This window comes from Leptosomus discolor, chromosome 5, assembly GCF_034619465.1.
Source record: "Leptosomus discolor isolate bLepDis1 chromosome 5, bLepDis1.hap2, whole genome shotgun sequence".
Lineage (NCBI taxonomy): Eukaryota > Metazoa > Chordata > Aves > Leptosomiformes > Leptosomidae > Leptosomus > Leptosomus discolor.
In genome coordinates this window covers 14,386,382-14,530,560 of record NC_141395.1, presented here as the reverse complement: position 1 = coordinate 14,530,560, position 144,179 = coordinate 14,386,382, and the positions used below count along the sequence as shown (strand labels likewise).

The following is a 144,179-nucleotide window of genomic DNA, read 5'->3' as shown; positions in this document are numbered from 1 at the left end:
TAATCTTCTGGAGATTGAGTGAGGGTGTTGCAGGCAAGGATGGATGAGTGGGATCACTGCGCTTGTTAAACTGTGCAGGAGGAAATGCAGGAATTGTGGGTCTGGAAGGTAAAGAGGCAAAAGGAGTATTCTGGTAGGCTAAACAGGAGAGAGCCTGGGCTGCTTGTATCATGCAATCCAAGGAGCATTTACATCATATACTCATTATAGCTAAAGTGGAAAGTGTTTAACTCCTTGGGAAGCAAGAGACTGAAACCAAGTAATCCCCCAAGGTGGATGACCTAACCACAAAGCACTAATCAGGCTCTCCTTGGACAGATTATTTTCAGCAGTGTGGAACAGTGTCCCCTCTGCCTACTTCTCAAGTCTTATTTTGCCTTTGTGGTGTTGGTTGTTTTTTTTTTTTTTTCATGTTGGCTGTTTAGAAAAGGTAAAAAAAAAAAAAAGGCAATTTTATTGCTAGTAAAATACATTAAGGAGAGCAAAAAGACTGCTAAATTTTTTCATTACAATCCAAAAAAATCTTTCCATAGATTGTGGCACAGTGGCCACATGTCTGTTACAATCTTCCATCTTTACAATGGTAATTGTTTGTACTTTGTAACTTCCTTTAAGTTAGTCTCTATCCAGGCTATCAAAGATATATATTTGCAATATAAATTTCCTATTGCACAAATAGGTTCCCTGAAAAGCAAATATGTAAAATACAGATAATGTTGTAGCTGTTTTATTTGCTGTCATTTAATGTGTGCATCCATCCTAGACTCATGAAGCATTTTGTAATTCAGCTATTAAAAGTTCTTCCACCCTGCAGTTGGTGGATGGTTTTGCAGGCTTAGCTATGAAACAGCGATTCCCTAGTTTAAAAATTACTCTGCTCTGTTCAATGTCCCCATAAATAATTTAAGGAAAATCACAAATTCAGAAGTTTTACCCTGTTCCCTTTCTGATTATAATCAATAATATTGTGGGCCAAAAAGCAGTGATCTGTCAGGCAGAGAACATCCTAGGTAAGCTTCTGTGTGTCAGATGTGAACTTTGTGTACCTCTTGGCAGGCAGTCACTCACACAAGCACTGGCAGCAGGTCAGTGAACATATGTGCTTGAGTAACTCCTGCCCAGTGGGAATAACGCTTGACATTGTCTCTGAAAGAGAACTTTTTTTTTTTAGGAATTCAGCAAAGCACATAGACTTTGAGGACATGACTGCTTTTCTTGGAATTAACAGGCTGAGTTGAGTTACAGGCTAAGATTCTTTGGTTCAGCTAATGTTACAGCCACTGTTCATAATACTTACCTGGATTTTAGGTGCCAAGGCCATGCTGGTAGGAAAACTAGCAACTAGCCGGAGGGCTTGATTAATGGGAGTCTAACCAAGGGCACGGGAGACTGGCCCAAGATTGCTGTCACCTATTAATAAAACCAGGATGAAGTCTTCACACTCTGGCGACTATGAATTATGTGGTTACCACAGATGGACCACATGCCATTTGAGTCAACGGGATTAGGCCAGAACCTTCCATCAGAGATCTGGCTTTCCTTAAAGCCTGGTATAAGCCATTCATAGCAGGTGTCTCACCAACTGAGACATTTTCTTTTGGCCAGTGAGCTTTGGCCCTTTAGCAGCATGCTGGTTCCTCGGAAAGGTTGAACCACCAACGGCTAAGAAGTGCAATTTTTATTTGTGCTAAGTTTGCCACTGAAGGAAATAGTGGCAAACAGACAGCTGACTGACTAAATCCAAGGCTTCTACCATCTTCCATCCCTAGTTGAGGGGAAAAGCGCCTGAAAGGTGCTCCTAACTTGTGCCAACTGGCATCCATTGCTAGAGAACCCTCTTTGAGCTAAGTATAGCTCCTTCTCAGCATCCCCTCCATCCTCCTACACAGCTCCAACCAGGAGCCAGCTATGACAGTTCTACACTATTGGGGCAATAGCACTGGGATCCTTCTGGTGTAGCAGGAGGGGTGTATAGTATAATGGGTAGGCTGAGATGTAAACTGTGGTTCAAACCAAGACTAAAATTTTTATTTGATCAATAATGGAAAAAACTGATCAGCCCAGCATTGCTGTTGCTCTGTGGTAGCTGCTGGCCAAGCAATGGTACTGTAGGCTTGAAGTGTAAGTATACACATCTGCAGGCATCTCTCAGTTTGTCCTTATTCTGTATCATTTTGCAAAACTATGGGTTTAACCACTTGCCATAGAAATGACCTATATAACACAGGAGATCTCAGTGGTTTATATTTTTGGTGAGAATGACATAAGGAAGAGGAGAGAATATTTGAGCAACCTGACATGTTGACCAATATGGTTGTTCTTAGGTTGATGCAATACCTTCCTCCAGACTGTGGGTGGATGCATCTGCAGCCTCTGGAGAGCAGAACCTGATGGCTTCCCTGGAGCAGGGCCTGGCTGAGCTCTGTGTAGGCTGGCAGAAAACTCCCATCCCTGCGCTGAGAAAGGGCAGAGGCAGAAGATGTGTGAAAGGTGGGATCAGAGGAGAATATGCAGCTGCAAGATGAGAGTTTGAAAATGAGATTGAAAGCCATATTTTTGGCTTTTTAGCCTCAGCTAAAATCACTAGATTTTGAACTTTGAATCCCCTACTGCTTTGGTTTGCAGTTTGTTTGGTCTGGGGTTTTGGTGGGGTTCAGAAGAATGTGCATTTGCAATGATCATCTACGACAGCCAGTTGAGCATTATTGGCATCAATATTATGGCAGTCCTGGACCAGTGAGATCCAACCCCTGACTCAAATAATTTTTACAATATAAAATTCAATCCCTCTGGCTAAAGAATCTCTTTCACCTCAAGTAGAAATTATTCCTCTTCTAACCTCTATCTATAGGGACAGAAGAAATGTCATGGTCATAACTTCCATGGATGCAGCCCAGGGGATCTGGTGGGCGCAGCATGCCTCAGAGTTTTCACTATTGCACAAGAGCTGCATGCTAGTTTTTTTCATTGCTGTTGAACGTGTGTAGAGGTGCCAGGAAGAGGCTTAAACCATTAGAGAAAACAAATAGGGCATAATCTGAGAAGTTTGAAAACCACCGTTGAAATGGATTTCTTATGTCATTGCTGAAGGTATTGTCTGCAGAAATCAAAGGTGTTTGTAGCTTCTCTGCCCTTTCAGCATCACTTTGGGTGGTTCTTATCTGGACGCTTCTATTTTTAATTTAAATAGACATGGTCTCTCCTGGTATTCTCAGCTGGAGGTGTTATTTTTTCTTTCTGGGTTCAAATGCCGTGGAGCGGCTATGAAGAATCACCTGGTGTTGCCATAGAGGTGTCTACGTTTTAATGAGAACAAAGTGATTTCTGTTCTTTATAGGGCATAGGCCTCTGTCATTGCCACTGATAGAATAATGGGAGGTTATCAAATGAAGGGGATCAGGCTGACTGGCTTTGTCAGGTGTAATTTGCACTGAATTTACACAAGAGATGCCCTACATTTTGCCAGAACTCCTTTTGAGCCACATCTTTAGTGGAGGTCTTTTTACCAGAGGATCCTTAGGAATATATTTAGAATGGAATTTGCTTCCACCTGCACTGTCCTTGTTGGATATTTTCTCCCTCAGTCCATCTTAAAGTTCAGAGGCTGAAGTTTTAATTCTGTTGGTATTTATTGACCTAAAGTTTTGTAACATTTCATTTTCTTTCTGCTTTTCGATGGAGGTGAGATGGAAAGGGAGACACACAGGTGGGGGTAGTTACATGACAGCTGCCCATGTATTTTAGGGGTCATCCATCAGGAGAGGTTGCCCATTGTGGGACCTCTCAGCCCAAAAAGAGTGATGAGAAACTGGAAGGGTCCAGCAGGAGCTACCAAGATTATCAGATATATAGAGCATAAGACCTATGATGAGAGGTAGAGGGAGCTGGGCTTATGTAGTCAGGAGAAGAAAAGGCTTAGGTGTAATGTGTGACTGGTGGCCAAATGAAAGCCGCAGGATCTAAGGTTGGATCCCACTTAGGACAGTTATATCAGGCTGAGACTAATTGCCACATAATATTGCTAATATGCTTGTAACAAAAATTGGATCACATATAAAAGCAATCCTGTAAGATTTTGTAAACCTATATTGTGAGTGAATAACTCCTTTCAGTTCTGCAGTGTATTTTCATATACTTCTTTATGGAGCTTTCCATCAGCGGGCCGACTCTAGTTTCATCAAATTCTATTGAGGTCTTTTTTCTGGTCCACTCACTTTTCCTGCCTACAAAATGTTGGCTTTCTCTACTCTCTTATTACTCATTCATTAATAAATTTAGCAAATCAGGTTAATTTTATTGTGGTACATAGGAGTATTTTGCAATCAACCTTATGTGATGTATAAAAATAACAAGATATTTCTATTCTTTGTTTTCTGTCTCTGAGCCAGCTTCTCACTGATCGGTATCCCTTGACCACTTACTCTTCAAAAGCAGCTTCATGCTAGGAGAATATCAATTTCCATTAAAATGATGATATTAATTTTCTGGTCACTGTTTTGTTTACTGACTCAAGGAATCACAGAAGAGTAGAAAAGCATCACTTTCTGTAGAAAAGCCTTGTTGTGTAACCCTAGCCATGTTTTTGAGATCTTTAGGTCATTAAAACTAGCATGACTGCACTATTTGTGGTGGAATAATGCTGACTTATGTCCAGTGAGAATCTCAGTTTTTGTTGGCAATGACCATCAATGGCCAGCAATTATCAAAGAGGTGCGGCAGGGGCGTCAGAAAGGACAAGTGGATCTGGCACATAGTAAGATAGGATGTATGCATTTTTTTCAGGTTTTCTTCTATGGAATCATAGAATCATTCAGGTTGGAGAAGACCTTTGAGATCATCGAGTCCAACCATCAACACTACTCTACCAAGTACACCCCTAAACCACATCTCCAAGCACCACATCTAAACAACCTTTAAACACGTTAAGGGATGGTGACTCAACCACCATGTCAATCTATGGACATAGATTTAACATGTTCTGTTTGTTATTAATGCTCTGAGAACAGCATCTTCACATTGGGAAGATAAAATTTTCTCCTCACAGCTTCCCACAACCAATTACTTATTCAGTATTTGAGAACTCCTGAGATTTCGTAAGCAAAAGAGGTAGGGTAGAAGTGAAGAGAAGTCACAACATGTAATGCCACAACTCATGTAAACTCAGGCATGAGAAGAATGATTTATTTGAAAAGAATGCAATATCCTTTATTTTATTTATGTTTTGCAAATTTATGGTGGGTCTGTAGGACATAAATCACCTGTAACATTTATTTTCCATTAAAATATAGAAATTACAAATTTCCCCTTGCAAGTGTGTATGTTAGAAGCAAGACATGAATTTTAATCATGGACTAGAAACTCAGTTGATATAAATTGCAACAGCTCCTCTGAAATCAGTGGAGTTATATGAATTTATCCCACCATAAGTTTTGGATCAGTATATTTTAAACAGTTCCCAAAGTGGTAGCCAGTTTGACTGTCCTGAAAGCTAAGCTAATCTAAGCAGAAAGGTCTACTAGCTGATGAGGAACAAATAATGAATATTTTATACATCTTTGTCTGTTTCTTGAATTTGGTCTAACTGTTATTACGGAAGGTGACTGGCAGGCTTAAATTTAGTACAGCAACCCTTCCAGTAGATGTCCTTTTTTCTTTTCAAAGGAGCAAGGCAGTGGCTGGCACACCAGCATAGCAGGGGAGCAGTTACCACATCCTGGCCTTGGCTGCCAGCTGGATTTTCAGAGTGCCGTAAGTGCCAGCCTGGCATGGGCTGGGGAGAGTGGCAATCACCAATATAATCCCCCTAACCTCAAAGCATAATGGTTTTCTGTTCACCGTCAGCCCAAAAGGTATCATATTTGGTCTGTTTTGTTTAGTGACTGGCATTAACAAAGATAAATTTTATAGGAGAAGTATTTTGGCCAGTTCAGTATTCATCACCAAGCTGGTTGTTGCCATGCGCATTACTTAATTCCTGTGTGAGGACAAGGATATCTTCTGTTTGGGGATTTTTCTCTGACGGCTGTGCAGCTTCTTTCATCTTTCTTGTATCACAGTGGACTATTAGCATGGTGTAGTTTTGTAGACAGACAGAATCCACTTTCTTTAGGTAAGTATGTTATTCTGAGTCACCTTAACAGGAAATAGAATGGTTGCACTGGAAAAGCGTTGTTAGCTTGAGAGCTTGGTGACAGAAGGTTTTTGCTGCAGAAGAGTGAGAGAGCTTGAGACTGTCTATAACTATAATCTTTTAACGTCCTAAATCAATGTTCCCTAAGCTCATAGTCTTTTTATATTATGGTAAGCTCGTCATAATTTGCAGATGCAGGCTGCGCTTAAAGTGCATCTTATATTTAGTAAATAGGAAAAAAAAAAAAACAACCATTAAACCTTCCCTGTAGAATTTTTTCACTACAGTACTTAAACTTACTGGAAAAATCCAAGATGGCATAAACTGTCAAGTGCCAAGACACAGCTAATACAGTACAGTTTTTTCCTGGTGATGAACACTCAAGGATAATCTAGCCTTTCTTCTTAATTTCTGAAAAAGATGCAGACAAGTAAATATTAGGTTTGTGCTCATTTCTTTTCTTTGCACACCAGGTATCAAGGCTCTTGCCAGTTTTTATTTTGGCAAGCCTAATTACCAGGTTTGCTTGCCAAGGCTGTAGAGAAACATCCTTTGTTGGCAAGATGGACTAGATGACCTAACACTCATAGTTGTTCCTTCCTACAGCTTCTTTACTTCTGCTAAACATTGCAGCACTGTAGTTTCGACTTACTGAAATCCTGTTGTTGCTATTACTTCTTGACTACTGAAGTTAAAGATACATGCCCATAACAAAATTGAGTATGTTGTATTTGAAAGATATGAGCATTTATCAAAGCTCTATCACAGGGTTTCAGTGTCTGTGGGCCACATATTCAAAGGTACCTAAACAACATAATAAACATCTAGTGAAATTTGTGAAGTGCCGGAGAAGGTAAGTGATAGTCTGCTCCTTAAACACAGTCTCTTGCTAATGAACCCTTCTCTATTGAGCAAAAGGACTTGGAGGGACAGATTTCCACCTATTTAACTAGGTGAGAAAAATCTATTAATCTCTCTCTTCCCTCTGCAGGAGTGCTATAAATGCACCAAACCGTGAAGCTAAGTGTTTTTTATACCTTGTAATGACAAATTGTCCATGTTACAGTCCTCTTAAAAGCAGGAACTATGTAAAGCACTTCTTCAGGAAATTGGCTTTCTCCTCATTAAGCTAATCTTTTGCCCCAGAACAGAGTATTCCACACATTCACAATTGCTGAAACATGCTTTCACTGTAAAGTCATTAACGAAGGCACCTAAGTAAGAGATACCATTAGAATCATTACCTAGTGACAAGATATAAAATTATTCTGACATCTCATCTCTTAGGCTGAATTCTGTTCTCATTTGGTGTTTCGTTATCAAGATACGAATACCAATAATAAAGCTAGGGTTTTGCAAATTTGTTTCTGATCTTGAAGCCATATGGTCCTACTGCATGATGGTAACTGCTGCAGCCTTCATGAGTAAGGCAATAGCAGAAGAGAGGCAGTAAATAAAAACGTGAAAAAATTCCTATGGTTATTATTCTAAAAGACATGAAGTGGGAGAATGCAAAATGGCCCAAACTAGACATGGATAACCACCATATACATTGGCTGTCACTGGGCCACCATATCATATCCTAATCCACTATCTCTGCAACAGCATCACCTGGGAATCGGATCAGGCCAGGACCCGTGCTGCTATTATCTTTTCCTCCTCAACATACCAAAATCTCCTTTTAAATGTAGTTAAAAATTAGATTTTCCTATGTACAAACCAAACAAAGTCATAAATATGTGACTTTGTATCTGATCAGAGACCAAGACAGAGAGACTTTTAGTAGCTGGCAGAGTAGACAGAGCCCCTGTTCTATAACTGTGCTTTCTGGGGGTTTTTATTCATTTTGAGGACATGGGTGACATATTTAACAAGTTATATTCTGCATTAGTTTTTAAGAAATATGTGCATGTGTTCAATGTGTTTATTTTCTTTTGGTTCAGCTTCAGTGATTAGCAAGCACTAGCACAAATTTGTGTAGAGGCAGGTATATCATAACGCTAGCCAAAGCCTCATTACTGCGAGGAAACAGTAATGCTACTTTTCAGTTCTTTCTTTTTTTTAAGTACCGTTTCATTCTAGCAGAAGGGAGCTTGATCTGCTGCAGGAGGGTAACATCTGTGCATAACGTTGTAGGCTGCGTCTGCACCAGCATTTTAGTTTGGCTCAGGAGCATGCTTTTGAAATGTCTCTCCCAACTCTGCTGCTGTCCCGTGCTTTGGGCTGTGTCGCAGAGAGGTCTCAACACACTCCAGCTCATTTCCTGAAGGATGTGCTCTGAGAGGCAGGTGTGGCTCCCATCACCTTAGCTGCTTGTCCACTGCCAGCCCCAGAGTCCCCCAGTGTCCTGCATACCACCAGGCCAACAGCATGACTGTCCTGTAAAAGCCTCACTCTGGAGGGCTGCAGCACAGCCATTGCATTATTTCACACAACTGAACTGAAAAAAAAGCCATCTCCTTCTTGTTGTCATCATCATAGTAATAATAATAATAATGATGATGATGATGTCTCACAACAAGAAGGGCCATTATGCAGTGTGGGCATGACCAGTGTAAGAGGAAGGGAGCCCTGATCACTATGGACACAAGCCCAGCTGTGCCTCCAGGAGCTGGGAATCGCTGTCTGGCCACATTTCATTTCTACTATTTTGGCCATTGGTGATAAATGTGAATTTTTTTCAGAATGACTGTGTGTTTATATTTGAAAATTACAGAAAAGATGACAAAAGCAGCATCTGCATGCCTTAGAGTTGGGTCTTGGAGAATATTTACATAGCTGGAGAATTATTTGTAGTGTTTGTGCATGTTACGGTTTGAGGCTGGGCCGGCCACTAACGAATGACAGACGCTCTCTACTAACCCCTCTCCCCTCCCAAAAGGGAAAAGGAGAGAGAACAAGAGAGAGAGACTTTACGGTTTGGAAAAGAAAACTAAAACAGCTTTAATGGAACAATAACAATAAAAGAAAAGATAAATAATAAGAATAAGGAAAAAAATGAAATATATACAATATGTACAAATATATACAAAACCAATACCGAACCCAGCTCCCCCCACCCTGATGACAATACGTCACCACCACACTGCAGGGCTGGCACTGGGGCAGTCCCAGGCTGGACTTGGCAGCAGACAGGGATGGGATACAGGAGCTGCACTCAGGCGCTGGATTCAGGGATGCACGGATCAGTCCTCCTCAGATGTCGGCCATCGAAGAAGAGAGGAAGAGACGAAGAAGGGGAAGAGAGCGAAGAGAGAGCAAGACCCTCGTGATCTCTCAGCTTTATACTGAATATGACGTCTATGGGATGGAACACTCTGTTGGTCAGGTTTGGGTCACCTGTCCAGTTCACTCCTCCCTGTAGGTGCGACTCTTTTCACTCCCGGCACCCCAACACGGAGTCCAAGATTTAGCAGTGACCTTGGTCGCCATAAGAACAAGTCTAAGCAAGGGCCTCTCTGCACACCATTCCTTGGTACGAACTATAAACACCAGGCCTTATCACTGCTAGGAGCAGTCACTGTCTGGAAAAACAGGCTACTGTTTCAGAAAGTGCCGTCAGTTAGAGGGGACTTAACTGAAAAGTTAAAGCACTAAAACAGAATTAGTTCTGATTTAGCCCAAACCAGGACAGTGCATTTACAGTCCTGCAAGCACAGCATTTGATCAAAGGCTGGCGTCTAATCGCAAGTAAAGAGAAATTAGTCAGTCTTAAACAGATAGACAAAAAAATAATGAGAGACTGAGTGTATTCAGGCATTAAAAGAAGAAAAGGGCAGAGAAGGATCAAAACCAGCAGAATGAATGACCGTCAATGCAATAAGGACATATAAAAAAAAAATATAACCAGTGATTTTGTATTTCTAACTTTTGACTCATTTTTCTTCCTCTGTTTCCTAAGTTTCTTTTATCTCCATTTTAATCCCAGAAATATTGTGGTAGCATAGAAATCCACTTATGTGCAAGAGCTTGCATATCTGAAGCTAAGATTACAAGTACTTTGGGGCTAACACTATGTCAGTTTATTAGCCTAGACAGAACCAAGCTCAATGAATAAATAGCAATAGTTTATCCTAAGGAAATTGATTTGGAAATAATTATTCAATGGACAAAAGCGCCAATATTTCAGTGCAACATTTGCATGAAATACTATTTGCAGAGTATTATTCAAACGTATATTGAGGTACTGAATAAGGAAAACATTTATTCATAATAAGCATTTGATAAAAATATTGCCCAGATTTGCAATGAATAATTCAGTCTGGATTAGTAACATGTGCGTGACTGTGCATGTTACTGCTATCTTTATAAATGCTGTGGTAAATTGCTACAGGTTAATAGGTACTTACATCCTTTTCTCTGTAGAATGCTATTAAGTCCAATTTTTCAGAGGAGCTGAGCCACCCAGAAGTTTAAATATGGTAATGAGTTGCAGCTACTAAGTGTGTGTGTAAATCAGGCCATGGCAACGTTAGTCACAGGGAGGCTGTTTGGAACTGGCACGGAAGGATAATGCAGCAGCCTGAACTAGGGGCATGTTCTGTAGGGCTCTGTGGAATTACCTGTGTATTTGTTTCACCCAAAATAGTCTTTTCTCCTGAATACAAAAGACATATTTAGACTGGATACAATTAAGTGTTTAAAAGCTGATTAGAAACCGAACAGATTACTGATAGAAATACCAAAACTGATTACTGGACACTGCAATGAAAGATGACAAAACCTTGTAAAAAACAAGACACAATAATCTAGACAGCTCAGTGCAAAAAGATCTCCCTACCATGTTTCTACTTCTGTTTCATTATAATTGACATTTAGGCGGGCAGTGGGAGTCAAGCAATGTAAATAGCTGTGAATCTGGCATCCTGTTGTTAAGCTCTGGACAGGCATTGAAAAAACACATGCTCCAAGCCACCGAGATGTATGTGAGGTATGTGTATGAGACGAGAGAAAAATAGAATATGAAATAATAATAACATTTTCTTTAGATTTAGCTTTTTGCACTGATCCAAAACGCTTGTCATTCTAAAGCAAAGTGGGGTTGTTTGATTCCATAAAACATGTGGTTTCTGAGAGGATTTAAAGTTAAGCTGGTTCAATTACTCACCCTTTGACTTAAAAGAGCTCTCTAGACTGTATCAACCCATATGTCTGGTTAAAAGTTTGCATATGTAGTAAAGCAGTTTTGATAACACAGCAGTAATATTGCCATAACCAACAAATGTTAATAACAGGTCATTAAGAAAGCATTGTATTTATTTATATCACCCTCGTAACGGACTATATTTCTGTACATCGAACTAGCCAGTGGCCCTAGCACAGGGGCCACATGTACGCATGACCAGATTGTGCTAATGAAACACTAGTTATTTCATCAGGAAGACACGCCTTGAAGTCTGCTGAAGAAAAGCAGGGGATTACAGCGCAGCCCACCAAGAGCACAAGAACAGGATGACAGCAGGGCCTTGGAGGTACAGGCACAGGGCATTACCAGAAGCCTTAAGCACAAATTGCAAGTAATAAATTGCTGATCTCAAGAGAAATGCACTCTTGAGAGCTGGACAGAACCAGTTTTAGGGCCTAACTGGGACATGAGTTGAGTTGTGTAACAGCCTGTTGCAGATGGCTGGCAGCACAGGTGGAGACATCCCTAGATGGTACACAAGATTGCAACAAAACCGACTAGTTGCACAGGAATCTTACTTCAGAATTGGGTATGCGAATTGATCACTCTGATATCCTGTATTGATATGTATGTAAAATTATTTCATCATTATATTTGCTCTAGTGTTGTATTGCTTGTGTTTGGTTTGAGGCTTTGGTTGTAATTTGGGTGCAACACACAGAAAGCTATACATTTTGGTTTTCTTGAGACAGAAAAATCAACACTAACTGCTGTGTTTTATATATTTATAATGCCTTTGTTTTATACAAAGCTTGCAGACCTTCATCGTCCCCGATGATGCCATTTCATATGTCCAATTCTAGAATAATCTGGCATTGTGTATCTCTGGAGAAGACTTCAAGAAGCAGATATGTTTAGACATAAAATATGGGCTTAGAGCCTATGCTGTCTTTACAGGAACAAGATTATGATCTTGTGACTGATCTTTAAGCTGAAGAAAACTGATGTGCCTTTCCTGCCTGCTTTTATTTTGTGCTGACATAGGCTGGTAGAGCAAATAAATAAATAATGTTTACACAAAGCTGTACTAGAATCATGTAGGTTTTATAACATGGTCACACCTGAACAGCTTGATGATGCCGAGTATGTAAATTAAAGATGTTCCTGGTACATAAAAAGAGGCTGCATGCTGTAAGTGACAAAGATGAAATACTGACTTACAAATTAGCCATGCCATCCAGTGAGCTTGTTAAACAACATCCCTCCAGAAAACAGTGGTAAATGTGAATGATCAGCCATGAAGCCACTTAGTGGATATCATGTAAGAATAGATTTTGAGCCCACATGTTTTATCTGCAGCCAGTTCTGAGAAACAGTATCTGTGAAGTGATCCCTTAGTGCAGACATTTGGTACATGGCTGGTGCTACAGCTCCAGGACCTCCTTTTTCTAAATGACCTGACTAAGAAATAGTGTGAGCAGGATTCTGATCCACCATACGCTGACAATGCACGTTAGCCGGGGGTCATGGGCAGCCAGCCTCCCTTGGGATTACACAGGACTCTGAAGGTTAAGGCAAATCTGCTTTCCTCCTCCTCTGGGACAGAAGTTTCAACCTGCAGAAACAGCATAACTTCATTCTTCAGCTCATATTCACACCTCATTGCTAGAGGCATTACTCTTTCGTTTTGAAACCTTATCGCTTCTCCAGACTTGACCTGCTTTTATTTTTCTTTGTTCTTTCTTTTTCAAGAGCTAGTGTTACAGTGCTGTTCTAAATTAGAGAGTTACCCTTAAATACTCTCTGAGAGATGCTTTCTCAGGTGGGTTTTTCCCTGTGTTATACCTGATGTTGTCTACACAAGCGCTCTGGGTTTTAGGAGTTGTTGATGTCCACTGTATCAAATCTTAGCATCTTCCTTAAGGACCAAGAGTTTCAAACAGGCAGAATCCTCTCCATTTTCCTGTTTTCCTGATATCCCTGGTATGTGGCCTGTGGCTGAGGTATTCTGGCTCCCCACGCTGCTTCCCTTCCCTCAGCACACTTCATTCTGGAAAGCTTTGCTTCTAAGTACCTGGCTTCCTCTGAGAAGCAGGAATGCTTTGCTTTTCCCTCCACTCTAGGAGAAAATGAGGTGCTATTGGCAACTCTCAGGAATAAATAGCTGCAGCCTCCACATTGAGACAGAAGGACAGAGCACCTTGAGACCAAGGTCTGGGGTAGCTCATGCTGTGGATCTCAGCAGGTCTAACCCTCCAACGTGGGGTTACGTAGGCCAAGTCACAGTTCTGCATGTGGTTTTACTATTAGTGCTTCAGTAAGTGATGGTTTAAGTTAGTCACTTCAGACACAACAGCTGCAGGTTGCATGATGTAAAAGCACAAATGGATCTATTTTGCTGAATGTCTGAGGGGTTGTATTTCAAATATATATTTTCCATTTAGATATATTCTCTTGAGAGGGTATTCACGCGAGAATTACCTGGATCGGTTTGTAATGAAAAGACCTAACTCAATGCCATTTTCGTCTTCAGAAAATATGTTTAATCTTTATTCTAGCAGGATCTAATTCTTTATTTCACTGAAGCAAATCCAAGTTGTTCAGGTTTTTAAAAACAAAATAAACAAACAAACAAAGAGCCTGGCAGTTTCAGCAAAAATTTAACAGCATTAAATGATGCATTAGACAAGACTTCATTACTTTTACCAGATATAGCATGCTGCATTATAAGGATTATCAAAACTGACCTTCAGTTGTCAAATTAAGTTAATATATCTGAGGCCCATTTGGCCAAACCTCTGCAGTTAGTTTGGCAGAGCAGACCCCTGGGCTTCTCCGAGGCGCGCGGCCCCTTGGCAGTACTGCCGCCATGTTGGAGCTGATAGCCCAGAGCTGGGCTGGTGCCTTCTGCTCCTGATGAGGGATGTGAAGATAGAAATCACAAGTGACGGGCTCTGGGCGTCTCTCTGCATGGAGCTTGTTCCAGGATTAGTAGATTTTGGGCCAGAGGAAGCCACAGGGACCAGTCAATGTGACCATCCGTCTAGAGAATTTCACCCACTGTAGCTGGTAAATTTGCCTTGTACAGCTCAGATTACTGCATATGTACTGCATTTCATTGAGCATGGTATCAAAAAAAAAAACAAACACCCTTCTCTTTTTATTTGAAGCTCAGCTTTTGCAAATCACTGATATACAATGACAAAAAGCTGCAAGAAAAACATCACGAGCCTTGGGTTAGAAGCCAAGAAGTGCAATTACTGAGAAGCGCAATTACTGATGTGTGCAACAAGCTATTGCATGTGTGGTGAAAGTGTGATCGTGGCATTGATTTTTCCATTACTGTATCAAACTTCACGTGTGAAGAAGCATTAACAGCACTTCAGCAGGTGTATATGAAAATCTGTCATTTGCTACAGCTGCCTCTGTGCCTGCCCTCTAACAGCCCCAAAACCTGCCCCGTGCCCCGGCTGAGTATTTCAGCGGTGTGAGAAATTACCACTCTTGACACCTGAGAACTAGATAGAGAGAGGGCAGACAGCAGCGCATCCTATCTGTAAGACTGCACCTGCCAAAGCGCCCTGAACGATGCAAGGGTGGGAGTTGGGCCTTTGCACAGTGAGCAGACATTAAAGGAGTAATCAGTCCTGAATCCCTACCACTGGCAGATCCCTTCTTTTCCAGGATCGTTATGAAGTAAACTCCATTTCATTTAGGTCATGACCTTTTGTTTGATTTTTCAGAGATTTATGACCTACTTTGTGGCGGGGCTTTGTGCTTGTTTTTAGCTCTTTGGAAGATAAAACTAGTAAGTAAGTTAAGTACCAGGGGACAAGCATTGATTTTTAATACTAGCTTCTTAGTGTAACCAACCATAAAATATTTAGGGTTCTTCCTTGTAAATCTAACAGCTACTAGTTCTGAATCTGCTTTTTCTCCTGGCCTTAATGAGGTCTCCTATACCTCACTGCGAAGTATTACATGAAATTCTGCCAAAACTAAATCTCTGGCCTGAAAAACAGTAAAGAGTCCATAGCTTAGAATAATGCTGGCTAAACTGATCTAAGTGTTATCATATCTCCTAGAAGAAAGAAAAAAAGATTTTCCCAGCCCCCCACTCTCTTAATCCACCTTTCTCTATACTAATCTGAAGATGAGCTTGTAAATGGTCAATAAGGAGGCCAGGGCTCAATGACAGTTTGCTGAGCATCTGGCCTAGATCCTCAGCTGATGTATATCACATATATTTTGAAGCTCATCACACCAGCAGCAGATTGGATTCCTGACCAGTAAATAATTACTTCTGTAAGGCCTTATTCAACTTTAACAAAACATAATTTTCTATTCCAGCTCTCATCCCAGATTGAGTCCAGTTAGGCAAATTAAAGTGTGTTACAGCAAGGTAGGCCAACGTAGAAGTGGTTTGAAGCCACTGGAAAAGAAGCATGTCACTGATGCTGCAGCTTAACCAGGTCATACTGAAGTTTCTCCAAATTATATTTGCCCTCTTCGTAAAACAATCAAAGTGCTAGCAGTTGGGCTGTAGCACACATTGCATTTCCAAATAGTGTGACAAATGGCAAGGTTTATCTAATAAGCAGACCTCTAGGAATGTGGGGAAACCAAAACCTGATAGAGGCACAGCCCTGAAGACCTTTGCTAAAACAGCCTTCGACCTTCACTTTACTTTGTCCAAGAAGAGCCTCCAAGACAGGCTGTAACGCATTTATCCAATAAACTTGTCACACAAGAAAGGCTGTACAGAAGTGCTTGGTCGGGCCCGCCTTTGCTGAAAGGTAAGAGGATCTCAGGTTGTTTACTAGAAGGTATTGCACAATTCACAAGTTAAAAACCAGGCTGGCAGGCTCTGTGGGAGCCATACTGGATAGCACTTCCCCAGCTGCCTGGGTCAAAGGCTTGCATAACATCAGGAAAAATAATGTTTATCTGTGATATTATTTGAAGTGTAAGCTTCATCAAAAATATCATCTACTGTAATTTTTTTCCAGCTAAGTATGTGATTTTGGATTTCTAAGATATAAAGAGAAAAAAGGGACTAGCTCATTGTATTGACATATATTGTTCAGTTAATTTTAGATTTTGTGGTACTCTCTTGGTAAACCATTTCACACATTTAGGTAATTACCTGATACAAATGCATGTGAGTAATAACGCCAGGATGCACAGACTTGCTTTATCCCTCTTCTGTGCAGCGCCAAGTAAGAAGCTCTGACGAGATCAGTGCAGTTACTCCAGTGTGAGATGCAATGGTCTCATCTTCACACCACACAGATACATACACAAAACGATGCTGTCACTGTTTTGTTTTAAACACTATTCTGCGCCGAGTCTTCAAATTTATGTTATTTGACTCAATAAATGTTTGATGGTCTCAGTGTAGCATCTAGTGGAGAAAGGGTAAATGACAGAAAAAACACAAAGCAGAAACACGCCATTAACCGTTGCGCATGGCAGGGGTGCAAATGTGAACTGTTGTGGAGTGGGAATGCTCCCTTCCCCAGATCACCCAGCAAAGCGCTTCAAGGGTTACTCCAAAGCGGCTGCAGTTAGCTGGGTACAATGCAGGGCTTGTACTCCTGGCAGGGCAGGATGGCATCGCTGGCTTGAATTCAGCTCAGGAAGGTCTCTGTGCCTGAAGTACACAATTGCTATGAAGTCACATTGTCCTCTAGAATCTTCCCTACCTAGTTCAGATTTGCTCCTGCTCCAGCAGTAGTGCTTCTGTCCTGGCTTACAGTCAGGTTTGTGTTTCTCTTGTTCATGCTAATGCTGTCTCCAGCCTAACTACAGAGCCAGAGCTACTGTCCCCCAAATTCTGTCCTGACTTAGCCCCTGCATAACCCAAATGATGATGGTGTTACCGCAGCCGCTGGTTGACTGGGAATACCCCAGCCAGATCTGGCTTAGAGGGGACTTGGCTCAGGACGAGTCCTGGGCCCGCGGTGCAGCCAGGCCTCACGGGGCTCAGGGAAGCTGTGAAAGTGCAAGCAAAGCAGGAATTGTTCCTGCTGCCTTCCTGCAGATTTAATCTGGGATTCAAGGGCTTAGCTTTTGAGACATATCAAATCTCAGCAGGTCCTGAAAAATGGGGTCCTCTGTGTAATTATTTAACAACAGCAAAAAAAGCGTGGAGTTACATTGTTAACATTTTTTTCCCAAATGTTATTATTATATCCTGTTTATAAACAAATTAGAGTATCTTGGCAAAAGAGAAGAAAGCTTAATTTTCAATAACCATGAACTTAACAGAGCAAAGAATAGAAGGCTTGTTTTACAATTATTTTCTTCTAACTTTATTGGGACTTTTTCATGTGCATAATGTCTTTAGTATTTTATGGTGAAGTAAACAAAGAAGAACAAATCTGTACACCAGAATCTGCCTTTAGGCACAGTTCATAGTGGAGAGTCCTCCCGAAGCACCACTGTTAGAGGAGGGAGACAGCTATGAAATTAATGAAGGGATTGCAGAGCCAGTTCCTCATGATATGGCATGGAAATGTGCTGCCTTGGGCAAGAATACAAAGTAGAAGGTAAGTATGTCCCTCATTAAGAGTACCTCTAGAGAACACTGTGATTAATCCAAAATTATTGGAGATACAATTTCTTTGCAATTCATGAGGACTCTGTATGTTGCCACATACATGTAGCAAGCAATTACAGAAGCATCTGCATTAGTCTGGTGGCACTAACCAACATGTAGTAGGAGACTCAAGGATTACACATTCTGTATTTGTCCTTGCTAAATCTTCTGAGGAAGAAAGAGGTGTGTTCAGGTCTGTTTACTCCTTCATCCCCATTAACCAACCGGAAGGTGTAAAGCAGGGGGGCTTCTCATTTTCCTATCTTGGTGCAAAGAGTATAGCTGGTAGTGCTGCCTGCGAGCAGTGAGGCTGCTGAGGTCATCTCCTGAAGTGCCTTTCAGCTCTATCCTAATCTCAGTCCAGCCCCTCATTAGTTGGTGTTTTCCTGTTCCTCTGAACTGCGGGAGTTCCCATCTGGTGATCCCAGAACAAAAGCCCACTGGAATCAGGATAACCACCCTGTTTTCTGGGAACTTAAGAAAGGGCAGCAGACATAATCAAAAAAACTCTCACAGCAGTCCAGCGAGTGACAGAGCCTGGAGCTGGAGAGTGAGCTCCAGATTTTTACCTTTTTAAGTGGAGAGGAATTACTTACGCACACTTTCTGCTGTCCTAAAGGTGACTTGGGACTATCAGTAGCAACACTATTGCCAGGCATTCAAAACAGAGTTTGTTTCCAAGCTTGTGAAATACAAAATGTAGTTGCATTTTAATTTGCATTCTGGTTTTCTTCTGGCTTTTTCGACTTTCATATTTCCAAGTCCCCACAACTATTATGACTAGAAACATTGTCATTATCATTCTTATCATCAGTATGCAGCTGCTTATAACAGTAGTATATGAAAACTAAGATTCTTAGATAATAAGCAAATTTCATGAGCTGTGAGCAACATTACAGACCTGTAAAGATCAGATAAAAGCCACATTAAATCTGCAGCTATTCAGTAGCCTTGGTGATGGTGTCACCAGCGAGATGAAGCACTGAGCCATCCTCTCCTCAGTGTGTGGTCCCTTTGTGATTGAGTAAGATAGGTGCAGGCAGAACAGCGGTGTAGGTGCAATACAATGCTTTATTATTTTCAATGCAGACTACAGTCCTTAGGCCTGACAACTCACCCTTTATTGGCTTCTCTGTTCTTCTATGTCCCTGCTAACCCAGAAGCCAATATTGTGTCTGCAAAAGCATCTTTTCAGGGCTCTATCCACGTGACAGCGGTGAAATAGTTTGAAAACTTCCACTGGCTCTCTGGTCCTCTTGTCTCTGTCGGTTATTTCCGAAGATGTCATCTGGTACACTCCATCCATGCTATTTTTAGGGTACATATATTTCTAAATAAAAAAGAACATGTACAACCTTTTAGCAGTCTTCATCTGAAAATAATTTTTTAACCTTATTAGAAAATGCAGTGAGCTGAATTTTGTGTAAATGTTGATGCTTTTATATTATAATTAAGCTAGCTAATTTCTATAAGATCAGCCCAAGACTTTTAGTAATTTTTGCTGTTTAAAACATGAACTTTGGAACTACTTCAGCAAGCCAGAAAGTGAACATTCAATGAATCAAGAATTCAGAACGTGTTGTACGGTTCCTGGAAGAACTTAACCAGTCAAAAATCTCTCTTGACAATTTTTATTACTTTGCAAGGAGGCCAGAATGTGGGTGTACTACCAGGAAGTAGTTTGCACATATGTTTTGTTTAGCTGAGTTGCTGCTGTGAGTCTTTTGTCTTTTTCTTAGGGAAGGTCAAATTTGGCAGTTGTCTGTACTGCACACTCAAGTAGATGGTTAATGCAAGGTAAAAGCAAACCACAACAGTCAATAAACACTCTCTTATTTTTCTCTTCAGAGATACTCGTAAAGAACATTTACTTTTGAAACACGTCATGTTATACTGCAACAAAGAAAGATGTTTTTAGGACTGGAGTTGCATTTCTGGCTATGGCTTACCAGCGGGGAAAAAACCTTTCACTGGCGCTTGCTGTTGGCAGACAATGTCGACCTCAAAACCTCAACTGTGAAACTGCGGAGCGGTGAGAGGTGACATACGGTCTCCTCTGTGTTTCAGATGAGTGAGTAGTTCTGTGCAAACTTTTGTAAAGAAGCCTGTGAAAGGCCAAAGTAACCAAACACTACGGTATTTTTTTAAATCCCCAGCAACAAAATGGGAAGGGATGAGAGAGCAGACATTTTCTCCTCCCTTCTTTTATATGTATTTGTGTTTTTCAAAAGGTTTCACGATGTTTTACTTGAAACGGACCTGAAATATGAAAACTGCCCATCTGAAAGCCTGAGCTCATTCCAGTGCTTGCCTTGCAGATCAAGAAAACAAAACGAACAAAAGCAACTTCTTTACAGAGGCGGAATGCGTATTGCTTATCTACACAGGTCACCTTAGAGAATAAAATGCCGTGGCCTTCACTCAGAAGTGGAGATCTGAGCAACAGAAATGTAAATAACGTTGAGTTCAAAACGCAGCAACCTGTGTACATACGGTGTCATTATTAAAATCACTGCTATCTGACTTTTAGCTTTAAAAGAAAACCCTCTGATTTCCTGAAAGTTACCTACAATTCAGCCAGATACAGGTCAATGTAGTTAGGGGAAAAAAAAAAAATTAAAGCCTGTACAGCTGGAATCTGCATGCCTGAGCTGCTCATTTCAAAATATTAATTGGAAAATTTTTTTGTCACTATAGAAAGATATCAAGGTGGAATTTAACTCATTCCTTACAAATTGAGCCCATGGGTACTCTTGCTTTTTGCATGATTCTTTCTACCCTCTCAATTACTCCAGACATTTTCTGACAAGTTGCAAAGCCAGGAGGCTTTGGTGGCAGTTCTTAGTGCTGGGTTGCTTAATGATGGACCTAGAAAAAGCAAAAACTATTTTAAAACATGCAGCGTAGCTCAAACCAAAGTTATAGGCTTGCTGCAGAAATTACTGGGTGAGGTTCTTTGGGCTAAGTTAAAGTGGAGGTCTAACTAAGTGGTCATTTTTGGTTTTATCTATGCAACTGATTTGCCTAAAATAAGATCAGTATGGATCTCATCTCAAAATGTTGATCAAATCTCTTTTAAGATTCTAAAAATGTTCATTAGATGTTTCATTCATTAAAATGTGTTATCAGGGTTTCTCATGTTTGATACCCATAGGATATGATAGGAAGCAAAAATTCTGAGACAGATGTCTTTCTGCTGCAGTTGTAATATAAGAAGGACTGAACTGAGTCACACCAAAGGTCCAGATAACCTGGCACCCTGCAGTTGCCTGTAGTTGGACAGAGCAGTTACAGCTTCATTTCTCCTCCTATTTACCATTTCAATTTCTGGCACTCTAAAGAATAATTGGAGGCTCTGCCCGTCTCTCTGCAAAGCAGCCTGTTCTATTAATTTGTCTAGTTACTTCTTGCAGCCCTTAGTATTTTTGGCATCTAAAATACCTCATGACAATGAATTACCCAAATTAAGCAGATGTTGTTTAAATAGTACTTCCTTTTGTTTGTTTTACACTTCCATCTGAAAAAATACTCCTCCTAGTTCTCATAAGAAATGAGTAATTGTTCCCTGTTCACGTTTCCCATGTCAGATGTGATTTTTGACACCTGTATTACATCTCCCATTTGTCATCTATTTTCTAGGTAGTCCCAGAGTACATAATCTGTCCTACTTAGAAAGCACTCTATCTTCCTGATCAGTCCAGTCGCCCTTTTTTCTGATTGTTTGGTTGGTTTATTTTTTCATATGTTATTCTGATGCTTAAGATGCTACCGCATATTGAGGTGCTATAAGCAGAATTTTCTGTTGTATTAAAGGAAAGAATGTGCTTCCTGAGGATTTATACAGTGACATTATGTTTTATGGTCGCTTTTTCATTCTCTTCTTTCCTTATCAGTCCTAACTGCGTCTCTGAGCACTGAGATAGCAATTTCAGAAAACTATCCATAGTGACTCCAAAATATCTTTGCTCACTGATATGAACTAATTTAGAGCCCATTATGTTGCACAGGTGGAGAGGTTTTTTGTTTTCCTCTCATAGACATCTGTGATTGTTGCATTATAGCTGCTATTTTGTCACCTACTCAGTCTTTATTGTGAATTTTTTTGCTATTTTGTGCCAGCAGTCTTGGGTTTGGTTTTCCTGAATAATTGTGAATCACTGGAAAACACTGTCATCTCACTGTTCAATCCTGTTTCACTTACCACTTGTCAACATGTTTTAAAGCATAGATCCCTTTGGAATCTCAGTGGTTATTCCCTTCTTTGTGATCATTTACCTACCCATCTTCCTTTCGAAGCAGTTACTAACCACAACAGGAGCGCCCCGCTTGTGCTTTGTAAAAATGTTTGGGGAAATCAGTATACACGATTGCTTAACTAGGCTGCACGTTAAATGTTCTTCGTGTCATGCTGACAGACCCGTTACTGTTCAGACTGGGAAGATACCCAGGACATGCTCTGTCTCCCTCTGTCCCATGCATTTGGATTTATTTTCTGTGGAAATTAGACTGAGAGTAAAGGCAAGCTGGGAAGAGAAGAGCAGGAGGCAGGAGATAGCAGAAGATGGTACGTACTTGGTCTTCTTCCAACGGGGAGCTGGATTATGGCTGAGGAGGACTCCAATGTCCTGATGTTTACAAATTCTATATAAGCCACTTCCACTTTATCAATATTTTCTGACATTTGTAAAGCACTACCAGATTTGCAGTTTCCATCTCTTCCCATTTTATGGTATACGCAATGTGTTAGACTGACCGGTCTGTCGTTTTCCCTGAAGTCTTCTCTAAAAATTGGAACGTCATATGCCACTTTCTATTCCGCCAGAATGGAGTTCACTCCAAACCATAAATTACAAAGCACAGTTAATATTCTGGCGATTTCAGATCCAAGATCCTTTAGAATCCTGGGGTGGGAAACACATCATCCTGGCAGGCAGGTACTGTACGACTTACTGATTGGCTCCAAAACCATAATACTAAGTTTGTTGAATGTTTTTTTCTGACCCTAAAAAAGGTTTTGTTGTGGCCATCACCTCAAAATCCACCATAAAGAACAGTAGTAGAACAAAAGTACGTAGCTTTTCTCCTGTGGTTTCCTTGAATGCTCCTGTTATACCTCTGTTGCCTGCTGGTTCCTCATGTTCTCTGGCAGATCTCCTGTTCTTGATGTATTTGGAAAAGTTTTTATGCGTCAAAATATTTTTTGGGCCTGCTTTATTATGATTTTATATTTAACTTGCCAGAGTTTATGCTATCCCTCTTTTGGACAGAAGCAGAAAACAACAGTATTCCACAAGTGAATGCACAGATGGCATTCACAAAAGGCTCAGGTATTTGCAGTGGGTGTCTAAAAATGCGACCTTGTGGTACTTTGATGTGTGTTAAAGGCAAATGAGTTTGTCGAAGGCTGGCTGGAGAATAAAGGACTTAGCAAAATGTGGTCCAGCGACTGTAGGTTCTAATGTTTCCATCAGCTTTCATTCTCAGTATATTCCTAGAGGGTTATCTTTTTAAAATATATTTTGAAGAAAAATACAGACGGCCTCCAAACTGGGTAATAGCTGCAGCAAGCTTATTAACACAAATTATTATTTCACAGTATTCTAACAACTAGTGTTGTGGAGTCCTATTGCACCAGGCATTGCACAAACTTAAAGAGAAAGTTAGTCCCTGCCCCAAAGCGCTAAATGAATCTGGCCCCGTAGCTTACCCAGGACACTGCTGAACAAGCACGCTCAGTATTTATGTCAATACTACGTTTTAACAGTGATCCCAAAGCCACGTTCAAGCACAAACTTGCCCGCCATTCACACCGATCGGCGGCTCGCTCCACACGGGACTTGGCCAATCTCACTTTATTGTGAGCAAGGTGCATACATCTGGGTGTTTTGCTTTATAGAAAATGTATGTGCTATTAAACATACAGTACGCTTGATCTTAGCGTTAAGACCAAGTGCCTTGTCTCCTGCTCCTTTCCTAGCTAAGCCCCACCTGTGGTGAGAGTCATTCATCTTGAATTGCTTTAATGCAGTGTTTAAGTATGTCATCTTGGCAACGGTATTTCAGTGAGAGGTTTAAAATCCCATTCACATTTTTAATATATATTTCTCTCACATAAATTATCACAGCTTGGTTGGCAGGTCTTGCATGAGTAATAAGGTTGTTGGCACAAACACATACCACAGACCTATTAAGTAAAGGAGATGCTTTTGTTTTTTCCTACCTCTGTGCGACAGCTGTGAGGTTTAACTTGTACAAAATGGTTTAAGATACTGGCCTTTTACTAGCAGGACACTACTAGTCATGAGATAACACATCCTCCCCAAAGTGCATCGGTGGCAGTACAGATAAATCCCCATGCACCGGTTCGAAAATGAAGCTCTTACTATGGGAAGTATATGCAGAAGACAGCTTTCATTGCTCACGCACGCAGGCAGACTGTAGCTGAAAACTTGCTCTTACATAAAAGAGCTGCTGCTGAAAGAGAAGTGAGCAGCATGCACTTTTTACATGTGAAAGGAATGTGTTCTCTGTCGAGTAAATAATGACAGAGTCATGTTTCCATTTATTTTCTTTCACTCATAATTTTGGGAAGTGATTGCTCAGGGTACATAACACGTAACTCAGAAATCAGAATTCTGCAAAGTAAGCTCTCCGCTGAACTCCACGTTGTAAGGTCTGAGCACTGTCTGTACGCAAACATCCTGCAGTGCAATTTCGCTCCACTGGTGCTGTAAGAGCATAAGCTGGAGAACTTCGTCTCAGTATCTATTTTTAAAACATTTAGTGCTCTTGCAATGTAGGCCTGACCTGAAGTGCTTTGCACACGGTGGGAATCTTCCACTGCCTTTATTTAGGGCTTTGAATCAAGCCTTCTGTAAACAATGAATTATAGGAATAATGTATTGCGAGGAAGTTACTGTGGAACATCCATCCTTTAGTATCTCTATGTGTCTCCAATCTTGTGTTAGATTAGCAAAACATATCCTTTCATAACAGCTTAAGGTTACATGTGCCAAACAAATGCTGTGTAGTTCTACAGTCACACTGAGTGGTTTGGATTGCTTCTCTATTACACACTCTGTATACAGTAATGCATTAATTATGGTTATTCTCAAACGGAACATAACTGTATGTTTGACATAAACCGGGCACAAGTAAAGAAAATTCTACAAAAATGTGAGAGGCAGGCTTTGAAGCTTATGTGCAAATGGATTAAAATTTATTTATGCAACTTGTGAATAAATTGGCCATGATCTGAAAGAGAATTATCAGGAAACCAAGACAGCTCTGCAGCTAAGGATCCCTTTAATGCACAGAAGAACGTATCTTATTCACTGCTCAAGAGGCTGGCGGTAGTTCAGGAGTGCAGAACACAGTTACTGGATGTCTCTAGATGCACCACAGTCAGATCGTCAATGTAACTATGGAAATGTTTGAGAAGAGCTGGAGCAATGTGGACACAATACAAAATGGCATTACTGATGCTGTGTGTGTTATTTGGGGGCTTTATGAAATCACCAGCCTAGGAATTGTTCAATCTGGGGAAACATTCCCATTTCAAACCTTGTCATCTTATTTATAGACTTTCATTAACAAAGTCTAAATAACAGCAATTGGAGTGTTTTCTAGGTATAATCATTAAAATGTTATTATTTAAAAGTGCTCTGGAGATTGTGCATTATCTAAAATTCCTGCTTGACTACCTTCCCCATACTCAGTCTTCCAACTCCTGATTCAACTTAGTCCTGAAAGAAGATGAGACAACTAGAGAATCCTGTGTGTCCTAAAAGTCACTCAGGAAAAGAGAGGAGACTAAGGGAGCTTGGATTATTTAGCCCAGTAAAATGAAGGGCGTATGACTGCTTTCTTAAAAATAATTGGGAGTAACCACCGCTAAGAGGGAAGGGCTATTTAAGCAAAAGAACAAAACCGGCACAGGAACAATTTAGGCTGGAAATGTACAGAAGGTTTCCGAACATCAAAAGAATGAGATTTTTAGAAGGTTTCCTAATTAGAAGAGTACATGCAAACTCCCTTAGTACTATTCTGCATCTTGCTATGGTTAGGCATTTAATTGTGAAATCCAAGAACTCATTCCCAACCATATATTCTGTGTATCTGTCATTTGGTAGAGCGCTCATTGTGAGAGGTGGTATTTTCATAAATGTACATTAAAGAAGTTTTTAACTGAACCCATTCACCCATAGTATAAATGCATGAAAGCACTGAGTTGTGTTGAAGTAAGTCTTGCAAAGCCAACCTTCCCATGGGCTTTCTGTGGCCAAGAGGCACAATCCACCTCGTACCTTGGAGAACTCTGGCAGGGACTTGCGGGCAGAAATGACTCTAGGACATTTGCAGGGTGAGGCTGGGTGGACACGTGCCCAAAACCGAGGGTTACACCATTAAGACAGCCCTATTTGCTCTCTCTGGCTCATCTCCTCCCACCATAGCGATTTTTGACTACTCAGCAGCCCTGAAGTCAACACAGACTTGCTGCCGTTTAAGTGACATCGCCCTGGCCTGGCCGTTGCACTCAAAACTACTTGCAAGCCCCATGAAATCAAGAGGCACCAGATGGCCGCATGTGGCTGAAGCACATTATTGCTACTGTTGGGGCGAGCTCACCGCCCTTGTGAAACGCCTTCCCCAGCTGTGCTCTCTCGTTACGCTCCTGCGCCCCTGCCAGCCCTCCGGACCGGACCGCTGCCCCGCTGCGCCCCTGGGCCTGCCCTCCGGGGCGGCTCCGACCAGGGGGGTCCCCAGGCTGCACCGCAGGGTGCGGAGAGGCTTCACCCCTCGCACCCCACAAACGGCAGGGGCGCTAGCGCAGACTACCGGGAAGGCTGCGGTTACACCCGGCCACGCCGCAGCCTCATACCCGAAGAGGGGCGACCCGCGCTCTGCCTGGACCCCGCCGTCCGCTCGCACGCCGGAGGCCCCAGGGGCTGCCCGCGCTGACGGCGATGTTCCGGGTTCACGTCCCGTGGCGGGAACGCGGGCCACAAGCGCAGCCCGCGGCTCCCTCCGGGACGATCCCTCCGGCCGAGCGAGAGGCGAGCGGCGGGAGCCAGCTGACCGGAGACCCGCAGCAGCACTGCACCCGTGACTGACGGTTCCACTAACCAATCCACGCTCAGGGACAGACGTGTGGCACCTCCCCCTAATGACGGTAGAGCCAACCAATCAGGCGCAGGGTGGACTCTCAGTCCTGCCTTCACTCTTTTACGGACAAGCAGCTGGGCCAATCAAAAGTAGAACACATAGCTCACTTCCTTTTCGACTCTCGCGAGTTTTGCCGTGCTGGCCCCTGTCCCCCCCGCAGCCGGGTGACTGCGCAGCCGCCATGTTGGTTGCTATGCTGCCAATGCTGCCCGTATGAGGCGGGAGGGCGGCTATGAGGGGAGGAGGCTGTTGTCCCTCCCCCCTTCTCCCCCACAGACGCTCGCTCACTTGCTCGCTCACCGGCACGGAGGGCGCCTCTGCAGAGACCCGCCACCTCTCCCTTCCCCGGTCCCCTCTGCTTCCCGGCCGGGACTGCGCGCCGGGCGACTGCCGCTGTGCGTGAGGCGGCGCCGTGCCCCGTGAGGGGGTGCCGCGGCCCCTGCCCGCCGCTGACGCCCCGCTCGGCGCTGCCCTGCCCTGCACTGCCGCAGCCCCAGCCCCCTCCGGCCGGTCGCTGTGAGAAGAAGGGGGAAAGAGAGGCCGGACGGGGGTTCCGCCGCCTTCCCCCCCCCCCCCCCCCCGGGCTCCCTCGTCCCTTCCTCCCCCAGCTCTTCCCCCCCGCCCGGTCCCTCGGCCCAGCAGCCGCAGTACGATGTGGTCCTCGCCGCTGCGGCTGGGCGCAGGGCGGCTGCTGTCGCTGCTCCCGAGGCTGCGGCTCGGGCGGCCGCTGCGGGAGAACTGAAGGCAGCGAGCGGCGCGCCCGCTCCGGCGCGCGCGCGGGGGGGGGGGGCGGGGGTGCTGCGCGGCGCGGTGCTGCGCGCGCGTGCCCGAGCGTCTGCGGCGCGTGCCCGTGCGCGCGCGGGGGGTCGCGGGGCGGCAGCGGCGAGCGCAGCCCCCGCGCCTCTTCCCTCCGCCGTCCCCGCTCCCCGCTCCGGCTGGAAGGACGTGGCTGTTATATGAAGGTAAGGCGGCCGCCGGGGCGAGCGGGTCTCCGCGCTGGGGGGGGAGAGGGGCGGCGGCGGGAGGGGCAGTGCGCCGCATTCCTCTGCTGTGACACCCCCCCGTCGGCTGTGGGGGCCGAGGAGCCGCCGCTCCCCCTCAGCCCCGCTCCCCCTCAGCCCCGCTCCCCCTCAGCCCCGCTCCCCCTCAGCCCCGCTCCCCCTCAGCCCCGCTCCCCCTCAGCCCCGCTCCCCCTCAGCCCCGCTCCCCCTCAGCCCCGCTCCCCCTCCCCGCAACTTCGCGCTCAGGTCGTCGCTGGCAGAGAGCGGCTCTGCCGAGAGCCCTTTTAGCGGACTGGGGGTGGGGGGGGCGTGTGTGGGTGCCCCTTCTGTTCCCCCCGCTGAAAAGAAAGGAGATCCAGCTCCGCTCCGGTGAAGGGGTTGGGGGGGCGGTTTGTGTGAAACCGACCGCCGGGCCGCGGAGGGGGCTCGTAAATAGCCTTTCGGGGAACAAGCGGCGGAGGCGGCTGGGGTCTGTAAAATGTGGTAAACTCAGCTGAACGCCTGAAAGGGTTTATTTTTCGTATGTTTGATATGAAAGTTTGCGTTCCTCTGCTTTCTAGGCACATGTGCACGTTGCCCTGGTTATGTGCAGGGAAAATGGGTTTGAGTGCTGCCGTTGCATTCCTCTGGTGAATTTTTAGTATCTCCCTCAAGCAGAAGGCTTGTATAATCGCGTGTGTCTATATGCGACAGAGGCTTTCGGTGTACCTGGTGATGGGTTAACTCGTGTATGCTGTTACAGCACCAGCTGGAAGAGGAAAAACGTCTTTTTCCTTTCAAAAATCTCTAAGAGGCAGTTGCTAAAACTAGGTGGCTGCCAGTGTAGGTGAAGTGTTCCCACCACTTGTCTAGTCAAAGAATATATGTCCTTCAGATGTAAAATACACGTGAATGAACTTTGTGCTTCTACTTACACCCTTCCAGGACTTCAGTGTGGCCAAGCTGTTAATTTTTTTTTTTTTTTAAACTGTGAGATAGAAAATATTTATGTGATTTGTGTGTTAGAGAAGTGCTAATGGATCTCTGCTGAAGAATAATTGTTAGACTACAGTATGCACATACGTTTTCTCACCCACGGGGCATTTCTTTTGCCCTGAGCTAAACTCTGCGTTGAATGGTGAGGGGGTTTTGTGAGTGCACTTTTGCCTGCTTGTTACTGGCAAATAACTGCCCTGTAATGTTGGGAGCCACTGCTGTGTTCACACAAATGCAGACGTTTATGAGCTCGTCACATTGTAAATGTGCGTTGCAGAAATACAAAAATGAGTTAATGACAATTGGTATAACCATCTTCTTATTAGATACTTATATTGTAGGAAAGTTTTTCCAGTTCATTGCCTAAACATAAAATATTCAATACTGTAATCTTATGGATGCCCTTTTCTTGGCAATGGATTTCTTGCTTCACTGACCTAAAAAGTTGTTTTTACATATGGGCACGACTCTGGCTTGCACCGTGTTGATAAAACATGATGCTGTGTGATAAGCTTACAAATATGTACATGTGTGTCTGTATATTTCCCGGACACGTTTATGCTTTATGAACTCAGAAATGCAACTTGGTCTGATTATTTTGAGATAATTTTGTTATCATTATAGTTTCTGTATATTTTTGGATTATGTTCTTGGTTTTATTTGTATTTTTTTTTAAATTAGATTGCACATTGAAATCCAAATGCATTTTCCTCAAAAGCAGAAATGTTTTAATATTTTACCTTTTGGTATATTTTCCTTGTGTTTGCAGTTAATTTGTTTGGGATCAGGTTCACCTACTTAGGGTTTAGTTTGGTGTCTATTTCTTGTTCAGTAAAATTTTCTGTGAAATGTATTGTTTCTTGCCATGCTTTACAATTCTGTTGTCCTGCTAATGTCTAATTTAGGTTGTACATAGCAGTATTGATTGAACACCCTTGCTAAAAATACTTTCAGGGTTGGGTATACTTACACTGTAGCTGCAGGAAAGTTAAGCCTATACTGTTTTTCTGTGACTAGAATTAGTTTATTAGCTGCTACAGTTGTAAAACAGGAATAAAAGCAAAATCCTATAATCTTAGAAGTAATGCTGATTGCTCTATGGCGTGGATGATCTCTCTCTTAATGAACAGAGTTCATGTAGTACTATTTACATGTTATTGCTATTAGCATATTTGGAATATATGGTAAGTTAATACCCAGGGTACATAATTTTGGCTTTCATCCTGCAGTGACCCCAGTTTGGGATCCATCTACACAAAACTCTCTGCAGGAACATGCTCAAACATTCACTGTGTAGACACTAGGCGGATGTTTATCATGAGCATTTGCGCTGTGTGAGTGTTTTTTATGTTTTGTTTTTAACCTTTGCGTTTGTGTGGCATATCATATAGGCTTCTGGGTGTGCGGAGAGCTGCAAGGTCAGTGCTCAGAGTAACAGCCTAATACAATGGTGTGTGACATGGTTATTTTGTGAAAAAGAGGGGTTTTTTTGAAATTGCTTTTCTGTTGTAACTTAGTGCTGCTGAAAGGTCCTGATCAGCATTTGGGAGTTCCATCTCACTAGTGTCTTGGTATCCTCGGTGGGTTATTTTAGGAATGTTACGTTGAATATATGTGAAAGTTTTGTGCGTTGATTTATGCTCATGTATTGAAAGTGGAATGTGTACTCTACAAGCATGAGCCGGAGAACTGAGTGGAAATTACAAGTTTGAGGGGAGGATACTCAGGATGGTACACTTAGTCCTGTAAATTATCCTGTTTGTGGAAAACAAAGGCAGAATGGCTTGCTTGCGGCAGTGTAGACCTTCGGATGAGGTAAATGGGTTGGGTTAAGCGTCTTCTGAAAATTATGGTGGGTTAAAAATTCTGTTTTAACTTTTCAGCTGATCACAACTTAATTAAAACAAAAAGTAAGCATGTGCATGCTTTGTTGTTTTTGAAGTCAAGTCAATGTTAATTATTTTTCTTAAATTGATAAATAGCACGTGTCTGTGGCCTGTCTTCTTAGGCCTTCGTGCTACCATTAGATCCTCTGATACGTCATGATTCTGCCTTGTGCCTCCACACCCCCGCCCCCCCCCCCCCCCAGTTTGAGTTTAAATTTGGTACAAGATCACATGAATCCCATGCCTTCACATCCTGTTTTTGTGTCACCTCGCTTCCATTCTCACCAATTATAAAAATGGTCAAACAAGAGAATCTTTCAGCAGATGGTTGACTGTGCTTTTTTTTTTTTTTAAGTACCACTTTCACTCTGGTGCTGTCACTTTCCATAAAATGGCCAGACAAAATTCTCATGGGTTTTATTGTGCTCCAGCCTAGACAACTGTAAAAATGGTTTGTGTGTGCATATAATATGGGATTGTTTGTAGTGGAAAGAAGGAATTGTGAAGGTGGAAGAAAAAGGGGAGGGGAGAATGGCCTGAGCAGGAGACAAAACCGAGAGCTGAGCAGTGGCCTGGTAACACAACAGCAGGTCTTTGCCGTCTGGGCCAGCTGTTCATACATGTGTGTTTGGGAACAGAGGCTGGTTTTGCTTAAGTACTTGTAGTCCACTGAATTAGCACAAAAATAGTTTCATGTAGGCTTTTGAAAACCTTTACTTTCTAAAATTTTGCAATTTTCTGGAAGTTTTCTGATATGTCATAGAAGTACATATCTGCAGCTACATACTCAAAATCTCTGTTTTTATTAAGGAGAATTTCTGAATTAGTAGAAAATTATTGTTATTTGTCACTTACAAAATAAATTATGTTTACAGCAGTTAATGTGTTCGCAGAAGTTTTATTGACGTGTTGACATACCAGAATTAGATGTCCAGAGGTAGGTTACAAGAATATGGTCTTCTTTATGGTGAAATGTGTTACAGCACACTAAAGTCTGTGCTGTTTTTCTGCACAGTGTGCCAGTACAGGCTACAGAATATTGCAGCTGATAGTCACATAGTTACTCAGGTAGAGCATAACTAGATGAATTCTTGTTTGAAATGTGAGAATCGAACCATCTTCTCCTTTCTCAGCTTAGGCACCTCTGAAAAAGGCTTGGTACGGTGATGCAATTAGACCTCTCTTGGCACGCTTCTTTGTCTCACATTGCAGTTACTTCTTGGACAAGTTATAAGGCGACTGTTGGATGATAAATGCAATTCCATTTGTGTGGTTTATGAGTTACTGCCATCTCTACAGTTACATGAGGAAGGGGGAAATGGCTAATATCCATTTAAAAATAAACAGTCTTTTAATGATGACCTGTAATGAAGAATGCTCTGGGAGATATTTTCACTGATTGGGGAATGAAGTGCAATTGCCACTTAAGAGTTTGCAGGCCATCTGTAAGATTTAAGAGGAAAAAATTGATAATCCACTTCCTATGGCATGTGTGCTCTTACATTGCCTTTCTGGCCCTTCCTTATCTTCTGAAGGGTAACTAGCTGAGAAAATAATGACTGAATTATTCTGCATGACCAAAAGCCCAAATCTGCAAATGAAAATCAAATGTAGTGCTGCTGGAGATTAACATTTTCATAGTTGGGCTTTTTCAATTAGGATGGTGTAGATTAGACTGAAGGAAGATGTGTTCAATTCCCTTATCAACCTGGGATTTATACTTTAAATTAAAAATAGCTAAATATCTGGTATTAAATGCTGAAAACGTTCTAACTGGTGCTTTTTGGGGGTTGATGTTTCAGTCTGGAGGCCTTAGTTGCATGTAATTTTGCTATTTTGTTTGATAGTTTTCATAAACTAATTACAAATTTCATTTTAATGTAAGCTGGTTTTTGGTGTTTGTTAGGAGCAACAATATAAATTGATTTGGGTTTATGCTGTTAACTGTGTTTGGGTTAAACAACTGATCCTCACTTATTTTGTCTCAAAAGTTAATATCCTTTTAAAGACAGTTGAGTGTACTTTAGCTTTTCCTGAGTCCTTTGACCAGGTTTTCTTATTGCATTGGTGTACCAACATCTCTATACCCTCACCAACCAAACCCCCAAACAATGTGCTATGTCTGTTGCAAGAGACAGAAATGAGAAACCAATTATGTCAGTACTGCACTGAAACCAAGTGTCTATTCAGTGCAATGAAAGTTACATAAAATGTTTTCTGAGATGAGAACATTATTCTTAGATGTCTTGTCATTTTTGCAGTTTGGAGTTGTTTGGTTTTTTTTTTAATGGCATCAGTCAGGTTTAAAACCATAAATTGAAACTGTATCTGCAGCAGATAGCTCTTCGTGTTAACCAAAGCAGGAGCTGGTAAAAGATAGCCTGCTGTGGCTCCTTTGTCTCCGAGAGATGTGCTAACATACTTTATCTTGGAAGAAGGTTAACAAGCAAGATTTCCGTGTTTTCTTTTCTCAGAGGAAGGTGGTATTTGCAAAAGAGTCAAGCAAGTGGATTTGATACACTGAAAAGCTGTGTTTTTAAAAGAAGAGATTCAAGTGTGACATATCAGAAACTTGTGCTGCCTCATGTCTGTGCCAATAGGGATGCAGTGCTGAACCAACTTCACCATTAGTTCAGCCTTGAATAGAAATAGAAATGTTAATTCCTCTGTCCTTCAGGTAGAGGAGTGACTTCCTTTTCAATAAAAAATAAATATGCCAGTCAGTGGAAGAAGAGTTATTGCTGTTAATGCTCTCTGAACTCCCAGGTTAGCACAGCTTTGTCTGGATGAACAGGTAATTTCTTGATGGTGCTTTGCCTTATGTTTTCCTAAGCCATGTCAAATAGTTTAAGTTCAGAAACATGTTCATTTTAACTTAACGCTCTTATCGTAACTGATTTGAACAACAACAACAACAAAAAAATCCAAAATGGGATGTATTTCTCTTGGGACAGAAGAAGATGCTTCCTGGATCTTACAACTGTGATTCAATGTGTTTGCTTTCAAAAAAACCCCAAACAAACAGACAAACCCCACAAAAAACACACACCCGAAATAATTTAGGAGGAAAATAGCATAGTGAAGCTGTGGGTTTGGTTGTTTTTTCCCAATAACCTTGTCAGTGAATTCAGAAATGTTTTGGGGAAAAAAAACCTGCAGTCTTTCCATGAAAATTGGCTTTGGAGAGAGTTAAAATTAACATATGTCACTTCGCATTTGTCTGTCCTGATACATACAACAAGCTTTTAGTGTCATCTGAAAAAGTAGTCAGACATATTTTTCTCTGTTGATGTGTGAATAGGGTTAAAGATGACCAGTGCTGATCACCAGCGATGTATTGCATTGTAAGTTGTTTTTTTTTTTGTTTTTTGTTTTTTCCCATATGGATTGTGTATGTGCGCTGCATATGCCAGCTTTGTATTGTGTCTCTAAACTGCATATAGCCTCAGGACTGTTCTTAAAATATTTTACTGAGTTTATGTAGTGTCCCTATTTAGAAAAGAGATACTTGAGGATAGGGGACATGTATCAATTAGTTTGACGTCTTAAAAATAAAATTTTGTAGAACTTGGCATTTTGAGTTGTAAGTCACTGTGGCCTGTAACCTCTGAACTGTGAGCTGCTACCAAGACTTCCCTTGGAAGAGGTTCTTGCCTTTTTTTGGGAGGCAGGCTGCTGTTACGATTGATGCCACAGTCTGTTTTTAGTACTTGAGTGCAAATGAGGCTATGGGTGAGTCTTGGGAATCCTCATCTGCAAGTAATTCCCCTCTTACTATGTTTTAGGCTTCTGTGTTGACTCTGTAAGAAGATAGTGCATCCTGTTAGCTCATCTGAGTGCACCTGCTTTCTGTGGAGCTCATCTCTTTAAATCTAATGTTTGGAAGGACCTTTCCAGATGTAATGTCTCTGAAAAAGGGGTTTGAAAGATTAAAATGTGGCTTCCTCTTTAAAACTGAAGGGATGTGTCATCTTTATCTAAGTCTGGATGGAGAAGAGGGGAAAGATGAAAAGAAGAGCTGCCCTGCAGTGACTATAAAATGTATAAGGGGAAATGTATATTGGAAAACATAATTAAAAAGGAAAGGTGGATATGTCTTTTTTTGTTTAATATTAGCAAGTCTCATGACTTCATGGGAAGCTTCTGCTGAAATATCTGTGGTACACACAACAACAGGAGGAGAAACTGAAATACAGAAGTGGCATTACAATGGAACAGATGGATCAGTCAGCTATATTGTGGGGTCATACCTCCAAATTATTTGAATATTTTTTGGTTCACTTGTTTTCTGTGAGTTTGAATTAGACTACTGATTTAGATGTTTTAGTATAGGCCTAATCCAGTTGCTTCTAGTCATGCTTCTAGCATCTCTTCTCAAGTTCACTATGTGAGCAACTAGATAAGGAGGGATAGAACATTAATGGTGATAAGAGGGTTTTTTTCTTTACTTTTTTAACCCTTCACTAATGAATATTTTGCTTCTATTTTCATTTTACTATGTATTAAAATATACCATGTAAGTGAAATTCATAAACCACTCGGTTTGGAAGTGGCTTGAACTTTTTAAACCTTCAGATATTCATACTTGGGACTAAGGAAATAATTTCGTTTTGGAGGTCTTTGTTGGGAAAACAGTATTCTTTGCTTTCCTATGTGGTATCATCTGCTTAAAATTTTTTTGGCGTCTTCTCTTAATAGATTTGCTGTTACTTTAGAGACTTAAGGCATTGGCGATACTGTCTTTTCCCTTGGCTCCTAGTGTAGATTTGAGTCCTTTGTTCTACAGCTCTCAGATCTGCTGGGGAAAGTGATTTGGTGTGAGTGTGTGTCTGGGGAGGGGCAGAATGTGGTGGATTCTCTCAGGGTTGTTCTTGTAAAGCCAGTTTTGAGTTTTCACAGTCCCTGTGCTTGCAGAAACTGGATTATTTTCAAATTTTGCAATAGTTAAGTAAATTCTATTGAATTGAATAATAGACATAGTAAATAATTAAAATACCTCTGCTTTCAATAACGTGCCACTTAAAAGGCTGAGAGACATACAGTTAAGAAAATGAGGTGTGAGTAGCCACTGATACATGCAGTTACACTTGGAACAGAATTCCTTTGTAGAAGACTAGAAAATAGACTGAAAATTAACATCTGACAAAAAGTCCTCTAAGAAGAAATTCCTACAGGAGAACTTCATTCTTGAGATTAATTAAATGAAAGATTAGAAATTCTCTAGATAGCTGTAAGCTATTTAATAAAACTGAAGTAAGCAATTACAAGCCTCAGTTGTAGTTACCAGCAGAGGCATTGCCTCCTTTTTATGATCCTGGTGCTGCCCACCCTCCTGTTACATATATTCTCCCTCCTTTTACAGGAAAGCTATGTGTGCAGCTCATTAATGCTAGATGTTTTCTGCAGAAGGATTTTCATAAAAAACCTTCCCTCTCTGAAGAAGAGTGATGTAGATAATAACTTCTTTGGCATCAAAACCACATACACAATCCTGAGAAAACAGAAATAAAAGTGCTTTGTAGGAATTACACTAATGAAATATATGTGAGAGAGTAGCTTGAAAGAGAAACCCAATTAACATCTGAAACTTCAGCTAACATTTAGCCACCTCTGAATAGAACTTATGTTGCCAATGAAGCTACTTTGTCAAATCTCTGGTGTGTGTTCCTAAGTTACATTGATGTAAGCATTTTTCAATCCACAGCTTTACAGGTTTTTTTTTTTTTCCCTGTGTCTTTCAAACAAACAGATTAATTCTAACTGTTCTGGGAAATCATTGAAGTTACTCTCCTATCTGCAAAAGGCATTTTCCACTGAAGTCTTACATATTCATTCAGAATATATTTTGTATTCTGCTGCTTCTGGTGTGCTGTGACAATTGTGTGTGCTCTAGCCGTTCTGTACTATAAGCTGAGATGTGTTGTATCACCACAGGTTCATCCTTCATCTGAGGGCAGTGTGTGATTGCAAATCACATCGTCAGGTGAGGGAGAAAAATGTATAACTGCAAATTGGCACTGGATTCTCCAAAATTGAAGTACTTGCCATAGTTTAACAGAATTAATGTGCTGCGAATAAATGGGAAAAACAGAACAAATGAATCCTTAGGTGTACCAAGTAGTGCTATTCTAAGTGGCTTCAAAATAAGTTACTGACTACTTAACTCATTAAAGACAAGAGCACTCTATGGTGAAATTTTTTTTCAGAAGTGTTCATTACTTTCCACTCTAAGTTTATGAGCAAACATGTGGTCTTCAGTGCAAATAAAGGTAGGCTGATACAGAAGTTTCGAAGGTAAACTTCTTAATGCTATTATTTTTCTGCAGTCAACAGAAAGCCGCATTTTAAAAATCTGCTTTCCAGACTTAAATGACTATAATTAGTGCTCAGAAAAAGCCATGGTGAAAGTTTTTCTTTTAGCAATGTATAAATATCCTTATTTTCATAACATTTAATATTAAAACGTAATCCATTGTTAGACTTTAAAGCAAAACTCTAAAAAGGAAGAGAAGCCTTTCCTAGTTACCATTTATTGCATTTATAATAATTATATGTGTCTAAGTGGGGAAAAAAAAAGTTGACTAATTGTTATTAAAATAAATGAGCGTTATTTTCCTTCCAAAAGTATGGAACCGGGCTTGAAGCCCACTTTGCTTTGTACATTTAATAGAAAACAAATTGTGCTTTGAAGGCGAACGCTTCTGAAATTGAGTAGGATTCCTCGTCCTGTAAGAGACTCCTCTCCTTACGGTGTTGGTGGGAATTGCCTTGCACTTGCAAATGCTTTAAAGTGTATTCAGAATGACATAAAAATGAATGAATGCTTATGGACGAGGGCATGAGGGACCCAGATCTCAAGCCTTCAGTGCACTTCCAGCTCTTGCAGAGAATGTTAAGATATGTATTCTTAATAACTGGTATTAACTAGTGTGGCCTAAAATCAGTAGGGAATTAGCTTTTCAGAAGTGTATTTGTTTAGTGTCCATACTATAATTAACATATATTGGACACTTCAGATATATCTGTACACATGCTAGATAAAATATCTTCATATTGGTGTATAGGATGGAGTGATAACATTTTAAAATTCTGTAGCAATAAATCCGTGTTTTACTATAGAACATATCTGAAGAGTATACCAAGATTTTTTGTAGTATTTGACAAGCAAATACCAACATTCATGCTTCCTCTGCAGGAGTGATAGAGAAACTTATTTTGTATATTGTTTTTGTATCAGACTTAGTGATTTCTGCTGAACAGTGTCATACATGCTTGCACTTCAAAAAAATGTTGAAATGTTCTCTTGACTTTTTGAAACTTTTTTGGCAATGCTATGCTTTCCATTTATTTTGTCCCTTGTTTAACAGTTTTTGTGTGTGTTTTCAAAAGCACTTCCATTCACCATTCAAGGAATTCAATAGAATTCTAATAGGAACTGCACATAAATAACTACAGAAATCAATGCCTCAATTCAGCCAAGAGTTTTTTGTGACTTCAAAAGCCACAAGAGCATTTATTATTAGAAACATACAATTGACTTTTCTTCTATTATCGTTTTGCATAGTGATTTGGTTTTTACCACCACAACAAGATGTTTGACAGTTTCATTTGAAAATGATGTATTTACGTTTGGCATTCCAAAACAGTGTAATTTTTATCTTTTCTGTGAAGATCTATTCATGTTAATTTGCGTGTTCAGCTCTGTGCAAAGATTGTCAGTGAAATACTCACTGGTGGATTTCTCCTCAAAGGTCAACTGAATGTTAAGGATAGTCTATTATTCCTGTATTGTAATGAAACTATAAAAGAAATTTTTAAAGAGGGGAGTTGGGTTAATTTTTGTCTGTTCAACTCATACAATAATGTAAAGCATATCCTCTCCTCCGAGATGCTCAGCTTCCTGAGTATAATGACCACAGAAGTAACCAACCCGCAGTAGCAGAGGTTTGTCTTGGAAGTACTTCCAGCCTTTAGTGTTTGCATTACACCTCAGGCCATGTCAGCTGTAACAGTCCTTTTGATCCTGAAGTTTTTAGGAGGGTTATAGAAGATGAGATGGTCTCGAAGGAGGTTGTTTGAGCACACTAGATGCTTTAGAAAATTGATGCTGCTTTTCTTTTAAAACAGCCTGAAGACGATGTGACATGAAATACAGCTCTCGCTGTTCAGTAGTGCTTACTACCTTGTAAATGAACCTCTTGAGTGCTGTGGCTTTTGGGCAGCTCTTGTGTGCAGTTTCTGTCAGGTAATAGTACAGTGTTTGGTGGAAAGCACATCCAGAAGGAAACAGAGTTTTGTTGTGGTTGTCAGGAGGCTACTCATAGATTAATGGCTTTTTCTGCATTAATATTTTGTTTTTCACTGTTGCTGACAGTTTGAAAAACAAAGTCGAGTTACCAGCAGGGGCTTTTATATGGCAATGGCCTTCTCCCACCCTCCCAATCTCCTAATTCCTGCTCATCAGCCAGTCTGGTTCTGCGTGGGGAGGATGAGGTGGTGTTAGGAACTGCTTTGTGGAATTTCATCTTTTGAACCAACTGGTGCTGAGACTTGCCACCCACCCCTCCCATTACCTTGAGATGCAGACCAGCAGTCCCAGCCTCATCTGCGTCGTTGCGTGAGCAGGTGCTGGTGGTGGATTCATGTTTTGACACTTGAGAAACATTTCAGCCAGGTGGAGAGGTAGGGCAGCATGGCCTGTCTCTAGTCCTTCCCTCTCCTAACATTTGGAGTGGAAAGACTATGCAGGTGAAACTCACACTGCACCTTGAGAAGGGCTTTGATGGGCATGAGGGGGAAGAGAGGCAAGGTAGGGCATGGTGGGGAGCAAGACTAGTAACACGAAGTCATAACGGCAGTTGCGATAGCATTCAATGTTGTTGTCACTAGGAGTTATATGCGTTTAGGATACGGGTGCTGTCATGGTGTTATCTTAAAAAAAAAAAAAAAAAGGGAAGTGAGGTCAGACCTTCTGTCTGTTCCTCAAAGTTGTTCTCCTTTTCCTCTTACCACTTCTGTCTAATTTAGATTGCGTTTGAGTCAGTTGCTTTCATCTTGACAATTATGTCATTCAAGCATCCACAAAGTTAGCATGCTAATGTCTGCATTTCAGCTGACTGATGGGTACACCAAAACCTATCTTACTTTTGTCACTGCAGCATGAAGCTGCTTTTAATTTCCCTGGCTGTTCAGCATTGACGGAAACAAGATAATGGAAGGTTTCTGGCATGATTTGTAAGCCCGATGTCTGAAGTTTATTAAACATGGTTTTCTTCCTGAAACACACTCTGGCCCTTCTTCTGTCCCTGTAGGTGCTTGGTATTTAGCTGGTATATTAGTTGGAGTGGAAGCAATAATAATGGGCATTTAAAAGTGATGATTTTGTTAGGGAAACTTGGTTTTGTTAAAAGGGGCGGAAAAGGCTTTTTAGATTTGTCTGAAAGCAAGCATTCCACTGTATTTTTAGGTTTGTGGGTCTTCTGCTTCTTTATGAAACCCAGCTTACGACAGTAAGCAATACGAACCAGACACCATGTTTTTCTTGAAACCATCATGGGTATTATCCTTCCTCTCTTGAACTGCTGCTCTTACGTAGCCAATCCCAAATGCATCAGTGGAAAGGAGAAAAACATCTGTAACTTGCTTTGAATGCAAGAAGGAGAAACAGAAGAGAAAAGAAACAGATAAGAGAGATGGGGAGGAAAGAAACAGTCTTCCCAGCTCTTGCAAGTAGTTGCCAGAAAACCCGAAGCATGGAGGTATTAAAATGTTATTGGTATGGAGCAACAAAGACTTTGATTGATACAGCACACTTTTGTGGCTCCACCCTATCGTGTAATCCCTTTTATTGAATGTAGTTTTGAACTGGTTGTGGTTCCTTATACCCTGTTTGTAAAACAGGTGGTTAGAAATTTACCTGAGGGGAAAAAATGTAGTCCTAAATTTGGACTAAATTCTTCTCTGACCGCTTTATTTACTGTATTCTGTACTTGTCATTCCTTTCTCAGAGTGCTTTCTTCTCCTACGTGGGCAGTCTGTCTGTAGAAGTGTTGCTTTCCATATCATTTAAGAAAAATAAATCTAGTATCTAATTGGTGTTAAATTTTAAGCTGCTTAATAAACATTCCGCCAGCTGTATATGGAGAAAAAACTGTATTTCGAAGTGCTTGAAAACTATAATGCATACAATTTTTGCAATCTCAGGTGAAGCAATCTGAATTATTTCTCTTTTATCATTATTGTGCTTTTTCAGGTATTTCATTTCGGTACTGCTTGGTACTGGAACAGTCTCTTGACTGTTCGTCATTGATCTGGGTCTTTTTTTGGAAGCTTAAAAATGAATCCGTTCGAGGTTTTGCAATACTGAGCAGCATGAGAGAGGACCTTCATCTGTCCCGTGGGCTGTGTGCCTGACTAAGCACCCTCATATGAGGAATTCCCTCTCTACAACAGCATGACATAGTTGCTTTATGTTTGTATCTTATGACCTACTAAAAATATTCTATTTTCTTCCCACTTACCTTCGAAGATCCTTTTCTGCAGAATTGGCGTATAACTACTTTGTATGCAACTTCTGTGTTTTTGCAGTGGATTATGCCTGCTTATAGAGTATAGAAATTGTCCAAACTTAAAAAAGAAGCGTATGTTTTCAGAAAACAGTTTTCTAACTAAATTTTAAAGAATAAATATTGTAATTATATCCTGAAGATACTAATGACGCTTTAAGGAATGTTTTTTCCCTAAATTTACACTTGTGTTATTTGGAATGGAGTAGAGTTTACCTAAATTTCAGTAAATGACTGGATACAGTGTCTGTGAGGGGTTGTGCAAACTACTAGAATTAGTAGAGAAAGCATAAATTGGATCAGAAGCGGACCAAATAGAAGATTGCAAACAGCTATACGTAGGAGCAGCTAACAGGATGGAGAGATTATTAGTTGTGCTTTTCAAAAATCCATCCTGAAATTAATCCTGTCTCATTACATTCATTAATAACCTTGGTGCAAGAATTATGTCTCTTCTTATTAAAAGCTGTAGATAACACAGAGTTCAGAAAATTTTTTAGTATTTCATGGGGATGGATTATCCTGTAAAGAAAATAAGAGAAACTCTTAGATTCAAGTATGAAAAAAATTGATGCAACTTAATAATATGAAATCAAGTATTTAGGGTGTAAGAACATTTCTTTGGTTTTAGGAATCATGAACTGATAAGTAGGAGAGGAATCCAGGAATGCTGATAGTAATGTAAGAAGCAGCTCCCAGTATGAAGCATGAGCAAGGCAAACCCACCAAATAGTTTTCTTTGGTTCACTATCAGAGCAGAATGTACCTGATAGGTACTGTACCTGGTCTCATTGGCTAATGGTTTTTGTTACTGGCTTGGATAACAGAGGAGAATTGGGGATAGCATGTCTGAAGTTTCACCTGCAACAGCAACTAGGAGTGACCACAAATATGTTGCAGAAAAAGTTTTGGTGCACAATTTTTACATGTTTGGGTGGTTTTTGTAAACTTGTCAAGGTAAAGTAGGGTTGAATTCGTTAGTGTCTGTAGAACATAGTGTGTATTTTTAAAAAAACATATTTAGAAAACTGTTTTCTAAGAAATATATTAGTCTTTTAAAAGTTTTGACAGTTTCTTTTCTGGAATTGTTTCCCAGACTTCACTTTTTTATGAGAATACACCTGGAAACAAAAAGCATTGTTTGAGAGTTTTGAAATGTCTTAGTTTTTAAAAGGAATTGCATAAGTTGGATTCCAGATCATAAGACACGCTTACAATTTTAATAAAAATATTAGAAACGTAGTTTTATCAGTAATCTATATTATAGGTAGATACTGAATTCATGGCAACAAAGTGAAATAATGGCCTCTTGCTTCAGGAGATTTGTGCTGAAATCAGCTGAGGTCATAAAGGAAATTCTAGTTCTGTCCCCACTTCTCTGAAAAAGAATGCTGCTACTCAGTGCCCTATTAGGATAGACAAAAGGCTGATCAACAGGAACATCTGGATCTGACTGTCAAATGGCCTAGTGTGGCAATACAACCAATTGCAGCTCCCTCTTAACATTTGTGTCTTGGTTCAGATTTACAGCATTTGCAGTAAGATTATCAGTCTGTTGTGCTCCTTTTTTTTATGTTTGGAGAAAAAAAAAAGAGGAGGAAACCCCCCTTTTTTTCCCCGAGCAATTGATGTAATTTTAGTAATTGTGAGGAATAGATAATGTCCTTTGAAGGCTTTAATGGATCTACTCGATGGACTGACTGTCTTAAACACTTTTTCTGGTGTTGACAATGTGCCAAGGTGTGCTGATCATGTGTGTTTTAAAACTTAAGGATGTTTGGAATGCTTCTGGTGGTTTGTGTGTCTGTGTTGTGTATACTAGCAGGATTTCTGGTAGAGTATTGTGCATTTTAGTTAAATGCTGGATTGCCTTTCCTTTTGGATTTCTGTTCCTGCTTGTGTTTAGTCTCATCTGAGCTTACTTGGATCAGATCTATTACAATACAAAAAGGTGTACAGGATTTGTCTACATAGGAATTTCTTGTATAAGAAAGTTCGTCTAACAAGCAAAATCATTATTTCGAACCTGTTCTTGTGCATATTCTTATTCCCTGTTGAGTGTCTAATTGACTTTTGAGTTTTCTGAAGTGAAATTAAGGCAGCCTTACTGTTGAATAAATGGGTGCTGTTTTGCATTATGTTAGGGAAGGAAAGAAGAAAAGGAGAAGGTAACAGATGTGTTAGATTTTTAGTGAACTGGGTCAAAACCTGAACATCTGAAGTGATTTGTCTCGAGCTTTTGGGGGAGGCATCTTTTATTTTTTTTCTTTTTTGAGGAAAAAGATTTGGTGGAGTCTTTTATGCATCTTACACGTCTTAACTATCAGAATACATGGGAGCACAAAGTATCAATATATATGGAACATAAAATTAGAACAGGTAAGAAGTGAATATATTCCATGTGATAGTTAAAAAATGTTACATGGCTTGGGCTCCTGAGCACTTACAGCAATTCTGAAAAGTAAATTTAAAGTGTTATTTCAATGTCAATCTCTGTTTGTTTTATAAAGAAAACTTAGGTTTCTGAATCAGTTAAATGCTTTTGAAGAGTTCATTTGCCACCTAAAAGGCATCTTAGAACTTGTAACCTAAAGCTAACTAAGCTGTCTAATAGATGGATGCAGCTAAAAATATATAGGGATCTTAATACTTCTTCTTTCACTATGCCAAATTAAATGTCAGCTACTGTGTATAAATATTCTTTTGTAGTAGTTACTGTTCCAAGACCTACACCCATGCCTGGTGTAGTCATTTTCCAGAAGATGTTAGCTCAGCCACACATAGTTAAGCCTGTGTCCCCTCAACTCTTCATGTTGACTGTAGCGGTAATACATCCCTTGAGCACTGTAAACTCTCTGAAGCAAGGTTCTCTATGGCTGTGCAGATTCCTGAGCATATTTTTTAAATGGGATTATTCTAAATGTAAATTCTAGATCCTAAAAAATTCTAAATCTAAAACTTCACGTTTTCAGAGGAATGTATACATTCACTGACATTTTAAGAGTTGTGTTCAAACATCAGAACCTTTTGGAACAGTGATATTAATATGTTCAGTCTTTCTCTTGCAAAAGTTTTGGCTCATGCTGTTGAGAAGAGAAGCTTAAGAGCATGTGTACAGGTGGTGCAGCTCCTCAAACCTGTAGGAGGCCTGCAGTGGTTCCTAGAGGCGGGTTGGTTCATCCATTTTAATTGTCTTTGCCTTTCTAATTCCAGTGCCACCATCTCGGTGCTTCTGATGATCATCTGCTGTAGCCAGGATGTGATAGAGGTGGGTGGTCATTGCTGATGTCTTCTGATAAGTTTTTGGTGCAGCAGAAGCAGTTGCATGGAGAGGTCAAGATCTAGGGTGCTGCGTTCAAATAACTGATAGAAACAGCTGATAATGACAGAAGTTTGGAAGGGAAGAAGCAGACCCTGCGTTATCACTTCTTGCTGCTGCTGCTGCTGTGTTTCTGCTTTACCCACAACTGGGCATCAGTACAGGTCTTTGGAGGCTGTCCTTGTACAGCTGCATTGTATTTTGAGGCAGGAGAAGATGTATCATCAAGCAGCTACGTAATCATTGGCCTTGGCCTACCTCAGCCCCTAGTCCCTAACCTTAAAGTTTTATACCAGTTATATTACATGCACTGGCATGAAACTTTGCATAGCACAACCTCTTCAATCTCTCTTATATTTTCGTACATCGGGATATCATGCTTTGTCTTCTGTTGGCAAAGGTGGCAACGATTATTTTCAGTATGTGTTTATCTATTTGGACTTGGACATCTAGAAGATAAGAAAAAATTATAGTGAGTTAAAACTCTAGAGTCCAGCAATATTCTGGCAAATAGTAAAACTGAACATGCAATAAGAAACTTAAGTGAAAGTTTCTGCTAGAGAGACGAATTGTAGAAAAGTGTATCAGCACAGATTAGAGCAGGAAAGTCTGTCTTTCTGGAAAGGTTTGCCAAAGTCATTGATGAAGATAAAATCCAGTCTTTCCTGAGCCGCTTCATGTGATTGTGTGCCAAAGATGATATGCTAAAGGGATCATGGACTTTATGCCAAGTTCTGTGGGATTTAGGGATTGCTAGTTAACTAGAGGAAATTTTTTCTTTGAATTGTGTAAATTAACAATTTTTTCTAACAATTTATCTTTTGTTTATGTATTACTATTCCTTGTTCACTTGTACTGTCATCATCTTCTTTCCCCCTACCCCGCCTCATGCACTAGTCACTTTTCATACCATGGGGAGAAAAATTCTGCATCAAAAGGACTGGCACAGCATGTGCTGCAGATAAGAACCTGAGTGCCGTGTTGGATCAGATTAAGGATCCAGAACTCTAATCCTGACAGTGATGAATAACATGGAGAAGCGTTAAGACGCAGGTCCTGTATTCAGTGAACCTTCCTTGGTGCAGCTACATACGAACTGGTTATAAATCAGTTTCCTGGTGTGGTTTGGTTTTAACATGTAGGTACCGATGGCTATAACTTTCATGCTGTAGAAGATGTAACTATTTTTAAATGTTCATGGTAAAACCCAAAGCATTTCCGGTGTTTTCTGGTGTCTTTCAGGCATTGAAGTACTGGACTGAAAAAGGAAGCCACTAGTGTGTTATCTTTTAAATAGAGTGCCTTGTATAAGCTTTAGTGTTCATTTTCATATCAGAAGAAAGAACAAGCATAAATTGGAAATTGTGAGGATCGTGGTGTTACAATACATATGGCATGTAACTATTATAAAAGCCCTTATTCTAATGCCAGTTACCTGATAGGAACAGCAAGAGATGTATGACCAGTGTGGGCTGCTGCCACTGACTCACTGTGTAATGACAGGCAAATTAGTTTTCTGCATCTTGTTCTACTCCCTTATAAATGAGAAATATTGTTTCCCAGTAAAAACCTGTGAGATCCTTGGATAAAAGGGGATTTTTTTTTTGTACGCCTACTGAGTGTATAAATTTGAAGTGAGAAGGTGCAGCAAATACCAGGTTCTATGCAAGTCTTTTACCAGTACAGACAGTATGATGAGTCTTTGCTGCTTATTATGGATTGTATTAAAGCACCTTGTACTCCTGAAGACCTCTGTAAAGCACAAGCAAAAAGAGTGGTTTAGGTCTGACTTTGTACTTAAATCTGTGTTCTGTTCAAGCCTTCTCACAGTTAAGTACAGCTTCAATAAAACTTCTCTGATATGTGTGTTGGTAACTACCATTCTGTTTTCTCTGATACACTAGCCACTGTATCACTGTCAGATGAAATAGTACAGGGAGCCTTTTCGAGCAGGTTTCTGTCAGTTTCCATCACCTCTTTCATATTATGTCTTTGGCTATGTTTTATCACTGAATTTTTATAATGTTTTGGGAAACCTGACCTTTCTGGAACTGTCTGCATTGATACTATAGTCTTCATCTTTCCCCTGGCACCTCCTGAAACAAAATACAAATTAATGATTCAGACACCACAAAACAAATCACATGTGACTTGTTTCTTCCCAACTATTCTTCATTGTCACTGTTTGCTGTATTGTATGCAAGTCCTTGTGTATTCTGTGGTGAAAAGAATGTAAATCATGCAGGAGATTTTAAGGGGGGTCGGTAGCAGATAAGTAGAGAAATGATGTGACAGTTTCAGGTATATTCAGAGAAGACTATTTGGATAAACATAAGAAGAATGCCATTATTTCAGCACTGACATGTGGAAGTTAACTTAGGTTTGATGTGTGGTTTGGTTTTTAGTAAATTCAGACTTAGTTGGTGATGGTTCGTAAATAGCTGTGGAAGTGGTGGAGGATACATGAAATGTTCTCTGGTGCTTCAGGGAAGAATATGCTGTTGTCCCTTTTTGTAAATGATTGCCCCTCTGTTTGTGCATCTTTATCTCCTTCTGTTCCATTTATGATCATTCTTCGTCCGTTTTTAATATGCTGACTTCCCTGGACTTTTTCTTCACGAGGAGTGCCTGCTGTAGCTTCATTTAAAAAAAAAAAAAAATTCATCCTGTCAATTACTGTAGCTATCACCCTACTTTACCCAGACGTGTTCTGCTGCAAATTCAGTAACTACACAATCTAAAACTTCAGTTTTGAATTTCTTTTTATGTTTTTCCCCACCTTGTCACCATTTCCCACTCTTTTATTCTTCTCTTGAAAATGCTTTTACCAAAATGAATCATCTTCACTTGGCTGGATGCTAATACCTTTACTCTGTTTTTCTTGTTTTGACCGTGAAAGAAGCAGGTTACCCCCTTCGTGGCCACCTGCTGTCCTCCTTGTCCTGCTGTAGTGCTTCTGCTGCTGCACAGTGACCCATATTGGGGAACTGATCTGACTGAAAAGTAATTTTGCCAAAATTGTGTTGTTTCTTAATTCCCCACTCAGGTTTACCATATGGCTGTACAAATGGCTATGTCAGCAGTAGGGAGAGGATGATGCAAGGCTGGAAATGAGTGGCCAGACTCAGGAGTGGGTCAGGAATGCTGTGTTAGCTAGTGATGCCAGATTAGGTCAAAATAAAGAGTTGTTTGGTGTAAAGTCTGATTGTCTCTGGCATGATTACATCCTACTTCTGGAAATCCTGACTTCTGCTGCTTTTTTTTCCTTTACCTCTCTACCTCTCCTCCTTATTGTTTAATGTATTTTCCAAAGCTGCTTGTTCATCTCTTTCTTACAAGTGATCAATAACAACATCAGTAGAAGCCTCCATTTGTCAGTGTGCGCAGAGGAGGGTGGAGCCTATCATCCTCAGCACATGTTGAAAAGCTCCTATTTAAAGCACTTGAGTGGGCGTCATTGGTCAAACCTGTACCATTATTTGCAAATACCTGTTAAATAATTACCATAAGGTTTGGAAAGATAAGCTGTTAGATACATGTAAGTTTCAAAAGAATTACTTAAATCAGTATTTTTCCAAGGCAGCACAGTATGATACCTGTTTAGTGTGAACTTTTAAAGACTGAAGCCATTCTGGTAGAATCATCAACAAGAAAAAACATGTCATACTACCTTATCTGCTTTCATAGTGTCTTTCTAGCAGGGACCAGATACTTTCACAACAAGTAATTTTGGTTTTCATGTCCCTGAATTCTCAAGGCACTCTTTCTCTCTAAACAGATGGACTGAACAATCCCACCCTTTTCCTTTGTCCACAGAGATGCCCTTTTATTAGTCTGCAGTCAAGTTATTAATAGCAGCATAAAAATGTTTGTGTTTGGGTTTTTTTTTGGTGGGGAGGAGACAGTGTTTTGTTTTACTCTACAGATATTAAAGTGATTCAGAAATGGTGAAATATATATCTGAATTTAAGGTACCTGGAAAGCTGGGCATTTTCAAATCTGAGCCTAGATTAAGGCCCATTCTCATGGTGGGGCCTTAACCATGAGAGTAAATAGATGTTCTGGCTTGATCCAAACCTATACATAATGGTGCATCTGCATGTGTTTAAGTCTCAAAATGTTTCAGCTAACCTTAGCATATCTTTTTGTTGTCCTTAAAAAAAATCATGTAAGTTATGTTCCCTCTGTTCCTTTATTTACTTGGAAAAAAGTAACAGAAAAAGTGGCATTGTTTAACAGTGTGATACATGCGATTGAGACAGTTTCTGCAGCTCGGCTTTGATATTCAGCTGTGTACATCCTTTCAGAAAGGAATGATATGAATTACCTGCTGGTCAGTCATATGGGCTGTAGTTCATTGTGTTGTCCTTGCCTTCTTCCTGGCTATCGTAATCCTGATTATTTACTTTCAAAATTTCCATTTGTTTCTAGGATAAAAAGATCAATCTTTGGTTTTTTCAAAGATCAAACCACAAAGTAAAAAAAAAATAAAAATCTGAGCTTAGTGCACCGAAAGAAACATGAGCTGACTCAAGCTACAGGTGATCGTTCAGTATTAGTTTTTTTTTCAGTAAATAGGTCATTTTGCAAACTTTAATACCAGGATTTGATGTACTGCTCTGATGAACGTGAACTGTTGAATTCCAATCTCTTGAAGTATAACCCCAAATCAGAAATGGAGTTCTGTTCTATGGCACATAAAACGTAAATAAATATTACTTTTTGTGGGTTTATGTCCAATGGTGTCTACACCTCCTAAAGGCTTTATTATCCCCAGACTGGGGATCTGATGCATATGTCATAAGGCTTGCAGCACTCCTCTGCCTCGGAGCTCTTACCGTCACCGTCCTCCCGGTCTCAGTAGCCATATAATGTCTTTTTAGCCTGTATCTGTTCTGTACTCCTGGTACCTGCCAGTAACATGGATCCTGCCACCTGCTCTTTTCCATAAGCCCTTGAAGGCTGTTCTCTTTTTTCCTTACTGAAAGGAAAGCATGATCTTCATTCAGGTGCTGCTCTCAGATTCCTGAGATATTTTTCTTGAACTGCTGCCTTCGGAGATGGTGGTTGCATTCTCTTTGCCTAAATGTTGCTGTCAAATAGTCACTTTTCTATTTCTCCCATGTTGCCTTGCCTAGATTTTATGTACTTCCCATAGACGTCATGTTTCTATCTGTGAGTGTTCTGAAAACAGACATTTAAGTAAAGGCTGTCTGATCTCTCTTAACACTGATACAGTTACTCTGGAAAGTGATTTTTGTATTATCTTAAATTCTATATAGATCACATTCAGTAGAAAACGGAAAGGAACTTCTTAATGAAGCCAACAGGAAAGCAAGCTAACTAGAAAAGTGAATTTCAGATAAATGTTCAGACAACTGTAATTTTAAGACCTTTCCCATCCCTTGTGGTTCAGATTAAAAATTCAAGAGTCCATGGAATTGCAAGATGAGATGTAAGAACCAGATTTGTGGTATTATTAAAACTTGCCATGTAACGGTGGCATGGCTACTCATACTCCAGCTATGAATATTGTATCATGTTTCAAACGAGTGTAACAGTAAGTTTACGAAATAGCTTAACAGAATATATAGTGGCAAAAATATTAGTGGTCGTTCATAGATGTAAGTTATTTTGCTGTAGTGACCACCATGTGCCAGAGATGTACATGTAGCGTAGCCTACATATCTGTTAAAAAACAAACCCTACCACTAAGTATGCATAAGCTGTAGGTTTGGGTATCTGTGATCTTCAGTTACTTATTTTGGATTTCTTGAGAGCTAGATGAGATTTTTCTGCACTTCCATGAGCTCTGTCAGCACTTGTTCAGTCTAGTTGGCACCTCTTCATTTCTCTCTTGTTTTTTTTCAGCAGATTTTCTTAGAGAAAGGCGGATGATCTAACACTGTGAAGAAATTCTAATTCGTGTTTCTCTTTATATACTTCCAGAGGACAGATGGACATGTCTGTTATTTAATAATGCTCATGTTACATTCTTCATAAAGAGTCAGAATAGCTCCTAGCAGTCTGCCTGCCTGTCAGTAGCAGACACAAGCTTCTTGCTGGTTTTGTGTTAAATTACAGGGATTTCTGCTCTCCAGGCTCCAGCTTTCATAGTTTGAGAACAGCACATTTTCTGATGGACATTGTAGATTCCTCATAGTCTTGGCTGCTTTCTTTGAGAGACTTTTGGGTGACCTTCTGTTAAATAAGCATGTTGTGCTGGTTCTTCGAGAGGGGGAGCTGCTTTTCAAAAGGGTAAGACAGTGGTTTTACCGTTGCCCCTCTCTCTGATGCACATAACGTCAGACTTATTCTTAAGAAATTGCCAGAGCATCCTGACACCAGCTCCTGAATCTGGAAAGAACAAGCTTTGTTTCATTTCTTTCCTCTGAATAGTCGGAACTGAATAACACTCAGATATTCTGTGGCTTGCCTTCTGAGCCACCCCACCGTTGACTGACGCTGAAGGAGTGTCATGGTGCACAGCACTGGCTACCTGCTGTTTCACAAGTGGTGGGTAATGTTCCCAGCAGCCTCAGTTCAGTAATCAAGTGATCCAGCTGGAACTGCATCTCTCTTGTTCTCTGGCTTCACAGTTTTGGACCTGCTAGCGCTGGTGTCAGAGGAGAGGACCTTTTCCAGCACTGGGCAAAGCTGAGACTTCTCAGACCTTTACTGGATGGTGAAGGGACCCCTCAATCTGTGTGTTTTTAATGTCTTTGCAGCTTCCTGGAGCCACCAAAACCTTTCCAGTCATGGGTCACTGGGGCTCCTTCCTGTGATCTAGGGAATAAATTGTATGCAGTTGTCCCATCTTTCCACAGAAGGTATCAACAATTTCATAGTAGGTCAGGATGTTACTGATGTTAATTGGTTTGCTGACAGTTCTGAGACTGTTGAACTCTGAAAAGTTCAGTAACTGCAACCAACAACTGCATGTTTGCCTCTAGAATACTGGTCAGTATTTGCCAACCCAGAGCAACAGATACTTGTGAAGTGTACTTGTTCTGAAGTCAGTACTGCTAGTGCTGGTGTAGTGGCTGGAATTCAGAAGGGATAATCTGGACTTTGTCAACTGGAGTGCTCCCCATAATTGTAATGCAAATGTAACATATTCAGATCTCCTTTGTACGCTATTAAAGAATGCGGTATCTCTATCTGCTCCCAGGTTTATTGTTCTGTAATGGGAAAAGGACTCCGCTCCATTTCATGCGTTGAAGTTTTTTGCCTCTCTCTTAATATGGCAAGCTTGTTCATCTCTGTCATAGATCCACTAATTATGTCAGGAAGGACTTAACTGGGAAAACTAAACTGAGTGGCTGGTGGTTTGGTTTTGGCTTGGCACTCTGAGTTGTCATGAGCCTTACTATTCTGAGCTGTCTCCTATGTCTTTGTCAAGATAAAGCTTGTTGCTAACTCAGTTTACCACTGCATTTTTTAAAATACTGAATTTCCTTATTTAAAGTACTTCTTGTAGTGAAAGACTTGATCCACCAGAAGAACTGGGTCTGAGCTGTGACATTCTGTTGAGAACATCTTGCTATTTAGAATGTAGTTGCATCCCATCAACGAACATGGCTATTGCTTGTGTGATACTAATGTCTTCATTTTGGGAAAATACCTATTCTGATCATCAGTGGGAGTGTGAGGAAGAGTGTTGTGCCCTCGGCTGAGCACAGTACCACCGTACAGAGAGACCCTGCTCTGCAGAACAACACTCCTCTTGCTTTCACCTGCGCCTCCTGCAGCTGCTTCCAGGGGAACTGGGCTGTGCTGCAGAGCTGCTGGCAGGGGAAAGTGCATGTGAATAGACATTGGAAAATAGAACAACTCAGTTACTTGGTTTCTTTGTTCATGTGAACGTTCCATATCCTGCCGTATGTCCATCCTCTTTAGGAATGTTCTAGATGATGCCTTCAGAAGTGCTTCAGTGATGTTGGGCTGCATGCCTGTTGTAAAACATCACTAGAACAAATTAACAGACAATTTTTCTGACTAATGTTATGGTAATGTTAGTGTTAATACAGCATAGAAAAACTAACTAAAATCAACAACAAAAAACAAAAGACCATTTGATTTTATCCTTTATAATGGTATTAAATGAGACTCGTTAAATTTTCTTATCTAGCCCCTGAGAACCTATCTTTACAGCAGTTGGGAGGAATAATATTTTTCATAGGCAATATAAATAAACTGCACTTCTAAGATAATAAGGTTTACCTATTAGCTAGATAGCCTTTTAGCTTAGCCTATTCTTTTTTTAAGGATATGAATTCTAGATAATGAAAAAACGTTGGAATAAACAGTCCAAGGCAGAATTACTGATGATCCTGCCTTACAATAAAAGAAGTTGTGTGTTTTTATGATATTGTGTCTTTGCCTTCCAAGGGAAAAAAAAATAGTGATTCTCTGTATGAGGTGGAAGTTTCACTTTGTCAGGTAATACAGATGGCAGCAAATAGTTTGAAGAAGCTGAGTTTAATTATAATAGAGTGCCTAAAGAAGAGGGTGTAAAAAGCCTTTGGACTTGACTGCAGAGGCACATAAATGAAGAGTTTGTGAATGTGATGCCCAAGAGGAGCAGTGCAGGTGTGCTGACTGGCAGAGCTCCTCACCTTTTAATGCTGTCTTCATAGATTCATTTGTATGTTCTTAGTCTGTTCCTTCCCAATGCGCTTGGTACAATATTTTCACTCTAAAGAAAAAATGAATGTAATATTCTATCTTCTGAGTTGTCTCTTCATGCTTGATAGAGGCTGTAAGGTTTTTTTTCTCTTTTTATGTATTGGCAAGCTGTATCGTGTCACTGTCAACATGTTTGTGCATGTTGAGAACAAACTTGTACTTAATCACTTTTCCTGCAGGATTTTCTCTTCTCCTGAAAGTCTTGTTTTGAAGGAGATTGTCCCTAAGCATTACAGGCCTTGAATGAATTCTGATGGTGAAGATGATAGAAAAATGAGGGAGGGCAAAGGTCTGAAACCAAGAATTAGCTCAAAATTTGTTAATCTAGGAGACTGTTAGGGGGAAGTCACTTGACTATGCAGGTTCTTTATTTTTCTGATGGCGTGGGAATCTTTCTGTACCTCATGTTAAAATCTGTGACATTTTAAAGCCTTTTAATAATAATACAGCCTTTTGGTAGTGCTGTGTAGGGGATTGTGTTGCCATCCATCCCTTCCTTTCATAACCATGTGGAAATCTTATCAGCCGAGTGCATCAGGAACCTTACACCTGTGGTGTTACTCTGACTACAGGTGTACCTGGCATCTCTCTCTCAAGCTTGGGAACAGACTTGGGCGTGGTTCTTGTCTACAGTTTTTCTTCTTGCCTCCAGGTGGTACATGTTTGGTTTTCTGTGTTTTGAGACATTTTTGTAATTTCTATTGCTGTTCCATCTTCTGTACCCACCCCAAAGGAGTAGGGCATGGAGTAGCAAAGACAGGGATGGAGAAGGCCAGACAGAAGTTGAAAGATGATTAGAGAAATGAGCGTAATGATGGATTTGTGGTGAAGGAAATTGAACAGTTAGAAGGGGAGGGGGACTGTTAGAGCCTTGAGAAGTGAGTAAGGGGTGTGGAGGAGATCTGGAACACTTAAAGGAGGGGAATGATACGGAACCGATGGTTTCAGTAATAAATAGCTATCTTTGTAGTTTCAGCATGGCTATGGCATTAGCCTGTGAATCTCTAACCATCAGCTTGTGAATCTGCCCCATGTTTGTACCTGCCTTTCCAGGGAAAACCAACAGGAAGAAGAGCTATTTTAAGATTACTTAATATGTTATTTAAATTGCCTAGTGGTGCCTAATGACTTTTAAAGGGCTATTAGTAGCCACATTTAAATGTCAGAAAACATGAACTTAACAGTGTGCTATCTCCACTGTCCACTGTTATCTGTTATTTCTTTCAGGGATGATAACCTGTACTTGCTAAGATAAAAAAAAAATCTTGCATTTGATGTCAACTATTCATAGAAGAATGGTTCTCCCAAGAGAGACCATATCTGTCTTTATGAATGAGAAATTATATTGAGAAAATTTTCTGGTTTTTATTACCAACTTGACAGGAAGTTTTGTTGTCTATGATGGTATTCATGAAAGTAACTTAAGTATTCATTATTGTAACTTTGTTTTCATTTCTCTGCAAGCCTGTGCTGATACCTTTGCCTATAAGAGCCATAGCCTTTTATTGTGACTTCATGAACTGAATATAAGCAAGAATTGTAGCGGGAAATTTTAGAACTGCGTTTTCCTTTAAATAAAACATAGATACCTAGAATAAGTTCACTTAGGGCTTTTGGGAAATGAAGCTAGATTCTTCCTAAAATTTGCCTCATTCAGTATTCTTGAGATTTGCTTAATGAATTGATCTTAAGGTTCAAATTCTCATTTGTGCAAGTTAGCACTAGTGGAGGCTAAGCATGCCTGATCTAATGGTGATTTTTTTCCTAAGGACTGCCTGTAATTTTGGGATGGTTGACACCTGGTTGAGTTTTAGATATTCTACCATTCTTCCTTCTACCATCAACAACCTCTGCACATGGCATTACTCAGAGGGAGACACTGCACAGATACTCATTTGTGCTCTGTATTTTGAGAGTTGGTGGGGTTTTTTTCTACAGTAGCTTCTGTTCCCTTTTAGAAAAGGGAAATGAATCTGTCCCAAAACGTTGACTACTTGGCAGTTGAGCAGAAAAAAAGTGTTCAATGATGGCCTCAAAGGAAAGGTATTTAAGGAAGTGATGATTTTACTTGCTGGCAGCTTCCCTTCCACTACTTTTATAGAAAACAGCAAGAATTTTGATTCTCACCTTTTCCAAAAGGACAAGAAGCTGGGAAGCTTGGGTACATTCTGCAAATCTTTTTCTTGTTAGGACACTTACATTTATCATTTCTGTCAAAAGATTTGGATCCTTTTGGCTCCACAGGCTTGGAGGAATTTCAGAGTTTATCAGAGATCCACGTCTCCACATACCAGTGCACACTGGAGGTATGGGTCACTTAGTATGTATGGATCCTTGAGAACTGAAATGCTGGGCAGAAATATGCCTACTTAGTAAGTCCTCTGCTGTGTTTGGCATGGACCACGATTACACTTGAGGAAGTAGTTACTTCCTAGATGTAAGAACTGCAGCATCATTTCCATGCTTAGTTTTGACTGTGAGGAGTTATTACCCTGTCTTTAATACGGATTTTGGCTAAATGTCATCCATCTGCATGATGGCTTGTACTGAATTTCCAAATATTAAAGGTCTGCTATCATAAAAGTACACTGAGCTGTTGTCTTACTGAGACACTTGTCAGTTGGCTTTGGAGAGAGACTTTTACCCCTCGTATAGAAATAATGAGTATGGTAGCAGGGTGAGTTTTATACTATGACTGTTGCTTAGGCTGTCATTGCAAATCAGCTACTTAAAGTGTGTTCTTTTTGTGCTTGCAGAAATCACAGTATTGTGGATAAGTCTTTTTTTTTTTTCTTGCAGATTTGCATTACCTTTTTATTTTGGCTATGAAATCCCTTTCTGGCATTTGTAGCATTCCAGCTTTGCTGAAAACGTGCTCACTAAGCCACAGATAGTCATTCAGCATAATAATTCATTATTACATAAAGTACTTTTTTTGATAGAATCAAAGGAGAACTGAGAGCACTGTGGGAATTGGTTGAAATCCATCACTCAGACCTGCTGCCTTGCATAGTCCCTGGCTCAGCAGCGGTGGGGATCAGGAGCTTAGCACTTGTGTGGAGGAGCAAAGAGAACTGACTGCAGTAAAGGTGGAACAGCCTTGCAGACTTCTGGTTTCTAACAGCCTGGGGATTATTCCTGGTTTTGTTCACTTACAATAGTATTGTTAACTACAATATAGTGGAAGAGACTATCCAAATGATTTTTTTGCTAAACATTTTGTAAAGCTGCTGTGTGTTGGAAAAATAGTTTGTGTAGAAGGCTCTTAAATCAGTCTGCCGCTTCAGGCATTTGACTTCAAAGAGAAGAAGAATGATATATCCTTATTTTTAAAACAGTGGGAAAAGATTGTTAAAGGCTAGGATGTTGCAGTCTCTTCCGTACGCAGTTGAACAGTAAAATAACATGTTAATTTTTGACAGTAATTTTTTTTTTTTTTTACAAAAGTAGTGTGAACTTCACTATGGCATATAAAGCTAAATTAATCACTCGATTGAGACTTCTTTTGAGACCAACTTTTCTGATTAGATTATTATGAATAAGTAGATGTCAGTTAATAGGCGATGCAGTGGAAAAGTTGATTTGTGTTTCACTTACTCAGAGTTTAGGAACTAGATACATAACCGCCTCTGTCAGCATGGTTTTCTTAGAATTAAGCCTTGTTAAAAATAAATAAAATAAAATTAGTCTGATCTTTCATACCACAAGTTTGAGAAGGTTTGCTTTGATGACATGCAGACTTTTGTATTGGACTGTGGCTAAATCACGTTGGCATTTATAGTTCTGGTAGGGGAAATAAACCAAAACCTGAACTCTCCCTCAGCCTCTCAGCTGAGGCATGGTAACTGCGTGCTTGCAGCCTGCAACACAATGAAGAGATTCGGGGTGGGGATTTGAAGCATCTTACAGTTTGTGTCAGTGAAAATATTTTAACTGGATGCTTCCAGACCTCTGATTGTTTTAGAAAGAAGAATGAGAGGCAATTTGACTACTGTCAAGGTATTGTCAGGGGTGCTGGGCTCCCCCAGCGTTGGTTTGTGGCAGGAGGTATGGCCTGGCTTCCTATCAGGAAGTGGATTTGGCCGGATGAAAGTTCTTGGGAGTGGCAGAGAAGTAAGTGAAATTGAAGACCCTGTGATGTGCAGGGGATGAAAGTGCTTTCAGGGTTTCGTTCTTGCTTAAAGGCAGTAAATATGTGAGAGAAACGTATAAATAGCAGTGTGATAAATAGTGGTGTGACATTAAGCCTGTAAATAACCTTTTATAATTTTGTAGTACTTTCTCCTTTTAATAGCCTGTTGCTCTTTAACTTCAGCACACACTCACTCTGCATGAGTGTGTTCGTTTGCTGTTCTCGGCAATGTTTTCTTCCAGCTGGAGCTGTGATATTTCTTTTATTCCTTCGTTTTTTGTTGATTAACTGTCTTGTAACATGGTTACATGCCTGCTTTTTTGGTGGACATGAAACTTCATGCTGAACTAAGCCAGTATGACAAAGAAGCATTAAAGTCTCTGTTGTCTTCCTGAACATGAATGCTTTAGAGGAGATTGTAGGCATTGTTTTCCTACTAAAAATAAATTCAGTAAATAATAGAATAATTGAATTACTTAATCTCCAACCAACAGTATTGAAACTTTCTTGCTGATTCTGAATGGCAGCTAATTTTGGAAGATTTCAGCTCCAAGCAAAATGGCCAGATAATTTTTTTTCTCAGTTGGATGTTTTATTGAATGCAATGACACTAAATGTTTTTATATAGAAAAAATATACCCTGTATTTGGAAAATAATTCACTATTATGTTAGTAAAAGGAATCTAACTTCTAATTAAAGATCTGAAATTCAATTTGGTGGCTGAGTTAAATAATATATAAACACAGTTAGTCAGTGAATTTTAGTTTTACTCAGGTAACATGGTGTGACTTCATTTTGGTGCTGTAGTGCATAAAAATTTCCTTCTTTCTAGGTCTTGTGCCTGTTCCAGTTGTATACCTGCAACTTTGTGCCTTTATTTTTTGGCTGCTGGAATGCAGGGTGGGTTGTTGGGTGGGGTTTTTGGGTTTTTTTTTTTTGTGGCAGTATATTCATAGTTAGCCTTGGCAGTGTGATGTTACTTTTCACACCATTAATAACATCTGCTATTTTTGTTAAGTTAATTTTGTGGATACTTCCAAGTGTTACTGTGTAATTCTATAAAGGACAAAACTATAAGGAAAAAAACAGTCATATTTGGAAAGAAAATAAAAAACTTCAAAGTTTTTTCAAAAGTCTACTTTGAACACTTGTAAGAACTAGAAACTTTTAATGTAAGTTAGGATCTTGTCTTTCCTCTTGCATTATGTTTTCTTCCAATACTTTTTTTTTACAGATGCTTCTGTAAGTTTGGCAATTTAGTTTCAAAAGAAGGAAGTGCATCCCAAAAGGAAAAGCATTTTTAGATAACTCTTAGAAATACACGTGAAGATAATTTTTCCTCTTGTTTATGTACAAAACTGATTGTAGTTTTAACAATTTACAAAACTCAGAATGTATGAAGGTAAGTGCACAGAGCCTGCGGCCTGGCTTTGGTCTTTAATCATGTCATAACCCCTATCAGGGTGCGACTGTTGAGGTCAGTTTCCACAATTTTGGAAAACTTCTGATCAAGATCTTTGAAAGTGATCCCTTTTACAAAGTAGGTTTGTACAATTTACAAATTTGGGGAGCTTCGACCTCTTTAAGGTACTTTGCTAAGGAAACTAAACCCACAAATCTGTGATTTTTTTTTTTTTTTTTTTAGTGCAGGTGAAATTTAGCTGCTTAATCATTTGAACATGAGTGATTTTTTCATTGCTGGATTCACTCAGATAATTTTGAACTTCTAGTCCTCTTGAGCTGGCTTGAAAATGGAAATTGTTTCCTATGAAAAAAATCTTTGAGAGGAGGCAGAGGCAAGCCAAAAAAAAATACTTACTTAAGCTGTGCTGAAGTTGTAAAAATATGAGTGCTATTAATAATAAATACATAAATAAAATGAGAACTTAAAATTTGGGATGATATGAATAGGATGATTCTTTGGTACTGGGCAGGACTGTCAGCAAAGCTGCTCCCGCCCTGCGCTTAGTGCTTTTTGTTCTAGTGCCCAGACGTTCTTTGAGGTCTCTCTCTAGTGTGCACCCCAAGAGCAACCGAAGGGGTGACCTGCTCCGTGCTCATACCCCAGGGCCAAAAAAGCTGGGGAGAGGCTGAGTATCTGGGTGCTTGATAAAGGAGTGTGAGGCTGGGTGGCCAAGAGCCAGGGGCACGGATGGAGTGAGGTCACTTCACTGGGCAGCGCTGCTAGAAGACTTCCCTTGGTTTGTTTTCTGTTGGAGGAGGAAGCGGAGTTCACAAGCGTTTTCCAGGCAGGCAGCCAGACAGGCATTATTTTAGTGTTTCCAGTGGAAAATTGGTGGGTTTTGGCAAAACTGAAATTTTCCATGTGAAAATTTCTATTTTGTGGAAATGGCATTTCTGATTAAAAACTAATTTTGATGGAAAGTGTCCAATTGGTTATATTCAGTGTTAGAATAAGCATCTGCTGCGTTTAAGTCTATTGAAGATAATTTGGCTTAGGTTTAGCAACTCTGAACAGAATATACACAGACAAATTCCTCCCTCTGTCTAATACTTGAGTTCTAGTGCCAGCCAAAATTGAACTTGAAGTTGGCTATGAGTAGAATAAAAGCTTTTTCTGAATTTTGCCAGTTTTCAGTTCAGACTGCCTTCAGCTTCAGAGGCTTCAGAACACAGATGCCATGGCTGGAGCTAGAGCTGATAGTTCAAGTAGCTGCTCTGGACTTGAAGATCCTGCTGCATGCAGCAGTATTGATCTGTGGGTGCTTGAGTGGCTAGTAGCTAGCCCACAGATTTTCTCCATCTGTATGTTTTCTGTTAATGTTGTCTTCAGATAATTGTGGTTGAGGCTTGTATGTTGTACAGGATGTGGGACTTGTTCGCTTACAGTCACACCAAGTTAGCACATGTCACTTTCCAGCATTTGGTGTTTTACCCCTGTTTTATCTGCTTAGTTGTGTACAGCTGTTGAAGACCTGCAGTTGTTACTTACATGTAATTTCTTTCTCTTTTTGGCTTTTTAAATTGTGTTAAAACCCCCTCCTATTTGTAGATGGTAAATCTGAAATCAAAACCTAATTCTCACTTGCTGCATTTCCTTGATTCAGCATGTGTAGTCAGGCTGTTGCTCAAGTTTAGAGCTGTTAATAATTAGTGTCCTGAGAGGACCGTACTAGGTTATTCTAGCTATAGGCAGTTTTATGTTGTCATAAAAGGCTCAAAGATTACCAGGCTCCTTTTAGGTAATAAAGAGTTTTTGGTTTCTACTAGGCCTGTAGAGGACTGTAAACTCCTTTTTTAATAGGCAGAGAAATCCTTTTTGGAGTTATATAGCAAAGGGCAATCAGATTTAGTTACTTCTCTATGCTTTGAGGGAAACTCAAGGAAGAAGTTGGGGATTATTCCTTATCCTTATTCTTAAGGATAAAATACTAACTTGTTATTATCACCTGGTGCTTCTGCTTTTAGATTGTCTGAAATTAAACTGATTTCGACCCTTTTTTGTTTTGGTGAGTAAAGGTTTCCTAATCTTAGAGTTGTATGGGAGCCAGAATTTCCTTTTAATGAAAAATCAATTTAAATCTATTTAACCTAGTTTAAGAATGCATTTTAAAAATTACTGCAAATTTATTTTGAGAAGTTTCTATCAAGAAGATATTTTAGTAATGTTTCATTATAGTCTCTATTTATTACTCCTTATTATAGCATTGAGTCATGAAACCAAGAATAAGAGATCCAGCTACAGGAATAGGAAGAGTTAGACGTAGTGATCATCTATGTGAGGGTCACGGATTGCTATTTTTAAGGCTATTTTCAAACAAGAACAGGTTATGGTTATAATAAAGTTTAAAATATTGGAGATGGAACTCACTTGGAAAACTTTCATATTTATTCCCAGTAATCTTTATACATAATAAATGCCTCCAAATATCATGAGCTGACAGCTGCGTACTAGGAAACAAGGTTGGTTTATGTCTTATCAATGTATTTGCATATTTGTTTAATTTAGAATGTTTTTTAAAATATAGAAGGAAAGTTGAGTTCACCATTTTGTGATATTTAAACAGTACTCCTCTTCCTGGTTCTTTTTCCTGGTTGCTTTATCCTTTTCTGACTGCTTCAGTTATCTGCCCTTCCACAGGGTTTGGTCTGTCTTTTTTTTTTTTTTTTTTTTTTTTTAATAGTTAGACTTAATTTTTTTCCCTGCTAGCTTTGCAATTGTCCATCCTAAATTGCTTATTCCAGGAGCATGGGCTGCTGCTGACTGGGTGCGTGTGTTTCTTTGCTGTCCCATCGCACTGGTGGAAGCGGTCATGTAGCGGTGCAGTGACCTCAGCCGCGCACCCAGGGGCTCTTCCTTCCGCATGGCTTTGTTGGCTCACAAGCTGGTTGCTGCTGTAGCTGGTGGTTGCCATCGACTTCTGTTTTCATTTTGCAGGCCTTTAACTGTGCCCCTATTTTTGCTTAAAGACATTTCTAGCTTCAGCTGCCTGCTCTCTGTTTCTTCACACCATGGTATGCCTTTCCTAAACCATTCTATGAAGCGGTCGCACTATGATCCAGTGACTCCTGAAGATCAGTTTCGGTTTATTGCTTAATAGAGGGATAGGTGGGTTTTCTGGTTTGTTACGGTGCGTATGGGTCTTGCTATCATTTAGCAACTTTGTAGACTTTCGCTCAAAATAGTCTCTGAAACCTCATGTAAACACCTTCACGCATCTTGTTCAAATGTGTGTGACTGTTGCTTTGCAAAACTTTCCTTACCCCTGAGTGTCACCTGCACATGAAAGGTCTATGGGTCAGAAGCAGGATGACTGCACAAATTCATATGATGTTTCAAATCTGATGATGGCTTCAGTGTGTCACCTGTAGGACACTTGGGTTTGTATTTGTTGTGAATAACTGTAGGTACTTGCTATGAAGCCTTTTCCTAAAGGCACTGTCCTGGGTTTGGCTGGGGTTGAACCACAACAGGCATGTGGACTCTGGATGTTTTTCTTGCATTATTTGGAAGTGATACAAAAGTCCTGTCTCTTCTGAAGTACTGTGATCATCAGGTTGATGGGTACTCAGCCTTGAGCTGGCAGGAGCTAGCTAGGAGGTTTTCTCTTGTCTTTGCATTCGTTCACACTCTGACCTGTAAGACGTACAGTGAAAAGGGAAATGGATTGAACCTGCTGAAGTAGGATAGGGTAGGAAAAAAAAGCTGACTATTTCAATTCTAGGTCTTTCTTAGCTACAGGCTTCCAGTGTATTAGGTGTATTTCTTCAGCCTCTCTGAAGCTCAGTTCCCCATCTAGATAAATGGTCAAAAACTGAAAAACAAGATCAGATTTACTGTGAAAGGATGTGCCCTGGAAATCCAGTGCATTTGTCAAGCTACCAGTTTGTAATATGCTGCGGACAGGTATTCACTAAGAATAAATTTGAAACTTAAAAATGGATTTAAAATACCATATCGAGCTGTTTGGAATCTCTAAGTCAATTTCTCCTTTTTTTGGGGGGGTGTTTTTTTGTTGATTTTTGTTGTGGTTTTTTTTTTTTTCCTCTCCAAAAATTTTTAATATATTCTCAGACTGTATCTAATCTAGTGTCCTGGATAGTGAAGATGGAAGAGTTACTTTCTTCATGTGAAAAATGACTGGGCATAGAAAAGGAAGACATAAAGGTTTTAGGTTCAAAATAATGGCCAATGTGGATGGCGTGGTTTCTAAGAACTACTTTTTTTAATTAATATTACTTCCAGACTCTACCAGTAAATGCTGTAATCTCAAAAAAATGAACTTTATCATGCTGGTTTTGTGTTCCCTGAAATGTTACGTACAGGAGTGTAGAAAAGCAGATACCAGACTTCCTGCACCATCCTACTTCAGACCTAAAGTAGAGAAAGGAGCAGCTGAATTTGGGAGGCTTTTTTTTTTTTTTTTTTGAGCATTGTGCATACAGTTCAAGCATAATGAGTATTGACATTTAATTAGATAGAAGTGTCACTTATATTAGGCTTTTCTGTTAGCTATGCTCTTGTTCTTGGAGGAAGGGAGGAGGAAGGGAAGGAATTGTCAGATCGTTGAAATGATTTATTTTTCAGATGAAGTATTAGATTGCTGTAGTACTACTGAACTAACTTGCTATGGTCTGGTATGTACATCCTCCAGCTTTCTCTAACAGATTGGTTACTGTGCTGTGTAGAGTGACCGAACACTTGTTTATTATTTTTTTTATGTTGCAAAGACTGAAATCCTGGGAGTGACAGAGCAAGGTGTTTTCTCTTTAACCTTTGTCTCTATTAGTAACAATGTGATTATAACAGTGCAAATGTTGCTTGATATCATACAGCAGTTGTTCAAATTTGAAATCTCTATCTAACAAAGTAGTTAAAAAGCATTATCCGAGGAGGTCTTAATTTAAAAAGAAGTCCTTAAGTAATTTTTAAACTGAGAGTAGTTACTGATTTAAGTGTTGAGCCTGTACTGAAATCCACAGCCATCCCCATGAAATCCTCGTGTTCGTAAAAATGAGATGAATTAACAATCTTACCCACTCATTCAGATAAGTTTCTAGAATATTAATTGTCTGTTACTGGCTTGTGTATGGGAGAAGTGACACTGGAGGATAGAGGCTAAATTCAACTACTTTTCACTCAGCTGTTGAACTTTGCGCCCAAAATTTTCAGAAACTATCAGATGTACTTTAAGACTTAATGCTTTTTGCGTTAGATTTGGCTCTTCATGTAGTTGAGGATCGAGGATGTGGAACAGGAGGATGTAAGAGTAGCTCATTCATTGAAATGCAGGTGAGATTAGGGACATTTTGAGGGGCATGTGAGTGTATTGCTCTTTGTTTCTCTCACGAGTGAAGTACTTGCAAATAGGTATTTCTTTTGCTGTTCTATACTTCTTGCATCTGTGAGGGAATTAATCAAACAGTTCAGAGTGCCTGCAGATAATAGAAGTCTTGATGGAACGTATAAAAGCATCTGGAGATGAGATAAGTTTCATGTACCAGTTTGCATGTGAAATGTAGAGGCTGCTCAGGACCAGGCTGTAAAGAAGGGTGCGGGAAGTCCTGACCGAGGAAGGAGGTGAGCTTGAAGTCCCAGAGATGCCAGCCCCGTGCAGATACCTGGGCTAACGAGAGCACTATCTGGTTACCCACCAGCGAAGAGAAGTTGCTGAGGTTTTGGAAACTTTACCTTCCTAACTTTCAATGCCAGTCTCTCCTTGTATCCAGTGCTTTCTTCTGACAACTCTTTGGGAGTGTAGTAGCACCAAAGGAACTGTGCTTGTAGTTACATTGTGCGATTACTGTAACTGTCCCAGTTTGTCAGCAGGGAAAATGTGATATCCCTCTTTTCCAGTGCATGTTTTCATAAGAGTTTAATAAGTGGCCATACGTAGCTTTACAGGGGTATATTGTTTTCCTTAAGTAGAACGAATTTGATTATATGTTGCAGATAATTAATTAACTTACAAAAGAAACAAGATCTTGATAGAGCCTAGAATCATTAATGATGCTGTTGCCTCGCTAGAAGTCTAGCTTGAAACTTTGCACCTGACGACAGCAAGGTGAAATGACCCAAAGTTTACATGTCAACCTTCAAGAATTGTGGATACTTACCATTGTTTGGACAGCAGAAAGCAGGAAGAAATGAATGAAGTATAAATAGTTGGAACGAGTTCAAGATTGTAGTGCATGGTCGATTCACTTAAATGAAAATGCATTTCTACTCTGATTTTATTTATATGGAATGTCCTGAATCTGTGTACTACATAAGAATAGCTGAAAGCTTTTAAAACAAATTTTTGAAAGATAAAAAATTTGAACTTCCCTCAGAATAGTGCACAGTCAACTACAGTTTAGCATTTTCAAACTTGTTTTGGTTAAAACATTTAATGTAGTTTCACTAACACGTTTTCAGTAAAGGTATATGAAGATGAGTTCTAGGTGTAACTCAGTGTTTGAGATACAGTATCTTGTATTCTCTGTTTAAATCTTCAAAATTGTCTTTGTACTTTGAATAATTTTTTTTCTCCTAATTAGATTGTCTGGATACTTTTAGTAACCATGGAGTCTGCAATCTATTTAATGTGTTCAAGATACATCATGTTATAAGGATGTGGGTTTTCTATGAGCCTGGGCTACCTTCCCCCCTCTTGTAGCAAATTAATATACTGTGTTGGACACACATCAGCAGGTGGGCTACGGTGGAAATACATGCTTTCTGGGTTGCTAAAATACCAGCTTCTAAACAAATGGAAATCTGGCAATGCATTAGCTTCTTAGCAGCTTTAGATTAGCCATGAAAAGTGAAATTTCTCACGACCTTGCATGCACATACTGAACTGTGCTAAGGTGGTTGTGTACAGTACATGATGCGAACTCTCCTCTTAAAGAACTGCTTTACTTCAAGTCAGCAAATCAGTTGTTCTCTTGGATAAATTAAATTTCAGTTAATTACATTCTTAACGAACTGCTTATTTATTAAGCTGCTTAAAATTGGTTAGTTTATTGTAAGCCCAAGCAAATTGCCATTTTACTGTGTAAGTTTACATAAAAGAATAGAGGATGCCGAAAATTCACTTATGAAGCTTCTGTATGCTCTTTAATGCCCTAACCGAGCCAGTATTGCAGGAATGTTCTGTCCTTTGATAGGGAACACTCCCTAGAATTGCTTCATCACTTGAAACCAGAGCTCAGGCAAGAGACGTACAACTTAGTCCTTCCACAGACCTCAGCTGTACGTGGAGTTTCATTGCACAAGTTCTGTCCCAACAGTTGCAGCAGCAGCAAGTGCTTTGGATTGTTAGTTCAAGTGTCTAAATATTATGTGCTTAGCAGAAGACACTGAAAAATTGTAAGCAGAAACCTTCTTCATATGCAAAGATTAATCTGATTTGAATCCAATTTAAATAATCCACTTGCATATATAGAAAGATTTTAGCGTAAGTGGCCATGGCACTGTCCATGACATGGATATGCACACACAGTAGTACCTTGCTTAAATTAACCTGCTATTTAAACTGTTGTTCTCAAAATTATTTTTTTTTTTGGTTGAATCTCAACCTTTTGTCTTTACTCCTGTTTCTTTTGGGGCTGTGTTTTACTTTGGAGCTTGAAGTCAGTCCTTTATTTGTTCCATACTAACTTTAGCTATAATTTTTTTTCATTGCAAAAGTTTGCAACCAACATAGCTGAATTTTTATCAGTTTTGTCCTTTTATATATCAGTATTTGCTGGGAAATCAGGTAATTATGATTTATAACCTCATAAGCAATAGCCAGCCATCTCACTATTTTGCTATTAGGTTTTCAAAATATGTAACAAGAATGGCAATACCTTGTCAGGAGAGATCAGGTTGCCTGTGTTCTTGGTGCATGTATTTCTGGAAGAAAGGAGTAGTAAAGACGATGTGGATACAGTTTGGGGCCAATTATATGATAAAGCAAGTGCGTCGCAGTAAGACCAGTAATTGCAGGGTCTGTCTGTGCTTAACAGCTGCATCCTTTCTGTATGTTCATATGCTGATAGAAGTTTGAATGTGGGTTCTGTACACGTGATTGACCAAACAGCAGTTACATGTAATAGCCCTGGCAGATCTTAGAAGAGGGGGTATTGTTGAGAGTGTGTGATGGTGAAGGCGTTTTAACGTAATCCCTACATACTTACATAGCTTCTCTGCTGGCATACGGGGAAAGAGTAGCTTTAAATGTGGTTTGCAGAAAATAGTCTGTCTTTTGTCACCTTCCTCTCTATTACTGTCATGGCTGATGTATTTCCATTTTGTAGAAGTATTTCACGATTTCAGTTATTAGTTGTAAAACTGTATTCTGTAGTTGCAAAAGCTTCTCAGTTTCATGGAAGAAACTTGTCTACTAGAAGATGGCTGTTCAGGCTCCTATGTGTTGTATGTGGGACGTGGAATATAATGCTTCATTGCCTAACCTGAAAGTTCAAAACGTGGTTTCCTAAGTCCGTGAAGAACACATTGATGCATGACTGATGTCCAGCATGGTGTGAGTATGAGCTCCACACCAGGAAGCACCAGATTGCGGAAGAGCATGTGAGAAATATCTTTGTGTGTTCTATTTGTTTCTTCCTTCCTTAAGGAGGCTGAGAAGGCATTGCCCTTCAGGTCTATGAGCTAGATAAACTGTTGTTATGACCCTATATAGCTGGTCCTGTTTCCTTGGTGAACTCATAATGAGAACTAAAATTGCCTTCTTTCTTGAATTTGACCTTTTATGACCGTGTATATACATTGAGGAAGATCTGACTCGCTGTCTGTGACTCTTCAGTGTTTTTGTTTGCTTGAAGATCATCTGTGTTACAGTGAGAACCTTGCTGGGTGCGCAGGTTGGGTCTGTCGAAGGACACGGTGAATTGTTGCTTGGTATTAAAGAATTTTGAGGATCCCTGAGAGCAGATTTTCTCCTTGCTCACTCTTACAAATTTGTTTCTCTGTTTCAAACCCAGAAGTTTTCTGTCTAGTTTAAAGCAGTGATGAGAAAGGAATAAATACTGTCAGTTTTGATCAGCAAATAAGACAAAAATAGGGGAGAGAATAAGAGGCAAAGGTGAGATTTGCCTTTTTCTTCCCTTAAAGCATGACAGTTTCTGACCTTTAGCAAGTCTTTTTTTCTTTCTGCTGCAAAACTGTGGGTGTTGAGTTAGACCGAGCTCGCTCCCAAATGTTTTTGTGAGGACTGCAATACTTGTTTGGAAGCTAAACAGTCCTACTTTGTGCACTGGTGTTTGTATTCATGGGAAGGGACACTCAGATAACCCTCACTGTCTGGGTTGATTTGTCATTTATTCCAATCCTTGTAAAATATGGCTGTCAAAGGGTTGTTCTGTGATATGGATAAATTGTTTTTATTCAGATCGCATGCTTTTCTGAAACCTTCTTTGATTCAGCTCAAAGGCAAAAACCACTCTGAAGTCTTGGCTATAGTTATTGGTTGTGTAGCTGCACTGATGAAGATGCTGATCTTTATGCCATTATGGCTAGTAAGGTGATTGGCTTTTAGATGGTGTCTATGTGACAAAATACTGTTTGTGACATGTTATGTTGTTGGCTCAGATCACTGCTATGAAGGCTCAGTTCCTGTTCTTCTCTGTTAAAGGTTTTCTTCTGCTTTTTATTTTTGAATCTTGTAGAAGAAGTAGCAGAAGCAGCCTCTTCATGAAGAGTTGTCAGACGTGTACTTTCTTGTTAGGCTTTGCTTTGGAGTTTTAATGTTTGCAACTCAATCTTTCATTATTTTATCATTAAGAGAAAGTCATGAGTTTAGCTTGCAGCTGGTGGTTTATCTGGTATCTTTACCCTTTCTCAGTTTGTTATGTTTAGCAAAACAAAAATAAACTTGCTGTAATTCTACACGAATACAGCGTTGCAGTTCTGAAGCCAAAGTGACTGAGTAGCTCAAAAAGCTGTCTGTAAGGAAACAAGTACTTTTTAATCTGAAAATGCTGGTTAAGTCAAAACTGAAACATTTTGCAAGGATGAATTATCAAAAAGATTTATTTATTTATTTATTTATTTTTTATGTCTGAGATGTGTGGTTATGCTGAAAGAGCTGAAGACATGCTCTAGAAAAAATACCTCAGGGATTTTTAGGGCAGTCACTCAGGAGGTTGGCTGCAGGTGGTGAGAAGGTCAAACTGCAAAGTCCCAGCCCTTCCTGATAGAGGCAGCTTGGATCTTGGTCTTCCACTTTCCCACCAGGGCCTAAGTATCTCAGCTATCAATTATTTAGGAGGGGATTGATCTTTTACTTGTTACCCCTATGCATTTGTGTATGTTGGAGCAGAGGTATCTCCTGTGATCTAGGCAAGCTATCTAATCACTGCTAGGATGTTTGCTGTCCTCTGCTAAATTCTTTTTTTATCATGATATACACCACCCCCCACCCCCAAATAGGAAGCAAACATTTAAATGGTTTTGAAGCCTTATTCGCAGAATAAGGGAAAATCAATCATTTTATATTCAGTTTTGAGAATACCTTCTTTATTTCGCTACTTTAAGGTATTTGAATTTTCTATCACAATATATTGTCTACTTAATTTATGAAACTTTGTTTTTTTACACCCTTGTCAATGGATGTAGAAATACTTTGCTGACTGTGTAATTAAGTGAATCACAGGCCCTGATCCTGTGAGGTACTTAAAGTACTAGTATCGTTGTATAGGGCTGATAGCATCAGATGTGCACAGAAGTACTTTGCTGGACTGGGGTTGCGTGATAATTGTTAGAATCTTAGTTTTGAAAAGTGAAAGTCACATTTCAATGCTTACATTTTATTTATCAGCACGTAACGCAGGGTTTAGACGTGTGTTGGCCACAGTTCCTTATTTGGAGAATAAGAATTGCTTGCACTTCCAAACTAGAGATGTAAATGCAGTCAAATTGAACTAGACCAAAGATTCAGTAGTTTGACAAACGTTTATCTATTCATGTTGTAATTTAAAAAAAGAAAAGCAGCGCTAATGTTTTTGTTGTTGCTACATATTCTCGTGTCTAATGATTTTACGTTGAATGCACAGGCTTTGCGGAGTAATGCATCAAAGTTTCTCTGTATTTGCTGTTTTCTTCCTGCTTTTTCTCTATAAAGCTTTTGGTGTAAGCATTTCTTTTTTGCTGTTTTGCACTGAAATTAATTACTTAATTGCCTCTAATATTGGAAGTCTAGTAACCATGATGCCGAGCAATTACAGTGCTTTTTGAAGTGAAAATGCTGTTCTGAATCCTAAAAAAACCAAACCACTCACAAAACAACCTTAAAATAGAGAGGGAGTGGACAATGGGCAGACAGTAAAAGAACAAGTATTTTGGAATAAGGTTGTGTTGTAATTTGTAAGACATTGTTTTGTTACTGGATACTATGAATTCAGTACTCGTTTTTCTTTTGTCTGTAATGGAGTTTTATAACAATGGACTTGCTGTGTGTTGACCTTTCTTTGAAGTATGATATTCCTGTATTTGCATTTTTTGATCTTTTTCAATTTTATTTTTGTTTTGCCTAAAGACCCTGTGCGGACAGTAATGACAGCACGTTTCCGATTGCCTGCTGGCAGAACCTACAATGTACGAGCATCTGAGCTGGCACGAGACAGGCAGCATACGGAGGTGGTCTGCAACATTCTTCTCCTGGATAACACTGTACAAGCTTTCAGAGTTAATGTAAGTAATTTGCTTATTGCAAATCAGTATCACTGAGCTTGCTTTTCTTTGCTGGATTTGTATGGCTAGAGTTTGCCTTTCAAACTAGTGTTAAGTACACAGAATAGAAGGGGAAGTTCTGTTCAGGCAGGCATGCTTGGACATGTACCTACTAAGTCACTGTGAATTTAGTCATTCTGGCATCCTCTATAGTACTAAGCCATCTTCATTTTAAAATTGAATATACAAAGCATAATTTATTTCTAGTAATTCTCTTTGTGGACTGAAGTTGTATAGTGGAAATGGAGGGCAGTTTTGCCACTGAACTGAATAAGGAGTAAGCGCTTGTTTTGCTCCATTCTGGTTTTTGCATTTTGAGTGTAATGGTAATTCTTCTCATAACTGTGTAGCTAACTGTGTTCTATCATGTGTATGGTTATATTTGGTTACAGCTGTCATCTTAAAGTATCTCTTTGCTTTTCGCTTTTCTCAGATTATATTCTTGTTCTATGATTTCCCTTGCTTAAACTCAGCACCTTCTAATGCACTAATGAGGATGGCAGGAAAGAGAGTAGGAATCTGGCTGCTGAATGCAGAGGACTGTTACCGGGAAATGTGACTAGCCTGGAATTTAAAATAGGTTATTCGTCAGATTTTCTAATCTGTAATCCTTGATAAGGAGTTAAAATGTAAATGCTCATGATTTTGTGTATATACTCACACAAGTGCAACCATTTCATTTGGCTTCTTGGGGAAAAAAAACTTACAAACAACAGGCAAGGACCTGACAAGAAAATGTTAAAGCATTTAAAGTGATCTTTGTGGGAGAAGAACCGGAACTCAACAGGAAAGAAGCTGTGAGGTGTCCTGGGGCAGGAGAACTCAGCTTTTACTTTATAAGCTATAGAATTGATTATTTGTGTGGAGAAAGGTTGAATAACGTGATGATGAAAGTTACAGGTGGCATGATATTGACATTTTTCAAGAGAAAATTGAACTTCAGTGAATTGAGTGAAGGAGTACCTCAATATCAAGGCTGTGGGATTTCAGATGGGAAGTGAGGGAGAAACTGAAGCAGTTCTCAAATCCATGTGAACAAGTTTAATTTGGACCATTTGAAAAAGTTCTAATGCTCAGTAGTTCTATTGCATTCTGATAGCCAGTGTTCAGTGAGGATATTGATACATTTTAATCTTTTGGGCAATATTTGTGCGAGTAATTGCATTTCTCTATTCTCTAATCAGGTGGTTAGAGCCTGTGCAGCCTGCATCTGCCTATCAGAGAGCAAAGTCTGTTATCTAGCAAAACTTGCAAGGATCCAGCATTGAGTGGCTTAAGGCTTAGAGGTAGACTTAGTGGTTATTTGGTTTAGATACTTCAATCGAGATAGAAGGTTGTAGGATGTTATCTTAAGGAATTCTTGTAGCTCATTCAGGAGATATTTAACTTTTTGTGACTTCTGAGTCGTTAAGGGTGATAATTTTGGATGATGGAGCTGGGGGAGGGATGACCAAAGACTTTAATTTATCAATGTCAAGCCTCGTTTCCTTTCTGGGATCATTTCTTCTATATCCCCTTTTCTCTACAATATTCCACTGCTCTTCTGTATCTCTTACCTTCTCATCCTCGCTAGCAGTTTCTTGGTCTATACTGCCTGCCAAAAAGCAGTATGTGCAGAAGGTAGTTGGAGGCAAAACATTAAAAGTGCATGAGAAATTATTGTGTTATTTGCTTTGAGGTGCATGAGTTTTCCATTAAAATATCTGTTTGCAGTTTTTTGTTTGTTCATAAGAGTTGGCTAAAATAAGGAATAATTGTTTTACAATAGGTATGGGAGATTATGCTGCTTTTTGATCTAGGTGTTCTCAAAAGCTGTATGTTCTTAGAGGATGGTGATGCCTGTCTAGAGTAGAATCACCAGTTATAAATCCTCAAACATCTATTCTGTCTCTCCCAAGAAAAATTTATGTAATATGTTCTCACCGCCTCCCTAGTGTACTAAATATTTTAGTTGCATGGATCACGCTTTACTGCTTATACAGATCAGCCTGCAAGTTTGACTATTAAAATTGAGTTTAAGGAATAAAAAGTTCCTTGGTGCTCAACATTTTGATCTCGGGTCTCAGCCTCAATCTGTTTTTTTGTGTTGGGTTTGGTTTTTTTTTTTTTTTTGTTGGTGTTGTTTTTATTTTTGGATATTTTTTTTTTCCAAAAATAGGGAGTAATAAAGTATTCAGTCATAGCAAATGTATGCTAACCTACACAGTATTCAGGTTTTCAGGGTTTATAGCTGTGTTTTACTTTATTGTGGTTGGCACAATACTTGGCAATAAATATTTATGGAATTGTTTTCAAGACAGGAAGAACAAAGATAACATCAAATAAATTAGCAAGTTTTTTTTCTCCTGGTGATTGCTATAGGTATTCTGTATGCTAATGATTGTAAAGCTTAATCATCTGGAGTATGCAGCACTACATTAATAAAAAGTACTCAAATGGTATTTCTTCTCCAACAGCAAAGTGCTGATCACAGGCAACGTCTCTTGATAATTTATGTGACATGTTCTAAGTTCACAGTTCAACCAGGCTTTTCCATTGATCTGCAAAACAGGCATTCTTTGTGCTAAGCCTTACCTCGTATAGAGCGTATCAAATCAAATCAAATAATCCCTGTGGATTGTAGCCAGACAAAGGTTGTTCTGGTTGCGGGCAGAAGAATCAGTTGGAACTAACCTGTGCATATGTCTGAAGAGTAGAAATCCTTTCTATAAAATTCTGTGCTTACCAACTGAAGAACTGCTCCTTTGGTGCTGAAAAGCATACTTCATAGAACGCGTAGCTGGAAGAAGTGAGGCTGACTTGAGTTAATAACATGATCAGGATGATTTGCAGTATCGTAAGCCTGCTTCTACAAGATCAAATTACTTTAAGTGGTTTTAATTAATTGTTTAAATACCTCAAATCGTATCTTTTTCTGACTTAGTTGTATTCCCTGAAAGCCAGTACATAGATATGGAGATCACACTAAACTTGAGGGAAAACTGAGTCAAAGTATTTGGGATGAGTCGTTCTGTGAGCAAGGCTAGTGCGTTAGCAGTCACGGACAAATGTTTCAGTTATGATCTTTTATTGTCTCAGAATTCTCCTCAAACTGGATGAATTTACACTAATCGAAGTAAAATCTAAAAATATGTAAAATAACCTAAAATAAAAAAACCCACGCCAACTCCCCTGTAAGTCTAGAAGTGAAAATTTTCAGTAATTTAGTCTTCATCATTACTTAGTTGCTTCCATTTTTTTCTTTGACCAAAAAAATAATAGCTTGCTTGGAAACTTTTTAGAGCAAAGTAACTTTTTGCAGAGTTAACATAAGCTGTAGAGTGAAAGAGACAGCAGTGCAGTGCTGGCTGTTGGCGCTGCACTTGCCTGAGTAACAAAACAAGTACTGCGGAGAGATTCCAGTGTTGTCAGTGAAGGAGCAGCACAGCCTCCCACAGACCTGTGAGCAGCAGAGCCATCTGACCCCCTCCAGGAGAACCTGGGACCTGTCGTCCTGTTCCTCTGCCATCAGAAGTCCAAACGAGTTTAGACTGACACAGCACCAATATCTCCTGGTGCATGCGTAGATGTGACCAGTTCTGTAGGCCAGCAGCAAAACCAGAATGTCGGTAGTATAAATTGGGAAGATGGTGGTAGTTGGTAAGCAGGCATTAAACCTATGTAACTGCAGATGTTTTCCTAAATTTTCAAACATGGGTGTTTGTAAACAGCTAACAATCATTTCGTGATTAGAAATTGATGTGTATATATCTAGTGGTACTAGATGATAGATGCTTCACAAAGTGCAGCTAATACATTGTTGTTTAGTGTTGATGTCAAATTTGTTGTGAAAGGCCAAAATTTGTTAGACATTTTGCCTCCAGCAAATACTCATAGGTAGTACGCGTAACCTTCTAATATTCCGGTCCAGGAAAAATGTTGATATGTTTTGTATCTAACTGCTGCAGTTTTGTGTTAGTTTCTATTTTTCATGTTTTTACGTTATTCCCTATTTTAAGAGGAAATATGAATCTTTAACTTTATCTGTAGGAATAAAGCAAGTTTCTTTCTATGCTAATCCACATTTATGGTTTTTTTTGCCTTTTTTTATTAAAAAACACCCCCAAAAGGAGAAACTTCTTAACATACTTTTTATAATTTATAGCAGCTACTCAGTGATTATGATAGTATTACAAATATTCTGGACCTTTCACAACAGGCAGGATTGTGACCTTCACCTGCTCTGGCAAGCCGCAACGTCATTGTATAAATAGCAGAGATAAACCAGACCTCAGTCTAACCTTACTAGATGCATATCTTTATTTTGCACTGAGAGTAAAACGTTGTGATCAAAACAAATATTTCATGTTGAAACTAGTCTTCTCTTACAAATTTGCTGTTATGTTGCAGGAGAAATACCTTCCTTGTGGTCGTGAAATGACTTTCTGTATTATTAAATTAAAACTGATCAGCAAGTTCAAAGCTCTTCTGTTAGGAAACATCTATTCAGATATCTAAGAAACAGTATAAGTTCTCACATTTAGGTTGGAAAAAAGCTGCAGAATTGTTATCTGCATGTTATTTGGGGAAGTAACATGTCAGCTGTCATAAATGTAAACCTAAACTTGGGTTCCAAATGTCTTCCATTTTCTGATAGTTACTGTTACAAGTTCTTAGTTTTGTGTTCTGATTTAAATCTACGTGGGGAAAAATGCCAAGAAGCAATTAGTGTTGCTGTATAATTTTAAAGTTAGTTTTATTTGTTGAAAAAATTGTACTGATTGCTGGTTTATTTCAAAATATATGGGAAACTCCTAATTAGTAAAAATGCAAGTGCCTGGTTTTGGGTTGTATATAGAAATTGCCTTATGCATATATACTGTTGTGTATTTATTATGTTAACATCTGTTTTTTTCTTTGCTTGTTTTTAGTTATTGGAAAGTAAATTTTTCAGTAGTGAACTTTTTAACAGTAGTTCAGTAGTGAACATTTTTAACTAATGGTGCTCCTACTGGCCGTTCATTTCGTTAAGCATCAAGAAATTTTCTTTGCATGATTTTTTTTTTTTTAAATAAGATCTTCTTTGAAAGTAAATATAGCAACTCTTAGATCACTTTAACTTAGCCAAATTTATATGGGACCTGAAATATATTCCTTATGTAATTTTGACTCAAATGCTCAGAGCTATGGTTGTGACTGTTCTGCTGAGATCATTTCAAGCATCATTTGTTGAAACCAATTTTCTATTTTTTTTATTATTATGAAATAAATTATCAGGCTTTGTGGAGTTCTTAGCTCCCAATAAATGGTTTTGACAGTTTACTCAACTTCACTGTAACTTCAGCTGAACAAAAAATGAGTTTTTATTGGATGCTCTGAGATGTTAACAAATGTCTGAATGTGATTTGTAGCTTTTTCTCCTGTATGGATATTAATGAAATTCTTGCGACTTTGTTTTGGTCTTTTAGTGTTACATACTTCTGTTTTAATGGCTGTAAAAGTAAACTGTTGTATAATCTCTATGAGAAATGAGGTCATTTGGGAGCAGAACAAGAGTTTTTTTGTTTTAAAACTTTAAAAGTATCTTAATGCCTAAGTAAGTAAACAAGGCAAAATGTATCAAATTCACTGTAGCATCAATAATACTTGGCACCTGGAAGATTATCAGAAGCTTGCTTGGTGCCAGAGAAGTAGAAAATCTGGGTGGAAAATGTGTCAATCATCTCTTTCATTTTTTTTTTTGTTGTTTGACAGTTGTTCTTGCAGAATTTTTCCTCTTCTTTTGTACTTGAAGAAGCTATGACATTTAACTTCCTTGGGAAACTCCCTTCAGATTTCACAAAATGTATTTATTGAGTCCTGTCATAATGGCACACTCAATGTTTCCGTTACTATGTTGGCAGTATTTTCAGGTTGGGCAAAAAATTGCTAGGTACCAGCAGCTACAGATTCTTTTTATATCATTTTGAGGGTAAGATCTGTCCCTGTAGTAGAAATCAAATTTGTTCACTTGTCTCTGAAAAGCAATTTTACTGTTATTCAGTTCATTTGAATTAGTTCATTTAGAGTGAAATAGATAGAGAGAATTCTCTCATCTTTGAGAGAATGCATTTAACTGACACTTCTCTGTCAGGTATTTGGCTGCTTCAGCTGTCTATGCCATTTTACTGTGTGAACATTTTCAATATGCTGGTTCATTTAGATTCAGGTTTAGATTTTCAGATAAAATAAGTTAAGAATAACTTGTACAGACCAATGCTTTTAAATTCAGTGACCCAAACAAGGCTACAAAGTTCTTTTGTCAAATCCTGCCTTTCGCCCCTTTCGCCCCTTTCGCCCCTTTCGCCCCTTTCGCCCCTTTCGCCCCTTTCGCCCCTTTCGCCCCTTTCGCCCCTTTCGCCCCTTTCGCCCCTTTCGCCCCTTTCGCCCCTTTCGCCCCTTTCGCCCCTTTCGCCCCTCCTTTTAAATATCAAATTTGGCTAATGAATAGGTTTCAGGAATAATTGTGTAGCTAGCTGAGAAGTGAGACATTCTTACTGTCAGAAGATGACAAAGAGGAAAAATAATAATTCCTTACATGTGTTCAAAGACAGATGAAGCTCATTTAAAAATAGTGTTCCTAAGTATCTTTGTGATACTTAAAATTTAGTGTGCTAGAGCACATCTGAAATAATGTGTATGTGCTCTGCCTGCCTGAAGTCTGTGTGTCCAATTATATATTGTTCATTAAAAAATACATATATTTGTTCTCTGCAGAAACATGATCAGGGACAAGTTCTATTGGATGTAGTCTTCAAGCATCTCGATTTGACAGAGAGAGATTACTTTGGTTTACAGTTGGCTGATGAATCTACTGACAACCCTGTAAGTTGACTCTTTTATAAATATGATTTTATAAATCGTAATCATGTTCGTCATTGTAAAAAGAAGCAAATAGAAGCCATTGCAATATTGTGGCATCTTCTCCAACTGCATCATTTGAATGGGTTTAGTATCGCCTTGTAGTTACGATGAAACTGAATGTTAATAGTTACAAGTGTGTAGTAAAACATTGAGATCTGTGCTTATGAAATAACACCTTAAAAGGGTATTGCTTGTTTTATTATATCTGTTTACTAGACTGCATGATCCTTGTCAGCTGGGATAAGAAGTAGTAACTCTTTTTTTTTAAATCTGGATTTTCTTCATTAGGACTAAAAGTTCATGTGCTTGAATTGAAAGGAAATTCCGTAGGACTGAAGCTTGGTAAATGGCTAGTAGAAACTAAGAGATCCAGCTTTAATGTTCAATGGCTGTAATAGTTACAGCTGTACTGCTGAGATCAGGATAGCTTGAAAAATGCTTCTTGAATACTTTCTTTGATAGGTCTCAAATGTTCCATACTTGTTTTAAAGTGTGGTTTAACTAAGTATTATGTCTTATAGTACCGTTCTTTACCTAATTCCCATTATATGAGTGTCACAGGGATCGGGTCTAAATTTATTTCCCAACTTGTGTGTCAAAAGTCATTTTTGTTCACAAAATGTGCAGAGTGTGATCTAGAGAGATAAGTGACACTGTAAAGTGTTAATTGTTCAGTAACTAAGGTGAATTTCAGAAGAAAGTGCAACATTCTTTAAGTGCAGTTTTCGTCTACTGTTGTTTTACCATCAACAGTGACTGTTCTAAATAGAAGGAATACTTTTCTTTTATTTTACTAAAAGGTTGGGTTTTTTGTTTTTAGTTATTTTTAATGTCTTTTTTCTTTTTAATGTAGAAGAGGAAGAAAGAAGTCACAATACAGCCATAATTTTTCTTCTGCCTGAATAGTGAACTACTTCCATTTTTCTTCTCCAGAGCAAATTATTCTTTTTCTAATTCTGGTTACATTAAGATTATTAATATGACTAAAACTATATCACACAGTTGTAGATATTTAGCAAAGTTTTCTTTTGTAACTTTGTGGATAGTCCTGTTAAGACATCAGCAGGCTGGCCTTACTTAATCTTTTTATTCCAAACTTTGTTTCCAGACTGAAAAGACAGAGGGATGCTGTAGAAAAGGCTGAATTATTTTAAAGACGTATTTAATTGAATATCACTCAGTATTTTACTCAACAGTCAGAAATTTGTACTGTTCCTCCTTCTCATTTATTTGGCTTTCCAAAGCTTAGACCTCTAAGCTCTCTCTTTTTTTAGTTTATCTGTCTGGAAGCAGCTGAACTCAACACTGTAATAGAAGGATCTGGTTAAGAGTTAGTCTGAAAGAAGAATGACTTCACAGCTATTTGATATAAACACATGCTTTAAAGGTTTAGTATTCATTGACTTCTAAATATTTGGCTTTTCAGCACATATCTAGTTGCCATGAAAACGTGTCAGAGCTGAATAGAAATGTTACCAATATTAGTCATGTAAGCTTGAAGAATTTATGGGTTTGACTAATTTCAGTTTTTGATATCAGTTTACTTTTACACTCAGTTCATTTGGACAAAGAAAACAGATTGGATTGACAAATACTCTAGTTGTGAAATAACACATCAGGATATTACTAAGATAGAATCAAAATGGCAGGAGATAAAGGGGATGGGGAAAAGGGGATTCTGCTAATTGAGCGCGAAACCCCTATCATTGTGCCTAAACATGGATTTCATAAGCTGCACAAGCTTTATGTTTTTGTATAATATTAATGTTGTGGTAAAAGTCAATGCAAGAAAGTGCTAATGCTGTGTACAGCTGTAGTGGTGTATTTGGCCAGGGTCTGGGGCTGTGGGTGCCTAGAGCTATGCTGAGAAGGGGATATTGGCACATAGTGGGAATGAGGGTGCAGCGAATACTGTCAGTGTGGGTGCTGGAGCGCCTTTGGCAGGAGAAAGTGAGGCGGGGATCACTGCTGGGGGAGGCGAGAGAGTACAGAAATTACTCTCCAAGGGACTGGGATACAAACTTCATGGATCCCCAAATCTACCTGCCTCTCAGACTTACTGGGATTTAAATGTACTTTTGCCTAAGCCTGTCAACTTCAGCTTCTTTACAATATTAAGTGCTTTAACCCTCTGCAGTTTCCCAGACAGAAAATCACCTTTTGCATTTGGATCCAGTGATATCAGTTGAAAGCATGAATATGGCCTGTTAAACATGGTTCAAAACAAAGTTACTCCTCTGTGGTTTCAGCTATGCAAGTACATACCAAATTGATCTTTACAACCAGGAGGAAATGTAAATGCAAGCTTTTCTGCCAGGCATTTCAATTCCAAGTTTTCTGGATTATCTGCAATCTCAAACAGTACTTCCCACCAAAAAAAAAAAAAAACAAACAAACCGAGGATTACCAGTCGGATCTGTGCATTTATCAGATACTTAAGTATCTTTCACCATGTCTCAAAAGATTCTTATATAAAATTCATGTGAATCCCTGGCTGGAGAGTCCTTTCTTAAGCCTTTACATTTAGTCTTACAAGTTAATAGATCCCGTGTGAGGTATTTTTGACATAATTACACTCTTTGAGCTGTATCAAACAGTTTCTTTAGTTGCTCTTAAGTCATCTACTACAAGGATACAGTATTTGGATGTAGTCATCATTAGTTGTTATTCCCACTGAATAAAATTACTCAGAACTAACTTCAGATCTGTAGTGTGTGTCAGATAGCTCAGGTGCCTTTGTGTGTCTGCTTTCTCCTCCCCACATGAAAAAAAAATAAGCCCAGTGATAAAAGGTGAGGTAGTTGCATGCCATATGGAATTAGGTCTCTGTCACATCATAGGAACTGTGGCCATATAACAGTTTCCTGAGGCTTGTGAGCTTGCATTGCAAGGCAGGATGAGGAATTGAAGCGTGTTTATAACACAGATAGACTTAGGAGTTAACTGAACTACGCTGGTATGTGCAAAGTCTGCTGGGTTGCTAATGGGGAGTGGTTTAAACAGCTTGTAGGGCTTTCCAGAGAACCGTATTTCTATCTGAGATTTGCAGTGTGGATTTTTATGAAGATCTGTCTGTGTTTCTCCACAGCAGCCTTCTCCCATAGACATGCTTGAGATTGGGTGCTGTTTGGTAAAACTGTTCTGTAGTCCTTAATCCTATAGGCTGAGTGCTGAGCCTCTGGTTTCCAAGATCCCACTTAGCAAGTTAGGAGAGGTGACGCTCAGGCTGACAATTTGAAGAGAATCTGGGAGCCAGTGGGATCACTCCCTGGATGTGTCCAACCTGCAAAATGCAGTGTCAGAATTACTGGAACTGGTTTAAACAAATTAATTTCTGAGTTGGGTAAATTAGCCTGCTTATAGCTCTTCACTGCCACAGTTAGTTCACCTAACCTAATCAGTGTAAAGAGTAGCTGAAGATAGTTAAACACACGATAGTTGAGTTCTAACCTCTCTCGGGCTCGTGTAACAACCAGAGAACCAAGTCATAGTTGAGTTAGCACTGTTGGAGACTGCTATCTTGACAACAGAGGTTAATCTCAGGGAAGGAATAACAACTGTTGATGTCTTTCCAGAATCAGTAACAAGACTTTGTATGCCAGTAAGGCATTTTGGTGAAAGTCCAAGTAAAAAGTAATAGAAAAGCAACAGTCTCTTGATGTATAGGGCTGTAATTTGTACTTTTTTGTTTCTCTAAAGTTGGTGTTATAATTTGTTTCTTTCCAGAGGTGGTTGGATCCAAACAAACCTATCAGGAAACAATTAAAAAGTGAGTACATGTATGTATTTGGTCAATTCATATATCATTATTATGCTGTTTTTCCAGGGTAGCCTGATTAATTAGAAATAACTTTTCTTGGCCGTAGGAGGGTCTCCTCACAGTTTGAACTTCAGAGTTAAGTTTTTTGTAAGTGACCCAAACAAGCTCCAAGAAGAATACACAAGGTAAGTCTAGTTAGTTTATCAATAAAACATCTCGCTAGAAGGTTTATGTTTAAGGGGAAAATGATCATTAATTTTTTTTTTTAGGATATAACATGGAAATTTTCTTTTAAATCCTTTTTGTGTTGTATGTGCGAGCTTCTAATTTTTGCCTAATAATTACAGATGTGAACTATGCTGTTGCACCAAATCAATATAACAAAAAGCCTCTGTGAATAAATTTACAAATTTAATGCAAAGTGAAGTAACTACATGAAGAAAATACTACCAAGTAGGAACAGAAAAGGGAAAATAGAGAAGAGAGGAAAAACTTAATCCCACTGTTCACCAATGAGTACAAATTTAATTTTATCCTTACTTGTGTTCTCCTTTGTGATTAAAAAAAAATCCCTGAGCTTTCTGCATTTTTTTTCTTGACACCCCGCCCCCCCCTCATTTTTTTGCTTGGCACTAATAAAATTAATATCTGTTTGTATGGTTGTAGTCCTAGCTTGAAGCATGTAAGCTTATTTTGATAGCAATGTGTTGAAATCTGTTGAAGAAAATGCTTAGTGTGAATCAGGATTGGAGGCTTGTGAGTTGCAATTAGTCCCTGAAGAAATGCCTCAATTTTCAGTATTCTTAATTAGTTGTGGTCCTCTACATAAGTGGCATGATTTGACAGATTGGAATGTTTGGATGTCAGCCACTCTGAAAACAGGTCAGCCCCGTTCAAAAAAAAAAAAATTAAATTATTAAGGATAGCTTTAAAAATGCAAGTAGCAAAACTGTGAAAACTTGAATCCGCATTTATTTATATTTCTTTTGATTTGTCATATTTTGGACAAAATTTTACACACATCTATGCAGACAGAATTTAACAAAAATGAGTCCCAGAGATTCTGGAACGGGCTTTGTTTTACTGAAATATTTACTCTAGGAAAATTTGGCAATTTACTACATCAGAATAATGAAAAATGTGTTACTTGAATTAAAAGACAATATGTAATACTCCTAAGGGGATCGAAAAAAACAGTAAATGTTGATCAAGATGAAGTAAACAATAAAGAAAAGAGAGAACTGTTTACTTTTAAATGTTATGCTGTAAATACAAAGCTATAAATACAGCATCCTTTTAGAGGAGAAATAATGTATGGTTGCTGTATCTAGGTCAGCTCTGCCTTTTTTGCTAATAGGCCTAATTGCCCCTGAGAAAACTCATTTGTATTTGGAATTATTATAAAGAGAGAGTTGTTATCTGTGGGGTATTTTGGAGTGAGGTTAGGATGCCGTGTCACAAATATGGGGTTCTTTTCTGTATCAGTATTTCCCCCCTTAAAAGAAAAGAAAAGAAACAGAGCACATGCTTCTGAATTCCAGCTGAAGCTGAGACTTTTCAAAGATGCTCGTTTTTTTATGAATTTAATGAAAATGAATGAATTAGTCGACATATGAGGCAGTATGAGTAGACATCAGGGAAAGGCTCTGTGCAAGCTCCTGTCTTATTAGATCTCTGCAAATTCATGTAAGGGAGACGGGTTATGAATGCCCCAGGTCAGGAAGGGTCAGTGGGAGCTCACCTTGTGTTGGACAGTTTAGCTTTAGGAACTTGTCTTAGTAGGAAATGAAACTTCGTTAGTTCTGCCCATGGCAGAAAGACTTGCTTATTAACGTTGACTCCAGTTAGCAATAATTCTGTCTTACCCTTTTCTAGATACATCTATGTATCTAGAAGATGAAAATGTTGTAATGCAATGGTACCTTCATTGTCTTAGCTGAATTTGTTGTGCAGGCTTTTTCAGATCTACTTTGCTAAAGCTTCAGTTGATTTCCTGTTTTGCTCCACAATATGTGGGGCTTCAGTGTCCAAACCGGGAAGTTAGCTAACAAGCCGTTAAGTTCACTGTTTGCTGGAAACAGTGGACAGAACCCTGCTTAGTGTTCCTTAGTCATGTGGTCCCTTAAGTACCATGGAATATTTCTAATGAAGCATTACACCAAAAAAAGTAAAATAAAATGAAGATGCAGCTGCACATACAGAATGTTTTTGTCTTACATTTTTACAGCCATAAATGTTAACAGGAAAAATAGGAAAAACTGATTTGTTCAGTGTGTTTGTGAAGAGATGCTCAAGCTGAGCATGCGAAGCATATCCTTCTAAGATACGAATTTTAGCTTGCCATTTATTGCTTTTTTAATATGTAAAGAAATACTGCTTTATCTGTCTCTTTCTTGGTTTCTATATACATTTTAAGGTGGAAAATGAAGTATTTTGAGGTCTCTAAAGCCTGGGTAATGTCTCAGTTTTAGCTTCTTGAGGTTAATACCTTAACTAAGCTTTTTGCCATTCTGGTCAGTTAAAGAACCTCTAGGCGGTTTTGCGGGAGTTGAGCACGTGGGCTAGCATCTTTGCTTGTTGGTTTGCAAGTGTTTTTCCTCATTTTCTTTCAAACCTGGAATGTATTACCTTTCCACTGTATTTAGCTTGTACATGTTTGGATTTCTGTGTGTGTATTTGTAAATGTTTGTTCAAATCTTTAAAGACTTTCTACTTTCTAAAGGCTACACAATTCTGAGAAGTCATATTATGTGTAATGAAGTGATATGTTTTGGTTTTGATTTAGTGTAAGTTAATATTGGGAGATATTTAATGTTCAGTTTCAGTCAAACTTGAACTAGGTGGTATTGATAAGGAATTTTGATGAGTGTTTATAATGAATGGATATGGCTGACTCTACTTTGGAATCAGAACTGTAAGAGGGAAACCCGATTATTTTTATAGTAATAATAATGGAGGAGGTCCCAAAACATAATAAATTTATAAGAAAGCAGGAGTGATGTTTGAATTTTCCACTCAGTGAAACTTTTTTTTTAAGTAAAAAGGCATTAGAGCCTAAATTCTACAACTGCCTTTATGCTCTTATAAGCAGTTTTTGCTGAAAGTTGAAGCTTGTGCTAACATCCTGCCATCTCAGCAAGTCTTGTTTGTTACCCCACTTCGGTCTCTGTGTCAGCAGAGGTTTGTAGCAGGTGTGATTCACCTCTTGATATAAACATTTATACTTCTTTGAAATTGTCCAAAACCTTTGAGTGAAATACGAAGGAACTAAACTGAATGAACAAAAGATTCCTTCTGAGACGTTAACAAAATATTTGGGTTTTGTTGGAGAAACAAAGGAAGTGATTTAGAGGGAAATCTGTTTGCGTTTTCGGGTTTGTTGGGGTTTTAAAGTGTTTCTGCTGCCACTGTTTGGAGGGAAATAGTTCTTGGTTTAAAGTGTTCATTTGTTCCTTTCGCTGTTTCCATCTCCTTCCTGACTTGAAAGAGTGGGCATGAGAAGGCTAGATGAATTTCTAAAACAAGCTTTTCTCACATCACAATTAAAGAAAACTACAGAATTTAAGGGAAGTCAGTCGGAAGGTGTTTGACATAGTAGAATCCACGACTTTTATTTAAGACTGTAACTCCAAAATACTAAGAGTAATTAGTTTAATTTAAATGAAAACAGAGTACTATCGAATACTCAGTGAGGTAAATTAATTTTATCTACCTGGAGTACAAATCATTCGTATTAAGGTACCTCCATACACAGATGCAAACTTCCAACTTTAGGTTGCCGTATTGAATAGTTCCGTTGTTCACACTCATTCATCGTGAAGGCCCTTCCTTTTCCTTTTTTTAAAGTTTAAGTTCAACATAAGTACTGGAAAATAAAGCAGGTAGAATGTGAAATTTGCAGCCTTTTAGTGAAATATAATAGATAACTTCATAGCCTGTAACTAGTTTTAATTTACAAAGTTGTATTATTATTTTACTAATCATAGTTTAATTTCTTTCCCAAAGGACTTTAAGAAACAGCATGCAAAATGTAAAGTTTTAGTTTTGCACTAACTGAAAGCAAAATGTATTAAATTGATGGAAAAAAATTTTAATTATTGTGTTTTTGTTTGTTTCTTTAAATAAGGTACCAGTATTTTTTACAAATTAAACAGGACATTCTTACGGGAAGGTAAGACATTTGTTGTCTTAAACATTAAATGCAACTTTGGTTGAGAAAATGTTAATGATGGGGGATTTTACCTGTAAAAGTAAAAGGATCTTTAAAATAAATTACTGTTTATGCAAGTAGAAGTGTTTATAATAGTTATCTGTCCCATTTGTTCATTGACTATGAAAGATTAGGATTCTCAAAATAATCAGTTTCATATGAAATGTGTAATTTTATTTATTTTTCATCTTAAAAACAAACCAGATTGCCCTGTCCTTATAATACTGCTGCTCTTCTGGCTTCCTATGCTGTTCAATGTAAGTATAATAGTATTCATGTACTTACTAGTACTGAAATATATAAGAAGTAGTGTTGATTAATTTATAAAGCGTGTAGTTTGTATAGCGTTGTATTGTGATATTTGTGGATATGATGGTACTTTTCTCATGACTAAGGAAATACGGTTGGTTGTTTTTTCTCCCCCAGAATGTTTTGCTGAATTAGATATGGAAAAAATACTGATAATGCTCCCTGCTTTCCTTCTTTTAAACCTATGCAGTTAAAAAACCCCAAAACAACGTTCTTGTATTTCTTTGTGTTCTGGAGTAAGAGGTTGGGGTTTTTTCTTGAGAATGATACTAAAGTATTTTTTTAGACACTTACCCATTTTTGACATACCATACAATGAACCTCAAAATAGGTGTGGAAAAGGGAATTCTGGTCATATACGGCTAAAAAGTCCAATAGCCGTATTGTCAATTTTAAGCCATCCAGTGAGCAGCTAAGTCTTGAAGACTGGGATTTAGTCCTCTTCCTCTCTCCTCGTTTTCCTTCATAAACTTAAACTGTTCAGTGGGAAAAAAAAAACAACTCACAACAACCAATCAAGAAACTGTTCATCATTTAGTTCTTGAAATTCATGGTGGTTTTATAAGCAATCCTGATATGTTCATCTATATTCATGTGATTTTTCTGCTGTTAGAGATACTTATATCTACATTTAGTACTATGTATACTTTGAACGTATCAGAGAAATATTGTCCATGTTCGTCCTTTCAGGGAAAAAACGTAATGTTAATGTAATGTTTTATGCATAGTTTTGAGAAGTGGTCACATTTTTCCGGATCAGTCAATAGAGCAATGTCTGTTAAACAAAAGTCCCAAACTCCAGCTACTTGGAACCAGATACATACTGTAGCGCTGTCATGCTGTAGGGATTTGCCTCAGATGAGGTGATTTGATAATGGAACAGGCGTTATGAGCAGTTGATAACATTTGGAGCTTTTAAGGATGCGATAGGTTTATTTTTCAAAGGTATGGGTATGTACATGTTGTAGTTACGTTTGTATATGAGGTCCCGCTGCCCTTAAGTTCTTCAGTGAGCAGACCTCTGTCTAATGATTTTCTCTGCATGCCTATTACTAAGCTCTTTCTCTGTTTAGTTCTTGGGATTCTTTATAAATATAAGTAAATAGCAGACATAGATCTCAGACAGTCTTGTATTCTCTGTAGCAGATTTTAGCAAAGCATACTCTCTGAAATAAAACCTGGTCCCATTTTCCATTTTTAAAATTATTTTAAATAGGATCTGTTTCTGGTGATGCAAGTGCCCTCAGACTTCTTTCCTACTTTCCCTTCTCGTGCTTATCCTCCTGCTCTGAGTGCCTTCATCCCTCTTGTCAGTTCCTCCATGCCCCGTAAAAGTGTCGGTAGGGCTGCCCAGGACCCCATGTTGTGCTGTGTTGCTGTGAGCTTTCCGATTTTCACATGTTGTGTTACTTACCTGTCACTGTAGATCTGTTACGTGGATTGCAGATATTCAAAGCTGAATTTTTTGGGTTTATAGTTAGAAAGCCTTAAAGCCTGTATTTTTAGCAAATGTTGTTTGTGTGGTTTTTATTCTGACAGTACATGTGATTTTAATTCTTATAATTTTAAGAAAGTGTTATAAATTATGTAAATGTACTTTTTAGTAGTTTCAAGTAAAGTAGTTTCAATGTAGGTGTATGTATGTGTACTTTTTTCCGTACATACCGTTGAATGTGCAAAAAAATATTTTTCTAATGCTTCTGGATATGTTTTGGTACAGAATGAGTTGGTGTGTTTTGCAGATCTTAATGAAGAAATAGCAATTGTAGTGTTAAAAATATATACATTGTGTAGTCATGTGAAAGCAAGCAAAGATAAAATAAAAAGAAAAAACAAATACTTTGAAGCATATTACTTAGTGCTAGCCATTATGACAGCATTTATGAATTAATTTGTGTATTAAAAATTAAACTCTTTATTATAAACTTCCTTCATAAGTACCTACTCAAAGCTCTCTTTAAATGGTCTCCATGGTATTCACTGAGAACGTGACTGTTTATTCAAAAGGGAAAAGGGGAGTTCAAATGTCTTCTGTATTTTTGTTTGCTGTAGATAATAAAGTACATGGGAGCAGACTCTTGTGAATTTGGGGGCATTGCACAATGCCAAGTACACCAGTGATAAACAATAACCTCTCTTTTTAATATTTTAGCCGAGCTGGGAGACTACAACCATTCAGAAAACTTGCCAGGCTACCTCTCAGACTATTCTTTCATCCCTAGCCAGCCTCAAGACTTTGAAAAAGAAATAGCAAAATTACATCAGCAGCACATGTAAGGATTTACAGCAGAAGATAGTGACTGACTTTGTCAAATCCTGACTGCTGGTGCTGTGCTATTATATAAAAAATGAGTATTTTGTCTTAAACGTTTCTGGGTTTTTTTTGGTTTTGTTGGTTTTTGGGGTTTTTTGTTAAGAGTACATTTAATGTGATTTTTTTGTAGATTGTCTGTATAATAAGTACCATTGATACTCTGCACAGATAGACTATCGATGACAGAATGATAGGGGAAAATAACTGAAAAATTAACGTGTTAAGGTACACTGGAAACATTTGTGTGTATTACATAGGATATTGATTTAGCAGGATATAATTTCTTTAAGGGTTTTTTTCGGTCTAAGAGAATGCTTTCTGCAGAAAGGCTTTGTTTTCATGGTGCTCTCACCAGTAAACAAGAGTTGCTTTAGAAGTAACAAAGTCCTTTTCTTTAGTATCTGCTCTTTCCTGTGTGCAAGTCTGACCTTTTACTAAAGAGGAAAAGGCAATGAAGCAATGGAAAATATTTTTTTTTTTTCCAATGTTTAATATTGTGGTACTTTTTCAGTGATGGTTCCTTGGTATTTTGGAACTTAAGCGCTTTTTGTTAGAGTTAAATTTAATAAAATGTAAGCTATGTTTATAAAAAATTTGCTTAATTAACGTGTTGTTGGCTTTGGAAACTGCTGAATGTTATGTTACATTTCAGTCAACGGCTTAGCAAATTCTGTTAGGTGGGGTGAAGAAATTAAAGTGAGTTGATGGTAATTTAAACTTTAAGGGTGAGCCTTGGAAAGAAATTACTGTTATCAATACAAAATTCAGGACTGCAAAAGTAATTTTCAGATTCTAGAGCGCCACATACATTTAAATGATACAGTGCATTAGAAATAAAACGTGTGCATTTGCAAGCTGTGTTGCAGCCTTCTGTCAAGACTTTGTCTATGTGGAAGCACAAGGTTTTATTCCGTTGAAAATGGTGGGTTACAGTCTGTTTATGGTCAGAAAGGAAATTGAGATTTCAGGGTGGGTGTAGAAGTAGTAAAATGAATGCAGATCAGGGAGCCTGATGTGAGGGGTTATGTTAGAATGTTTCTGATTTAGCTTCTTTCTTTCAGAGGGTTGTCTCCTGCAGAAGCAGAGTTCAATTATCTCAATACAGCACGTACCTTAGAACTTTATGGAGTCGAATTGCACTATGCAAGGGTAAGTTTGGATGAACTAGTATTGTGATATAAAAATGGATTCCTCTGAGATGTATGGAAAAATAAATATTTCTTTTTAGTGAGCCTTCCTGGCTGCTGCTTACAAGAGAAAAAAATGAAAATAATATTATTAGGTGCCTAACTGCAATTTACCAATTTCAATAGCCACTATTTCACTCTAGTGAGGGTATTTCTTTGCTTAGCTTTGGGCTTAGTTATACATGTGTTATTCAGGTTGAGCCTTGTTGGCCTGAATGCCAGTTCAGTTGGCTACTGGTAAATAAGGAAAATGTACTTGTTGAATGTACTTTTGATATTTAAGGAACTGTCAGCTTTGAAAAAATATTTCGTTTGGTTCAGATTAGAACCAAATTAGAAATCATTATATAATATGAACTGTTAGTGTAAGGTGGGTGTACTATAACTTGGAATAGTGTCAGTTTTCTCCGGTAAAGCAAGTAGCTTGAGATCTTGACTCAAACAATCTTAGCCTGTCAGTACAGTGCTACCAGTTCTGCAAAGCCTCTGAATATAATTATTTTTAGTAACTAAGTTACCTCTGGTTGTTAAATATTCTTGTCGTACTCCCTAAGGTTAGAGAAACTTGCAGTAGAATTTGAAATGTACTCAACTTCACTGCTGTCCGTATCCTGCTGTTGTTGAACACATATTGAGAGATCTATAGCAGGTGTTTGCTTAGAGTACAGAGATATTTCAGGAAAAATGTGCTGTTTAAATATGCTTACAATATTGTTTGTTTTAGAATCTCTCTGTGTTCTGAGATTGCAATTTCTTTTCACGTAGGAATTTAAGTTGCTGGTTGCTTTTAGGGTAGCAAATGCCAAGCCAGTCTGTTGGTGCTGTTATTCATAATAAACTGCTCGAATAATGTATATTGTGTGTTTCTTCAGAGTTGGTGGAAGACAGAAGATCTAACTTAAGAAATGAAAATTCTGTGGTATCTTATAAAGAACTCAGAGCAAACATTTGGGCTTGTCCTAAATAGGAATATATAATTTAATTCTTACTTGTCTTATTAAAACACATTTCCTTCCATGTTAATTGAGATCTGTTTTCCTGTGGTATTTGTATATTTAGGGACAGAGAGATTGAAACCTCATATATATTCTATTGTTCTTCAAGTAATTTTCTCTTTTCTTTTAAAGGATCAGAGTAACAATGAAATAATGATTGGAGTCATGTCAGGTGGAATACTAATTTTTAAGAACAGAGTGCGAATTAACACCTTTCAGTGGTAAGGACAGCTGTTTAAGCTAATGTTTTTGTTTGGTATTTCAAAATATGTTTTTACCACTACCAGTGTCACATGCTTTAAAGAAAGACTGAAACTTAGTTGTAGCATATAAGTTGAAATTATTTACCTCATGCTGTGCTATGGTTCATTTTATGATGGGGTTTTGTCCTATTCTGCTTGCTGTGATGATAAATGATTCTGATGTAAACTGTAATGTGTTTTAACAATTTTTTTTCTTCAGGACTTCAGGAGTTTGTAAGCATTCTTTATGTTTACTTAACTATATAGCCAGGGCCAGTGTTATGGTCTAGCTCACAGTCTTTAAAGAGACAGCTGAACTTAAAAATATTAATCTGGAGAGTGATTGCTCTTGCTTGTTTTGTCACATGTAACTTAATTGAGCTCTGTGTGTTTAATGTGGGTATGGCACTGAAGGATAACTGAGGTGGAACATTTAAGATATTGGCATCTCTTCATCCATAGATAACCATTTTCCTAAGGACCAAAAAAGTGCATTTATTGCAGAAAATGTTGTCATTTATTTCTCCTCTTAACTAAAATAGTTTTTAAAGCTGTTCTGTAAACATGGAATTATCCTCATTAAATATGTTACTGTAGTTATCAGTCTTCATAAGTTGTGATCCTGTTCTTACTCATACAAGAAGGGGAGAGATCTAAGAAATCCTGTTCTGCATTGTAACTTCTGAGTGCTGTATAGAAGTGCTCTATAACTTCTCTAGTGCTCTATAGAAGTTATGTCGCCTTCCCTAATGCTTTTTTTAGTTCCCTCAAAAGAAACCTTCCCTTGCCTGCTTGGCATATGCTTGGACAGCCTTACTTATTACATATGTTTTTGAGTATGCCATAACAGCATTCTGAGTGGGTGAAGTCAGCTGAATAAAATTATCATAATAGACATTAGCTTACCAGGCACAAAAGCTGTTTGCTCTAGAAAAATTATGAAAAGTGTTGCGTCTTCATTTGCTGCTGATGTTTGTGCTTGGGCAATGCAGCACTGGACTCTTCTAAAGTTCTTGGCTGGTCTGTCATCTTCATACAAACAGATTAGATAGATTACCACAATTGAAGCTAGAAAAACTTGTCTCTGAATTCAAACTGATATGAGCAGTTGAAATCCTTGGGGTTTTGTTGTTTTCTGTTAGCACAGGGTAACAAGATCTAGTGATCCTGAACCCTTTGCAGAGAATCAAGATGTTAATCACAGTCTTGATCTTTCCTGCAACCCAATGAATTTCTGAGACATTCTGATGCTTAGTCTGTAGTTTTCTTGTAGGATGTTACATATTCTGTGGCATATCATGTCGAGAAACACTGAATGGTCAAATTTTAGTAGATTTTCAGAGAGGAAGGAAAAACAAAGCTGTAACATAAGTGTTACCTACAGCCAAATACAATTGAATGTGCTAAACACTTTGCCTGTAAACATTCAAAGAAAAGTAAGCATGAGGCATTTATGGATCATGTAAATTTTCAGTCTCCATGGTTATTTGCGTAAATTAAAACTGGGTCTTGCAATGATAGGTCTATGGAACTACTGTACTAGTCAGTCAGACCTGCCTTTATAGTAGTGGCACGTTCAAAGAAAGGTATCCTTCATCTTTTAAGAGTTATGAAGTATTAAGAGCCATTTCTGGGTTAAGGCTGCTTTATAAATGCAATGCTGTCGTAATCAGGAAGATTTTAATTCAGGCTGCTTTTACTTTTGGGAAAACAGTAATATTAGAAATAGGTTCTATAAAACACACCAGTAAATTACTGAGTACGTACAATGTACAATGTAAGTCATAATTAAGCTACATGTCCCCACTGGAAGCTAGAGGTTTCAGTGAGCTCTGCTTCATATTGTTTGCATGCCAGGGATGCTGATCTAAATTCTTAGTGTGGTTTTTGTGTGTGTGTAATTACCTAAACAGTTCTTCTTTGTATTCAACCATATCAGCTGACATCAGGGATATTAATTTTTTCCTGTGAAGACTATACTACCAACATAGTTGGTCTGTACAAAAAAAAAAAGGACACGCCCCCCCATTTTGTCCTATTGTAGGCTTTCTTTTGCTGTAAGGATCTGAGATGTCCGTTCTCACAATATAGCTCAGTAGTAGACCCTATTACCTTTGCTTTTTATCGATAGTCACGCAGCTGTTCTGGTGACACCAGTACTGATACTTTTTCTTCTTGATCCTGTGCAACTGGAGCTGAGTAATGTCTTCCCAGTGCTTTATGGCTACAGTGAATGTTTAGATATCCCTTTTTCGGTACTCCTGAACTGAGTTTTGAGATAAATGAGAGGACAGACATGCATGTATGTGGGAAGAAATAAAGGTTTAACTGTATTGCTCAGAGAAGAATCAAGTAAAATGGCTTTGTCCTCTGCCTCTTAGTTTGATATTATATCTAAATTGCATATTATGAACCTTATGATCATGGGGAGAAATGAAACAGGAGGGAGACAAGGCAGGAATAAGGCAAAACAAAGGAGACTGCCTTTTATCCAGTGTGTCCTAACTTGATCTTCCTGTACTGTAGGTAATTCTCTTCTCCACAAACTGTGCTACCAGGCACAAAGACCTGGGAATCCAGGGATTCCCTTGCCTTTGAAGACCAAAGGAGAAGAGCATGAAGTACCTCAGGCTTTCCTTTGTTACTAGATCACCTGTTTAGCCGTGGAGACACGCTTTCCTTTGCCTCTCTTTTGCAGTCGATGTACCCCTGGAAAGCTTTGTTGCCTTTTGCATCCATTGCCAGTTGTAACTGCAGTTGTGCTTTGGATTTCCTAGTTTTATCCCTGAATGCTTAGGCAGTACTTCTGTGTTCCTTCTTGGTCATCTGATCCTGCTTTCACAACCTGTACACTTCCTTTTGTGTTTGAGCTCAGTCAGCAGTTCTGAGTTCATCCAAGTTGTCCTCCTTCCATGCTTGCATGTTTTCTAGCACATCAGGATTGTTCTGGATTGAGAAGATTGTCCTTTAAGATTGGCCCCCTCTCCTCAGCTCCTGTGCCCCAAAGGGCACCTTCCAAGGGGTTTTGCCTACCAGAGCTCTGAGCAAGCTGGAGTTTCTTCTCCTGAACTCCAGGGTGGCTTAGTCTGGTGCATCCCTCCTCACTTCCCTCAGGATCTTTAGCTTCACCATCTCACAGCTGCTGGAGCCAAGTTTGTATTTGACTACTAAATCTGGACGGCCTTCCGTTGTTCGTGGTTGGAGTTGTGCTACTCTTGCTGACCAGTCCAGGACCTGTGTCAAAGAAGTCTTGGTTGAGAAATTTGCTGGCTTGCTTCTGTCCTGGCTTATCATCCTCCTAGAAAGGGTTGGTGTGGTGCAGTCCTTAGTGAGAACCAGGGCTTGATATCATGAGGCTCATTCCACATGTTTGAGTACAGTCCTAACTTTAGACTAGGACCTTTAAATATCTCTTAATTTAAAAAGATGTATCTTGTGATTTAGAATGTCTGAGATGACTGGAGATTGGAAAATCATACCAGGAAAATGTTATTGGTGCCTGCCTGTTCTTAACCTTTTCCTTGGATATGCACCATTGCTGTCAGTCAGAGAAAGGAAACACAGACAGACGTGCTTTTTGCTTTGGCCAAGTATGGATATTACAATTTAATAACTAGCAGGGTATTAGCAGTGCATTTGAACTCTCTCTTAGCTGCTGTATTTTTCAAAAATAGCTGAGATTCGCTTTGGTGAGTAGTTTCTTTGTACTTGAGTGGTGACTCTTCACGGGTTGAATTAGACCTTATTGGCTAATGTTACAGTTTTGAGTCTGTTCCAAATGGTTTCAGGCTTAAAAGGCAGCTGACCTCACTCTGCCTAAATTATAGGGTGAGATTAAAAACCAGTGTGTAAAGCTTTCCTCCTTATCGTTCTCCTTGAGTCTGTGAATCACGAAAGGCAATAATTTCTTCAGCAGAAGAAGGGGGGGAAGTATAAGATAAGAGAATGTTTTTGTAAATGGAATAGGTTTTATTTTCAGATTTTATGTTGGCATGCTAAGCAAATCTGCTATGTTGTAGAGTGTGTCCAGTTCAGTTTTTAGAAAAGGTCTGTATTAAAATGTTCTTTTAATTGCCCAGTACACCAAAATTTTAGAGAATTAATCATAACATTTCTGGTTAACTGCAGTCTAAATAGTCTAATGTAACTTTTTTTCTCTTTTCTGCAGTCAGACTGCTCTAATCACTAGTGTCTATCCTGTCCAGCAAGTTTAGGACCATCCCTAATTATTATTAAGCAGTTGTTTGTCACAGGATGTGCTAAGAAAATTACTGTGTTGCCAATGGAATTTGATTTCCGTAGATAACTGTAAAGAGGGCTACAACTTTCTAATCCTTGAGAAAGTAACTTCAATAGCAACGATTTAAGAACTGGGGAAAAAAAAACAAACCACCCCCCCACCCCCCCCCACCCCACCCCACCCCCCCGCCTCCAAAAAAAGTGAAACAGGACAAAGTTATAGATGCTGGTTTTGTTGTTTGGGTTTTTTTGGATTTTTAACCAATGGCCAAGCTAGGAAAGAAAAAAGAAATGGGAAAAGATTTAAGTAAGCATAGTTTAAAGACTAATGTTCACAGACTCCCTTTATGCTATTTGAGATAGAAGTTCTCTCAATAAATTAGGACGTCCAAGTTCCTGCTCTGAATAATCCCCTGGAGGAAAACATCTCCATTTGATTTAGTTAAGAGGATAATTTCTAGATATGGGTATCAGACTTAGGTGTCTGTTAGGTGTCTTAGGTATCTCATCCTTCCTAGCCTAGAGGGTTTTTTATTCAACAAGGTGATTAATATGCAAGTAGTAATTCCAATCACTATTGAGGTTCCCATATATTCTTTGTGAATAAGTTTTTGTCTCAAAAATTGTAGCACTGTCTTCACTAATGGGTCTTTGGTTGGTTTGGTTTTGGGTTTGTTGTTTGTGGGTTTTGGTGGGTGGTGGTGTTTTTGTTTTTTTTTTTTTTTTCTTATGTAGCTTTACCAAGTCAATATAATAACTTGAAGTACAGAGACCATCAGAGATGACAGTTCTGATTAGTAAGGGTGCACTGTATAAACATGCTGTGTAAAAGGCTGATTGTAACCCCTGGAGAGTTTGATGTGTAATTTCCCACAAGTTAACTCTGTGATCTAGATTCTCTTTTGCTTTGAGTTTCATGACAATTGTCAGCAAAATCTCCTTTGAGTGAGATAACATTTAAATTTAGTGTTCTACACTTTGCAGTATCATATCAGTTGTTCCTTTTCAAAGTCACAGAAGTTACTGTGGTTTTTCTTGTCACAATTGTAACCTTGCTTTTATTCTTGACCAAAAGAATACTCCTGTATATTTAATAAAGGTTGCGCACTATCATAATATTGCATTTCTTTGAAAAAAGTTGATAATTAGATTGTGACTCAAATATGGTCTGTCTTTTCCCATTTAGCATAACTAGCATTGCAGTGACCATCCAAAATTGTCTGGAATTACTGTCAGCATCTCGTATGTCTGTAGATAACCTGCAAGATGAAAAGATCTGTAGACTGATTTTTCACTGTCATGTGATATTTTAAATGTATTTTCCTTCTCATAGTTTTTTTGTTTAGTTTTTTAACTTTGTAAATATCAAGATTGCAGGCCCTTATCTCCATGCTTACATCTTGTCTTAGCTATTTTACTAAAGCAAGTTCTGGTTATATTTAAAGGCATGTAAGAACATAGAGCGAGAATGTCTTTCAAGAATCAGGTGAAGTTCAAAGTATTTTTTCATATTCTAAGTGATAATGAAAGCCGTCTCAGAAAAGAGAGCATCTAGTTGGAATGACCTCGGGATAGAACTTGGACTTTGGAACTGGGAAAAGATACTTAAATTAGAAACTGCTTTGGGTTTAGGATGGAAACAAATGAATTTGATAGGTAACTTAAATATACGACTCATAAATTTAAAATTATACAGGCTGTTTTATATAATGTTTTGGGTTTTTTTCCTATGGAAATTTCATGGAAATGAAATGAAATCTGTTCTCTCTAGAAAGTATGTTTTCAGTAAGTGTATTTCAGCCTTTAACCATGCATCAATATAATACGTGTTTAAATATTATGATTTTATTTTTCATTTAGGTTGAAGATTGTAAAAATTTCTTTTAAGTGCAAGCAGTTTTTTGTTCAACTTAGGAAAGAATTGGTGAGTACTATCTTAAATTTCATCTAAAGAAATTAGAGCAATGAAATTTCTTCGTACTGCACGTCTGCATTATACTGATTGGTATTATGTTGATTCTTGCCTTTATCGGCAAGTAAAAGTCCAGTTTCACCAACTTTCTGGCTATTTCAGTTCTCAAATGGGCCATTACAATGCTTTATAAGACATTTTTTTCATTTGATTTGCCTTATATTTTAGATAAGTTTAGTTTTACGTTTGTATGCTAGAAATGTAACTTATCCAAGACGAATGTTGAAAAGATTGAGAGTAAAGAAGAAACCAAATTGAAGGTAATGTTTAATGCTGCTTCAGTTGTATATGTGCTTGTAAGTAAATGTTTGATTAAAACATGCTGATTTGTATTATTCAGATTTAGTAATACAAGTTGGCTTTACTTATATTTAAACAGAAGAGATAAGAATGTCTTGCAGTTTTAAATTACATATGGTAATTTTTTATGCCTACTTCTAAATTTTTTGGGGAAAAAGTTGAAGCTTTCTGTGAAAAATATGTATGTTTCACTGCTTGTGGTATGTTTGTGTTTTTGCTACCCTGTGAAGCCCCACAGGACCACTGCACATTTAATTTAGCAAGAAATTAGTTGTTCCACGCCTCCAAGAGATTAGTCTAAACCCATCACAGACATATGTAGGGAAAGATGGAGGAATTAATTAAAAATATTACTATGTGATTAACTCATCAGATTAGTTAAAAGGTTTTGTGGCGTTCTTGCAGCTGAAAGTATTTGAAGACCTGGAATGCAGCATTACTGACTTGATGAAAAAGATGGATTCCAGGCAGAAATGCGTCCTGAGTACTATAGACTATTCCAGATTTAGAGACAATGTTGTTAGACAAGACAAATGTAAGGAGGAAACACCTGTTATGTCTGATCAGGCCAATGGCTGGTGACTAGTACTGAAAAGAGGAGTCAAACTGCATATCTCTAAAATGAGGCCCAGGATTTTGCAGATTTCACAAATGGAACTACCTGACCACATGCAGGCACTTTGTTGTGTATTAGTTGACAGGAGAAGTTTAGCCTGTGTGCTTGGAGTAGCGTGAATCAGTGCTATCTGTTCAGAAGTTAGGGTAACAGGAGTTAGAGGATTTTGCAGTAATCACATGTAGGAAGAAATGAACTTTGGCTGTTATGTGAAATGAATGGTAGTATCTGTCAATGTGAGCAGACACCATGCAATGTGAGCAGAAAAATGGTAATGATACCCCCCCCCCCCCTTCTTTGTATATTTCACCATGGTGATACAGGTATTTCTTAAAGCCCTGCAGGATCTATAGGCTAGTTCTTAAAGGCAAACTGATCTCGGACAGCCCAGAGGTGAAATTTTGTCTCGATACCAGTGTGTGTTAATTCCATTACAGTTGCAGGAATGTTGTATTTAGATCTGGTTTTTTATGTGGAGTTCAGAAATTATGAACTGGAGCTGTTTTCTAAATCAGAACTTGAGAAGAAGGCTGTAGTAGCAAAGTTCAGGACCTTGAAGACTGATATGCCTGAATATAAAACTGGAATGGGAACTGTAGTAGAGTGTTTTCTCTGTTTTCTGCAGAAAAAAATTCTGCATATAATTGAACGTAATATAGAGACAGCTTTCTCAGCTTTTTTCTATTGCTTTTTAATATTCTGCATATTGTTACTTGCACCAGAATGTAGTGTAAGTAACTAATGTAGTTTCTCTTCTGAGACATCTTATCCAAGCCCACAAATGAAAAAGCCTCATGCTGTTTTTCTTTAAACTCTATGTATCAGATGAAAACTGATGGCAAGAACTTAATTTTTATTCATTCCAGGTCATGAATATCTGAAGATCAAAGCTCAAATTTGGCTTCCAAAGAAGCCATACTTAAACTAACTTTTTAATCAAACCTAATATTAAAATTGTTATTTCCAGAGTTATTTTCCCTGAGTAGACTCATAGGATAAGTCATCTCACCTATATTCAGCTTCAGTTAGGTCAAAAGAACATATTTTCTGTTTCATGATAATTAGCTAACCAAAGCTAATAATTAGACTTCCTCTATGATAACCAGAAACGTGCAAAGCTTGAAACATCTTGCATGAATTGGAAGTATGTTTTGGGATGGATTAAGTTGCTCTCTGGTGGTATATGCTTACTTTTGCTTTTACTCCCATTAACAATAAAGGGAGCCTAAATGGCTCTTTTAGGCGGCAGAAACTAGGTGAAGTGACTCAGTGATTGCACATTTGGTATGTAAAATATCTCTGGTCTAGTCCTTTGAGTGTATATTTAAAAGCACTGATTTACGATATGGCAGTGAAAATACATTCATGGTATGCTGATGATGTGTTTCAAAGTTGTATGTAAATATATAACAAATTGTACAGCTGAGTAACCACGTTTGTTCCGATGCAAAGCTAAGATATGCTATAGGATAGTCAATTAGTGGACTTGGGAGAGGAATTTTCCAGTGTTTTTATTTTTTTTCCAAACTGGGCTACGTATGCTTTTAAGTAGTCCTAAACAGATATTTTTCAGATACTGCTAAGGAGTGTTGAGAGCTTTTAATTGCAACTGTCCTCAAAAGTGCAAGTGCCTTATCTTTTAATCACCTATTAAATTTATTCTCTGACTTGGCATTGCTTAGAGGCATCAACATAAGTAAAGAATTACTTGCCTACTTTTAATAGATTATATCTGTGTTTAAATAAATCACTTAAAGGAAGTCAGATTAATGTCGAAGTCATTTTCTACTGGTAGCGTAGTATAATCTTGAATGGAAGCTAGTTGTATATTCTGACAATTATATAGCTGGAGCATGTATCCAGTGGGGTAGATTTTCTTCCCATTGTTTCTTTATGATTTTTGGGGGGGGGAAGAATGTTACACGTATGACTTCTTCATCTGACATTAGAAGACCCCTGAGCCATAATGTCGATGACAGGATTTTTCACCATATTTTTGTTTATCCCGCCCGTTCCATATGCTGCTTCCCTTACATGCTTGCTTTGAAGCTGTTTGGGAATAATGGCGTAGTTTCATTTTTCTGAATGTTTCACTAAGCCTCTCTGGTTTTAGTTAGTTGCACCCTTGTCTGTTGTAATGTCAATAGTCAGCATCAGACTCTTAATGCTGTCCAGCATACTTCAGTGCTCTTCATTGTTTGACAGCCAAATAAGAGGCTCAGCATGTTCCTTTGCTCTTTTAGAGCCCCAATGTCCACTGAAAAATTACTTGAGGCTGTAACAAAACAGTATCATGGGTTTTGTCCATGACTGAGACCTGGTTTCAGTGAGTGGCCAAAATGATATTATTTATTTATTTATTTATTTTAAAATTATTATAGGTTATGTATCTGAAGTTTGTGCTTTTGAATTTTTTCTTCTTACTGACCTTTAGGAAGAACTTGGGCTAGAATCACAAGGTGATCTACGGGCTTATCTGCCAAGTGCATATTTGATGTTAAGTAACACCGGCATTCATTAGATGCCTAGTTGATTGTTGCCTAATCCTATCCAAGTTCCTGCCATGGAGTTTTTGTGTGAAGAGCAGATACTGTTGGCACAATCTGTGTTGCATTTAAGCTTCCACAGGACTCTTGTCCGCTATTTGTGGAATATCTTGAGTCTGGAGTATCTGTCACTTACGAAGTGCGACTGTTTTTTGTGTCTCTCGGAGATGGGGGTGGGGAATTTTTGCTCTGTTCAGGGATTTTGTTGTTGTTTAGGCAATGTGAGAGAGACCCACTAGAGAACATGTTTTTCAACCCAGTTTCTCTCCTGAGCTGTGAGAGATCTGCTCTGAAGTCCCTTATTTCAAATCAGCAAAGGTGGTTTTGAATGAATGTGCCCACCCAAGGTGAATGTTCGAGGGCTGAGCTGCTGTTGTATGTGAGAGGGGCACCAATATTCATTCTGCTTTTTTTTGATTTGTTTTCTGTCCTTTTAAGAAAGGGAACCGCAAATACAACTTAGGCTTTTCTTTGCGTTATCCCTCCAGTGTTTCTTCTTGGATTCTATAGGTAGCTTGGCACATGGTGTATGCTTGTCAGGTTATGATCTACGTTAACTTACATGGTGGTATTTGGCTTACCTGTAGTCTCACGCCTGGGCCCTGAATCTCATCAGTGGTATTGCATTCCAGCAGCTTCAGTCTTCTGCCCCTCCAGAGCAAGCAGACTCTTTTCCTCTCTCTGATAGGAACCGTGGACACAATTAGTAAGATAGTAATTTCGAAGTAGAATCCTGGGCACTGAGGTAGTCTTCTAGCACTGTCTTCACAGACCTAATACCCTGAAATACCTGTATGTCATTGTCATACCATAGAGCATTCAGCATCTTCCTGGAGCCTTGTGCTATAAAAACGTTCTCATAGGCTGCGGTGCAGCTATCCTGTTATTTTATGTGCTTTTTGCTAAAGTCCCATGGATGTTACAAATGTTGCCTTGGGGTCTTGCACTGAGGCCACATTGATTCAAGCCTCCGATTTTCAGGGAAAACAGGGGCAATCTTACTCTAAATCCAGCTACCAGACAGCAGTAGAACCACGGCTTTCACCCTACAATCATCAACAAAGATGAATTTCAAGTGCCCGACTTACATTTGGATATTACAGAACCTGAAAGGGTAGATAGGAAAGGCGTGGGTGCGCTTAGCAGCCAACATCTTACAGTCTTCTTTACCTTAAAGATTGATTCCTAGCTGTAATTAAGATGAAGGTTAGGGTTTGAGAATCAGTTCTCTCTGTGCTGCAATGAAAGCCTTAAAAGCTATGAATAGAACTATTGTTAAGGTACCTTTAAAGCTCTAACACGCCAAGTTCCTGTGAAAGTGCTGTTTCGCATTACAATTAAGCTGATCTAGCTGCAGCTCCTTCTCATCATGTGGTAGCAGCTCCTCCTTCATGCTTCATGCCTGATCTAGTGATCAGATGGTGGCATGAGAATCAGATCAGCTCGTTCTCTGGAATACAAACTAGGGGAAACAACAGGATATTTTTTTTTTCCTCCAACCCATAATTATAATGCTTTGAGTGACATGAAAGTGCATGGTCATCAGGTCATATAACCTGTCAAATTCTCTTTTCCAACAGTGTAAAAGGCTGACAGCATTAAAATGTGCTACATCATGAGAACTTTTTGTTGGAATCTAAAAATCTTAGCTGATTCATCCTTTACTGGATCTAAATGAGGCAGTCCATAACTACGTAGTTGCTGCCTTGCAGAATAGTAATATATCTTGTTTATATTATTGTACATTTACATTTCTGTTGATAAAGCCTTTTTTAACTGAATAGATAATGGACTTCTGTTACCTTGTTTGTGACTTTTAATTTTTAAGTACTTCTGTCTAGAAAATACAGGGAACATTTGGCAATACTTGGAAATTAAGAAAAGGAATTTAAGTAATTTTTGTAAATTGAAGGAAAAGATCAGGCTTTAGTTTCTTGCATATAATTTGAATTTCATCAATAGATACTCAGAATTTACTGATTACTTTTTAAATCCATTTAATTCTCTACCCTGAATTCATCCTGTGGCTGAAAATAGAGTGTCCTTCTTAGCCGTTAGTCACACGACGACTTCCCAAATACAACACTGGGAGAAGAGTTGCAGTTCTATGCCTGGGTATCTCAACAGAGCTAAAGATCAGCCACCAACAAAAGCTTAACTTGGAAAAGGAGTTTGCTGCTAAGGGAAAACAGTTAAGATGTGCTAAATATTGTGGAGGATTTAGTACTGGGAAGAGAAGGCACAGTGCTGATGATGTTTTCTGCCCTACAAAGGTTGTAATCAAGCTCCCTCAACAGGCAGAATAGCTTAGATTGCTTTGCAATTTTGCTTCTTTCTTTTGCCTGGAACCTAATTAATCATTTAGAAGTAGGCGCATCAGTTGCTCTTGATATCAGTACCTGTTCCCAATCTCCAATTGGCATGTGTGCATGACAGTTCTTCATCTTAACTAGTAATCTTGAAACAGAGAGGCATGTCGCCTTTGAGTCTTAAATCACAGAAAGTTTTTAATGTAGTTTAGGTCCTACTTTTTGGGACCATTTCTTCTTATCTAAACTAAATATCACTAAAATAGGCTGTTAACCTTTGAGCAGGCTCATTGGAAAGAAAGGAAGAAAAGAATTCCTTTAAAGAAAACTTGGAGGTGTTTTAAAGTGGTTTGTAATACAGAAAGTTAATGTAAAATTAAAGACCTGCTTCAACAGGCATAATTAAAAAAAAAAAAAAAATCCCCAAAAAAACACCCAAAGCGAACGTTCATCTTAATTTCAAAAGTAACTGGGAATAATTTTTATCTGAAAGAAATTTTTCTTTTTTTTAGCATGAATCTAGAGAGACATTACTGGGATTCAATATGGTGAATTACCGAGCATGTAAGAATTTGTGGAAAGCTTGTGTTGAACATCACACATTCTTCCGGTTGGACAGACCACTCCCCCCTCAGAAGAACTTCTTTGCACATTATTTCACTTTGGGTTCCAAGTTCCGGTACTGGTAAGTGGTGGTTTGAAATATATGGGAAAGAACATAACTCATTAATAAACATAGGGAATTACTTAGAATCTGTATTAAAAGGTGCCGTAATTCAAGTAGCTTTTGAACCCTGCAACTGTTCCCCTCCCCTGTTGACCTAAATTTCAAATGTTGTCAGTAATTTTCTAGGATGTCATAGAAATATAATTATTGTATTATTAGCAGTCTGAGATTGTCTCACAGGCTGCATTTCTTCAACTGCTTACCTGCTGGGTTATGTTTATCTTAAAAATTTTGTCTCAGAACTTCAAAGTCTTTGGCCTGCTGTTTTTGAAAACTGATGGATCTCAGATCTCGTGTTCAGCAGCAGCAACAAAACAGACCTAAATAAAGATCAAATAGAAATCAATGAAAAGAAGCTTGTACAAGTAAAACCCACTTAAGCTAGATGCATACCAAAGGGCAACTAGGTGAAGACAAAAGCCATACATGTGCTGCACCAAAACCGAAAGTGTAGAAAATAAAGATGAAATTAAGGCCATTTAAGGATGAGCTTGAATATAATAGGCAAAGGATGAACTTGACATAATAGGCAAAAACTTGGAGGTGCAAAGAATGACTGTGGAATAACTATAATCCTGAAGTATAATTTCTGTTCTAACAATGGAGTGGGTGGTGTTGGTTTTTAAAGTGTTTTATGCCTTTTATATGAAAAAAAAATCTCAGTTAAGTAACTGAGTTAACTGTCTCTGCAAGTGATGTAGAATGCCGATGGTTTAAATCGTGCCTGAAGTAGAGAATAATGGAACCACTGCTAATCATCCATCTAGAATGGCAGCAGTATCTGTGATTTACAAAGGGAGATGATGAAAAGCTAGAAAACACAATAACAGACTATTTCTGTTACACTTGTGAGTTGCATAAATGTATAAAGAGCAAAGTAATTCAGTGGCTAAATTTTTATACCATCTGTTTTTTTGACCAGCATTCACAGCACCCATTTGGGAAACAGCATTCTGTAATCCTGAACAGTGTTTGAGACTTGGTTCAATGTTGCTGTAGTGAATTTGGGGAAGCTTTTTCATTTCTGTAAAGATTTTGAATGTGAATCATTGTGGTTGCTATTACAGAATAGCTCTTTGATGATGTCATTCAACTTATGTTAATGTAAGATGAAAAGGGAAACTGCATAAAAATGAAGAAGGTCATTAAAGTTAATGAAGCAGCCAAAAGGCTAGAATTTCTACAAGTAGTTTGAGAAGTTGTTTAGAGACAGCATAATAGTAGTGACATGGCACATAAGGAGAGGTTAAGGGCACTGGGCTTGTTTAATCTGGTGAAGAGGAAATTAAGGGAGGAATTTAGTAGCAAACCTAAAGGTACTTCAAGGGCAGTTCAGAAATGATGGAGCCAAACTTGTGCTGGTAATGGCAGGTGATAGAACAAGGGGCAACAGCCACAAATTTCACCTTGAAGATTCTAGCTAGACATCAGGAAAAGTTTTTGGTTTTTTGTTTTTCTAGGAGGGTAGTGCATTACTGGAACAAGTTACCCAGAGAGATTGTGGGATCTCTATTTTTGCAGGCTTTCAAAACTCAGCTAGACAAAGCCATGGCCAGCATGATCGAGTGTTAGGAGGAGATTGGACTAGAGACTTCTAGCCAGCATTTCCCTGATTAAACCAAACTAATAAAATACTAAACTGCCAGGGCTAGACAGAATTATCTCCAGTTCTGAAAGAAATCAGAGACATGAAATTGTTGAACTATTAAATGTGTTAACATAATCTCTTCTTTCCGATGGACTAAGATTCTAATGCAGCAAATGTTAAAGCACATATTTGTTGTTTGCTTGTGTTTTTTTTAAAAAAACCCCAAAGCTTCCAGGGGGGATCAAGGAGACTACCGGTGAGAGAAATCTGACTTTTATACACTGTCCTTGGATTTTCAAAGTGGTTCAAATAGTATTCCTCACCAAATACTCATTAAAGAAGTTAAACTGCCAAAACATGAGTTTTATTGTATTTTAGCAACTGTTTTAACCAGATGGGAAACAAGTAAGCCCCTTCTTCATAATGAGGGGAAGTTACCACTGAAGTTATACAGGTTATTTAGTAAAAGCTGAAGTTGAGTGTAGAAGGTTTCGGTGGTGTGTCACAATGAGGGATGAGTAGGCAATAAAATGGTAGATCAAGTTCGGTGTCCAAAAAATGCAAAATAATCTACACAGGGAGACAAGAGAAGAGGAACATCAATTATAAATAAGCTATTACTTACTGTCTTGGAGCTTTGTAGTCCTCTGAAAATGTTAAATCAATTATGAGTAGGAGTTAGAGAAAAGCAAATACAATGTTAGAGTTATTGGAAAGGAATAGAGGAAAATATAGATGGCATATTGCTTGTCAGAGTTAAAAATGTGTAACCCCAGGAAGTTAGCAGGCAGCAGGTTTGAAAAGAGAGATTTCTTAGAATTGCAGCATGGCAGAGGTTGGAAGGCAGTTCTGGACATTTGTCTAGTCCAATGCCCTGCTCAGAGTCCACTATAGCAGATTGCCCAGGACTGTGTCCAGGCAGGTTTTGAACGTCTCCAAGGGTGGACACTCCACACCATCTCTGAGCAACTTGATCCAGTGTTTGACCACCTTCACAATAAAAAAGTATTTTTGTTTTGTGGAGTTTGTTGTTGTTGTTTTCCCCCCCTCTGTTTAAGTAGGATATCTCATATTTCAGTTTGTGCCCATTGCCTCTTATCCTTTCTCTGGGCTCCCTTGAGAAGGATCATTTGATCCTCCTGAGCCTTCTCTTTCTGAGGCTAAACAGTCCCATCTCTCTCAGCCTCTCCCTATATGTCAGCTGCTCCAGACCCTTAATTGCCCTTTGCTTGACTTGGAGGACCCTAGAACTCGCCTCAGCACTGCAGAAGTGCTCTCCCCAGTGTTGAGTAGACGTGCTTTGCAGCCAGCTGGCCCTCAGCCTGTGCATGGGGTTATTCCTCCCCAGGTGTGGGTCTTTGCATTTCCCTTTACTGAATTTTGTGAGATTGGCCCATTTATCTGACCTTCACACATCCAGCAGTTCTGTAATATGAATGTTAAAATAGCTAAATATTCTTTGATTTCATAGTGTAAATGTCCCTGTAAGGAAGAGAAAAGAGCAGAGTTTTAAGTATCAGTATCCTTTAGGACATGTATCCTCTGACTCTCTGCCTCGGTATGAAGTTATATGTGGGGAAGTGGCTGCAAGACGGAGTTTTGCTGATATCTTGCCACCAATTCTTAACTGCTGATAGACACTACCAAAAAAAAGTATTTTTTTAAAAACAGAAATTATCAAATATTATAAAGGATCTTTGATTTAACACAAGACATCTGGCCTTATATGAAAAGTCAGCAAGTTCCAAGTTCTAATCCTGGTTTTGACAAGTTGCATAGAAGAATACAATCCTGATGTGCTTATCTAATTTCTTCATGGTATTTTGCTGAACTAAGTAGCGACTAAATTATTAGCAATTCAGGGAATAGTTTAGGAGGAGTATGGAGGAGATGCTGTAATTTCTGATTGTGGCTGTGACAGGAAAGATTATAGTGTTGTTATCCAGAGATCCAAGCAGAACCTTCTTATTGCTTTGGATAAGAAGAAAAAGGAAGAGAAGATAAAGCTTTATGTTATGCCTAAAATTAATTGGTCTTTGTTACAGTTAGACTCTAATGGGAAAGAAGACCTATGCTTACCTGAATGTTATCTAAAGTTACATTGTACTGAAGCTAGTGCAATTGCTTGAACATGACTGAAAATAGAATTTAGGGGCTTTTTCGTTGAGATGGTTCAGTTTTAAGCAAGAAATTGTCACCCTAAGTTTGTTGCATTTAGTGGTTTGGTTTTGTTTTGTTTTCCAGTGGGAGAACGGAGGTACAGTCTGTGCAGTATGGTAAAGAAAGAGCAAACAAAGACAGGGTATTTGCAAGGTAAGCAATTTACATCCCTACAGGATCAGTAAGTCTTCTGTTGGTGTCTTTTAAGATGTTACAGGATTACTGTTTTCTGTTTGCAGAAATGTAAAATAAAGAGCAACTGTCGTTCACTGTTGCTGGTGGCTTGACTTAACCATATTAAGGTGTTTAATTTTGGTATGGGAGGGTGTCTCTTTGGGGCAGCCAGAAATGGAGGAGAATCTTATGATGGAAAGTTAATAACGTTATTCTTTAATATTTCATCCTTCATATATTTTCAAAATTCAGAACTGCCTTCCTTCTGTGCAGTTCCTTGTTACATATACTGGCCCTCTTTGTGCTGTCTTTATTGCAGATAATGGTCTCTAACTATTCCATTACCATATTGAGTTATTGGGTATGTTTTATCCCTGATAACAACCTAAAACTGTACACACCCGTTTCCTTTAGAACAGGGTGCTGGGAATGTCTGAGTGAGACACTGAGTGTCTCTTGTTGAGAATGGCTTTATCACTGTAGTCCCAATGAGGTATTTTACTATGAAAAACTTGACTGAGAGTGACCTGCTTCTGGAGGTGTTCCATCAGAGGGTAGTTGGCTAATCATAGAATCTATTACTTAATTGTGTTTCTTGAGGGGTTTAGTGATAACAACGAAACAGTCAAGACATAGATTCATTCAGAAATTATGATAGAGTATTCAAGAGTAAAACTGCTGGTGCATCTGTTTGGCAGCCTGCTCTGATCATTAATAGGAAGAATCCTTCTGACCAGGGAGCGTGCTCTGTGGGTTTTTTCTCTATGCTTATACTTTTACTGAGATGGGGAATGTCTTTTAGCATAGTTACTCCTTAAGGAACACTGGAGTTCAAATTTATGCTCGCAGACTTTTACTAACAAGCTCAGCAACCTATCTCAAGTAACTGCAAACACTTTTTTGGAGCATTGGTGAATTCTACTTGATTTCCCCCCCACCCCCCTGACTTGTTTCCCCCTATGCAATAATATAATTTGAGTTTTCAGCTGCACACACCATAGATACCCAGCTCTGTGTTAGAAGCATTTGAGGGCAGAAGGTGCTGTGATGTGTTTGTTCAACAGGTAGATTCTTATAAGATCAATTTGTTCTGTGTGCTGGTAGAATTATGTTTTACTCTATTTAATTTACTTTGGGAGTCTGCTTAGATTTTTACTTGGGGCAGGTTTTTTTAGTACTCAAAAGACTCAACACTGTGACTACTGAGTTTTATTTATTTAAATGACAGTTATGAATCAGTTAAAACCTGTTTTTCTTGTTGCACTCTGAATGTGGCAATTCCCCACAGGTAAGTAGAGTGGAGGAGAGCCAATCAATACTTGGTTTTGAGGAGTAGATGAGCCCCAGCCCTGGGACCCCCAGCATAAGAAAGACATGGACCTGCTCGAGCAGGTCCAGAGGAGGGCCATGAAGAAGGTGATCAGGGGGCTGGAGCACCTCCCCTATGAGGACAGTCTGAGAGTTGGGGTTGTTCAGCCTGGAGAAGGGAAGGCTCCGGTGAGTCTTTAGAGCAGCCTTCCAGTACTTAAAAGGGGCCTACAGGGAAGGTGGGGAGGGACTCTTGATCAGGGAGGGTAGTGACAGGATGAGGGGTAATGGTTTCAACCTGAAAGAGGGGAGATGTAGGTTAGATATTGGGAAGAAATATCTAATGAGGGTGAGGGTGGTGAGACACTGGCACAGGTTTCCCACAGAAGCTGTGGCTGCCCCCTCTTTGGCAGTGTCCAAGGCCAGGTTGGATGAGGCTTTGAGCAGTGGAAGGTCTCCCTGCCCATGGCGGGGGGGGGTGGGAACTGGGTGATCTTTAAGGTCCCTTCCAACCCAAACCATGCTGTGATTCTATGATTTATTGTTTTAGAAACTCTTCTTCAGTAGATGGCACTCTTCTCTTTGAGTCAAAACTGAACAAGTGGTGCTGGGGTCACTTGCATTTTGTAATACCTACTCTGGATAGAATTGAAAGCCATGGCTGGAATTACTCTGATGTTTTCTCAAGTCTTTTTTGGCTTTTTTAGTTAATACAATACTTTGCTCTTCTGTCCTCAGTAATTTTATTTTCCACTGTTGCTTTTAGATTAAGGAATACAGCATTCATCTTCAACTCGTGAGGTGTTTAGTAATGTTGATGGCCAATAAATGTCTGAGGCATATATGCATATGTTACTGAACTGAAATTAGTGGTGTATTTTAACAAAGACACCTCGAAAGGCTTTTAATAGATCATCTGTTTCTTCCTCTGTCCTCTCCATCACAGTGTGCAATTAATGCGTTTTCAATTTTAAAGACTTCTAGTATTTTCAGGGGTGAAAAAACTTGAAAAATAAGACATTTCTGAAACACTATGTAGTTCAAGAAGCTTAATCTAAGAACATTATGTTTAATTTGTTGTCTTCTAAACATGTACATTTCAAGTTGAAATACTGAGTAGATGTTAGCCCTTTTGTATTCGTACAGAGGATAAATTTGCCTTTCAAGGTTTTACAGGTACAGTGGTTTTTTTGTTCCTGGAACCTGCCTTTCTCATTCTCAGGATGTCTTTCTCATACAAAGTCGTTGTGTTGTTGAACAGCTTAAGCTGTAAAGCAGCAGGCTTGTTTCGGTTGCTTTTGAAAGTTCTGCTAGGTATTGGTAGGTTTTTGCTATGCAACCAGGAGCATGCTAACATTACAGTCAGGTCTTTCTTGAGAATTAAGTGGACACAAAAAACTTTAAATAATTATAGTTGCTTTTATCATACTACATCAGAAGATTTATTCAAGATCAGTTAAATAAAAAAGTTTTCAGGTTTTTTTCCTGGAGTTATCCAGCTGTACACTGCTTTCTCATCTGTATTTAACTAGAAACTGCCTTATTTAACCCTGTACTGTTTAAGCAAACTTGTGAATCATTTCATGGTAAGAAAATAACACTACTGGTTACACTGAGTTGTTATTTGAGTGATCTGTTTATTAGGAGTTGGGAAATGGTGATTGCCAGTAGCCTTTGCACACTGAGCAGAACATAGATACAGAGCATAAGACATGGAAATAAAATTTCTTAACAACCATTTGAATAAAGCAAGCAGCCTACAATTAACCGGCTTAGCTGTTTGTCCTCAGGATTTTACTTCAAAGTTAGCTCAAGTAGTATTCATGGAATTTTTTTTCCCCCTTTATCGTAAAAACATTTAAAAATTAATTTTAAAAAATCAAATCTGTTACTGTGAAAGAGATTGTCTGTAATAAATTGGATACATTTTGTAGGTGCTGTTTTTTTAATCTTCATGCAGCATTAACTTCAGTATTTAGAAGACTGTTGCAGTTGTTTAGATTTTTTTTGGTTTTCATCTTCATTACAGCTATTCTTTTGGCCTCATTTGTTGCAGGATATTCACAACCCAAGAAAACCCGTAAGAATTCCCAGGAGCATAGTAAAAGTGAAAGTAGATAATAAAAGTGAAAACAGTTCAATCATGAATTGAGAGATTTCTTAAGCAGCACTGTTCTCTCTTAGTCTGCGAAATATTCTACATCGGTTCTGTTGGTGTGTACTGGAGCTGCGAGAAATGGTTTATGTGCGTTGTATGATCGTGAGTGGGTGTCTCAGTCATTCTTATTTGCAGACTCCCTTTCATTAAGCTGCAATCTCTGTTTCCAAAAATCCAGTCTTGCTTCAACCATGCATTTATTCACATTAAGTAAATAATTCCTCCGTTGCTTTAAATTGCTTGTGTCATTTGTGGTGTATCTGCAGGTTTGTGTGCAGTTTCAGTACCTCAGTCTGAAGCAGTAATCGCCAGTTTTGCTGAGAAACGCATTCCATGTACTCCTTGTCAAAATACAAAGCAAGGCTGTGGCTGGAGCTTACGTTTCTTTTTGGGACAGAAAATATTTAAAAGATTCCCACCTATATTCCCAAACAATACCCTCTTTCTTTCCCAGCTCATGTGAGAATTTAGCACTTCAGCTATGGGACACAAAATAAATTCTGTCTTCGAAAGCTTTTGTGTACTGTAGCTGAGCTAATATAATTTGTCATGGGTTTTTTTAGTTGCATTATGTAATTTCATCCCTGCTACTTTTTTTTTTGGTGGTTTTGTTTGGGGTTTTTTTTCTGTATTTGGCGTAATATTGCAGCTTATAAGACTGTTCTTGATTTTTGGGGGCAGGTCGAGTTTTCGGTCTCTGTCCCTGCTCAGATAGACAGGACCTTCTGCCAGCATTTTTAGGAATGTCTCTGCAGATACACAAAAATTTAAATCTGAAAATATTTTACTCTGTTAACTAGCGGTGCCCTGTGATGTGGTGCGACAGAAGCATCTACACTGAGCAGACAAACGTGGAATTTGGAATTTCAAAGTTTATCGAAGTTTTTTACAGCTTACTCCCCCCCCTGTTATCTCTTTAGCTGCACTTTGGCATGAGAAAGTTATTTGAATATTGTAAGGAATTAGTGATACAGGAGAAATCTGCAGGAATATTTCACAACCTATCTTAAATGTTAGTAAAAAGATAACCTATTGTAAGATTTAGAAGCGTTGGCAGGAGAACTAGTATCAAAAAGCCACAGCACTGAGAAGTTCAGTGCTGCAATGTGGTAATTTTTTCTTTGAAATTTCTGCAAAGACAGGAAATGGAGGCAACAAACATGAGTGGGTGGGACTCTGAGGTTAGAGCTCTTAATAAAATAATTGAAACGAACCTTTGCTGATAAACGCTGCAGCTGTTTATCATGGTAATAAGGTATTGTTTCTGAAAGATCAGACCCTATCCACAGTAGAAGGTGAGTTTTCTTAACATTGGATTTTTTTGATAGAGCAGAAGGTGATGCTTTTCTCACTTTAGAGTTATGTTCGTTTGTTATATAGATTGAGGAAGTTTTCAAACATATAGTTACAAACTGTGGTACAATGCAGTTGAGGTTGTTTTTGAAGCAGTCAAAAATGCAGTTTTTAGAAAACTTGGTTTTCCCCCTCCCTGTATACTTTTGTGTCTCTCTCTGTAATTTAATTTCTTTTATACAGGCAAGGATAGTGCCCTTTCAATGTTGGTGCACATTTAAAAAAAAAAAAACAACAACAACCACCAAACCAAACAAACCACCAACTTTCCTATATTCCCCTTGTTGCTCCTACGCTGAAGGTAAATAAGGTTCAGTAGCTGCCTCTACATGTCTGTCAGAAAATACTGTATCTACAGCCCTGTATTTACTGAGTTTAGCATTGGATATATTATGTTCCTCTGCATTTTTCCTTCAGCCTCTTCTTTGGTTAGTAGAATCCACCTCTTGGTAGAGCTGTCTCTTGCTGCTAATCTGCTGGCTACAAGCGTGCTGTCAGCAAAGTCTGGTTAATGATAGCTTTGATTAATGAAAGAATGATGAATGAATTACGTTGGACATGTATTTCAGTTCTGCTGGTTTCTTGTTGTTTTACTTGTTCAGAACTGCTCAAATTTGATATGTTAGTGAAGAAAAATACCTAAGTGGTTTGAATTGCTTACATCTGAAGCAAATTACAGAAATTGATATGTTGGTTTAATTGACATATCGAGCTAATTACTTTTTGAACCAAATTAATACTGCTTAAATACAGTAACTCATGCTAAGAAACTGGATGTGGTTTTCCTCAGGAATTAAATAATTTATATTTTCCCTGTTTTAAGATATCAGTATACTATTAGATTTCCCCCCCCCCCCCCCCCCCCCAGGTGGAGTAAGACCTGAAAGAGTAGTATCTAGAATAGCCCATCTTGCTTAACTGACTGAAAATTGTCAGCTATTATACAATAAGTCTTTAGAGCAGCAAAGCAACAGGCAATACATGTTCAGAACTGCTTGGGGGTGTAAAAACAAAAATGAACCCTCCATACACAGATCACTACTCCTTTAGTGTCAAAAAATACCGTTGACATCAATAGGACTTAAATATTTCTGCATGTGAAGATAGATTGTCTGATAGGATTCTTGGTGGGTTATTGTTGTAGGCTTTTTTGATAATATTGAGGATAGTCTGCTTAAGGTGGTGGCTTGCATTGAGTTCTGAGAAGCAAAAATGTATTTGTAACTAAGGTTCTCATTTTCGGAAGAGTGTCGTTTGTGTGCGGGTAGTTCCTTAATTTCTCAAAGTTCCTTCTTTCTGGACTTGCACTTTCAGTAAATCAGTAAAGTGATAATGGTGGAGATAGAGAACAGTTAGCATGTGTCCCAAGGATGGCAAAGGCAGAAGTTATTTTGTGACACGGGTCTATGGAGCTGGCGAGAGAAATGAAGGAGTTACACTGATACAGTAATACGTTGTCACCTCGTTGTGCAAAGCTGGAGAGTATAGCAGTAGACTATAAAGGCAAATGGGAATGAAATTATCGTGGCACAAAAGACTAATGAGATTGAGGTATCACTGGAAAAAGAGAGGGCTGGCTAATGATAGAGGAGATATTTGAACTATATAGCACTGTCAAAGTAGTAGAAGTAAAAACCCGGTGACATAAAATACATAGGACATTTAAGGATTGTTTAACGGAATTTTTGTTGTTGACTAAAGAATTTTCAGTTGAAAACAACAAACAGCAGAAGTCTGGGTGTATTTAGTCACAGGATGACTGAACCGTCTAACGTGATGCTAAGAAAAAAGCAACCACAATTCTTGGATGATTCACTTGATGATTTCCAGTATAAAAGGGAAATACAGTGTGTCATGAGAAGATCACAAGTGTGGTCTCATTTGTGCGAAAGAAATAGGTGAAAGAAATAACAAAAGGGGACTGTAGGTATCCTGGGATGACTGGAGAATAAAAAGAAAAAGTTTCCTCAATATTGTCAAAGGTCAACAAGTAGAAAATACGATTCCTTTTGTATAAAAACACCGGTGATAAAGACCTTTAACCTGAAGGATATTTCTGGCACAAAATCAAATGAAGTTTGGTTACCCACAAAGAAGTTTGAATAGAATGATGGCATCTTCCTTCCAGGTGACAAAACATCTTCTGGAAGAAAGCCTGTCACCGTGATGGAAATCCCTGATGACTAAACAAAACTCTGTAGCTGCATTGAGATGTTGATGATTACTCCACAGTTCTTCAGAGTCTTTGGGAGTTTTTCTGGGCTAATGTTTCCACTGCTTTATTTTTCCTGAGATGGCTGAATAGTTGTGTTACTTAGAGGTTTTTGCTTTTTTTTGTTTGTTTTGTTTTTTAATTTCATTTTTAAGTTCAGGCCTCTCAATGACTACTCTGAGTCAGATTCTCTTTGAGATGTTAGAAATGTCTAGTGAAGTTTAGTGGGTTCCTCTTCTATCTTGCCTGTCTGCCTTCAGTATTTTATGACTTTATTTTATTTCATGGACATTCTTGTACAAAGGACAGAAAATGAAGTACAATATACTAACAAAATACAGAACTGCCCGTGTAAATATAGTTTTGCATTATTACATTTCCTTTCTTACATATAATTTGGTTATGATAGAACATCAGTTTCATTGTGGTGAATTTTATGTAAATTTTGTTCTTACTTCATATATTTTTGGCTAGTCGTTTTACTTTCTTCTAGATCCCCCAGTAAACCCTTGGCACGGAAATTAATGAGTGGGATGGACTGGGAAGTAGTGAGTAGGAACTCACTGTCTGATGACAGGTTGGAAACACAGAGCCTACCATCACGGTCTCCACCTGGAACCCCAAATCAGTAAGTAGCATTGAATCTTTTCTCCCTGGAAGTTACTATCTCTAATGTGAGTGACTTGCTTGTGTAATAAAAGGATTAATCTGTTTACAGAGACAAATAACTTCAGAAGTCATGTGCTGAGTGGTTCTTTGGAACATTTAGCTCCATGTAAGCCAAGCTACTTGGGGGTGAATTTTAGGTCCTTCTTACGCAACCTATAGAAAGTGTAAGATGTAGCACGCAACCCTAAATTTGAGAGCTTGAGTTTTCTCAAGCACAGTTAAAACTAAATTATTAATTTGGCTAAGAAAAAGCTGATAATAAAATCTATGTGATATTTTAGAAATAGTTGATTCTAGTAATACTGCTGCTTAAAACGTTGGGGAAAATTACTTAATCAGAAATACTTGCAGGTTTATTACCCTTAATTTTTCTGCATTTCTTTTCAAAGCTTACGGTTTTCACATGGTAGAGCTTTCTGGTTTATGTTTATAGTTAGTGAAAAATCATTCCTGATTTCTTTTGAACATAACCAGTTTTCTCAGCGTGCTGAAGCTGACTTAAGAACTGGTATTATCCAATTTTGTGTTACATAAACCAGAAGTTTTTAAGATTCTTTGGCATTGCAGCATATTATTCAAAAGACTGTTGTTGTAAATACCTGTATCATTTTAAAATTATCGTAAAGATTGTGTAATAATGATGCTTATAGCATAACATAACTTAATCATGCATGTTTCAAAGCATTTTAAGAAAGATGCCTATGTCACTGTGCCAGTTTTCAAATGGCGAAATTTTGGGTCACAGAAATTATAAGATTCTCAGTGGAAAGCTTACTGTTCTTCTAGAAGATGCAGAGGATAAAATGTTCATCTTAATGACTTTGGTTAAGTTCTGCCATGAACAGAGCCAGGATTTTTCTGCTTGGGGATTCATTTTTCTTCTCATTGACTGGACTGTCAGTCCAGTAGCCTGTTCATTTGATAATGCTTTCAGGCTTCTTTAATTAAAAAAAGAAAAGAAAATGCAAATATAAGCCATTTAGTGTTTATGAAAATAATTTTTGAACACTTTAAAAAAAGAAAATTATGAAATATAGCATGTACAACAGTTGTTTCAGTGATTTTTGATACCTTAAATTATTTAATAAATATATGTACGTGAACATCTGCTTTCACTGAGAGGAAATAATTATTTTAGCATTCCTTTGTAGTGGTGTAAGAAATGCAGATTGTTAACACACTTTTCACATTGCACTGCTGTGCTTTCCCTCTTAGTCGCAACTCTGCCTTCACTCAAGAAGGAGCCCGATTACGACCCTCATCAGTTGGACATTTAGTGGACCATGTAGTTCACACTTCCCCGAGTGAAGTATTTGTAAATCACAGATCTCCATCTTCCACCCAGGCTAACAGCATCATACTGGAATCTTCACCGTAAGTTCTGTTGGTTGTTACTGTGTGGTGGCGTGCAGGGCTTCTGAAGATGCATCAGAAATCTTCGCAGTTAAGAGTTTAGTGTTAAATGTTCCAATCAGGGAGAGCCAGAAAATCTAATAAAAAGGTGGCTGTTGTTGAGGGAGTATTAGTATAGGTCTTACAGAAAATTAAATGGTACAGAATTAAAGACCTTACTGACATGTTCCTGATGCAGGATTACAGTACCTTCCCCACCCACTCACCCAAAATGTGGGTTTGCTGGAATGTGACTGGATGTGGAAGCAAAAGTTACTTTTTTGATAGAACTGAAGTATGTTTTGTTTATGTGATAAAAGTTTTTAATTCCTGTGAGTTTGGAAATTTTGCATTTGACTTGTCAAGGCACAGAAGAATGAGTGAACTTTACAAATTACTTAGCCAAAATACCTTTTTAGCACCCCAGCATTCTGAGATTCCTAGTATGTTTTATATATTGTTATGGAGTATATCTTTATTTTTTTAAGATAGCACTATCAGGCCTTTTTTCTGTTATATTGAATATTCTTGATACTCTAAGTTTACTATGCTATGGTGGGCAAAATAAAAGCTATTATTGTGTATAAAATCCAGAAGGAAGTCAGACAAAAAAAAGTTGAGTTATTCAAAAATTTTAAATTCCCAATAACTTCTGGCCAGATTATTTGGAAAAAAAGGTGTACAATATACACCTTATTAGCTCTGCCACTCTGCCTTCTTATACGTAGCTCTACATGTAGTGCTAAACTTGCCCTCATAATTTTGTGTAATCTCTGTTAGCGAGGAAATTGTGCAAATGGTTTCAAAACCATTTGAGAACTATAAAACAGTACGTGAGTAATACGTGTTTATAAACAAATTGTGTGTCTCAGGAAAAAATACTCTGGGAAAGTGTTTGAACACAATTTTAAAGCCTTGCTTGGACTGTACCTTTGGTTTTACAACTGTGCATAACTTTGGGGAGGGAAATAGAACACAAATTTTTAAAGTTTTGTAAAATAACACAAGACTTTTTATGGTAGGGTACAATAGTTATAATTTGACCATCAGCTACTTACTTAGCTTTCAGAGATATAAAACAGTATATGGCCTAATAATATAAAATCCCCCTTTTTTAGAGGGCTTTTTTAACCTATTCACATGGCAAGGGAGTCTCAAAACTGGAACACTTGCAAATCTTTTCTAATATTAGAGTTTTGCTGTACAAAGGCCACACAGGGTCAGGTTCCTTCTGTTCCAAGACTTAACAACTGAAGTCAGTTATGAGAAACACTTGCTGAATGGTAGAGTGATACGGTGAAGTAAGCACAACTCTTAAATATTCGCTTTTATTCATATGTCTTTAAGTTAAGTTGTAAAAGGTGCTCCTGAGTTAGGGATTTGGAATATGTTTATTTAATACATGATTTCTTGTGTACGTCACCATAGAAATGAGTCTTAAAAAGAGAGGAAGTGGTTTTGTAAATTAGTTATGCAACTATGGCTGTTCTTTTTAATGATTTTGCACTTTTTATGTCCAAGCACAAAAACTGTTTCTCTTCTATCTCTAAGTTTAGGGGTTTGGTTTTGTTCTTTCACTTGTTGGAAGCTTAAAAGTGGCGTTTAATCTCCCAGTGTAGATATCTAGTGTAAGATACTTTTAAGACGGAGGATGTTGACTGTCAAAAAATACATGAACCCCATTAGGGTCTTCTGAAAGTTTCAGGTGCTGTTACTGATTCAAGTTTTGAGACTTACGGAAGTAGTAATAATGAAGTTCATATTAGCTATGTAACTTAAAATGATACTGGTTTACAGTGCAAAAAGCTATTTCTTAAACAATTTGACCTTTCTGAGTGAAAGGCTTGGAGTAGTCCATCTGTTAATTTGTTGGGCATTTTTATTTATTGATCAAATTTACATATGTAAGAAAGTCAGAGGGGCTAACCTGACAGGCAGTAGCTTTAGTGATCTTGTTGAGTTTGGAGTCAACATAGCAAAAGAAATTAGAGTTTCAGTGCTGTTTAGAAAGATATCATAGCTTAGCTAATACAGCCTTTAATTCTACATTTTTTTCTTCATCTGCATGTGCTATTCAAAACGAAATTGAGAGATTTCTGCTTGTAGATCCCTGAGGTAATTATAACCTTAAATTCCAAAAGCACGTGGTATGTGTTTAGCTTAATAAATTTATGGGGTTATGTATGAAACTTTTGCTTAATATATTAAAAGGTCAGACCGGATATCTGTAACAAAAATACCCAAAGCTTGTCAGTACCAGGGTTTGTGTGTTATTTTATTATTATGTAAATTGCTGAACGCAGTAGCAGAGAGCTGCTTTGCCTGCAAAATAGGCTGCTTTCACTGCCATTGTCTAAGCATTCATAAGGAAATTCAAAGCTGACTGGGCAAATATAAAGCAATGAAGTTTTTGCCCAAGGCTTGATTGTTAGTTCTCACAATTCATTATGCTAATATATTACAGTACTTGCATTGCTGCTTCTAAAATGCTCATTTAACTAACTTTTCAAATCTTTTCTGTAAGTTTGTATGTTCAGCAGGAATTTATTTGTGTTTGTTGACATGTATGTACAGACCTCTAGTCAAACATAAGATCCCATCTTTTACTTTTATTGGAATGACTTCTTTTGTGTCTCTACTCATGCTTTCTGTTCCTTTTTTATTCAATTTAAAACTCTCAGGAGTAATTGTTTGCAGGAAAGTGCATAACTATGTTACCCTTCACTTAAAAGGCTGGATAATCTGTGCTGGCCAGACTTGAATGAATAAATACACAGGCGGTTAAAAAGCCCTAGGTGACCTTTGTAAGTCAATTTCTAAATAATTTATAGCTGCCTTGAAAATTTATTTTGCAAATGTTGGCAATCATCGTATTTTTCTCTTTCACCACAAAAATTAATTTAGAAAAGCTGCTTATCCCGAAAAATGAAATCTAAGGACAATATGCTCTTTCTTACTGTCACTTGCACTGAAAAGTGTTAAGAAATATTATTTTTATTCCCTAGTGCGTTTTAAACATGACATTCTTCAGACATCAGATGCTGAATAATTAGTACTTTTTTTTCTTTTAACGCTACATGAAAAAAAAATTCTGAAAGTTGAAAATAAGCAAAAAAAAAAAAAACAGGAAAAATATTGTTAGGGACTTTTTGAATGTACTGTTTTCATACATTGACAAAAAATTTATCAATATTTTGGTTTCTAAGAAAACTGACTGAATTTTTAAAAACTGAAGTGGAAGATGTTGTTTTTCGAAGTTAAATGTTCAATTTCTCTATTCAATTTTCATGCTTTTTGAAAGAGGTTCGTCCTTTATTTGAAATCACTGGAGACAACTGTGATCTGATTTTTTTGTTTTTAATTGAAAACATTTGTCTGGGATCTGCCTTTCTTTAATTTCACAGAAACAAATCATATGGTATGGAATTCGATGAGTGCCTTGGTTTTTCTGACTTGCAGCAACTTGAAATGTTAGGCTGTCTCATAATGAGAGTCTTGCCCAGCTAACAGTTTACTGTGGCTAGACCAGTTAAATACAGGAGCACTGCTCATGTGGCTACCCACGCTTTTTAGAGGGATGTTATGCTATGGGTTACCGCTACAGCTTGCTGATAACGAAAGGGGCAGTGTCCTATTTCTGGCTTCTGGGAGTGTACTTCCCTCCCCTGTCTGGTGGTCGATCCTCTGATGAACTAGTTCACCTTGTTGAACCAGCAGAGAGCTGGCTTGTCCAAAAAGTCAGTGTATTTTTGCTCACTTGGTAAGCATCCATAGCCAAGGGAGGAGCACCTTCAAGGAAGGGGTTGTGGGTGTGGGCGAAAGAAAGAGTGGAGGCACCCATTTTGGGTGGTAGCATTCTCTTCAGATTTAGCTGTAACCTGTAACTTCATTCTTGGTGGGTTTTGGATTTGCCACTAGTATCAGTGGGCTGTTGTCATAAGTCATTAAATTACTTAATAATACCTTTTAATGTGGTTCATGGGGAGGAAGGCATGTATCCTCGCTGGTATTTGGAAACTGGCATTCAAATTAAGTTAATGGGAACTATGTGCTAACTGCCCTTTTGGGCCTCTCAAAATGTTCTTCTTAATTCTTAAATATAAAGCCAGATAATGAAGGATGAATCATGTATTTTTGTAATACAAATTATACAGTTAAGCTTTTATACCAAAAGGACTAATAAAGGAAATTAACCATATTATACATAAACACAGAGAACTTTTTTATTATTCTACAGTAGAGCATTTACAGATCTAAAACAGAAATAGAACTTTCTGCTATTTCATCTTCAGTAATGGTGTTATAACTCAACTAAAAAAAAAAAGTATTCAGAGAATGCCATTTTTACAAATGTTTCAAATCTGCGCCTGTTTCAAAGGGGTGTATGTTCAAGAGGGGGGGGAAAAACCCAAAGTTCTCTTGAAATGTATACGTACACTTTTAAATTGAAAAATTAAAATTGAGCACTGTCATCTCCAATGGGCTTTTCAGCTAAATGCACGGGGACAGTTGAATTGTGTTCAGCTTGTACTCTTCCTATTTTGAAATCAAAAGCTAAAAACTAGTGTTTATTATAACTTTATTATGCTGTTGTGTCTGGTTTTAAGATTTACACTGCAGGCGTTAATTTAAGATGCAACTAGTTGATTTTCTTACTGAGGAAAACACATTAAGTTACGTTTCTATTTTAGAAATAATTTTTTTACAAGAATGCAGAGTATAAATACGGTGAATTTTATAGTATTCCAATATAAAGTGGGTTAAGAGTTTTAAACTGTTAAAAAAAAAAAAAAGTCGCGTGTAAAAGATGAACTTACTGGTTCTGTTTACAGTTGCTTGTCAAGAAAAAAGCAATAGCATGTCCGACCATACACTTCCAATATATTCCACCACAGTATGTTTTTGAGATTCTAAAATTACATACAGATATTCAGCTCTCAAACAAAGTTTCTTGTAGCATTTTGAGCTTATTTGAAACCCTGAAAGAACCGTCAATATCTCACGATCGTTCCACTTCATACTTCTGTTTTGGTATTTAGATCACAAGAGACTCCTATAGATGGGCAGCCTCCTGCGTTACCACCCAAACAATTTAAAAAGAACAGTTGGAACCAAATTCATCATTCACACTCACAGCAAGAACTGGATAACCATATTAATGAAACATTTGATGTTCCTGTGTCACCTGAAAAATCCACAGTAAGTTTTTGGGTCCAGTTTAACCATTCTGCTTTTTACCAGAATGGTAGTCCTACTTTTCGTGAGCTTGATTCTCATGCATTTCAGGGACTTGGTGTGTTTGTGCATGGCATTGCCGCATTTCCATTATACATACTGTCTCTTTACTGGCTCCCACTGTTTTTTCTGTCTGCTGGAGTAGTCCTTTGTCATCACATGACTACATTGCGATGGATATGCAGAAACGTCTGACTAACCTCTTCTTTGAGAAGTCATTTACCATCAATTTTAAAGAAGACACTGCAGACACTGCCACTGGTGTTTAATCTAACTTTTATCAAAAAGCCAAAACTGAAAGTGCCTACCAGCTTCTAGAGCAGTTTTGTCAGGAGAGGCTTCTTGGATCTGTGGTTTCATTTCTCATTGGAATTTCCAAGAAACAGACTCTGCCAAGAGACCTGTGACAATGAATGTAAAAATCTGCGCAAAAGTTCTTTTTCCACACTTAAGCATGTGCTAGGTGAGTAAGCTAGTCAGTTGATTATTGTCTGACTGAGGGGAGATCTTACTGATCGTTTTTGTGGGTCTCCTTCCAGAAGTTTCCAAATGGTTCTTTGTTTTATACTGATGTATAAAACATCAAGATCAAGACAAGGGATGTTTTGCAGGATGGAAAACTGTTTAACATCCAAATGTGGCAAATACTGTATAAACAGTTTTGCCAACCTCAGACATTCAAAATTATGAGTCAGCTCCCAAAATTGATATTTTAGAAATGCCTTTGGTTTATTTTTATTTGCATTCTGAACTGTAAGCCTAGGATGTTCTCTCAGGCCTCATTGCAAAGTTAGGATTCCCATAAAACACATACTTAATTTCGTAGCTGGGGTTTTAATAAGACATGTGAAAGTGAAACTTGTAAATTTATGAGCATTTTGGGAATGTTCTAAAAAGACTTTGCTTTAATTAAATAATTAAACTGAATTTTTAGCAGCTTTGTCTTCTATCAGTGCTTACCTGAGTCATATTAAAGCACTGTTCTGTTTTGAAAGATAACGCTACTTTACTCATCGAGGTTTTCTGCTGTGTTCAGTTGTCTTTACCAAATTGACAAAAATAACTTTTAGTTCTGCAAAACCAACACAGCTGCGTGAGAATGAGATTCTTTTTTCTCTGTGCATTGTCAATGTGATTGGTCCAATGGGCCGCATTTATGCAGCCTTGCTTAAGGCAGTACACTGTTGTAATTGAAGATCTAATTTGGTCTGCTGATGGCTTTTTATTTTGGGTATTGGAGAAGAAGGAACACAGCATGACTGAAATTTTGTGAAATTGTAAATTTAGGATTTGGAATGTGGTGTTTTGGTTTTGTTTTTGGTTTTTTCAAAGTTTCTTTTCTGACCGGAGTGCACTTCAGGTTCCTGCACTGCTAATGTCTCTTCTGCTGCTCGATCTCAAATATTTTAAGGAAAACCCGATCTCAAATATTTTAAGGAAAACTAGTCACCATTTTGACTTCATTTAGCTATCCTGTCATATGTATGGAGAGTCTGTCTAGAAAGGTAGTAGGACAGGTGTGGGAATGACAACTTTTTACTCCCTCTGCAATCCCGAAGTATCCAGTCTGAGAATGTCCAGAAGTAATTGAAAACAAGTGTGGCCAGGAGTCCCTTCAGTCAAACAGGTTAATGATGATACACAGTGCTCTATTCAGGTTTTTCATTATAAACTGCTGCTCAAAATAGCCTCTTAAAGCCGGAAATTGTTATTCCCTTTTTGTCTAGGGAATGTAATGGCACAAGAGTTGCCAAATGCTACAGGTGAGCACTTGGTGGTTGTTCATTTTGCCCAGGAACCTGAGTCTGGTCTCCCATACCAGGCTAAAAATATTTGTATATGAACAGGCTTCCTTAAGCACCCTTCCTTCTCTTTGTCGTATCTTATGCTGTTACTTTCCTTCCTGAAATGTTTCATCTTTTCGTTACTATGAACATGTTCAGGGACGTTGTTTTGTTTTAACCAAGAGCTTAAAACACCTGGAATTTAATTAACTTTTTATGAGCCAGGTTGATCAGACTTCTTTTATCTGTTGAACCTGCAGGTTTTAAACTTTCTTACATATAGAAAAGTTTGCTTTAGTAAGTGTTTTGTTTTGTTGTTTGTTTTTTTTTTTCTTTCTGAATATGGATCTTTGGCTGTAATTGGTAACATTGAAAACTTCCTTGAAACAAATTTCTGTAATAACACTTTGCATCCTCACCATAGAAACTATATAAATACTAGCTAATGTTCAGTCTGTGAAATAAAGACTGATAGGAACAAACTAAAAATCACTTCAATGGCACTAAGTTGATTTTTCCTGATTAAAAAAAGTATCTAGTATTCCTGAGTTTCTTGGTAGTTCCTTTAACAGTGTTGTTGTGATCAGAATGAAACCGGAATGCAAGCAGCTAAAATTGTCAGAGCTTGGTCAGTGCAGAGCATGTGTCACACCTCCTCATACTCGCTACATTGGAAATGGAATAGGGGATATGGAACAAAGATTTTGTTACCAAACTCGTCCTTGCTTTCTACTGTCATATTGTTGTTAATAGAAACAAAAGTATACCTTCAATTAGCTTATTTTTCATCATTTTACATTCTTTCTGTAGACTTTTCACTGTAGTCTTAATTAAAACAAATTTAACTAGTTTCCATTTAGTAAACTGTTTTTCTTAGGACTGCTTGAAGCCAATTACTCTTTTCTAGTACTGTTTCTTACTTTGAGCTTGCTTTGACACTTTTAACCTAGTTATGTCCAAGATTTTTTAGATGTGTAACTTTTCACTTCTGTGCAAAACTCAAGATGTTTGCACTATTACTTGATGCTTTCTCAATTGGCCAGGAGCAATCACTTGATGAGGAAATTGCAAAATTATTACATGCAGTATGCTTGAAGTCTAACTATGAACAAAATATATATTAATATACTATAATTTTTGTTTACTAGCCCAATGGTGGTGTCCCCCATGACAATCTTGTTATGATCAGAATGAAACCAGATGAAAATGGAAGGTTTGGCTTCAATGTGAAGGTAACATGTTGTATACCTATTCCCTTCATGTCTATTAAGATTATTTTCTGACATTTGTGATTTATTACTAACTTAATTTGTTTTTAAAGGGTGGATATGATCAGAAGATGCCAGTAATAGTCTCCAGGGTAGCTCCAGGAACACCTGTAAGTAATCAAAAAAACCCAAACTTGTTAGTGATATCTGTGTATCTTGAAATAAATATTCAAAACTGTAAATTATTTCATAGCTGCTTATGAAAACTATTTTGTGTTATAACATCATAACAAAGCAAATTATGTCCAGTAAGGATTCGATGGGGCTATATAACATATTTTTAAAAGTTCTTGAATCCTTAAAAATACTTTTTTCTTACTGAAACAAAGTTTGATTTCTGAAAACTACAGGGAGTTACAGATGTTTGATATGCACAGTTTCTTAAGCTGTTTCATCCTAAAAATACATTTACTTTATTACCTTTTTAAAATATAGTCATTCATATAATTTCACACAAATTACATATTGAAAGAGTCTTTGAGTATGTTAAAAATAACCAAAATAGCAAATCTCTCTTATTTTAGTGACAGATGTAGCTGAATAAAGCCAAGATTTAGATTAAAATCAGACATCATGAATCATTCATCAGGTCTGATTGTCTGTTGTTACTGGTGTTTAGTGACTATCAATAGTGTCTTCAAACTAGGCACAATATTTTGTCAGTCGATTGCCAAAAATACTGACCTGGTATTCAGCTGACTGCAGTCAGCTCTGTTTATACCTTTTAGAGTAGAGTTGAACCGTTTGTTTGCTAACATTTAAGGAAGTAAAGCTTTCTTGTCTTTTTGGCTATTTAAAACTATTAAAACGTTTGCCCAGAGCATTGTTCTTATCCCTGTTAATTACTATCTCTGAAACATTTAATTACATAAATAATTTTGTCTGAATGCTTTAAACATCCGCTCTCTAAGGAGGAGACATTTGGTGACGGCATGTGCTCTTTCTTTTCTGCAATGATGTTTAGACTATGATTATAACAATGATTTTTATTACCTGATTCCCCTCTCTGGGATTACTGGGATTTGTGCATTGTCTTCGGTCCTTGTCTTACTCTTGTCATTACAGTTGCAATATTTTACATCTGAAGCATTTAAGCCTGTGAAATTGATTTGGACAAGGCTTTGCCATGTTACTCCCTTCACTTCAAAGATAAGAACATCCTGCTTTTTAATTGCCTATTCAAAATGTGGCTTAAACAGAGGAGCTTTCTGCTTCAACCAGAGGAGTGGAGTAACAGCTGCCGAAAGACATGTTACAATGACAATCACCTCCCAGTTGCAAATTGATTAGTTCATGTGAATGGCACTGTCTTATATATTGTGTAACACTTAAATTGATCATTTGAATACAATGCAGCAACCATAGCAATTAGGCTGTTAGGATTCAAGTCCCCAAGTATAGTTTAAGCTGCTATTTTAAGGTGAGAAACTGGAAATGGCTTGTTTTACAGATGTATTGTTTTTCTCCACCTTGCAGGCTGATCTCTGTGTCCCTCGTCTGAATGAAGGGGATCAGGTTGTACTGATTAACGGCAGGGATATAGCAGAACATACCCACGATCAAGTTGTTATGTTTATTAAAGCTAGCTGTGAGAGACACTCAGGGGAACTTGTGCTCCTAGTTCGACCCAATGGTGAGTGATTTGTGCATAATAATAATAATAAAAAAATCCACACCTTGCTTTTATTTTCTAACTTCCATTGTGTGTCCTGAGATGGAATGCTTAACATCTTTGTAAAAAAAAAAAAAAAAAACTCCCTTGAAAAGAAATTGCGACAACACAATGTATTGTACAAATCTTAACTGATCCCATATGCTAAGGAGCTGTGTGTAACTAAGTGTTGAAAATTAATAGAAAAGTCAGAGATCAAGTATTTCTAACAGAGAGCTAATTTAAATATTGTTCTCACTGCCATTGATAAAAATGTCCAGAAAGCTATATGGACATTGAATGCTGTTTCTGAGGTTGCCGTTACTGCCTTAAGGAAAATAAAAACCGAACACAAACAAACAAAGAAACCCTTAACAAACACCCTGTTCTGGATGACTTTGGAGGTCAATATATGCAAAGTCCTTCCATATGTTTTTAAAACAATATGAAATGACTGGTGATTTTCTATTTGAGGAGGCTTAACAGAAGAAGGTGCTAAAAATGCAGTCTAAATATCAGCTTGGGCAATGGATTAATGAAATACACCATTGGAGCATTGCCAGCAGATGGTCACTGGGTTTAATTCCACTGCACATCTCAATTATAATGCAGTTGTAGAGGAAAAATGAAAAACAATTATCTTTAATTGGAATAATTGAGATTAGTTTAGGAGAGTATCTCAGCCACTTCATAAAAAATTCTTCCTTTATTTGCATATTTGCACTCCCCACTTAACTTGTGTTCTCATTCTGTGTGTAAGTTCTTGTGCAGCTTTTGTGTGCTTACTTTCTTTTTCAGATAAAATTGTTAGCTTTGTTTACAAATTCATTAAAACCAGTTTCCCCTTGTGTGTGGGTTGTCTTTGTATTCTGGATAAAAACATTTGAGTTGTAGAAGTGAGGAGCTGCCAGTTTCTTCCTTCATGCTCATGGGATATCATTTCAAAACAGGCATTCGAACAGCATGTGTCTGTTCTGTGTAGTAGAAGATGTATATTATTTTTCAGTTTATTTATAGGTGGGGCGTGCATACAGCATTGGTAGTGTTTTAACAGCATATACTAGTGCCATTTTCTTGTCTGGTCTGCACATCTTGCCCTAATTACTGAAGCCTAAAATCAGTTCAAAGTGAATTAAAAGTAAAAATGTAAACACAGTTACAATGACTTCAGAGGCATGATGTGAGAATCTGAGATTAGGGAGTTACATCAGACAAGGTAGGGTATAACATGAGTTTTGATCAAAATTTAAGTCAGTGATGTGCTTTCACTTAAAATTACTATTAAACCAAACCAAATAGTTTTGTCATGGATTATAATGATCAATAAAAGCTACTTGCCCTTGCTGATGGGGGCCAAAATCAGTGTGTTAATAAATGTGGATTTTTCTGTAGGAGAAACACTTGTCTTTTTTTCTGTTTTAAATAAATTACTTGGAGTTAACTTTACTTGCCAAACAGCATCTTCAGTCAGAGCATTCATACCTTTATTTGTTGTAGCTGTCTATGATGTTGTGGAAGAGAAGCTGGAGAGTGAGCCTGACTTCCAGTACATCCCTGAGAAATCTCCACTTGATGGTGTCCATCAAGATGATAATGCTCTGAGGGAATCCATGATTCAGCTAGCAGAGGGGCTTATCACTGGAACTGTTTTGGCTCAGTTTGATGTGAGTACCATGTCGCCTGTAGCTGTGTGCAAATTCTGAGTCTTTTGGGATAGTAATTATTTTAAGCAGTGCAGATTTCAGGTAAATTTTGTAGGAGTCAGCATCTTTTAGAAGAGCAATTGTCTTACACTCTCAAAAGAAAAATAACAAAAGAATTTTCTAATCCCATATTATATGTGCAAACTTGCAGCATAGAAAAATCCTAATATTAGTTTTTAAGTGTTGTTTATTATAAATAGCTATTGATTACTTACATTTTTTGGTGGTTATCAGAGACCTATGCTAATAAAATACTTTCATAGAGATGAAGACTGAAAAATGTATACCAAAATTTGTGTTCTGTACTCAGACCTTCATTCTGTATCTAAGTTACTGTAGAAACTGAATGACAGCTGAGCTGTTGACATTTTATGGACAACTGCAATGAGGGAAGGTGAAATTACCAACGGAAAATACAACCTTAATCTTAAGGGTTACAACCCTAATCTTAAGGGTTATGTAACAATGTCTTTTATAAATAGTTGATCTTTTAAATGACATATTTCAACAGAACAGTGCACTTTCTGTGGGGTCCTAAGCTGCTGATAGCTATAGTCTTTCTTTAGCACTAACTGGTGAATTGGTAATATTCCATCTTTAATGTATGAGATCAAGTGACTTAAAGGAGGAAGCAGTAGATCTGTAAAACACAGCAGTGTGAATTCCTCACCAAATTAAGACCTAGCATTATATATTACAATGTATATTTATAAAATATATTTATATACTATTCTTTAAGAACTTTGGTAAAATTTACTTACACATATAGAAAGAAAATATTTTCTCAAAGTGATTTAAAGCCTCTCCTTAACCATACATTCTTAGTCTCCCAGACAGGTTCAATGTTGAGAAGTTTTTAAAGTGCTTTTTATTGAACGTGCATCATTTATCTGATACTGTTTGCAGCACAAGGGTTGTGGCAGTGCATGGCTAAGGCATGAGAGGACAGGAACCTCTCAAAGGAGATTTTGTGCAGGAAAAGCACAAGGTAGCCCAGGATTTGCTCTCCAGTTACTGAAATATGGAAGGACATCTGGGGAGAAAAAAAAGGGAAACTACTACAATGTGGGTAGATGCCTATAGACAGCACAGTCTGCTTGCCCCAAATCACAGTGTGGAATGTCAGAATCTGTCAGTTCCCTTACCAGTATATGATGATGAATTTTCTCTGCAGCAGTGTTCTTACAGAAGCTTGAAACTTAACGTTTGGTTTGTCTTTGAACAAATTGAGACGACGTCTTGATTATTTCCAGTGATCCCACAGCATAACTAAATTCGTAGTGCTTTCTTTTGAAAAGTATTTTCGTGTGTATTGAAGATACCGTTGCTCAGTAGTTTATGTTCTAAAAAGTACCCCTAGTCACGTAATATACTAATGGGTCTTTCACATCTAGTAATGTCTGACCATCAGTTTTGTCTTTTAGCAATTGTATAGGAAAAAGCCTGGAATGACAATGTCTTGTGCCAGATTACCTCAAAACATTTCCAAAAATAGATACAGAGACATTTCGCCTTGTAAGTATGTGTGTTTGTAAATATGTTCTAAAAGTATTTTACTGTGGTTGGTAAATAAGCAACACCTTTCTAAAAATTTTTTCAGATGATGCTACACGGGTTATTTTAAAGAGTAATGAAGATTACATCAATGCAAATTATATAAATGTGAGTACTGTTTTTCAAAAGACCTTCTGATATTAATTTCGCAGTTTTTCAATGGCAAAGTTGATTTAAAAAAAAAAAAGACATTTTCATAAAAGTAGTTCAGACTAGAATGGCTGGTAAACCTGTAGTCAGATTGTTTGAAATTTACTGTAGGTACACTTATTTGCTAATGCTTTGTAGCAGGTGTTTTTATAAATGAAACAAAGAAAAAATGAGGAGAGGAAAAAATGAGGAGAGGAGATAGCCTTCTACCAGAGGAATTAATTCTTCTTTTCTGATTACTAATGTGGCAGTAATTCAACATCAGTAAAGTTTAATCTGGCAGCACTTCCTTTTACACCTTCCCCCCCCCGCCCATCCATTGTCAGCAGCAACAAAATTCCAACTACTTACTTTTCATTTCAGGAACAAAAACCAGAGCTTAAAAATAATTCAGAGATCAGTATTTTAAAAGCTAGTGTCAGAAACCCACAGAGCATCAAATGTTTGCACCTGAATTATTTGCCAACTGGTCTATCATTTCTTTTTTCAACCGTTATGGCAACCAGATAACTCAGTTAATGTGTGAAGTGTACTTGGATCTTTGTAATAATTTTGCATGTGAAACACTTCGGAGAATTTTTATCTGTGCCAATCCGTATTTACTAACTTATAATAAATAGAATTAATGTAGTTGATGCTTTTTTTAATGTATTAATTGGAAAACACGGAATGTCTAATACCTGACTTATATCTGCTGTAAAAATTAATGTAGTGACTTTGTCTTCTCTTAGATGGAAATCCCTTCTTCCACAATAATAAACCAGTATATTGCTTGTCAAGGTCCATTACCGAACACTTGTCCTGATTTTTGGCAGATGACTTGGGAACAAGGCTCATCTATGGTTGTAATGTTAACGACTCAAGTTGAACGGGGCAGAGTAAGTAAAAGATTTCCCTAAATATTACTTACATAATCTTCTAAAAATCTGTTGGTGATTAGCCTTTAAAAGGTTAGAGGAATATACTGTTATGACACACTACATGACAAAGAGTAACAGTTTTAAACTAAAAGAAGGTAGATTTAAACTAGATGTAAGGAAGAAATTCTTTACAATGAGGGTGGTGAAACACTGGCACAGGCTGCCCAGAGAGGTGGTAGAAGCCCCATCCCTGGAAACATTCAACCTGATCCGGCTAAAGATATCCCTGCTCACTGCAGGGGTTGGACTAGATGGCCTGTAAGGGTCCCTCCCAACCCAAACTATTCTATGATTCTGTGACTTTTTCTTCATAAGGGCATTGCATTCCTAATGCTGTTGCAATGATGACTTTTACATTTTAAATCTGATATTGTTAACATACCTAATATTTAAACTTTGTTCAGTTCTGAAATACATTGAAGTCTTCTTGTATTTCTTAAAATATTTTAGGCTTCTTTGTTAGGTTCTTTATTGTAACGAAAAAAGCAACTAGAATTTACCTTCATAGGATTTTTGTCTCTAAACTTAAAATGAAGGAACTCCAAGAAGTTTCATTAGTTTTTGTAGATTAGTTCTTAGATATGTAGAGAGATTAATTTTTTAAGACAGCCTAACACAGCTTTGTAGTGTTAAGATCCCACTCCTGGATGGATGGTTTTAAGGGAATCTTTGCTAAGCTTGAAATCTAAATTTTTTTGTAAAATGTCCTTCTGTAGCTATAAACATTTGTTTAATCATATGAAAGAATCATTGTAATCATTGTCCTTTAAGTCATTTCCATACAAAAATGTGTAAAAATAGAGTGCTAGTAATAAAATAATTAGGAGTTCTAAATTACTAAAAATAATTGTGTATGGTGCTGTAAAAGGCCTCAGGTTTATGTTGTGGTTGGTTTGTTTTTGGTTTAAGATATAATTTCTCCTTAATAGGTTTGTTTATTGTGCAGCTGTGTCCTTTGGAGGCAAACCAATCAAGTCTGGTCATACAGAGAGTGTAATTCCAGAGTTACTTGGTTTATAGTCTGGAGCATTCACAGTAGCACTGGCTGGTTGAGTGTGTGGACAGAAATTACAGTCTGGAATAATAGTTTAGTGGAATTTGTCCACATTCAGGATTTCTTTTGAAGACGGATTTATAGTAGGTTGTGGGTATACTGATCAACTCAGACGGTAGTTCAGCTGTCTGTGTATATTCTAAATTTTTAATAATCATGTTTTTGCTGGGAGTTCAGGCCTCTAAATATTAATTAAAATAATTGAAGGGGAGTTGGAGCATTTTTAAACCATTTTTCAGTGACTCAATGTTAGCATGATGCTGCCTGCTCCCAAATAAACATGATTAGAGGGAATTTCAGTACAAGTGCCCTTTTAATTTGAGTTTTCTTTGCAGATCTGCTAAGAACAGACTTGCAGTAGCAGTTCTCTGAGGTTCCCCCACCCCTTCAATAATTATATTTGTGCAGTTCTTTGGAGAGCTGCTTAATAATGAAATAAAAGGATTTATCTATCTTATACCCATAGGCAGACTCCCTGCTCTAAAGCTGATCATGAGGCTACTGACATCACTATCCCACTGCATGCCGGGATGTCTCAGTGGAGCAGGAAGTCTGCAAATCTGGCTGCTCTTAAAGAATCGCCAGGTGGGTTGGAAAACAAAAGTACACTTGAGCTGAAATGACCTCTGTAATTAGGCGTTCAAGCAATATATCTGAAAATCTTGATGTTTGAAGTTTTCTTTCACATTTGAAGTGCACCATCTGCATCCCCCTAATTTCTGTGGTAGTTTAGCAACTTTTTTGTTGCTTATCACCTTTTTTTTCATTTGTTCTTTTCTCATATAAATGTGCTTTGAGAAGTTTAGATTAGGATTTTGGAGGTCAAAAATGTTTATAAAGCAGCATTTTCATCACTCAAGTGTTAAGATGGAGTATTTATAGATAAACTGTTTTTAAAAATTGTAATGAAAGTTAAAGGCATCCATCTTCAGTTAAACTAACCTCAAGAGCTGATGCATGTGTCCTGTTGAAAAGCAAACGAAAAAATCCCTGCAATAGCTTATTTTATAAACAATAATTAGGTAACCCAATTTGTTTGGTAAGTAAATGAATAGTGATTACAAAATTATCAAAATAGTCTTTAATGAGCGAAGGTATAAGGAACTAGAGAGAATGAAAATAATACTTTCTGAATTTAAACACAGGCATTTTTAAAAATGTGTTGACCTTAGGTTAAGTGTCACCAGTACTGGCCAGAGCCATCAGGAAGCTCATCGTATGGGAATTTCCAGATTACCTGCCATTCAGAAGAAGGAAATCCTGCTTATGTCTTTCGAGAAATGACATTGACTAACCTGGAGGTAAAATCATAATATATATATTTTTAAGTATTAATCTGTGTAATCCTCAGAGACTAGTTAAAACTTACTTAATCAGACTTTCTTTTCAACTTAGTGGCACATCCACATGAATAAACCGTTTATTTCTAGAAGCCTTTAAAAAACTACTTGTATTGCCATGTGCTTACCTAGTATAAATTCTGCTCATAGAATGATAACACTAGCAACATATCACAAAGAATCAGTTTCCATAATCATATTAATTGTTTTAAATCACATAAAAGATGTATTATTTGTCTTAAAATTCTTTACTGGTGTCTTCCATGCCCTGGCCAAAGAAAAAGAGTAATTAAAGAAGCTGAGAAACTTGTTATTCCCCTGGTGTTTTTAAAACATGGGACACCAGAAGTATTTCATTGTTGCAACTGAAAATCTGTCTTTGTAGAGGCAAACAGTTTTCAATAATTTCATCTTGGAGAATATGTGCGAGTAGATGGCAGATAAATCCTGCTGACAGAAAGAAGCATTGGGATTGGTGACTACGTGGAAACAAGGACCTTCCTGATCATGCATTGTGTGATTTTTCAGGGCGTGTGTAGTTTTTAGAGCCTCCGCAGCATTTGGAAATGACTATCTGGAATTTAGTTCATGTACTCATTTCTCACTGATTGTGTTACCAGATGAGAGGCCATTTTTATAGAGCTGCCTTTTAGTCAATTTGCAGTTAAAATTCCTTCCCTTTGTCCTGTTGAGACAATTGCACCCTTGTTATCAGCGGCAGAACCTCTAAATGATTCTGCACCTAAAGGTTGTTTAAAGTGCGGTAACTCCTGTTCTTTGAAATGCTGCTTTTACACTGATTGTACGGCCTGTCCCCTCCCCTAACCAGAGGCAGATGGTGTTTGTGATACTGGAGCAAGGGGCCAGAGTGGAAAACAAAGTAATTCTGCATCTTATGTATAGGATGCTGGATAAAATTACGAGGTGCAGATAAAGCCAAAACAATGCTGCTGTTCACATGGGGTCTGAAGGAAAGCTTTTATGTCTGAAAGATCTGCCTCTCCCCTTCCTACCTCAGTTCTGTCAGTTGATCTAGTAAGATAGCACCTCTTTCTGTTAAATTTGTTTTGCTAAAAATTTGACCACCTTCTTGTACATTTCATGTTAAGATAGTTCACTATCCTTGAACTGCTTTGCTATTACATGGCATGTAATTCTTTTTAACCTGTTGAGGATGCAAACAGTTGTGGATTGCCTTTTTTTGTTTTTAAGAAAAAAAAAAAAGAAGTAATTTTAAAATCCAGGGTGAGCAATGATTAACATTAAATAAGAGCTTACTGGTACAAGTTGCTGTAAATGTACCGTTGATTTTTTTTTTTTATTACTATTATTATTATTGTTGTTGTTTTTTTAATGGAACCTGAATTACCTGTGAATAAACTTCATGTTTCTGATTAGAAAGAGGAAAGCCGCCAACTAACCCAAATCCAGTATATAGCATGGCCTGATCATGGGGTTCCTGATGATTCCAGCGATTTCCTAGATTTTGTGTGTCTGGTGCGAAAGAAGAGGGCTGGCAGAGAAGAACCTGTTGTTGTTCATTGCAGGTATCCATTTTTTCCAACTTATTAAATCATCAAAGTGAACTTACTTACCGTCAAATAGCTTTTCTGTGCTTTGTTATTGAAATAAACAATTAAATGCATCTGCTTTGGGGATGAAAGGAGAATTCAACAGTTAAATAAAACAATTACTTAAAATCGTAATCATGTTTCAGTAAGCAAAATTTTGAGTACGTGCATTGATCTGTGCAGGGAATTGTTGGTTTGGGGTTTTTCCGTTTTGTTTACATTTTAAATGCTTGTACTAACAGTCTATGTAATAATTCAGAGAAATGACAGAAGAGATTTATGAAACTTTTCCTCATGGTGACTACTGGCTATGAAAAGTACCTGGTGGTGCTGGTCGACAGCCGGCTGAACGTGAGCCAGCAGTGTGCCCAGGTGGCCAAGAAGGCCAACAGCATCCTGGCCTGTATCAGAAATAGTGTGGCCAGCAGGAGCAGGGAGGTGATTGTGCCCCTGTACTCGGCACTGGTGAGGCCGCACCTCAAGTGCTGTGTGCAGTTTTTGGCCCCTCACTGCAGTTAAGACATTGAGGTGCTGGAGCGTGTCCAGAGACGGGCAACGAAGCTGGTGAAGGGTCTGGAGAACAGGTCTTGTGAGGAGCGGCTGAGGGAACTGGGGAAGAGGAGGCTGAGGGGAGACCTTATCACTCTCTAAACTACCTGAAAGGAGGCTGTGGTGAGGTGGGTGTTGGACTCTTCTCCCAAGTAACAAGTGATAGGATGAGAGCAAATGGCCTGAAGTTGCGCCAGGGGAGGTTTAGATTGGATATTAGGAAAAAATTCTTTAGTGTAAGAGTGGTCAAGCATTGGAACAGGCTGCCCAGGGAAGTGGTGGAGTCACCATCACTGGAGGTGTTCAAAAATGTGTTGATGTAGCACTTCAGGACATGGTTTAGTGGACATGGTGGGATTGGGTTGACAGTTGGTCTTTTCCAACCTTGATGATTCTATGATTCTATTCTACAAAACTCCAGAATAGCTGTATAAATAGTCCATAGCAGAAAACGTGGGTGGTATATGCAATGATCAAATAAAAGACACTTTCTCTCAAGTCAGCAGTCTTGGGCTACATGATATTTTGACACGTACATTAAGGTGACACGTTTTTCTCAACATTTTACTTTTGTAATGAATTAAAATAACTCTGTTACTCAAATTTTTATGTGCACATGAAGTGTGTTTTTTTGTATTTGTTGTGCAATAGGTTTTAATAGCATTCTGCACTCCTATCATAAATTTCAAAATCTTAATCCTTTACAATACCTAATTAGTAAACTGCACTCATGCGTAATGCCAAATCTCTTCAAATGAACATATGCTATACCTATTCTTGGTGAGAGCTCTATGAATAAAATTTGACCTCTAAATTCCTGAGTACTCCCCAGACAGTCAGTGTTCCTGAGTCAGGTGTGCATCATTCCTGTTTCAAAGAGAAGCTGAGAGATTTAAGGCATAAAATAAATTTAAAGACTATCTAATCTACAAGTAAACTAAACATTTATTGAAGATGATGAAGGAAAAATATTTTCTCTCTTTAACACTTTGCGTGTCAGAAATTGTATTTAATTGGTTTTGCTCTCTCTTCTGCTTCGTGCTGGTCAGGGTGAATCTGTACTAATTAGGGAGACCAGTATCAGAATGCCACTATCTTAAATGATATTGTTCCTCAGCTTCCATTACTGATATACTTCTGATTGATATGGTTGTGAACAAATAGTGAAAATATCAGCCAAATACAGCTTTTATAGTATGAAGTGTGCAAGGCTGCAGAGATGCTGGAACAACAACTTTGGATAGTATAAACAGTTTCGTTCATCTCAATGAGACATCAATTCAGCTCCACACTGCTTATTTCAATACCAACAGTTCTATGTTTCACAGAAGGAAAGGGCGGGAATATCACAGTTCAACGTAGTTTACTTCATTGGCCTAACTTGGTGGCTGTTGGCAAGTATAACCAAATTCCACTGGTGAGTCAGGCTGAAGGAGCCCAGGGGTTCCTCTGTACGCTGCGTGCACGCTGTTTTTAATGTCTGGTCAGTATAATAGGACAAGGCATTAGTGCAACAAAATGGTAAAACTTGTTTTCAGAACGAAGCCATCAGCTTTAGTGTGGGGAATCCAAGTAGCTAGCAGAGCTTTTCTTTTGTACAGTAGTAGTTCAGAAACAAAAGCAAAAAACCAGTGAGATTGTAAAGTAACAAAAATCTTAAAAAACTAGAAAGGTTTTTGTTGTGTTGAACTACTAAAACCGGTAGTTTCCAAGCTTGTGTTCATGTGTTTGTTTTTGTTTTTACAAGGCTCCTACTAGTTTAGTTGAACGGTTTCTAATTCTTGTTCTAGGTGAGCCACCCATCCTGTCTGTGCTTTTCGTGGTTTTCGCGTCCTGTCTCAGTGAATGATTTCTTTTTCCAAGCTGAAGAGTCCTAGCCTACCTGATATTTATCCTATGGAAACTATCACACTTTCCATCGTTGTTGTTTCCCTTTTCTGATTTTTTTTTTTTTAAATTAGAAAATGAGTCATGAGGTTCTTTGTCAGATACTCTTTCTGTTTGGATTTGATAAAGCTTTCTGCATATAAATTCTATACATACAAATTCTAGAAATATAAAATGCTATTGAATAATTTTATATAACAGCACATTTACATCTTGTCATAAATTCTCATGACATCACTGAAATATATAATAGCTTTAATGCCACCTTCTGGCACAGATTTGAAGTAGTAGTTTGGCCAGACAATTTGAAGTTATGCTTCAAAATCAGAACAATTAAGTTTCAAATTTGGAATGTTTATATTAACTAATTTAGAAGCAAACTCTTTTGTTTATTGACTGAAATACTAGTTGTATGAGTTGAGATAATGCTGGCATTTGAAAATATGGATTTGGTCCTGTATTCAAATATAGAGAAACATGGGGTTTCTGTTTCAAAAGTGCAACATAATTTTCTTGACTATGAAAAATTTGAATTTTATTTTTAAACTAAAGGTGATTCATGTAAGCTCTTTCAATAATTTTGCCATTCCAATATGCATATGTTACAGTTCTTCCTTGTTTTGAAAGGGGTTGCTATTATGCATTCCTTTTCAATCTACACAAGTTAGATCTCTCCTGTACTTTTTAATACTGAGAAAATTATCATTATTGTCATCCTCCAAAGATTTTTAGTAATTTTTCTATTCCTTATTCTGAAATATGAAGGTATGGATCACTTTGAGAACGTAAATATGGTTTTATCAAATCAGCCCAGCATTCCAGTAACCATTGTTACAGCAATGGCCAAACTGACAGAAAGTGCACAGTGTATGCTGGGTATCTCTGTGTCCTGTGATTGTCTGGTTAATAGTGTGGTTTATAATACGATCTGAATAAATATCTGTTTGTAAATTCTGCTCAAGTGAATGGCTGGGTTAAGACAGTCGCTTTTCAAAGGACTGACAATTCTGCACTGATTGTTTTTAGCTGTGTTCAGGCAGGACAGAGGCTTCCAGTGACACAGACACAATCTGTCTAACCTGCCCTACTATTAGGGGAATCTTAATGATCAGTCATAAGAATTCATCAGAAGGAAACTCTTTCAGTATAAACTATACTCCAGATACTTTGTTTCATTTTCCATTTTGGGTTTTTTGTTGGTTTTTTTCAGTGCTGGGATTGGACGGACAGGAGTTCTTATCACTATGGAGACGGCTATGTGTCTCATTGAGTGCAATCAGCCTGTTTATCCATTAGATATTGTAAGAACCATGAGAGATCAAAGAGCCATGATGATCCAGACGCCTGTGAGTATCATACTTGCTGTCCTGTCTTGCAGAAGAGTAATTTCTGTTATCATTAGATGGGTTTTTAATGTACTCGCTGTTGATCATAATGCAAAGAGGTCATCTTTACCTAATGTAGCTGTAGCCTTGGCTCCAAGCAGGAGTAAATTGCTAAGGCTGTTGGAAAGGAGCAATTCTTTAAATTTCTACAAAGAAAACTTGAAAAATGCAGCAGTTGTTTCAGGCATACCTGGTATTTACTGTCAAAAAGGGACAGTTTTCAGTAGTGTAAAAATTACTCGGTGAAGAAAGCAGGAGCCTAATCCCTAAGAATGGGAGTAGTATAAAAGGTAAACACAGAAAAATTGAAGAGTTGCAAGAAAAACCTTCAGTGATGCAATACAGTGATTTTATGTTGCCTTAGTTATAATGAAAACAAGCTTCAACTCTGCCCTGTAGTGACTCAATTAAAGCCAAATAATCAGAGAAATAGTATTTTTTAAAAATCAATGTAATTAAATCTGATGCAAGATATATCAAAGTAATTTTAAGTGTATTTAGTCTGAAAGAAGTAACTTGCTACCAGGATTCTTTTGGTGCTCCCTTCACATTTCACGTCTCTTAAGGTTGTCCCGGTTTGGCTGGGACAGAATCCCAGCCCAGCCATGCCAGGCAGGCCCTTAGCAGTTTGAGGCAGCCAGGGCAGCTGACCTGAGTGAGCTACAGGGGCAGCCCATCCCATCATGTCATGGGCATTGTAAAGGGGGAAGGTTTGCTGAGGAAGGGGAGCTTCTGTGGGGTTCCTGCTGAGATTGCTTCTGCTCCTCCTCTGGCTTCTCCTCAGGACTGCTCTCCTCTTGATTATGAGGACTGGATATTCATTTGGCTGAATATAACTCGTATACCTTTCTTGATACTAGTGCTGCTTCATTAAATCTGTTTTCACTCCAACCCAATGGTCTTCTCTTCTCTCCTTTTCCTGATTCCCCTCCCTGGCTGGTGAGGGTTCACTGGGTGATAGAGCAGCTGTAACAGTTTAGCCCCAGATACGGGCTAAACATAGACAAAGATGCTAGAATTCCTCCTGGATCTGTAAGATTTGGGCTCTTTTGAGATAATTGTGATGTTGCTTTAATGTATTATATTTGAGTTGTGAAAGTTTTATAACAGATTTAGAAGCTTTTTAGTTGTATCAGTCAGGTGTTGCATATCTCTGAGAGCAACATGTGTTTATGTTTTTAGAAAATACCTAAAAGGGGTCAAAAGATTGTGGGAAGAAAAAAAAAAGCTTGGACTCTTGGTTGTTCCAAGCTCTGACCAGTTCCAGGTTTTTTTATTTTTTGCATCAGTAATCAGTGGTATAGTTTTGCTTGTAGTGTATGGCGTGTAGAGAGAAAAGGCACTAGATGCGGTATCAAATCCTTCCCACAATTACCTGAAGGTAGTTACTCATTGAAGTTATTTCAGTGTTCTTGCTGCTGTTCCTCTGATCAGATTTGAATAAACCTTTTGTGTTATTCAGAGTATTCAGATGGAGTAAAAGTATATATGGGCCTCCATTTCTAGGTCATCTGTCATTCAGTGCTCCTGTCCAGTGCTCATGTTCCACTAAAAAAAAATTGTATTATTCAGCAAGCACAGAAGGATAAGGAAGATGATGATACATGGGAAAATAATAAAGAGTGGCTTTTGCAGTTTGTGATGATTATACAGTATGAATAGCATATCTCTGTAGCGCACATAGAGAGGAAGAGAGTTTTATTAGTAAAGGTAGGAGGTGCAGTGGTAGGGGTTTTAACTGTATTTTTTCATGGCATGTGCTAAGTATCTTCTGGTCTTCTCATTTTTCTTAGAGAAACCAGAATTTTCAAGCTTCAGTGAAACGCAGGTGTTTACTGCATCAGTAAAAGATTTGGGTTTTTTTTAAGATTTCATAAACATTAGCTATTATGGTTTCTCCTTTGGCACTCTCTTCCCGAGTTTGTGTATGGTGAAAGATTCACTCCGTGTCCACAAGATGGCCCTATGCACGGGTGTCTGCTACGTGTGCTGTGGAGAGGAGTTCAGTCTCCTTCAGGGAACACTGGAGGCAAAATGAGTGTTTTACACAAATGTGTGTAAATTTAACTATTTTCATATACATGCAACAATGCAGTAAATAATTATTCTATTATTAAATCTGTTACTGTGCCCATTTGAGATCTGACATCAGTAATTACTGCGTAGAGAGGGATATTCCACGACACTGAAAAGGCGGAGGCATGCTGGCTTTCTGACCAGCGTATACAGCATTATGCGATATTCACTGTTACTTGTGGTGCTTTACAAACCAATGATTTTGTTTCATTTTATTTTCATCATGTACTAATTTGATGACCGTTGGGTTTTTTGACTATTATTTGTTTAAAACAAAATATTAGTGACCTCTATGTAAGCAGGTGCTAGACTTGAATACATTGCAGAGTTAGACATTATATAATGTTAAGAAACTGGAGTTCTGGCTTTTTAAAACGTGAAACAATTTTCTTTTTTGTCAAATTTTGAGAGGGAGGTGCCAGGAACATGCCAGATTTAATGTAAGCGTGAAAAAGTGCTTTGAAACTATAGCTTCTAAATGCTATAAATGCTAAACTGTAGCTTCCAAGTGCATGGAAACCTCAGGTCAGTGAAAATTCAGCGATGAAATGAAGAGCAGAAAATTACTAAATAGGTGATGTTGCAATAATAGTACTGGTTTTGTGGGTGTGAGTTTTGGTATATATTTCAAAGTGCCATTCATCCCATTCTTCTTAACTTTGAAGCACAGTTCTTGGCATGTCAAGAGAGTGGGATGGGAAAATCTTAGGGGCCTTTTCTGCTTCCAAATGACATGGTTCAATTACATTTCTTTTCAGTTTACTGAATCTACTTTCCTTTTCAGAGTCAATACAGATTTGTATGTGAAGCTATTTTGAAGGTGTATGAAGAAGGATTTATTAAACCTTTACAAGCATCACTGCATAAGTAAAGAGCGAAAAAACCCAGGATATCAATTGAGGAGTCCTGTCGTCTGTAATGAACTGGCAGCGTTCTTTGTGCCATAATACTGCTTGCAGGAAATGATAGTGAAGTACAGCGAAGAATTGACAAAGGACTTTGAAAACTTCAGCACTGTTGCACTTTACGTTGAAACAAAATCAGTCTCTGAAACTCTTCTAACCTTCATCTGTTTGAAGACTTTATTTTCGTGCTTTGCTCGGAACGAACCATAAACTGAAAGAACTAATTGTGTTCAGGGTAATCGACGATATTTCATTTTAGTGCCATATACTGCGCTTCTGGTTGAATTGCTACAAACAAGGCTTGGAATTATTTCACTCTGTTTTACACCCATGTCTCTTAAAATGAAAAACAAATGAAAAAATACACTAAGCCATGGTCTTTTTCCAGTGCTAGGTTTATTTACTATGTACAGACTCTCACTGTTTTGTTTTTTACAACATTAGCAATATTGCCAATACTAGATAGATACACACTGCCTACTGATGCAGCACACGTTGTCCTACACCCTTACTAGAGACCAGCTGGTGGTTAGAGGAAAGCTGGCGTCTGTGTTAACCCAGCAGTAGCTGCATAATGCCCACTTACCAGCATCTTGTACAAAATAACAATAACAATAAAAATAAAAAAAATAAACAGCATTTCTTTGACACAGCTTGTGTGTCATACACTGGTGTATTCTGATTCGTGTGACTTAAGATTACGTGATGGGAACTAGTGCATGCATTGTGTCTTAACCCCTTAAGTGCCTTGAGACTTACAGTGTACATCCAGTGAAAGGCACTCATGATTCTGTGGGGGTGGTATTGTCCTGTCATATTTATCTCAATGGGTTCAGATTTTAAAAATGGCCCTTGGTGCTTGGAATGTGTTACCGCAAGGGGTCATGGAAATACCGTTCCCTCTTTCCTTATACAAGTACCTGTGTGCTACTCTCGGTAGCAAAAGCACCTCTGCCAACTTAATGAATGAGCATTGTATGCTGCTGTGCTGTAACTCTGTGAAAAATCTGACACATTCCTTCCAACTAGTAACCTACTAGCAGCTTACTATGAAATGCTGGTAGGTTATTAGAAGCTGATTCTTTGTTTTATCCTTTTATTAAGAATAGCTGTTTTACTGGATTAGAACATAACTTTAATAGCACTGATAAATAAGTTGAACTTACAATCAGATGTGATTTAATTCCATTATCTGCTAACCAATTACTTTTAAAGTCCTTATAGTTGATTTCAAGCCGTGTTCGTACAGGTCTGCCTTTTCCTTTTTTTTTTTTTAATTGTTTGGGGGGGGGAAGGGAGCAGAACACTATGAAGTTGTCTCAGAACTTTCTTTTAATTCCATAATGACCCCAGTCACCCTTTGTTACACTTGTGGAAAGTTGTTCCAGTTGGTATGGGTTACTTCTTATTTAAGTAGAAGATTTGTAAGAAATGTCTGTCTGATACAGTATCTGAGCTCATTCTAAGGGTACATAAAAGTCCCAGTTTTTTAATATTTTTCCAGTATAGAAGAAACTAAGTCAGAAGCAAGATATCCAGTGTAATATACTGTAAGGAAAAAAATCAGTCACTTCTTTGACTGACCTGTGACAACATAACTTTGTGCCCTCTATTTAAAAGTTTTAATTTATTGTATTGGTTTCCTGAAAATGTTTATCCAGTAAATTTTGTTGTAAGCTATATGGAGCATAGAATTAAAATGGAAAGTTCTACGCTAAATAATTTTTAACTATTGAAGAATTATATTATATAATATACTGTGTTCTATGGACATTTGAAAGAGATCAGCTATGAACTGTTAAGTGAAAAGGGATTCAGGTAAAGTGAAATCCTGGCTTATGACTTAGTAATAAATGTGAACCACAATGCCAAATGGAAGACAGAGTTTTAAGTATTTTTAGAAAACAAAATAATATTAGGTGGCCTGTGGCCCGGTTACTTATATTTCTAGATATGATGCTTACATCAGTATTATCCCTCAAGTGAAAAATGAATCCTAGAAGAATCTCTGGATCTGATAAACTGAAAAAGAGTAGTAAGGTAGCTTTAACCTCAGTTTTATTTTAAGCCATTTGCAATGAAAGAAAATTCTTTTTTTAGGAAAGTATAAGCTTTAACTTCAATGTGACAAGAATAATAGCTGAGACGCTGGTTAGTTGGAAAGTTATTTTAAACTCAGCACTTAATGTCTAAAAATTAATTCATCCATTATATTGAAATAAATTTTCTTCATAGTCAAATTGTAAATGAAAATAGCATCTGCCCTTTTTTCTGAGGGAAATCAGATGGAGTTTATAGCAACATTATATAGTGTTGGTATGTCACATATTTAAATATTCTTATATAAAGTTGCCAAAGCAGTTTGAGTTCAAAAGACCCATTTATACCACAATGAAGTGTGGGGTATTCATTGGTCGTCTGTCAGTACTGTTTTGATTACAAACACAGGCAAGAGTAATAGGTCTCTTCAAAATCTGATTTAAGCTGATTTATAGTGTATTAACTAGTTGCACTGGGAAAAAAACGGGAACAAAGTAACTCCTCTAGATGACTGGCCATCAGTGACTCAGTGGCTTTTTGGCTTCTCCAAAGCCAGGACAGTGGTAACCAAAAGATGATTGGGAAAGAGAATTGAAGCCTTTCCGCACCATAAATCATTCGTTCAGATGTTTCTACCTGTTGTGGTATAAATGGCCTTTAAAATATTTTTATATGGCCAAAAAAAGCAAAACTGTTAAATATTTTACTTTGGGTTAT

The 144,179-nt window shown here is 38.2% G+C and overlaps 1 protein-coding gene across 1 annotated transcript; it reads left to right on the top strand.

Annotated features, from left to right (window-relative positions):
• The first annotated feature begins 70,567 nt into the window (after positions 1-70,567).
• Positions 70,568-143,028, top strand: PTPN4 (protein tyrosine phosphatase non-receptor type 4). Its single transcript, XM_086466186.1, has 26 exons — positions 70,568-70,729; positions 77,504-77,611; positions 81,377-81,419; positions 81,517-81,595; positions 85,537-85,581; positions 85,825-85,877; positions 88,082-88,202; positions 89,305-89,392; positions 90,558-90,646; positions 96,767-96,830; positions 103,162-103,334; positions 107,209-107,277; positions 114,823-114,957; positions 116,214-116,372; positions 121,430-121,589; positions 124,558-124,641; positions 124,731-124,787; positions 126,154-126,310; positions 127,826-127,992; positions 129,456-129,546; positions 129,632-129,693; positions 130,467-130,613; positions 132,882-133,010; positions 134,448-134,596; positions 138,267-138,402; positions 141,302-143,028. Exons 1-26 carry the CDS (start codon positions 70,592-70,594, stop codon positions 141,386-141,388), a joined length of 2,790 nt encoding a protein of 929 aa, XP_086322312.1. The 5' UTR covers positions 70,568-70,591; the 3' UTR covers positions 141,389-143,028.
• The last annotated feature ends 1,151 nt before the right edge of the window (positions 143,029-144,179 follow it).

Excerpts from the sequence above, each read along its gene's own strand:
- PTPN4 (XM_086466186.1), top strand. The coding sequence starts at position 70,592 with ATGACAGCACGTTTCCGATTGCCTGCTGGCAGAACCTACAATGTACGA. Across the intron at positions 124,642-124,730 it reads GGTTTGGCTTCAATGTGAAG|GGTGGATATGATCAGAAGAT; the intron begins GTAACATGTTGT and ends TTGTTTTTAAAG. Across the intron at positions 129,694-130,466 it reads TCAATGCAAATTATATAAAT|ATGGAAATCCCTTCTTCCAC; the intron begins GTGAGTACTGTT and ends GTCTTCTCTTAG.